Here is a 140,122-nt window from a genome sequence, read left to right on the forward strand (position 1 = left end):
TTCTCCCCTTCCCCTGCACTGTCTGTCTTCATGTCTCACCTTTCCCTGCACTCTCTGTCTTCATCTCTCACCTTCCCCAGCACTGTCTGCCCTCATCTCCCATCTTTCCCAGCAATGTCTGTCCTCATCTCTCCTCTTCCCCAGCACTGACTGTCCTCATCTCTTCTCTTCCCCAGCTTTTCTATCCCCATCTCCCCTCTTCCCCAGCACTGTCTGTCCTCATCTCTCCTCTTCCCCAGCACTGTCTATCCCCAGCTCCCCTCTTCCCCTGCAGTGTCTGTCCTCTTCTCTCCTCTTCCCCAGCACTGTCTATCCCCAGCACCCCTCTTCCCCAGCACTGTCTGTCCTTGTCTCTCCCCTTCCACTGCACTGTCTGTCCTTGTCTCTCCTCTCTCGCAGCACTGTCTGTCCTCGTCTCCCATCTCCCCCAGCACTGTCTGTCCTCATCTCTTCTCTTCCCCAGCTTTTCTATCCCCATCTCCCCTCTTCCCCAGCACTGTCTGTCCTCAACTCTCCTCTTCCCCAGCACTGTCTGTCCTCTTCTCTCCTCTTCCCCAGCACTGTCTATCCCCAGCTCCCCTCTTCCCCGGCACTGTCTGTCCTTGTCTCTCCCCTTGCACTGCACTGTCTGTCCTCGTCTCTCCTCTTCCGCAACACCGTCTGTCCTCGTCTCTCCTCTTCCTCAGCACTGTCTTTCCTGTTCTCCCCTCTTCCCCAGCACCATCTGTCCTTTTCTCTCCCCTTCCACTGCACTGTCTGTCCTCGTCTCTCCTCTTCCGCAGCACCGTCTGTGCTCATCTCCCCTCTTTCCCTGCACTGTCTGTCCTCATGTCCGCTCTTCCACAGCACTGTCTGTCCTCATTCTCCCCTATTCCCCAGCACTATCTGTCCTAATCTGCCCCCTTTTCCAGAACTGTCTGTCTTCATCTCTCCCCTTTCCCAGCACTATCTCCCCTCAACTCCCCTCTTCCACAGCACTGTTTGTCCTAATCTCTCCTCTTCCCCAGCACTGTCTGTCCTCATTTGTCCTCTTCCCCAGAACTGTCTCTCCTCATCTCCCCTCTTCCCCAGCATTGTGTGCCCTCATCTCTCCTCTTCCCCAGCACAGTCTGTCCTCATCTCTCCTCTTACCCAGCACTGTCTTTCCTCATCTCTACTCTTCCGCAGCAGCGTCTGTACTCATCTACTCTCTTCCCCAGAACTGTCTGTCCTAATTCCACTCTTCCCCAGCACAGTCTGTCCTCATCTCTCCCCTTCCCCAGCACTGCCAGCCCTCATCTCCCGTCTCCCCCAGCACTGTCTGTCGTCAACTCTCGTCTTTCCCAGCACTGTCTTTCGTTATCTCCCCTCTCACCTAGCACTGTATGTCCTCACCTGACCCCTTCCTCAGCACTGTTTGTCCTCATTTGTCCCCTTACCCAGCACTGTCTGTCCAACATCTGTCCCCTTCCTCAGCACGGTCTGTCCTCTTCAGTCCCCTTGCTCGGAACAATCTGTCCTCATCTCCCGTCTTCCTCAGCATTGTCTGTCCCCATTTCTCCCCTTCCCCAGCACTGTCTGTCTTCATCTCTTCCCTTCCCCAGCATTGTCTGCCCTCATCTCCCGTCTTTCCCAGCACTGTCTTTCGTTATCTCCCCTCTCACCCATCACTGTCTGTCCTCATCTGTCCTCTTCCCCAGCACTGTCTGTCCTCTTCTCTCCTCTTCCCCAGCACTGTCTGTCCTCTTCTCTCCTCTTCCCAAGCACTGTCTGTCCTCTTCTCTCCTCTTCCCCAGCACTGTCTGTCCTCTTCTCTCCTCTTCCCCAGCACTGTTTGTCCTCTTCTCTCCTCTTCCCCAGCACTGTCTATCCTTGTCTCTTCCCTTCCTCTGCACTGTCTGTCCCCGTCTCTCCTCTTCCCCAGCACTGTCTGTCCTCATCTCTCCTTTCCGCAGCACCGTCTGTCCTCATCTCCCCTCTTCCCCAGCACTGTCATTACTCATCTCCCCTCTTCCCCAGCACTGTCTGCCCTCATCTCTACTCATCCGCAGCACCGTCTGTACTCATCTAAACTCTTCCCCAGCACTGTCTGTCCTCATCTCTCCCCTTCCCCAGCACAGTCTGTCCTTATTTCTTCCCTTCCCCAGGACTGCCAGCCCTCATCTCCCATCTCCCCCAGCACTGTCTGTCGTCATCTCTGCTCTTCTCCAGCAGCGTCTTTCCTCAACTCTCCTCTTCCCAAGTGAGTCTGTCCTCAACTGCCCTCTACCACAGCACTGTCTGTCCTCGTCTCCCATCTCCCCCAGCACTGTCTGTCCTCATCTCTCCCCTTCCCCAGCGCTGTCTGTCCTTATTTCTCCCCTTCCCCAGCACTGCCAGCCCTCATCTCCCGTCTCCCCCAGCACTGACCGTCGTCATCTCTGCTCTTCTCCTGCGCCGTCTGGCCTCAACTCTCCTCTTCACATGTGCTGTCTGTCCTCAACTGCCCTCTACCACAGCATTGTCTATCCTCATCTCCGATCTCCCCCAGCACTGTCTGTCCTCATCTCCCCTCTTCCACAGCACTGTCTGTCCTCAATAACCCTCTTTCCCAGCAGTGTCTGTCCTCATCTCCCATCACTCCCAGCAGTGTCTGTCCTCATCTCCTCTCTTACCCAGCACTGTCTGTCCTCATCTCCCCTCTTTCCCAGGACTGTCTGTATCATCTCTCCTCTTCGCCAGCACTGTCTATCCTCATCTACCCTCTTCCCCAGCACTGTCTATCCTCATCTACACTCTTCCCCAGCACTGTATGTCCTCATCTGACCCCTTCCTCAGCACTGTTTGTCCTCATTTGTCCCCTTCCCCAGCACTATCTGTCCAACATCTGTCCCCTTCCTCAGCACGGTCTGTCCTCTTAAGTCCCCTTCCTCGGAACTTTCTGTCCTCATCTCCCCTATTCCTCAGCATTGTCTGTCCCCATTTCTCCCCTTCCCCAGCACTGTCTGTCTTCATCACTTCCCTTCCCCAGCACTGTCTGCCCTCATCTCCCGTCTTTCCCAGCACTGTCTTTCATTATCTCCCCTCTCACCCAGCACTGTCTGTCCTCATCTGTCCTCTTCCCCAGCACTGTCTGTCCTCTTCTCTCCTCTTCCCCAGCACTGTCTGTCCTCTTCTCTCCTCTTCCCCAGCACTGTCTGTCCTCTTCTCTCCTCTTCCCAAGCACTGTCTGTCTTCTTCTCTCCTCTTCCCCAGCACTGTCTGTCCTCTTCTCTCCTCTTCCCCAGCACTGTTTGTCCTCTTCTCTCCTCTTCCCCAGCACTGTCTATCCTTGTCTCTTCCCTTCCTCTGCACTGTCTGTCCTCGTCTCTCCTCTTCCCCAGCACTGTCTGTCCTCATCTCTCCTTTCTGCAGCACCGTCTGTCCTCATCTCCCCTCTTCCCCAGCACTGTCATTCCTCATCTCCCCTCTTCCCCAGCACTGTCTGCCCTCATTTCTACTCATCCGCAGCACCGTCTGTACTCATCTAAACTCTTCCCCAGCACTGTCTGTCCTCATCTCTGCCTTTCCCCAGCACAGTCTTTCCTTATTTCTTCCCTTCCCCAGGACTGCCAGCCCTCATCTCCCATCTCCCCCAGCACTGTCTGTCGTCATCTCTGCTCTTCTCCAGCAGCGTCTTTCCTCAACTCTCCTCTTCCCAAGTGCTGTTTGTCCTCAAATGCCCTCTACCACAGCACTGTCTGTCCTCATCTCCTCTCTTCCCCAACACTGTCTGGCTTCATCTCCCCTCTTCCCCAGCGCTGTCTGTCCTCATCTCTCCCCTTCCCCAGCACTGCCAGCCCTCATCTTCCGTCTCCCCCAGCACTGTCTTTCGTCATCTCTGCTCTTCTCCTGCGCCGTCTGGCCTCAACTCTCCTCTTCACATGTGCTGTCTGTCCTCAACTGCCCTCTACCACAGCATTGTCTATCCTCATCTCCCATCTCCCCCAGCACTGTCTGTCCTCATCTCCCCTCTTCCCCAGCACTGTCTGTTCTCATCTGCGCTCTTCCACAGCACTGTCTGTCCTCAATACCCCTCTTTCCCAGCAGTGTCTGTCCTCATCTCCCATCACTCCCAGCACTGTCTGTCCTCATCTCCTCTCTTACCCAGCACTGTGTCCTCATCTCCCCTCTTTCCCAGGACAGTCTGTATCATCTCTCCTCTTCCCAGCACTGTCTATCCTCATCTACCCTCTTCCTCAGCACTGTCTTTCCTGTTCTCCCCTCTTCCCCAGCACTGTCTGTCCTTGTCTCTCCCCTTCCACTGCACTGTCTGTCCTCGTCTCTCCTCTTGCGCAGCACCGTCTGTGCTCATCTCCCCTCTTTCCCTGCACTGTCTGTCCTCATGTCCCCTCTTCCACAGCACTGTCTGTCCTCATTCTCCCCTATTCCCCAGCACTGTCTGTCCTAATCTGCCCCCTTTTCCAGAACTGTCTGTCTTCATCTCTCCCCTTTCCCAGCACTATCTCCCCTCAACTCCCCTCTTCCACAGCACTGTTTGTCCTAATCTCTCCTCTTCCCCAGCACTGTCTGTCCTCATTTGTCCTCTTCCCCTGAAATGTCTCTCCTCATCTCCCCTCTTCCCCAGCATTGTCTGCCCTCATCTCTCCTCTTCCCCAGCACCATCTGTCCTCATCTCTCCTCTTCCCCAGCACTGAATTTCCTCATCTCTACTCTTCTGCAGCAGCGTCTGTACTCATCTCCTCTCTTCCCCAGAACTGTCTGTCCTCATTCCACTCTTCCCCAGCACAGTCTGTCCTCATCCCTCCCCTTCCCCAGCACTGCCAGCCCTCATCTCCCGTCTCCCCCAGCACTGTCTGTCCTTGTCTCTCCCCTTCCACTGCACTGTCTGTCCTCGTCTCTCCTCTTGCGCAGCACCGTCTGTGCTCATCTCCCCTCTTTCCCTGCACTGTCTGTCCTCATGTCCCCTCTTCCACAGCACTGTCTGTCCTCATTCTCCCCTATTCCCCAGCACTGTCTGTCCTAATCTGCCCCCTTTTCCAGAACTGTCTGTCTTCATATCTCCCCTTTCCCAGCACTATCTCCCCTCAACTCCCCTCTTCCACAGCACTGTTTGTCCTAATCTCTCCTCTTCCCCAGCACTGTCTGTCCTCATTTGTCCTCTTCCCCAGAACTGTCCCTCCTCATCTCCCCTCTTCCCCAGCATTGTCTGCCCTCATCTCTCCTCTTCCCCAGCACCATCTGTCCTCATCTCTCCTCTTCCCCAGCACTGAATTTCCTCATCTCTACTCTTCTGCAGCAGCGTCTGTACTCATCTCCTCTCTTCCCCAGAACTGTCTGTCCTCATTCCACTCTTCCCCAGCACAGTCTGTCCTCATCCCTCCCCTTCCCCAGCACTGCCAGCCCTCATCTCCCGTCTCCCCCAGCACTGTCTGTCATCATCTCTGCTCTTCTCCTGCGCCGTCTGGCCTCAACTCTCCTCTTCACATGTGCTGTCTGTCCTCAACTGCCCTCTACCACAGCATTGTCTATCCTCATCTCCCATCTCCCCCAGCACTGTCTGTCCTCATCTCCCCTCTTCTCCAGCACTGTCTGTTCTCATCTGCGCTCTTCCACAGCACTGTCTGTCCTCAATACCCCTCTTTCCCAGCAGTGTCTGTCCTCATCTCCCATCACTCCCAGCACTGTCTGTCCTCATCTCCTCTCTTACCCAGCACTGTCTGTTCTCATCTCCCCTCTTTCCCAGGACTGTCTGTATCATCTCTCCTCTTCGCCAGCACTGTCTATCCTCATCTACCCTCTTCACCAGCACTGTATGTCCTCATCTGACCCCTTCCTCAGCACTGTTTGTCCTCATTTGTCCCCTTACCCAGCACTGTCTGTCCAACAGCTGTCCCCTTCCTCAGCACGGTCTGTCCTCTTCAGTCCCCTTCCTCGGAACTTTCTGTCCTCATCTCCCCTATTCCTCAGCATTGTCTGTCCCCATTTCTCCCCTTCCCCAGCACTGTCTGTCTTCATCTCTTCCCTTCCCCAGCACTGTCTGCCCTCATCTCCCGTCTTTCCCAGCACTGTCTTTCGTTATCTCCCCTCTCACCCATCACTGTCTGTCCTCATCTGTCCTCTTCCCCAGCACTGTCTGTCCTCATCTCTCCTCTTCCCCAGCACTGTCTGTCCTCATCTCTCCTTTCCGCAGCACCGTCTGTCCTCATCTCCCCTCTTCCCTAGCACTGTCATTCCTCATCTCCCCTCATCCCCAGCACTGTCTGCCCTCATCTCTACTCATCCGCAGCACCGTCTGTACTCATCTAAACTCTTCCCCAGCACTGTCTGTCCTCATCTCTCCCCTTCCCCAGCACAGTCTGTCCTTATTTCTTCCCTTCCCCAGGACTGCCAGCCCTCATCTCCCATCTCCCCCAGCACTGTCTGTCGTCATCTCTGCTCTTCTCCAGCAGCGTCTTTCCTCAACTACCCTCTTCCCAAGTGCTGTCTGTCCTCAACTGCCCTCTACCACAGCACTGTCTGTCCTCATCTCCCATCTCCCCCTGCACTGTCTGTCCTCATCTCCTCTCTTTCCCAACACTGTCTGTCTTCATCTCCCCTCTTCCCCAGCACTGTCTGTCCTCATCTTCCATCTCCCCCAGCACTGTGTGTCCTCATCTCTCCTCTCCCCCAGCACTGTCTGTCCTCTTCTCTCCTCTTCCCCAGCACTGTCTTTCCTTGTCTCTCCCCTTCCCCTGCACTGTCATTCCTCATCTCCCCTCTTCCCCAGCACTCTCTGTCTTAATCTCTACTCTTCCCCAGCTCTGTCTGTCCTCATCTCCTCTCTTACCCAGCACTGTCTGTCCTCATCTCCCCTCTTTCCCAGGACTGTCTGTATCATTTCTCCTCTTCGCCAGCACTGTCTATCCTCATCTACCCTCTTCCCCAGCACTGTCTATCCTCATCTACCCTCTTCCCCAGCACTGTATGTCCTCATCTGACCCCTTCCTCAGCACTGTTTGTCCTCATTTGTCCCCTTACCCAGCACTGTCTGTCCAACATCTGTCCCCTTCCTCAGCACGGTCTGTCCTCTTCAGTCCCCTTGCTCGGAACTTTCTGTCCTCATCTCCCCTATTCCTCAGCATTGTCTGTCCCCATTTCTCCCCTTCCCCAGCACTGTCTGTCTTCATCTCTTCCCTTCCCCAGCACTGTCTGCCCTCATCTCCCGTCTTTCAAAGAACTGTCTTTCGTTATCTCCCCTCTCACCCAGCACTGTCTGTCATCATCTGTCCTCTTCCCCAGCATGTCTGTCCTCTTCTCTCCTGTTCCCCAGCACTGTCTGTCCTCTTCTCTCCTCTTCCCCAGGACTGTCTGTCCTCTTCTCTCCTCTTCCCAAGCACTGTCTGTCTTCTTCTCTCCTCTTCCCCAGCACTGTCTGTCCTCTTCTCTCCTCTTCCCCAGCACTGTTTGTCCTCTTCTCTCCTCTTCCCCAGCACTGTCTATCCTTGTCTCTTCCCTTCCTCTGCACTGTCTGTCCTCGTCTCTCCTCTTCCCCAGCACTGTCTGTCCTCATCTCTCCTTTCCGCAGCACCGTCTGTCCTCATCTCCCCTCTTCCCCAGCACTGTCATTCCTCATCTCCCCTCTTCCCCAGCACTGTCTGCCCTCATCTCTACTCATCCGCAGCACCATCTGTACTCATCTAAACTCTTCCCCAGCACTGTCTGTCCTCATCTCCCATCTCCCCCAGCACTGTCTGTCGTCATCTCTGCTCTTCTCCAGCAGCGTCTTTCCTCAACTCTCCTCTTCCCAAGTGCTGTCTGTCCTCAACTGCCCTCTACCACAGCACTGTCTGTCCTCATCTCCCATCTCCCCCAGCACTGTCTGTCCTCATCTCCTCTCTTCCCCAACACTGTCTGTCTTCACCTCCCCTCTTCCCCAGCGCTGTCTGTCCTCATCTCTCCCCTTCCCCAGCACTGCCAGACCTCATCTCCCGTCTCCCCCAGCACTGTCTGTCGTCATCTCTGCTCTTCTCCTGCGCCGTCTGGCCTCAACTCTCCTCTTCACATGTGCTGTCTGTCCTCAACTGCCCTCTACCACAGCATTGTCTATCCTCATCTCCCATCTCCCCCAGCACTGTCTGTCCTCATCTCCCCTCTTCCCCAGCACTGTCTGTTCTCATCTGCGCTCTTCCACCGCACTGTCTGTCCTCAATAACCCTCTTTCCCAGCAGTGTCTGTCCTCATCTCCCATCACTCCCAGCACTGTCTGTCCTCATCTCCTCTCTTACCCAGCACTGTCTGTCCTCATCTCCCCTCTTTCCCAGGACTGTCTGTATCATCTCTCCTCTTCGCCAGCACTGTCTGTCCTCATCTACCCTCTTCCCCAGCACTGTCTATCCTCATCTACCCTCTTCCCCAGCACTGTATGTCCTCATCTGACCCTTTCCTCAGCACTGTTTGTCCTCATTTGTCCCCTTACCCAGCACTGTCTGTCCAACATCTGTCCCCTTCCTCAGCACGGTCTGTCCTCTTCAGTCCCCTTGCTCGGAACTTTCTGTCCTCATCTCCCCTCTTCCTCAGCATTGTCTGTCCCCATTTCTCCCCTTCCCCAGCACTGTCTGTCTTCATCTCTTCCCTTCCCCAGCACTGTCTGCCCTCATCTCCCGTCTTTCCCAGCACTGTCTTTCGTTATCTCCCCTCTCACCCAGCACTGTCTGTCCTCATCTGTCCTCTTCCCCAGCACTGTCTGTCCTCTTCTCTCCTCTTCCCCAGCACTGTCTGTCCTCATCTCTCCTTTCCGCAGCACCGTCTGTCCTCATCTCCCCTTTACCCAGCACTGTCATTCCTCATCTCCCCTCATCCCCAGCACTGTCTGCCCTCATCTCTACTCATCCGCAGCACCGTCTGTACTCATCTAAACTCTTCCCCAGCACTGTCTGTCCTCATCTCTCCCCTTCCCCAGCACAGTCTGTCCTTATTTCTTCCCTTCCCCAGGACTGCCAGCCCTCATCTCCCATCTCCCCCAGCACTGTCTGTCGTCATCTCTGCTCTTCTCCAGCAGCGTCTTTCCTCAACTCTCCTCTTCCCAAGTGCTGTCTGTCCTCAACTGCCCTCTACCACAGCACTGTCTGTCCTCATCTCCCATCTCCCCCAGCACTGTCTGTCCTCATCTCCTCTCTTTCCCAACACTGTCTGTCTTCATCTCCCCTCTTCCCCAGCACTGTCTGTCCTCATCTTCCATCTCCCCCAGCACTGTGTGTCCTCATCTCTCCTCTCCCCCAGCACTGTCTGTCCTCTTCTCTCCTCTTCCCCAGCACTGTCTTTCCTTGTCTCTCCCCTTCCCCTGCACTGTCATTCCTCATCTCCCCTCTTCCCCAGCACTCTCTGTCTTCATCTCTACTCTTCCCCAGCACTGTCTGTCCTCCTCTCTCCTCTTCCGCTGCACCATCGGTCCTCATCTCCCCTCTTCCCCAGCACTGTCTGTGCTCATTCTCTCTTCTCCCCAGCACTGTCTCTCCTCATCTCTCCTCTTCCCCAGCATTGTCAGTCCCCAGTTCTACCCTTCCCCTGCACTGTCTGTCTTCATCTCTCACCTTCCCCTGCACTGTCTGTCTTCATCTCTCCCATTCCCCAGCACTGTCTGCCCTCATCTCCCATCTCCCCCAGCACTGTCTGTCCTCATATTCCATCTCCCCCAGCATTATCTCTCACCATCTGTCCACTTCCCCAGCATTGTCTGTCCCCATTTCTCCCCTTCCCCTGCACTGTCTGTCTTCATGTCTCACCTTTCCCTGCACTCTCTGTCTTCATCTCTCACCTTCCCCAGCACTGTCTGCCCTCATCTCCCATCTTTCCCAGCAATGTCTGTCCTCATCTCTCCTCTTCCCCAGCACTGACTGTCCTCATCTCTTCTCTTCCCCAGCTTTTCTATCCCCATCTCCCCTCTTCCCCAGCACTGTCTGTCCTCATCTCTCCTCTTCCCCAGCACTGTCTATCCCCAGCTCCCCTCTTCCCCTGCAGTGTCTGTCCTCTTCTCTCCTCTTCCCCAGCACTGTCTATCCCCAGCACCCCTCTTCCCCAGCACTGTCTGTCCTTGTCTCTCCCCTTCCACTGCACTGTCTGTCCTCGTCTCTCCTCTCTCGCAGCACTGTCTGTCCTCGTCTCCCATCTCCCCCAGCACTGTCTGTCCTCATCTCTTCTCTTCCCCAGCTTTTCTATCCCCATCTCCCCTCTTCCCCAGCACTGTCTGTCCTCAACTCTCCTCTTCCCCAGCACTGTCTGTCCTCTTCTCTCCTCTTCCCCAGCACTGTCTATCCCCAGCTCCCCTCTTCCCCGGCACTGTCTGTCCTTGTCTCTCCCCTTGCACTGCACTGTCTGTCCTCGTCTCTCCTCTTCCGCAACACCGTCTGTCCTCGTCTCTCCTCTTCCTCAGCACTGTCTTTCCTGTTCTCCCCTCTTCCCCAGCACCATCTGTCCTTTTCTCTCCCCTTCCACTGCACTGTCTGTCCTCGTCTCTCCTCTTCCGCAGCACCGTCTGTGCTCATCTCCCCTCTTTCCCTGCACTGTCTGTCCTCATGTCCGCTCTTCCACAGCACTGTCTGTCCTCATTCTCCCCTATTCCCCAGCACTATCTGTCCTAATCTGCCCCCTTTTCCAGAACTGTCTGTCTTCATCTCTCCCCTTTCCCAGCACTATCTCCCCTCAACTCCCCTCTTCCACAGCACTGTTTGTCCTAATCTCTCCTCTTCCCCAGCACTGTCTGTCCTCATTTGTCCTCTTCCCCAGAACTGTCTCTCCTCATCTCCCCTCTTCCCCAGCATTGTGTGCCCTCATCTCTCCTCTTCCCCAGCACAGTCTGTCCTCATCTCTCCTCTTACCCAGCACTGTCTTTCCTCATCTCTACTCTTCCGCAGCAGCGTCTGTACTCATCTACTCTCTTCCCCAGAACTGTCTGTCCTAATTCCACTCTTCCCCAGCACAGTCTGTCCTCATCTCTCCCCTTCCCCAGCACTGCCAGCCCTCATCTCCCGTCTCCCCCAGCACTGTCTGTCGTCAACTCTCGTCTTTCCCAGCACTGTCTTTCGTTATCTCCCCTCTCACCTAGCACTGTATGTCCTCACCTGACCCCTTCCTCAGCACTGTTTGTCCTCATTTGTCCCCTTACCCAGCACTGTCTGTCCAACATCTGTCCCCTTCCTCAGCACGGTCTGTCCTCTTCAGTCCCCTTGCTCGGAACAAACTGTCCTCATCTCCCGTCTTCCTCAGCATTGTCTGTCCCCATTTCTCCCCTTCCCCAGCACTGTCTGTCTTCATCTCTTCCCTTCCCCAGCATTGTCTGCCCTCATCTCCCGTCTTTCCCAGCACTGTCTTTCGTTATCTCCCCTCTCACCCATCACTGTCTGTCCTCATTTGTCCTCTTCCCCAGCACTGTCTGTCCTCTTCTCTCCTCTTCCCCAGCACTGTCTGTCCTCTTCTCTCCTCTTCCCAAGCACTGTCTGTCCTCTTCTCTCCTCTTCCCCAGCACTGTCTGTCCTCTTCTCTCCTCTTCCCCAGCACTGTTTGTCCTCTTCTCTCCTCTTCCCCAGCACTGTCTATCCTTGTCTCTTCCCTTCCTCTGCACTGTCTGTCCCCGTCTCTCCTCTTCCCCAGCACTGTCTGTCCTCATCTCTCCTTTCCGCAGCACCGTCTGTCCTCATCTCCCCTCTTCCCCAGCACTGTCATTACTCATCTCCCCTCTTCCCCAGCACTGTCTGCCCTCATCTCTACTCATCCGCAGCACCGTCTGTACTCATCTAAACTCTTCCCCAGCACTGTCTGTCCTCATCTCTCCCCTTCCCCAGCACAGTCTGTCCTTATTTCTTCCCTTCCCCAGGACTGCCAGCCCTCATCTCCCATCTCCCCCAGCACTGTCTGTCGTCATCTCTGCTCTTCTCCAGCAGCGTCTTTCCTCAACTCTCCTCTTCCCAAGTGAGTCTGTCCTCAACTGCCCTCTACCACAGCACTGTCTGTCCTCGTCTCCCATCTCCCCCAGCACTGTCTGTCCTCATCTCTCCCCTTCCCCAGCGCTGTCTGTCCTTATTTCTCCCCTTCCCCAGCACTGCCAGCCCTCATCTCCCGTCTCCCCCAGCACTGACCGTCGTCATCTCTGCTCTTCTCCTGCGCCGTCTGGCCTCAACTCTCCTCTTCACATGTGCTGTCTGTCCTCAACTGCCCTCTACCACAGCATTGTCTATCCTCATCTCCGATCTCCCCCAGCACTGTCTGTCCTCATCTCCCCTCTTCCACAGCACTGTCTGTCCTCAATAACCCTCTTTCCCAGCAGTGTCTGTCCTCATCTCCCATCACTCCCAGCAGTGTCTGTCCTCATCTCCTCTCTTACCCAGCACTGTCTGTCCTCATCTCCCCTCTTTCCCAGGACTGTCTGTATCATCTCTCCTCTTCGCCAGCACTGTCTATCCTCATCTACCCTCTTCCCCAGCACTGTCTATCCTCATCTACACTCTTCCCCAGCACTGTATGTCCTCATCTGACCCCTTCCTCAGCACTGTTTGTCCTCATTTGTCCCCTTCCCCAGCACTATCTGTCCAACATCTGTCCCCTTCCTCAGCACGGTCTGTCCTCTTAAGTCCCCTTCCTCGGAACTTTCTGTCCTCATCTCCCCTATTCCTCAGCATTGTCTGTCCCCATTTCTCCCCTTCCCCAGCACTGTCTGTCTTCATCACTTCCCTTCCCCAGCACTGTCTGCCCTCATCTCCCGTCTTTCCCAGCACTGTCTTTCATTATCTCCCCTCTCACCCAGCACTGTCTGTCCTCATCTGTCCTCTTCCCCAGCACTGTCTGTCCTCTTCTCTCCTCTTCCCCAGCACTGTCTGTCCTCTTCTCTCCTCTTCCCCAGCACTGTCTGTCCTCTTCTCTCCTCTTCCCAAGCACTGTCTGTCTTCTTCTCTCCTCTTCCCCAGCACTGTCTGTCCTCTTCTCTCCTCTTCCCCAGCACTGTTTGTCCTCTTCTCTCCTCTTCCCCAGCACTGTCTATCCTTGTCTCTTCCCTTCCTCTGCACTGTCTGTCCTCGTCTCTCCTCTTCCCCAGCACTGTCTGTCCTCATCTCTCCTTTCTGCAGCACCGTCTGTCCTCATCTCCCCTCTTCCCCAGCACTGTCATTCCTCATCTCCCCTCTTCCCCAGCACTGTCTGCCCTCATTTCTACTCATCCGCAGCACCGTCTGTACTCATCTAAACACTTCCCCAGCACTGTCTGTCCTCATCTCTGCCTTTCCCCAGCACAGTCTTTCCTTATTTCTTCCCTTCCCCAGGACTGCCAGCCCTCATCTCCCATCTCCCCCAGCACTGTCTGTCGTCATCTCTGCTCTTCTCCAGCAGCGTCTTTCCTCAACTCTCCTCTTCCCAAGTGCTGTTTGTCCTCAAATGCCCTCTACCACAGCACTGTCTGTCCTCATCTCCTCTCTTCCCCAACACTGTCTGGCTTCATCTCCCCTCTTCCCCAGCGCTGTCTGTCCTCATCTCTCCCCTTCCCCAGCACTGCCAGCCCTCATCTTCCGTCTCCCCCAGCACTGTCTTTCGTCATCTCTGCTCTTCTCCTGCGCCGTCTGGCCTCAACTCTCCTCTTCACATGTGCTGTCTGTCCTCAACTGCCCTCTACCACAGCATTGTCTATCCTCATCTCCCATCTCCCCCAGCACTGTCTGTCCTCATCTCCCCTCTTCCCCAGCACTGTCTGTTCTCATCTGCGCTCTTCCACAGCACTGTCTGTCCTCAATACCCCTCTTTCCCAGCAGTGTCTGTCCTCATCTCCCATCACTCCCAGCACTGTCTGTCCTCATCTCCTCTCTTACCCAGCACTGTGTCCTCATCTCCCCTCTTTCCCAGGACAGTCTGTATCATCTCTCCTCTTCCCAGCACTGTCTATCCTCATCTACCCTCTTCCTCAGCACTGTCTTTCCTGTTCTCCCCTCTTCCCCAGCACTGTCTGTCCTTGTCTCTCCCCTTCCACTGCACTGTCTGTCCTCGTCTCTCCTCTTGCGCAGCACCGTCTGTGCTCATCTCCCCTCTTTCCCTGCACTGTCTGTCCTCATGTCCCCTCTTCCACAGCACTGTCTGTCCTCATTCTCCCCTATTCCCCAGCACTGTCTGTCCTAATCTGCCCCCTTTTCCAGAACTGTCTGTCTTCATCTCTCCCCTTTCCCAGCACTATCTCCCCTCAACTCCCCTCTTCCACAGCACTGTTTGTCCTAATCTCTCCTCTTCCCCAGCACTGTCTGTCCTCATTTGTCCTCTTCCCCTGAAATGTCTCTCCTCATCTCCCCTCTTCCCCAGCATTGTCTGCCCTCATCTCTCCTCTTCCCCAGCACCATCTGTCCTCATCTCTCCTCTTCCCCAGCACTGAATTTCCTCATCTCTACTCTTCTGCAGCAGCGTCTGTACTCATCTCCTCTCTTCCCCAGAACTGTCTGTCCTCATTCCACTCTTCCCCAGCACAGTCTGTCCTCATCCCTCCCCTTCCCCAGCACTGCCAGCCCTCATCTCCCGTCTCCCCCAGCACTGTCTGTCATCATGTCTGCTCTTCTCCTGCGCCGTCTGGCCTCAACTCTCCTCTTCACATGTGCTGTCTGTCCTCAACTGCCCTCTACCACAGCATTGTCTATCCTCATCTCCCATCTCCCCCAGCACTGTCTGTCCTCATCTCCCATCTTCCCCAGCACTGTCTGTTCTCATCTGCGCTCTTCCACAGCACTGTCTGTCCTCAATACCCCTCTTTCCCAGCAGTGTCTGTCCTCATCTCCCATCACTCCCAGCACTGTCTGTCCTCATCTCCTCTCTTACCCAGCACTGTCTGTTCTCATCTCCCCTCTTTCCCAGGACTGTCTGTATCATCTCTCCTCTTCGCCAGCACTGTCTATCCTCATATACCCTCTTCCCCAGCACTGTATGTCCTCATCTGACCCCTTCCTCAGCACTGTTTGTCCTCATTTGTCCCCTTACCCAGCACTGTCTGTCCAACAGCTGTCCCCTTCCTCAGCACGGTCTGTCCTCTTCAGTCCCCTTCCTCGGAACTTTCTGTCCTCATCTCCCCTCTTCCTCAGCATTGTCTGTCCCCATTTCTCCCCTTCCCCAGCACTGTCTGTCTTCATCTCTTCCCTTCCCCAGCACTGTCTGCCCTCATCTCCCGTCTTTCCCAGCACTGTCTTTCGTTATCTCCCCTCTCACCCATCACTGTCTGTCCTCATCTGTCCTCTTCCCCAGCACTGTCTGTCCTCGTCTCTCCTCTTCCCCAGCACTGTCTGTCCTCATCTCTCCTTTCCGCAGCACCGTCTGTCCTCATCTCCCCTCTTCCCTAGCACTGTCATTCCTCATCTCCCCTCATCCCCAGCACTGTCTGCCCTCATCTCTACTCATACGCAGCACCGTCTGTACTCATCTAAACTCTTCCCCAGCACTGTCTGTCCTCATCTCTCCCCTTCCCCAGCACAGTCTGTCCTTATTTCTTCCCTTCCCCAGGACTGCCAGCCCTCATCTCCCATCTCCCCCAGCACTGTCTGTCGTCATCTCTGCTCTTCTCCAGCAGCGTCTTTCCTCAACTATCCTCTTCCCAAGTGCTGTCTGTCCTCAACTGCCCTCTACCACAGCACTGTCTGTCCTCATCTCCCATCTCCCCCTGCACTGTCTGTCCTCATCTCCTCTCTTTACCAACACTGTCTGTCTTCATCTCCCCTCTTCCCCAGCACTGTCTGTCCTCATCTTCCATCTCCCCCAGCACTGTGTGTCCTCATCTCTCCTCTCCCCCAGCACTGTCTGTCCTCATCTCCCCTCTTCCCCAGCACTCTCTGTCTTCATCTCTACTCTTCCCCAGCACTGTCTGTCCTCATCTCCTCTCTTACCCAGCACTGTCTGTCCTCATCTCCCCTCTTTCCCAGGACTGTCTGTATCATCTCTCCTCTTCGCCAGCACTGTCTATCCTCATCTACCCTCTTCCCCAGCACTGTCTATCCTCATCTACCCTCTTCCCCAGCACTGTATGTCCTCATCTGACCCCTTCCTCAGCACTGTTTGTCCTCATAAGTCCCCTTACCCAGCACTGTCTGTCCAACATCTGTCCCCTTCCTCAGCACGGTCTGTCCTCTTCAGTCCCCTTGCTCGGAACTTTCTGTCCTCATCTCCCCTATTCCTCAGCATTGTCTGTCCCCATTTCTCCCCTTCCCCAGCACTGTCTGTCTTCATCTCTTCCCTTCCCCAGCACTGTCTGCCCTCATCTCCCGTCTTTCAAAGAACTGTCTTTCGTTATCTCCCCTCTCATCCAGCACTGTCTGTCCTCATCTGTCCTCTTCCCCAGCACTGTCTGTCCTCTTCTCTCCTCTTCCCCAGCACTGTCTGTCCTCTTCTCTCCTCTTCCCCAGCACTGTCTGTCCTCTTCTCTCCTCTTCCCAAGCACTGTCTGTCTTCTTCTCTCCTCTTCCCCAGCACTGTCTGTCCTCTTCTCTCCTCTTCCCCAGCACTGTTTGTCCTCTTCTCTCCTCTTCCCCAGCACTGTCTATCCTTGTCTCTTCCCTTCCTCTGCACTGTCTGTCCTCGTCTCTCCTCTTCCCCAGCACTGTCTGTCCTCATCTCTCCTTTCCGCAGCACCGTCTGTCCTCATCTCCCCTCTTCCCCAGCACTGTCTGTCCTCATCTCTCCCCTTCCCCAGCACAGTCTGTCCTTATTTCTTCCCTTCCCCAGGAATGTCAGCCCTCATCTCCCATCTCCCCCAGCACTGTCTGTCGTCATCTCTGCTCTTCTCCAGCAACGTCTTTCCTCAACTCTCCTCTTCCCAAGTGCTGTCTGTCCTCAACTGCCCTCTACCACAGCACTGTCTGTCCTCATCTCCCATCTCCCCCAGCACTGTCTGTCCTCATCTCCTCTCTTCCCCAACACTGTCTGTCTTCACCTCCCCTCTTCCCCAGCGCTGTCTGTCCTCATCTCTCCCCTTCCCCAGCACTGCCAGACCTCATCTCCCGTCTCCCCCAGCACTGTCTGTCGTCATCTCTGCTCTTCTCCTGCGCCGTCTGGCCTCAACTCTCCTCTTCACATGTGCTGTCTGTCCTCAACTGCCCTCTACCACAGCATTGTCTATCCTCATCTCCCATCTCTCCCAGCACTGTCTGTCCTCATCTCCCCTCTTCCCCAGCACTGTCTGTTCTCATCTGCGCTCTTCCACAGCACTGTCTGTCCTCAATAACCCTCTTTCCCAGCAGTGTCTGTCCTCATCTCCCATCACTCCCAGCACTGTCTGTCCTCATCTCCTCTCTTACCCAGCACTGTCTGTCCTCATCTCCCCTCTTTCCCAGGACTGTCTGTATCATCTCTCCTCTTCGCCAGCACTGTCTGTCCTCATCTACCCTCTTCCCCAGCAATGTCTATCCTCATCTACCCTCTTCCCCAGCACTGTATGTCCTCATCTGACCCCTTCCTCAGCACTGTTTGTCCTCATTTGTCCCCTTACCCAGCACTGTCTGTCCAACATCTGTCCCCTTCCTCAGCACGGTCTGTCCTCTTCAGTCCCCTTGCTCGGAACTTTCTGTCCTCATCTCCCCTCTTCATCAGCATTGTCTGTCCCCATTTCTCCCCTTCCCCAGCACTGTCTGTCTTCATCTCTTCCCTTCCCCAGCACTGTCTGCCCTCATCTCCCGTCTTTCCCAGCACTGTCTTTCGTTATCTCCCCTCTCACCCAGCACTGTCTGTCCTCATCTGTCCTCTTCCCCAGCACTGTCTGTCCTCTTCTCTCCTCTTCCCCAGCACTGTCTGTCCTCATCTCTCCTTTCCGCAGCACCGTCTGTCCTCATCTCCCCTTTACCCAGCACTGTCATTCCTCATCTCCCCTCATCCCCAGCACTGTCTGCCCTCATCTCTACTCATCCGCAGCACCGTCTGTACTCATCTAAACTCTTCCCCAGCACTGTCTGTCCTCATCTCTCCCCTTCCCCAGCACAGTCTGTCCTTATTTCTTCCCTTCCCCAGGACTGCCAGCCCTCATCTCCCATCTCCCCCAGCACTGTCTGTCGTCATCTCTGCTCTTCTCCAGCAGCGTCTTTCCTCAACTCTCCTCTTCCCAAGTGCTGTCTGTCCTCAACTGCCCTCTACCACAGCACTGTCTGTCCTCATCTCCCATCTCCCCCAGCACTGTCTGTCCTCATCTCCTCTCTTTCCCAACACTGTCTGTCTTCATCTCCCCTCTTCCCCAGCACTGTCTGTCCTCATCTTCCATCTCCCCCAGCACTGTGTGTCCTCATCTCTCCTCTCCCCCAGCACTGTCTGTCCTCTTCTCTCCTCTTCCCCAGCACTGTCTTTCCTTGTCTCTCCCCTTCCCCTGCACTGTCATTCCTCATCTCCCCTCTTCCCCAGCACTCTCTGTCTTCATCTCTACTCTTCCCCAGCACTGTCTGTCCTCGTCTCTCCTCTTCCGCTGCACCATCGGTCCTCATCTCCCCTCTTCCCCAGCACTGTCTGTGCTCATTCTCTCTTCTCCCCAGCACTGTCTCTCCTCATCTCTCCTCTTCCCCAGCATTGTCTGTCCCCAGTTCTACCCTTCCCCTGCACTGTCTGTCTTCATCTCTCACCTTCCCCTGCACTGTCTGTCTTCATCTCTCCCATTCCCCAGCACTGTCTGCCCTCATCTCCCATCTCCCCCAGCACTGTCTGTCCTCATATTCCATCACCCCCAGCATTATCTCTCACCATCTGTCCACTTCCCCAGCATTGTCTGTCCCCATTTCTCCCCTTCCCCTGCACTGTCTGTCTTCATGTCTCACCTTTCCCTGCACTCTCTGTCTTCATCTCTCACCTTCCCCAGCACTGTCTGCCCTCATCTCCCATCTTTCCCAGCAATGTCTGTCCTCATCTCTCCTCTTCCCCAGCACTGACTGTCCTCATCTCTTCTCTTCCCCAGCTTTTCTATCCCCATCTCCCCTCTTCCCCAGCACTGTCTGTCCTCATCTCTCCTCTTCCCCAGCACTGTCTATCCCCAGCTCCCCTCTTCCCCTGCAGTGTCTGTCCTCTTCTCTCCTCTTCCCCAGCACTGTCTATCCCCAGCACCCCTCTTCCCCAGCACTGTCTGTCCTTGTCTCTCCCCTTCCACTGCACTGTCTGTCCTCGTCTCTCCTCTCTCGCAGCACTGTCTGTCCTCGTCTCCCATCTCCCCCAGCACTGTCTGTCCTCATCTCTTCTCTTCCCCAGCTTTTCTATTCCCATCTCCCCTCTTTCCCAGCACTGTCTGTCCTCATCTCTTCTCTTCCCCAGCTTTTCTATCCCCATCTCCCCTCTTCCCCAGCACTGTCTGTCCTCAACTCTCCTCTTCCCCAGCACTGTCTGTCCTCTTCTCTCCTCTTCCCCAGCACTGTCTATCCCCAGCTCCCCTCTTCCCCAGCACTGTCTGTCCTTGTCTCTCCCCTTGCACTGCACTGTCTGTCCTCGTCTCTCCTCTTCCGCAACACCGTCTGTCCTCGTCTCTCCTCTTCCTCAGCACTGTCTTTCCTGTTCTCCCCTCTTCCCCAGCACCATCTGTCCTTTTCTCTCCCCTTCCACTGCACTGTCTGTCCTCGTCACTCCTCTTCCGCAGCACCGTCTGTGCTCATCTCCCCTCTTTCCCTGCACTGTCTGTCCTCATGTCCGCTCTTCCACAGCACTGTCTGTCCTCATTCTCCCCTATTCCCCAGCACTGTCTGTCCTAATCTGCCCCCTTTTCCAGAACTGTCTGTCTTCATCTCTCCCCTTTCCCAGCACTATCTCCCCTCAACTCCCCTCTTCCACAGCACTGTTTGTCCTAATCTCTCCTCTTCCCCAGCACTGTCTGTCCTCATTTGTCCTCTTCCCCAGAACTGTCTCTCCTCATCTCCCCTCTTCCCCAGCATTGTCTGCCCTCATCTCTCCTCTTCCCCAGCACCATCTGTCCTCATCTCTCCTCTTCCCCAGCACTGAATTTCCTCATCTCTACTCTTCTGCAGCAGCGTCTGTACTCATCTCCTCTCTTCCCCAGAACTGTCTGTCCTCATTCCACTCTTCCCCAGCACAGTCTGTCCTCATCCCTCCCCTTCCCCAGCACTGCCAGCCCTCATCTCCCGTCTCCCCCAGCACTGTCTGTCATCATGTCTGCTCTTCTCCTGCGCCGTCTGGCCTCAACTCTCCTCTTCACATGTGCTGTCTGTCCTCAACTGCCCTCTACCACAGCATTGTCTATCCTCATCTCCCATCTCCCCCAGCACTGTCTGTCCTCATCTCCCCTCTTCCCCAGCACTGTCTGTTCTCATCTGCGCTCTTCCACAGCACTGTCTGTCCTCAATACCCCTCTTTCCCAGCAGTGTCTGTCCTCATCTCCCATCACTCCCAGCACTGTCTGTCCTCATCTCCTCTCTTACCCAGCACTGTCTGTTCTCATCTCCCCTCTTTCCCAGGACTGTCTGTATCATCTCTCCTCTTCGCCAGCACTGTCTATCCTCATATATCCTCTTCCCCAGCACTGTATGTCCTCATCTGACCCCTTCCTCAGCACTGTTTGTCCTCATTTGTCCCCTTACCCAGCACTGTCTGTCCAACAGCTGTCCCCTTCCTCAGCACGGTCTGTCCTCTTCAGTCCCCTTCCTCGGAACTTTCTGTCCTCATCTCCCCTCTTCCTCAGCATTGTCTGTCCCCATTTCTCCCCTTCCCCAGCACTGTCTGTCTTCATCTCTTCCCTTCCCCAGCACTGTCTGCCCTCATCTCCCGTCTTTCCCAGCACTGTCTTTCGTTATCTCCCCTCTCACCCATCACTGTCTGTCCTCATCTGTCCTCTTCCCCAGCACTGTCTGTCCTCGTCTCTCCTCTTCCCCAGCACTGTCTGTCCTCATCTCTCCTTTCCGCAGCACCGTCTGTCCTCATCTCCCCTCTTCCCTAGCACTGTCATTCCTCATCTCCCCTCATCCCCAGCACTGTCTGCCCTCATCTCTACTCATACGCAGCACCGTCTGTACTCATCTAAACTCTTCCCCAGCACTGTCTGTCCTCATCTCTCCCCTTCCCCAGCACAGTCTGTCCTTATTTCTTCCCTTCCCCAGGACTGCCATCCCTCATCTCCCATCTCCCCCAGCACTGTCTGTCGTCATCTCTGCTCTTCTCCAGCAGCGTCTTTCCTCAACTATCCTCTTCCCAAGTGCTGTCTGTCCTCAACTGCCCTCTACCACAGCACTGTCTGTCCTCATCTCCCATCTCCCCCTGCACTGTCTGTCCTCATCTCCTCTCTTTACCAACACTGTCTGTCTTCATCTCCCCTCTTCCCCAGCACTGTCTGTCCTCATCTTCCATCTCCCCCAGCACTGTGTGTCCTCATCTCTCCTCTCCCCCAGCACTGTCTGTCCTCATCTCCCCTCTTCCCCAGCACTCTCTGTCTTCATCTCTACTCTTCCCCAGCACTGTCTGTCCTCATCTCCTCTCTTACCCAGCACTGTCTGTCCTCATCTCCCCTCTTTCCCAGGACTGTCTGTATCATCTCTCCTCTTCGCCAGCACTGTCTATCCTCATCTACCCTCTTCCCCAGCACTGTCTATCCTCATCTACCCTCTTCCCCAGCACTGTATGTCCTCATCTGACCCCTTCCTCAGCACTGTTTGTCCTCATAAGTCCCCTTACCCAGCACTGTCTGTCCAACATCTGTCCCCTTCCTCAGCACGGTCTGTCCTCTTCAGTCCCCTTGCTCGGAACTTTCTGTCCTCATCTCCCCTATTCCTCAGCATTGTCTGTCCCCATTTCTCCCCTTCCCCAGCACTGTCTGTCTTCATCTCTTCCCTTCCCCAGCACTGTCTGCCCTCATCTCCCGTCTTTCAAAGAACTGTCTTTCGTTATCTCCCCTCTCACCCAGCACTGTCTGTCCTCATCTGTCCTCTTCCCCAGCACTGTCTGTCCTCTTCTCTCCTCTTCCCCAGCACTGTCTGTCCTCTTCTCTCCTCTTCCCCAGCACTGTCTGTCCTCTTCTCTCCTCTTCCCAAGCACTGTCTGTCTTCTTCTCTCCTCTTCCCCAGCACTGTCTGTCCTCTTCTCTCCTCTTCCCCAGCACTGTTTGTCCTCTTCTCTCCTCTTCCCCAGCACTGTCTATCCTTGTCTCTTCCCTTCCTCTGCACTGTCTGTCCTCGTCTCTCCTCTTCCCCAGCACTGTCTGTCCTCATCTCTCCTTTCCGCAGCACCGTCTGTCCTCATCTCCCCTCTTCCCCAGCACTGTCTGTCCTCATCTCTCCCCTTCCCCAGCACAGTCTGTCCTTATTTCTTCCCTTCCCCAGGAATGTCAGCCCTCATCTCCCATCTCCCCCAGCACTGTCTGTCGTCATCTCTGCTCTTCTCCAGCAACGTCTTTCCTCAACTCTCCTCTTCCCAAGTGCTGTCTGTCCTCAACTGCCCTCTACCACAGCACTGTCTGTCCTCATCTCCCATCTCCCCCAGCACTGTCTGTCCTCATCTCCTCTCTTCCCCAACACTGTCTGTCTTCACCTCCCCTCTTCCCCAGCGCTGTCTGTCCTCATCTCTCCCCTTCCCCAGCACTGCCAGACCTCATCTCCCGTCTCCCCCAGCACTGTCTGTCGTCATCTCTGCTCTTCTCCTGCGCCGTCTGGCCTCAACTCTCCTCTTCACATGTGCTGTCTGTCCTCAACTGCCCTCTACCACAGCATTGTCTATCCTCATCTCCCATCTCTCCCAGCACTGTCTGTCCTCATCTCCCCTCTTCCCCAGCACTGTCTGTTCTCATCTGCGCTCTTCCACAGCACTGTCTGTCCTCAATAACCCTCTTTCCCAGCAGTGTCTGTCCTCATCTCCCATCACTCCCAGCACTGTCTGTCCTCATCTCCTCTCTTACCCAGCACTGTCTGTCCTCATCTCCCCTCTTTCCCAGGACTGTCTGTATCATCTCTCCTCTTCGCCAGCACTGTCTGTCCTCATCTACCCTCTTCCCCAGCACTGTCTATCCTCATCTACCCTCTTCCCCAGCACTGTATGTCCTCATCTGACCCCTTCCTCAGCACTGTTTGTCCTCATTTGTCCCCTTACCCAGCACTGTCTGTCCAACATCTGTCCCCTTCCTCAGCACGGTCTGTCCTCTTCAGTCCCCTTGCTCGGAACTTTCTGTCCTCATCTCCCCTCTTCATCAGCATTGTCTGTCCCCATTTCTCCCCTTCCCCAGCACTGTCTGTCTTCATCTCTTCCCTTCCCCAGCACTGTCTGCCCTCATCTCCCGTCTTTCCCAGCACTGTCTTTCGTTATCTCCCCTCTCACCCAGCACTGTCTGTCCTCATCTGTCCTCTTCCCCAGCACTGTCTGTCCTCTTCTCTCCTCTTCCCCAGCACTGTCTGTCCTCATCTCTCCTTTCCGCAGCACCGTCTGTCCTCATCTCCCCTTTACCCAGCACTGTCATTCCTCATCTCCCCTCATCCCCAGCACTGTCTGCCCTCATCTCTACTCATCCGCAGCACCGTCTGTACTCATCTAAACTCTTCCCCAGCACTGTCTGTCCTCATCTCTCCCCTTCCCCAGCACAGTCTGTCCTTATTTCTTCCCTTCCCCAGGACTGCCAGCCCTCATCTCCCATCTCCCCCAGCACTGTCTGTCGTCATCTCTGCTCTTCTCCAGCAGCGTCTTTCCTCAACTCTCCTCTTCCCAAGTGCTGTCTGTCCTCAACTGCCCTCTACCACAGCACTGTCTGTCCTCATCTCCCATCTCCCCCAGCACTGTCTGTCCTCATCTCCTCTCTTTCCCAACACTGTCTGTCTTCATCTCCCCTCTTCCCCAGCACTGTCTGTCCTCATCTTCCATCTCCCCCAGCACTGTGTGTCCTCATCTCTCCTCTCCCCCAGCACTGTCTGTCCTCTTCTCTCCTCTTCCCCAGCACTGTCTTTCCTTGTCTCTCCCCTTCCCCTGCACTGTCATTCCTCATCTCCCCTCTTCCCCAGCACTCTCTGTCTTCATCTCTACTCTTCCCCAGCACTGTCTGTCCTCGTCTCTCCTCTTCCGCTGCACCATCGGTCCTCATCTCCCCTCTTCCCCAGCACTGTCTGTGCTCATTCTCTCTTCTCCCCAGCACTGTCTCTCCTCATCTCTCCTCTTCCCCAGCATTGTCTGTCCCCAGTTCTACCCTTCCCCTGCACTGTCTGTCTTCATCTCTCACCTTCCCCTGCACTGTCTGTCTTCATCTCTCCCATTCCCCAGCACTGTCTGCCCTCATCTCCCATCTCCCCCAGCACTGTCTGTCCTCATATTCCATCACCCCCAGCATTATCTCTCACCATCTGTCCACTTCCCCAGCATTGTCTGTCCCCATTTCTCCCCTTCCCCTGCACTGTCTGTCTTCATGTCTCACCTTTCCCTGCACTCTCTGTCTTCATCTCTCACCTTCCCCAGCACTGTCTGCCCTCATCTCCCATCTTTCCCAGCAATGTCTGTCCTCATCTCTCCTCTTCCCCAGCACTGACTGTCCTCATCTCTTCTCTTCCCCAGCTTTTCTATCCCCATCTCCCCTCTTCCCCAGCACTGTCTGTCCTCATCTCTCCTCTTCCCCAGCACTGTCTATCCCCAGCTCCCCTCTTCCCCTGCAGTGTCTGTCCTCTTCTCTCCTCTTCCCCAGCACTGTCTATCCCCAGCACCCCTCTTCCCCAGCACTGTCTGTCCTTGTCTCTCCCCTTCCACTGCACTGTCTGTCCTCGTCTCTCCTCTCTCGCAGCACTGTCTGTCCTCGTCTCCCATCTCCCCCAGCACTGTCTGTCCTCATCTCTTCTCTTCCCCAGCTTTTCTATTCCCATCTCCCCTCTTTCCCAGCACTGTCTGTCCTCATCTCTTCTCTTCCCCAGCTTTTCTATCCCCATCTCCCCTCTTCCCCAGCACTGTCTGTCCTCAACTCTCCTCTTCCCCAGCACTGTCTGTCCTCTTCTCTCCTCTTCCCCAGCACTGTCTATCCCCAGCTCCCCTCTTCCCCAGCACTGTCTGTCCTTGTCTCTCCCCTTGCACTGCACTGTCTGTCCTCGTCTCTCCTCTTCCGCAACACCGTCTGTCCTCGTCTCTCCTCTTCCTCAGCACTGTCTTTCCTGTTCTCCCCTCTTCCCCAGCACCATCTGTCCTTTTCTCTCCCCTTCCACTGCACTGTCTGTCCTCGTCACTCCTCTTCCGCAGCACCGTCTGTGCTCATCTCCCCTCTTTCCCTGCACTGTCTGTCCTCATGTCCGCTCTTCCACAGCACTGTCTGTCCTCATTCTCCCCTATTCCCCAGCACTGTCTGTCCTAATCTGCCCCCTTTTCCAGAACTGTCTGTCTTCATCTCTCCCCTTTCCCAGCACTATCTCCCCTCAACTCCCCTCTTCCACAGCACTGTTTGTCCTAATCTCTCCTCTTCCCCAGCACTGTCTGTCCTCATTTGTCCTCTTCCCCAGAACTGTCTCTCCTCATCTCCCCTCTTCCCCAGCATTGTGTGCCCTCATCTCTCCTCTTCCCCAGCACCGTCTGTCCTCATCTCTCCTCTTCCCCAGCACTGTCTTTCCTCATCTCTACTCTTCCGCAGTAGCGTCTGTACTCATCTACTCTCTTCCCCAGAACTGTCTGTCCTAATTCCACTCTTACCCAGCACAGTCTGTCCTCATCTCTCCCCTTCCCCAGCACTGCCAGCCCTCATCTCCCGTCTCCCCCAGCACTGTCTGTCGTCATCTCTCGTCTTTCCCAGCACTGTCTTTCGTTATCTCCCCTCTCACCTAGCACTGTATGTCCTCACCTGACCCCTTCCTCAGCACTGTTTGTCCTCATTTGTCCCCTTACCGAGCACTGTCTGTCCAACATCTGTCCCCTTCCTCAGCACGGTCTGTCCTCTTCAGTCCCCTTGCTCGGAACATTCTGTCCTCATCTCCCGTCTTCCTCAGCATTGTCTGTCCCCATTTCTCCCCTTCCCCAGCACTGTCTGTCTTCATCTCTTCCCTTCCCCAGCACTGTCTGCCCTCATCTCCCGTCTTTCCCAGCACTGTCTTTCGTTATCTCCCCTCTCACCCATCACTGTCTGTCCTCATCTGTCCTCTTCCCCAGCACTGTCTGTCCTCTTCTCTCCTCTTACCCAGCACTGTCTGTCCTCTTCTCTCCTCTTCCCAAGCACTGTCTGTCCTCTTCTCTCCTCTTCCCCAGCACTGTCTGTCCTCTTCTCTCCTCTTCCCCAGCACTGTTTGTCCTCTTCTCTCCTCTTCCCCAGCACTGTCTATCCTTGTCTCTTCCCTTCCTCTGCACTGTCTGTCCCCATCTCTCCTCTTCCCCAGCACTGTCTGTCCTCATCTCTCCTTTCCGCAGCACCGTCTGTCCTCATCTCCCCTCTTCCCCAGCACTGTCATTACTCATCTCCCCTCTTCCCCAGCACTGTCTGCCCTCATCTCTACTCATCCGCAGCACCGTCTGTACTCATCTAAACTCTTCCCCAGCACTGTCTGTCCTCATCTCTCCCCTTCCCCAGCACAGTCTGTCCTTATTTCTTCCCTTCCCCAGGACTGCCAGCCCTCATCTCCCATCTCCCCCAGCACTGTCTGTCGTCATCTCTGCTCTTCTCCAGCAGCGTCTTTCCTCAACTCTCCTCTTCCCAAGTGAGTCTGTCCTCAACTGCCCTCTACCACAGCACTGTCTGTCCTCGTCTCCCATTTCCCCCAGCACTGTCTGTCCTCATCTCTCCCCTTCCCCAGCGCTGTCTGTCCTTATTTCTCCCCTTCCCCAGCACTGCCAGCCCTCATCTCCCGTCTCCCCCAGCACTGACTGTCGTCATCTCTGCTCTTCTCCTGCGCCGTCTGGCCTCAACTCTCCTCTTCACATGTGCTGTCTGTCCTCAACTGCCCTCTACCACAGCATTGTCTATCCTCATCTCCCATCTCCCCCAGCACTGTCTGTCCTCATCTCCCCTCTTCCACAGCACTGTCTGTCCTCAATAACCCTCTTTCCCAGCAGTGTCTGTCCTCATCTCCCATCACTCCCAGCAGTGTCTGTCCTCATCTCCTCTCTTACCCAGCACTGTCTGTCCTCATCTCCCCTCTTTCCCAGGACTGTCTGTATCATCTCTCCTCTTCGCCAGCACTGTCTATCCTCATCTACCCTCTTCCCCAGCACTGTCTATCCTCATCTACCCTCTTCCCCAGCACTGTATGTCCTCATCTGACCCCTTCCTCAGCACTGTTTGTCCTCATTTGTCCCCTTCCCCAGCACTATCTGTCCAACATCTGTCCCCTTCCTCAGCACGGTCTGTCCTCTTCAGTCCCCTTCCTCGGAACTTTCTGTCCTCATCTCCCCTATTCCTCAGCATTGTCTGTCCCCATTTCTCCCCTTCCCCAGCACTGTCTGTCTTCATCACTTCCCTTCCCCAGCACTGTCTGCCCTCATCTCCCGTCTTTCCCAGCACTGTCTTTCATTATCTCCCCTCTCACCCAGCACTGTCTGTCCTCATCTGTCCTCTTCCCCAGCACTGTCTGTCCTCTTCTCTCCTCTTCCCCAGCACTGTCTGTGCTCTTCTCTCCTCTTCCCCCGCACTGTCTGTCCTCTTCTCTCCTCTTCCCAAGCACTGTCTGTCTTCTTCTCTCCTCTTCCCCAGCACTGTCTGTCCTCTTCTCTCCTCTTCCCCAGCACTGTTTGTCCTCTTCTCTCCTCTTCCCCAGCACTGTCTATCCTTGTCTCTTCCCTTCCTCTGCACTGTCTGTCCTCGTCTCTCCTCTTCCCCAGCACTGTCTGTCCTCATCTCTCCTTTCCGCAGCACCGTCTGTCCTCATCTCCCCTCTTCCCCAGCACTGTCATTCCTCATCTCCCCTCTTCCCCAGCACTGTCTGCCCTCATTTCTACTCATCCGCAGCACCGTCTGTACTCATCTAAACTCTTCCCCAGCACTGTCTGTCCTCATCTCTGCCTTTCCCCAGCACAGTCTTTCCTTATTTCTTCACTTCCCCAGGACTGCCAGCCCTCATCTCCCATCTCCCCCAGCACTGTCTGTCGTCATCTCTGCTCTTCTCCAGCAGCGTCTTTCCTCAACTCTCCTCTTCCCAAGTGCTGTTTGTCCTCAAATGCCCTCTACCACAGCACTGTCTGTCCTCATCTCCTCTCTTCCCCAACACTGTCTGGCTTCATCTCCCCTCTTCCCCAGCGCTGTCTGTCCTCATCTCTCCCCTTCCCCAGCACTGCCAGCCCTCATCTTCCGTCTCCCCCAGCACTGTCTGTCGTCATCTCTGCTCTTCTCCTGCGCCGTCTGGCCTCAACTCTCCTCTTCACATGTGCTGTCTGTCCTCAACTGCCCTCTACCACAGCATTGTCTATCCTCATCTCCCATCTCCCCCAGCACTGTCTGTCCTCATCTCCCCTCTTCCCCAGCACTGTCTGTTCTCATCTGCGCTCTTCCACAGCACTGTCTGTCCTCAATACCCCTCTTTCCCAGCAGTGTCTGTCCTCATCTCCCATCACTCCCAGCACTGTCTGTCCTCATCTCCTCTCTTACCCAGCACTGTCTGTCCTCATCTCCCCTCTTTCCCAGGACAGTCTGTATCATCTCTCCTCTTCCCAGCACTGTCTATCCTCATCTACCCTCTTCCCCAGCACTCTCTATCCTCATCTACCCTCTTCCCCAGCACTGTATGTCCTCATCTGACCCCTTCCTCAGCACTGTTTGTCATCATTTGTCCCCTTACCCAGCACTGTCTGTCCAACATCTGTCCCCTTCCTCAGCACGGTCTGTCCTCTTCAGTCCCCTTGCTCGGAACATTTTGTCCTCATCTCCCGTCTTCCTCAGCATTGTCTGTCCCCATTTCTCCCCTTCCCCAGCACTGTCTGTCTTCATCTCTTCCCTTCCCCAGCACTGTCTGCCCTCATCTCCCGTCTTTCCCAGCACTGTCTTTCGTTATCTCCCCTCTCACCTAGCACTGTCTGTCCTCATCTGTCCTCTTCCCCAGCACTGTCTGTCCTCTTCTCTCCTCTTCCCAAGCACTGTCTGTCTTCTTCTCTCCTCTTCCCCAGCACTGTCTGTCCTCTTCTCTCCTCTTCCCCAGCACTGTTTGTCCTCTTCTCTCCTCTTCCCCAGCACTGTCTATCCTTGTCTCTTCCCTTCCTCTGCACTGTCTGTCCTCGTCTCTCCTCTTCGCCAGCACTGTCTGTCCTCATCTCTCCTTTCCGCAGCACCGTCTGTCCTCATCTCCCCTCTTCCCCAGCACTGTCATTACTCATCTCCCCTCTTCCCCAGCACTCTCTGCCCTCATCTCTACTCATCCGCAGCACCGTCTGTACTCATCTAAACTCTTCCCCAGCACTGTCTGTCCTCATCTCTCCCCTTCCCCAGCACAGTCTGTCCTTATTTCTTCCCTTCCCCAGGTTGCCAGCCCTCATCTCCCATCTCCCCCAGCACTGTCTGTCGTCATCTCTGCTCTTCTCCAGCAGCGTCTTTCCTCAACTCTCCTCTTCCCAAGTGAGTCTGTCCTCAACTGCCCTCTACCACAGCACTGTCTGTCCTCGTCTCCCAACTCCCCCAGCACTGTCTGTCCTCATCTCTCCCCTTCCCCAGCGCTGTCTGTCCTTATTTCTCCCCTTCCCCAGCACTGCCAGCCCTCATCTCCCATCTCCCCCAGCACTGTCTGTCGTCATCTCTGCTCTTCTCCAGCAGCGTCTTTCCTCAACTCTCCTCTTCCCAAGTGAGTCTGTCCTCAACTGCCCTCTACCACAGCACTGTCTATCCTCGTCTCCCATCTCCCCCAGCACTGTCTGTCCTCATCTCTCCCCTTCCCCAGCGCTGTCTGTCCTTATTTCTCCCCTTCCCCAGCACTGCCAGCCCTCATCTCCCGTCTCCCCCAGCACTGACTGTCGTCATCTCTGCTCTTCTCCTGCGCCGTCTGGCCTCAACTCTCCTCTTCACATGTGCTGTCTGTCCTCAACTGCCCTCTACCACAGCATTGTCTATCCTCATCTCCCATCTCCCCCAGCACTGTCTGTCCTCATCTCCCCTCTTCCACAGCACTGTCTGTCCTCAATAACCCTCTTTCCCAGCAGTGTCTGTCCTCATCTCCCATCACTCCCAGCAGTGTCTGTCCTCATCTCCTCTCTTACCCAGCACTGTCTGTCCTCATCTCCCCTCTTTCCCAGGACTGTCTGTATCATCTCTCCTCTTCGCCAGCACTGTCTATCCTCATCTACCCTCTTCCCCAGCACTGTCTATCCTCATCTACCCTCTTCCCCAGCACTGTATGTCCTCATCTGACCCCTTCCTCAGCACTGTTTGTCCTCATTTGTCCCCTTCCCCAGCACTATCTGTCCAACATCTGTCCCCTTCCTCAGCACGGTCTGTCCTCTTCAGTCCCCTTCCTCGGAACTTTCTGTCCTCATCTCCCCTATTCCTCAGCATTGTCTGTCCCCATTTCTCCCCTTCCCCAGCACTGTCTGTCTTCATCACTTCCCTTCCCCAGCACTGTCTGCCCTCATCTCCCGTCTTTCCCAGCACTGTCTTTCATTATCTCCCCTCTCACCCAGCACTGTCTGTCCTCATCTGTCCTCTTCCCCAGCACTGTCTGTCCTCTTCTCTCCTCTTCCCCAGCACTGTCTGTGCTCTTCTCTCCTCTTCCCCAGCACTGTCTGTCCTCTTCTCTCCTCTTCCCAAGCACTGTCTGTCTTCTTCTCTCCTCTTCCCCAGCACTGTCTGTCCTCTTCTCTCCTCTTCCCCAGCACTGTTTGTCCTCTTCTCTCCTCTTCCCCAGCACTGTCTATCCTTGTCTCTTCCCTTCCTCTGCACTGTCTGTCCTCGTCTCTCCTCTTCCCCAGCACTGTCTGTCCTCATCTCTCCTTTCCGCAGCACCGTCTGTCCTCATCTCCCCTCTTCCCCAGCACTGTCATTCCTCATCTCCCCTCTTCCCCAGCACTGTCTGCCCTCATTTCTACTCATCCGCAGCACCGTCTGTACTCATCTAAACTCTTCCCCAGCACTGTCTGTCCTCATCTCTGCCTTTCCCCAGCACAGTCTTTCCTTATTTCTTCCCTTCCCCAGGACTGCCAGCCCTCATCTCCCATCTCCCCCAGCACTGTCTGTCGTCATCTCTGCTCTTCTCCAGCAGCGTCTTTCCTCAACTCTCCTCTTCCCAAGTGCTGTTTGTCCTCAAATGCCCTCTACCACAGCACTGTCTGTCCTCATCTCCTCTCTTCCCCAACACTGTCTGGCTTCATCTCCCCTCTTCCCCAGCGCTGTCTGTCCTCATCTCTCCCCTTCCCCAGCACTGCCAGCCCTCATCTTCCGTCTCCCCCAGCACTGTCTGTCGTCATCTCTGCTCTTCTCCTGCGCCGTCTGGCCTCAACTCTCCTCTTCACATGTGCTGTCTGTCCTCAACTGCCCTCTACCACAGCATTGTCTATCCTCATCTCCCATCTCCCCCAGCACTGTCTGTCCTCATCTCCCCTCTTCCCCAGCACTGTCTGTTCTCATCTGCGCTCTTCCACAGCACTGTCTGTCCTCAATACCCCTCTTTCCCAGCAGTGTCTGTCCTCATCTCCCATCACTCCCAGCACTGTCTGTCCTCATCTCCTCTCTTACCCAGCACTGTCTGTCCTCATCTCCCCTCTTTCCCAGGACAGTCTGTATCATCTCTCCACTTCCCAGCACTGTCTATCCTCATCTACCCTCTTCCCCAGCACTGTCTATCCTCATCTACCCTCTTCCCCAGCACTGTATGTCCTCATCTGACCCCTTCCTCAGCACTGTTTGTCATCATTTGTCCCCTTACCCAGCACTGTCTGTCCAACATCTGTCCCCTTCCTCAGCACGGTCTGTCCTCTTCAGTCCCCTTGCTCGGAACATTTTGTCCTCATCTCCCGTCTTCCTCAGCATTGTCTGTCCCCATTTCTCCCCTTCCCCAGCACTGTCTGTCTTCATCTCTTCCCTTCCCCAGCACTGTCTGCCCTCATCTCCCGTCTTTCCCAGCACTGTCTTTCGTTATCTCCCCTCTCACCTAGCACTGTCTGTCCTCATCTGTCCTCTTCCCCAGCACTGTCTGTCCTCTTCTCTCCTCTTCCCAAGCACTGTCTGTCTTCTTCTCTCCTCTTCCCCAGCACTGTCTGTCCTCTTCTCTCCTCTTCCCCAGCACTGTTTGTCCTCTTCTCTCCTCTTCCCCAGCACTGTCTATCCTTGTCTCTTCCCTTCCTCTGCACTGTCTGTCCTCGTCTCTCCTCTTCGCCAGCACTGTCTGTCCTCATCTCTCCTTTCCGCAGCACCGTCTGTCCTCATCTCCCCTCTTCCCCAGCACTGTCAGTACTCATCTCCCCACTTCCCCAGCACTCTCTGCCCTCATCTCTACTCATCCGCAGCACCGTCTGTACTCATCTAAACTCTTCCCCAGCACTGTCTGTCCTCATCTCTCCCCTTCCCCAGCACAGTCTGTCCTTATTTCTTCCCTTCCCCAGGTTGCCAGCCCTCATCTCCCATCTCCCCCAGCACTGTCTGTCGTCATCTCTGCTCTTCTCCAGCAGCGTCTTTCCTCAACTCTCCTCTTCCCAAGTGAGTCTGTCCTCAACTGCCCTCTACCACAGCACTGTCTATCCTCGTCTCCCATCTCCCCCAGCACTGTCTGTCCTCATCTCTCCCCTTCCCCAGCGCTGTCTGTCCTTATTTCTCCCCTTCCCCAGCACTGCCAGCCCTCATCTCCCGTCTCCCCCAGCACTGACTGTCGTCATCTCTGCTCTTCTCCTGCGCCGTCTGGCCTCAACTCTCCTCTTCACATGTGCTGTCTGTCCTCAACTGCCCTCTACCACAGCATTGTCTATCCTCATCTCCCATCTCCCCCAGCACTGTCTGTCCTCATCTCCCCTCTTCCACAGCACTGTCTGTCCTCAATAACCCTCTTCCCCAGCAGTGTCTGTCCTCATCTCCCATCACTCCCAGCAGTGTCTGTCCTCATCTCCTCTCTTACCCAGCACTGTCTGTCCTCATCTCCCCTCTTTCCCAGGACTGTCTGTATCATCTCTCCTCTTCGCCAGCACTGTCTATCCTCATCTACCCTCTTCCCCAGCACTGTCTATCCTCATCTACCCTCTTCCCCAGCACTGTATGTCCTCATCTGACCCCTTCCTCAGCACTGTTTGTCCTCATTTGTCCCCTTCCCCAGCACTATCTGTCCAACATCTGTCCCCTTCCTCAGCACGGTCTGTCCTCTTCAGTCCCCTTCCTCGGAACTTTCTGTCCTCATCTCCCCTATTCCTCAGCATTGTCTGTCCCCATTTCTCCCCTTCCCCAGCACTGTCTGTCTTCATCACTTCCCTTCCCCAGCACTGTCTGCCCTCATCTCCCGTCTTTCCCAGCACTGTCTTTCATTATCTCCCCTCTCACCCAGCACTGTCTGTCCTCATCTGTCCTCTTCCCCAGCACTGTTTTTCCTCTTCTCTCCTCTTCCCCAGCACTGTCTGTGCTCTTCTCTCCTCTTCCCCAGCACTGTCTGTCCTCTTCTCTCCTCTTCCCAAGCACTGTCTGTCTTCTTCTCTCCTCTTCCCCAGCACTGTCTGTCCTCTTCTCTCCTCTTCCCCAGCACTGTTTGTCCTCTTCTCTCCTCTTCCCCAGCACTGTCTATCCTTGTCTCTTCCCTTCCTCTGCACTGTCTGTCCTCGTCTCTCCTCTTCCCCAGCACTATCTGTCCTCATCTCTCCTTTCCGCAGCACCGTCTGTCCTCATCTCCCCTCTTCCCCAGCACTGTCATTCCTCATCTCCCCTCTTCCCCAGCACTGTCTGCCCTCATTTCTACTCATCCGCAGCACCGTCTGTACTCATCTAAACTCTTCCCCAGCACTGTCTGTCCTCATCTCTGCCTTTCCCCAGCACAGTCTTTCCTTATTTCTTCCCTTCCCCAGGACTGCCAGCCCTCATCTCCCATCTCCCCCAGCACTGTCTGTCGTCATCTCTGCTCTTCTCCAGCAGCGTCTTTCCTCAACTCTCCTCTTCCCAAGTGCTGTTTGTCCTCAAATGCCCTCTACCACAGCACTGTCTGTCCTCATCTCCTCTCTTCCCCAACACTGTCTGGCTTCATCTCCCCTCTTCCCCAGCGCTGACTGTCCTCATCTCTCCCCTTCCCCAGCACTGCCAGCCCTCATCTTCCGTCTCCCCCAGCACTGTCTGTCGTCATCTCTGCTCTTCTCCTGCGCCGTCTGGCCTCAACTCTCCTCTTCACATGTGCTGTCTGTCCTCAACTGCCCTCTACCACAGCATTGTCTATCCTCATCTCCCATCTCCCCCAGCACTGTCTGTCCTCATCTCCCCTCTTCCCCAGCACTGTCTGTTCTCATCTGCGCTCTTCCACAGCACTGTCTGTCCTCAATACCCCTCTTTCCCAGCAGTGTCTGTCCTCATCTCCCATCACTCCCAGCACTGTCTGTCCTCATCTCCTCTCTTACCCAGCACTGTCTGTCCTCATCTCCCCTCTTTCCCAGGACAGTCTGTATCATCTCTCCTCTTCCCAGCACTGTCTATCCTCATCTACCCTCTTCCCCAGCACTGTCTATCCTCATCTACCCTCTTCCCCAGCACTGTATGTCCTCATCTGACCCCTTCCTCAGCACTGTTTGTCATCATTTGTCCCCTTACCCAGCACTGTCTGTCCAACATCTGTCCCCTTCCTCAGCACGGTCTGTCCTCTTCAGTCCCCTTGCTCGGAACATTTTGTCCTCATCTCCCGTCTTCCTCAGCATTGTCTGTCCCCATTTCTCCCCTTCCCCAGCACTGTCTGTCTTCATCTCTTCCCTTCCCCAGCACTGTCTGCCCTCATCTCCCGTCTTTCCCAGCACTGTCTTTCGTTATCTCCCCTCTCACCTAGCACTGTCTGTCCTCATCTGTCCTCTTCCCCAGCACTGTCTGTCCTCTTCTCTCCTCTTCCCAAGCACTGTCTGTCTTCTTCTCTCCTCTTCCCCAGCACTGTCTGTCCTCTTCTCTCCTCTTCCCCAGCACTGTTTGTCCTCTTCTCTCCTCTTCCCCAGCACTGTCTATCCTTGTCTCTTCCCTTCCTCTGCACTGTCTGTCCTCGTCTCTCCTCTTCGCCAGCACTGTCTGTCCTCATCTCTCCTTTCCGCAGCACCGTCTGTCCTCATCTCCCCTCTTCCCCAGCACTGTCATTACTCATCTCCCCTCTTCCCCAGCACTCTCTGCCCTCATCTCTACTCATCCGCAGCACCGTCTGTACTCATCTAAACTCTTCCCCAGCACTGTCTGTCCTCATCTCTCCCCTTCCCCAGCACAGTCTGTCCTTATTTCTTCCCTTCCCCAGGTTGCCAGCCCTCATCTCCCATCTCCCCCAGCACTGACTGTCGTCATCTCTGCTCTTCTCCTGCGCCGTCTGGCCTCAACTCTCCTCTTCACATGTGCTGTCTGTCCTCAACTGCCCTCTACCACAGCATTGTCTATCCTCATCTCCCATCTCCCCCAGCACTGTCTGTCCTCATCTCCCCTCTTCCCCAGCACTGTCTGTTCTCTTCTGCGCTCTTCCACAGCACTGTCTGTCCTCAATACCCCTCTTTCTCAGCAGTGTCTGTCCTCATCTCCATTCACTCCCTGCACTGTCTGTCCTCATCTCCTCTCTTACTCAGCACTGTCTGTCCTCATCTCCCCTCTTTCCCAGGACTGTCTGTATCATCTCTCCTCTTCGCCAGCACTGTCTATCCTCATCTACCCTCTTCCCCAGCACTGTCTATCCTCATCTACCCTCTTCCCCAGCACTGTATGTCCTCATCTGACCCCTTCCTCAGCACTGTTTGTCCTCATTTGTCCCCTTACCCAGCACTGTCTGTCCAACATCTGTCCCCTTCCTCAGCACGGTCTGTCCTCTTCAGTCCCCTTGCTCGGAACTTTCTGTCCTCATCTCCCCTCTTCCTCAGCATTGTCTGTCCCCATTTCTCCCCTTCCCCAGCACTGTCTGTCTTCATCTCTTCCCTTCCCCAGCACTGTCTGCCCTCATCTCCCGTCTTTCCCAGCACTGTCTTTCGTTATCTCCCCTCTCACCCAGCACTGTCTGCACTGTCTGTCCTCATCTGTCCTCTTCCCCAGCACTGTCTGTACTCTTCTCTCCTCTTCCCCAGCACTGTCTGTGCTCTTCTCTCCTCTTCCCCAGCACTGTCTTTCCTTGTCTCTCCCCTTCCCCTGCACTGTCATTCCTCATCTCTACTCTTCCCCAGCACTGTCTGTCCTCGTCTCTCCTCTTCCGCTGCACCATCGGTCCTCATCTCCCCTCTTCCCCAGCACTGTCTGTCCTCATTCTCTATTCTTCCCCAGCACTGTCTGTCCTCATCTCTCACCTTCCCCTGCACTGTCTGTCTTCATCTCTCCCATTCCCCAGCACTGTCTGCCCTCATCTTTCATCTCCCCCAGCACTGTCTGTCCTCATCTCCCATCTCCCCCAGCATTATCTCTCACCATCTGTCCACTTCCCCAGCATTGTCTGTCCAAATTTCTCCCCTTCCCCTGCACTGTCTTTCTTCATCTCTCACCTTTCCCTTCACTCTCTGTCTTCATTTCTCACCTTCCCCAGCACTGTCTGCCCTCATCTCCCCTCTTTCCCAGCAATGTCTGTCCTCATCTCTCCTCTTCCCCAGCACTGACTGTCCTCATCTCTTCTCTTCCCCAGCTTTTCTATCCCCATCTCCCCTCTTCCCCAGCACTGTCTGTCCTCTTCTCTCCTCTTCCCCAGCACTGTCTATCCCCAGCACCCCTCTTCCCCAGCACTGTCTGTCCTTGTCTCTCCCCTTCCACTGCACTGTCTGTCCTCGTCTCTCCTCTTTCACAGCACTGTCTGTCCTCTTATCCCATCTCCCCCAGCACTGTCAGTCCTCATCTCTTCACTTCCCCAGCTTTTCTATTCCCATCTCCCCTCTTTTCCAGCACTGTCGGTCCTCATCTCTTCTCTTCCCCAGCTTTTCTATCCCCATCTCCCCTCTTCCCCAGCACTGTCTGTCCTCAACTCTCCTCTTCCCCAGCACTGTCTGTCCTCAACTCTCCTCTTCCCCAGCACTGTCTGTCCTCTTCTCTCCTCTTCCACAGCACTGTCTATCCCCAGCTCCCCTCTTCCCCAGCACTGTCTGTCCTTGTCTCTCCCCTTCCACTGCACTGCCTGTCCTTGTCTCTCCTCTTCCGCAGCACCGTCTGTGCTCATCTCCCCTCTTTCCCTGCACTGTCTGTCCTCATGTCCCCTCTTCCACAGCACTGTCTGTCCTCATTCTCCCCTATTCCCCAGCACTGTCTGTCCTAATCTGCCCCCTTTTCCAGAACTGTCTGTCTTCATCTCTCCCCTTTCCCAGCACTATCTCCCCTCAACTCCCCTCTTCCACAGCACTGTTTGTCCTAATCTCTCCTCTTCCCCAGCACTGTCTGTCCTCATTTGTCCTCTTCCCCATAACTGTCTCTCCTCGTCTCCGCTCTTCCCCAGCATTGTCTGCCCTCATCTCTCCTCTTCCCCAGCACCGTCTGTCCTCATCTCTCCTCTTCCCCAGCACTGTCTTTCCTCATCTCTACTCTTCTGCAGTAGCGTCTGTACTCATCTCCTCTCTTCCCCAGAACTGTCTGTCCTCATTCCACTCTTCCCCAGCACAGTCTGTCCTCATCTCTCCCCTTCCCCAGCACTGCCAGCCCTCATCTCCCGTCTCCCCCAGCACTGTCTGTCATCATCTCTGCTCTTCTCCTGCGCCGTCTGGCCTCAACTCTCCTCTTCACATGTGCTGTCTGTCCTCAACTGCCCTCTACCACAGCATTGTCTATCCTCATCTCCCATCTCCCCCAGCACTGTCTGTCTTCTTCTCCCCTCTTCCCCAGCACTGTCTGTTCTCATCTGCGCTCTTCCACAGCACTGTCTGTCCTCAATAACCCTCTTTCCCAGCAGTGTCTGTCCTCATCTCCCATCACTCCCAGCACTGTCTGTCCTCATCTCCCCTCTTTCCCAGGACAGTCTGTATCATCTCTCCTCTTCGCCAGCACTGTCTATCCTCATCTACCCTCTTCCCCAGCACTGTCTATCCTCATCTACCCTCTTCCCCAGCACTGTATGTCCTCATCTGACCCCTTCCTCAGCACTGTTTGTCCTCATTTGTCCCCTTACCCAGCACTGTCTGTACAACATCTGTCCCCTTCCTCAGCACGGTCTGTCCTCTTCAGTCCCCTTGCTCGGAACTTTCTGTCCTCATCTCCCCTCTTCCTCAGCATTGTCTGTCCCCATTTCTCCCCTTCCCCAGCACTGTCTGTCTTCATCTCTTCCCTTCCCCAGCACTGTCTGCCCTCATCTCCCGTCTTTCCCAGCACTGACTGTCGTCATCTCTGCTCTTCTCCTGCGCCGTCTGGCCTCAACTCTCCTCTTCACATGTGCTGTCTGTCCTCAACTGCCCTCTACTACAGCATTGTCTATCCTCATCTCCCATCTCCCCCAGCACTGCCTGTCCTCATCTCCCCTCTTCCCCAGCACTGTCTGTTCTCTTCTGCGCTCTTCCACAGCACTGTCTGTCCTCAATACCCCTCTTTCTCAGCAGTGTCTGTCCTCATCTCCCATCACTCACAGCACTGTCTGTCCTCATCTCCTCTCTTACTCAGCACTGTCTGTCCTCATCTCTCCTCTTTCCCAGGACTGTCTGTATCATCTCTGCTCTTCGCCAGCACTGTCTATCCTCATCTACCCTCTTCCCCAGCACTGTCTATCCTCATCTACCCTCTTCCCCAGCACTGTATGTCCTCATCTGACCCCTTCCTCAGCACTGTTTGTCCTCATTTGTCCCCTTACCCAGCACTCTCTGTCCAACATCTGTCCCCTTCCTCAGCACGGTCTGTCCTCTTCAGTCCACTTGCTCGGAACTTTCTGTCCTCATCTCCCCTCTTCCTCAGCATTGTCTGTCCCCATTTCTCCCCTTCCCCAGCACTGTCTGTCTTCATCTCTTCCCTTCCCCAGCACTGTCTGCCCTCATCTCCCGTCTTTCCCAGCACTGTCTTTCGTTATCTCCCCTCTCACCCAGCACTGTCTGTCCTCATCTGTCCTCTTCCCCAGCACTGTCTGTACTCTTCTCTCCTCTTCCCCAGCACTGTCTGTGCTCTTCTCTCCTCTTCCCCAGCACTGTCTTTCCTTGTCTCTCCCCTTCCCCTGCACTGTCATTCCTCATCTCTACTCTTCCCCAGCACTGTCTGTCCTCGTCTCTCCTCTTCCGCTGCACTATCGGTCCTCATCTCCCCTCTTCCCCAGCACTGTCTGTCCTCATTCTCTATTCTTCCCCAGCACTGTCTGTCCTCATCTCTCACCTTCCCCTGCACTGTCTGTCTTCATCTCTCCCATTCCCCAGCACTGTCTGCCCTCATCTTTCATCACCCCCAGCACTGTCTGTCCTCATCTCCCATCTCCCCCAGCATTATCTCTCACCATCTGTCCACTTCCCCAGCATTGTCTGTCCAAATTTCTCCCCTTCCCCTGCACTGTCTTTCTTCATCTCTCACCTTTCCCTGCACTCTCTGTCTTCATTTCTCACCTTCCCCAGCACTGTCTGCCCTCATCTCCCCTCTTTCCCAGCAATGTCTGTCCTCATCTCTCCTCTTCCCCAGCACTGACTGTCCTCATCTCTTCTCTTCCCCAGCTTTTCTATCCCCATCTCCCCTCTTCCCCAGCACTGTCTGTCCTCATCTCTCCTCTTCCCCAGCACTGTCTATCCCCAGCTCCCCTCTTCCCCAGCAGTGTCTGTCCTCTTCTCTCCTCTTCCCCAGCACTGTCTATCCCCAGCTCCCCTCTTCCCCAGCACTGTCTGTCCTTGTCTCTCCCCTTCCACTGCACTGTCTGTCCTTGTCTCTCCTCTTCCGCAGCACCGTCTGTGCTCATCTCCCCTCTTTCCCTGCACTGTCTGTCCTCATGTCCCCTCTTCCACAGCACTGTCTGTCCTCATTCTCCCCTATTCCCCAGCACTGTCTGTCCTAATCTGCCCCCTTTTCCAGAACTGTCTGTCTTCATCTCTCCCCTTTCCCAGCACTATCTCCCCTCAACTCCCCACTTCCACAGCACTGTTTGCCCTAATATCTCCTCTTCCCAGCACTGTCTGTCCTCATTTGTCCTCTTCCCCATAACTGTCTCTCCTCGTCTCCGCTCTTCCCCAGCATTGTCTGCCCTCATCTCTCCTCTTCCCCAGCACCGTCTGTCCTCATCTCTCCTCTTCCCCAGCACTGTCTTTCCTCATCTCTACTCTTCTGCAGCAGCGTCTGTACACATCTCCTCTCTTCCCCAGAACTGTCTGTCCTCATTCCACTCTTCCCCAGCACAGTCTGTCCTCATCTCTCCCCTTCCCCAGCACTGCCAGCCCTCATCTCCCGTCTCCACCAGCACTGTCTGTCATCATCTCTGCTCTTCTCCTGCGCCGTCTGGCCTCAACTCTCCTCTTCACATGTGCTGTCTGTCCTCAACTGCCCTCTACCACAGCATTGTCTATCCTCATCTCCCATCTCCCCCAGCACTGTCTGTCTTCTTCGCCCCTCTTCCCCAGCAATGTCTGTTCTCATCTGCGCTCTTCCACAGCACTGTCTGTCCTCAATACCCCTCTTTCCCAGCAGTGTCTGTCCTCATCTCCCATCACTCCCAGCACTGTCTGTCCTCATCTCCCCTCTTTCCCAGGACTGTCTGTATCATCTCTCCTCTTCGCCAGCACTGTCTATCCTCATCTACCCTCTTCCCCAGCACTGTCTATCCTCATCTACCCTCTTCCCCAGCACTGTATGTCCTCATCTGACCCCTTCCACAGCACTGTTTGTCCTCATTTGTCCCATTCCCCAGCACTGTCTGTCCAACATCTGTCCCCTTCCTCAGCACGGTCTGTCCTCTTCAGTCCCCTTCCTCGGAACTTTCTGTCCTCATCTCCCCTCTTCCTCAGCATTGTCTGTCCCCATTTCTCCCCTTCCCCAGCACTGTCTGTCTTCATCTCTTCCCTTCCCCAGCACTGTCTGCCCTCATCTCCCGTCTTTCCCAGCACTGTCTTTCATTATCTCCCCTCTCACCCAGCACTGTCTGTCCTCATCTGTCCTCTTCCCCAGCACTGTCTGTCCTCTTCTCTCCTCTTCCCCAGCACTGTCTGTCCTCTTCTCTCCTCTTCCCCAGCACTGTCTGTCCTCGTCTCTCCTCTTCCGCTGCACCATCGGTCCTCATCTCCCCTCTTCCCCAGCACTGTCTGTCCTCATTCTCTACTCTTCCCCAGCACTGTCTGTCCTCATCTCTCACCTTCCCCTGCACTGTCTGTCTTCATCTCTCCCATTCCCCAGCACTGTCTGCCCTCATCTTTCATCTCCCCCAGCACTGTCTGTCCTCATCTCCCATCTCCCCCAGCATTATCTCTCACCATCTGTCCACTTCCCCAGCATTGTCTGTCCAAATTTCTCCCCTTCCCCTGCACTGTCTTTCTTCATCTCTCACCTTTCCCTGCACTCTCTGTCTTCATTTCTCACCTTCCCCAGCACTGTCTGCCCTCATCTCCCCTCTTTCCCAGCAATGTCTGTCCTCATCTCTCCTCTTCCCCAGCACTGACTGTCCTCATCTCTTCTCTTCCCCAGCTTTTCTATCCCCATCTCCCCTCTTCCCCAGCACTGTCTGTCCTCATCTCTCCTCTTCCCCAGCACTGTCTATCCCCAGCTCCCCTCTTCCCCAGCACTGTCTGTCCTTGTCTCTCCCCTTCCACTGCACTGTCTGTCCATGTCTCTCCTCTTCCGCAGCACCGTCTGTGCTCATCTCCCCTCTTTCCCTGCACTGTCTGTCCTCATGTCCCCTTTTCCACAGCACTGTCTGTCCTCATTCTCCCCTATTCCCCAGCACTGTCTGTCCTAATCTGCCCCCTTTTCCAGAACTGTCTGTCTTCATCTCTCCCCTTCCCCAGCACTGCCAGCCCTCATCTCCCGTCTCCACCAGCACTGTCTGTCATCATCTCTGCTCTTCTCCTGCGCCGTCTGGCCTCAACTCTCCTCTTCACATGTGCTGTCTGTCCTCAACTGCCCTCTACCACAGCATTGTCTATCCTCATCTCCCATCTCCCCCAGCACTGTCTGTCTTCTTCGCCCCTCTTCCCCAGCAATGTCTGTTCTCATCTGCGCTCTTCCACAGCACTGTCTGTCCTCAATACCCCTCTTTCCCAGCAGTGTCTGTCCTCATCTCCCATCACTCCCAGCACTGTCTGTCCTCATCTCCCCTCTTTCCCAGGACTGTCTGTATCATCTCTCCTCTTCGCCAGCACTGTCTATCCTCATCTACCCTCTTCCCCAGCACTGTCTATCCTCATCTACCCTCTTCCCCAGCACTGTATGTCCTCATCTGACCCCTTCCACAGCACTGTTTGTCCTCATTTGTCCCATTCCCCAGCACTGTCTGTCCAACATCTGTCCCCTTCCTCAGCACGGTCTGTCCTCTTCAGTCCCCTTCCTCGGAACTTTCTGTCCTCATCTCCCCTCTTCCTCAGCATTGTCTGTCCCCATTTCTCCCCTTCCCCAGCACTGTTTGTCTTCATCTCTTCCCTTCCCCAGCACTGTCTGCCCTCATCTCCCGTCTTTCCCAGCACTGTCTTTCATTATCTCCCCTCTCACCCAGCACTGTCTGTCCTCATCTGTCCTCTTCCCCAGCACTGTCTGTCCTCTTCTCTCCTCTTCCCCAGCACTGTCTGTCCTCTTCTCTCCTCTTCCCCAGCACTGTCTGTCCTCGTCTCTCCTCTTCCGCTGCACCATCGGTCCTCATCTCCCCTCTTCCCCAGCACTGTCTGTCCTCATTCTCTACTCTTCCCCAGCACTGTCTGTCCTCATCTCTCACCTTCCCCTGCACTGTCTGTCTTCATCTCTCCCATTCCCCAGCACTGTCTGCCCTCATCTTTCATCTCCCCCAGCACTGTCTGTCCTCATCTCCCATCTCCCCCAGCATTATCTCTCACCATCTGTCCACTTCCCCAGCATTGTCTGTCCAAATTTCTCCCCTTCCCCTGCACTGTCTTTCTTCATCTCTCACCTTTCCCTGCACTCTCTGTCTTCATTTCTCACCTTCCCCAGCACTGTCTGCCCTCATCTCCCCTCTTTCCCAGCAATGTCTGTCCTCATCTCTCCTCTTCCCCAGCACTGACTGTCCTCATCTCTTCTCTTCCCCAGCTTTTCTATCCCCATCTCCCCTCTTCCCCAGCACTGTCTGTCCTCATCTCTCCTCTTCCCCAGCACTGTCTATTCCCAGCTCCCCTCTTCCCCAGCACTGTCTGTCCTTGTCTCTCCCCTTCCACTGCACTGTCTGTCCATGTCTCTCCTCTTCCGCAGCACCGTCTGTGCTCATCTCCCCTCTTTCCCTGCACTGTCTGTCCTCATGTCCCCTTTTCCACAGCACTGTCTGTCCTCATTCTCCCCTATTCCCCAGCACTGTCTGTCCTAATCTGCCCCCTTTTCCAGAACTGTCTGTCTTCATCTCTCCCCTTTCCCAGCACTATCTCCCCTCAACTCCCCTCTTCCACAACACTGTTTGTCCTAATCTCTCCTCTTCCCCAGCACTGTCTGTCCTCATTTGTCCTCTTCCCCATAACTGTCTCTCCTCGTCTCCGCTCTTCCCCAGCATTGTCTGCCCTCATCTCTCCTCTTCCCCAGCACCGTCTGTCCTCATCTCTCCTCTTCCCCAGCACTGTCTTTCCTCATCTCTACTCTTCTGCAGCAGCGTCTGTACTCATCTCCTCTCTTCCCCAGAACTGTCTGTCCTCATTCCACTCTTCCCCAGCACAGTCTGTCCTCATCTCTCCCCTTCCCCAGCACTGCCAGCCCTCATCTCCCGTCTCCCCCAGCACTGTCTGTCATCATCTCTGCTCTTCTCCTGCGCCGTCTGGCCTCAACTCTCCTCTTCACATGTGCTGTCTGTCCTCAACTGCCCTCTACCACAGCATTGTCTATCCTCATCTCCCATCTCCCCCAGCACTGTCTGTCTTCTTCTCCCCTCTTCCCCAGCACTGTCTGTTCTCATCTGCGCTCTTCCACAGCACTGTCTGTCCTCAATAACCCTCTTTCCCAGCAGTGTCTGTCCTCATCTCCCATCACTCCCAGCACTGTCTGTCCTCATCTCCCCTCTTTCCCAGGACAGTCTGTATCATCTCTCCTCTTCGCCAGCACTGTCTATCCTCATCTACCCTCTTCCCCAGCACTGTCTATCCTCATCTACCCTCTTCCCCAGCACTGTATGTCCTCATCTGACCCCTTCCTCAGCACTGTTTGTCCTCATTTGTCCCCTTACCCAGCACTGTCTGTACAACATCTGTCCCCTTCCTCAGCACGGTCTGTCCTCTTCAGTCCCCTTGCTCGGAACTTTCTGTCCTCATCTCCCCTCTTCCTCAGCATTGTCTGTCCCCATTTCTCCCCTTCCCCAGCACTGTCTGTCTTCATCTCTTCCCTTCCCCAGCACTGTCTGCCCTCATCTCCCGTCTTTCCCAGCACTGACTGTCGTCATCTCTGCTCTTCTCCTGCGCCGTCTGGCCTCAACTCTCCTCTTCACATGTGCTGTCTGTCCTCAACTGCCCTCTACTACAGCATTGTCTATCCTCATCTCCCATCTCCCCCAGCACTGCCTGTCCTCATCTCCCCTCTTCCCCAGCACTGTCTGTTCTCTTCTGCGCTCTACCACAGCACTGTCTGTCCTCAATAACCCTCTTTCTCAGCAGTGTCTGTCCTCATCTCCCATCACTCACAGCACTGTCTGTCCTCATCTCCTCTCTTACTCAGCACTGTCTGTCCTCATCTCTCCTCTTTCCCAGGACTGTCTGTATCATCTCTGCTCTTCGCCAGCACTGTCTATCCTCATCTACCCTCTTCCCCAGCACTGTCTATCCTCATCTACCCTCTTCCCCAGCACTGTATGTCCTCATCTGACCCCTTCCTCAGCACTGTTTGTCCTCATTTGTCCCCTTACCCAGCACTCTCTGTCCAACATCTGTCCCCTTCCTCAGCACGGTCTGTCCTCTTCAGTCCGCTTGCTCGGAACTTTCTGTCCTCATCTCCCCTCTTCCTCAGCATTGTCTGTCCCCATTTCTCCCCTTCCCCAGCACTGTCTGTCTTCATCTCTTCCCTTCCCCAGCACTGTCTGCCCTCATCTCCCGTCTTTCCCAGCACTGTCTTTCATTATCTCCCCTCTCACCTAGCACTGTCTGTCCTCATCTGTCCTCTTCCCCAGCACTGTCTGTACTCTTCTCTCCTCTTCCCCAGCACTGTCTGTGCTCTTCTCTCCTCTTCCCCAGCACTGTCTTTCCTTGTCTCTCCCCTTCCCCTGCACTGTCATTCCTCATCTCTACTCTTCCCCAGCACTGTCTGTCCTCGTCTCTCCTCTTCCGCTGCACTATCGGTCCTCATCTCCCCTCTTCCCCAGCACTGTCTGTCCTCATTCTCTATTCTTCCCCAGCACTGTCTGTCCTCATCTCTCACCTTCCCCTGCACTGTCTGTCTTCATCTCTCCCATTCCCCAGCACTGTCTGCCCTCATCTTTCATCTCCCCCAGCACTGTCTGTCCTCATCTCCCATCTCCCCCAGCATTATCTCTTACCATCTCTCCACTTCCCCAGCATTGTCTGTCCAAATTTCTCCCCTTCCCCTGCACTGTCTTTCTTCATCTCTCACCTTTCCCTGCACTCTCTGTCTTCATTTCTCACCTTCCCCAGCACTGTCTGCCCTCATCTCCCCTCTTTCCCAGCAATGTCTGTCCTCATCTCTCCTCTTCCCCAGCACTGACTGTCCTCATCTCTTCTCTTCCCCAGCTTTTCTATCCCCATCTCCCCTCTTCCCCAGCACTGTCTGTCCTCATCTCTCCTCTTCCCCAGCACTGTCTATCCCCAGCTCCCCTCTTCCCCAGCAGTGTCTGTCCTCTTCTCTCCTCTTCCCCAGCACTGTCTATCCCCAGCACCCCTCTTCCCCAGCACTGTCTGTCCTTGTCTCTCCCCTTCCACTGCACTGTCTGTCCTCGTCTCTCCTCTTTCACAGCACTGTCTGTCCTCTTATCCCATCTCCCCCAGCACTGTCAGTCCTCATCTCTTCACTTCCCCAGCTTTTCTATTCCCATCTCCCCTCTTTTCCAGCACTGTCGGTCCTCATCTCTTCTCTTCCCCAGCTTTTCTATCCCCATCTCCCCTCTTCCCCAGCACTGTCTGTCCTCAACTCTCCTCTTCCCCAGCACTGTCTGTCCTCTTCTCTCCTCTTCCACAGCACTGTCTATCCCCAGCTCCCCTCTTCCCCAGCACTGTCTGTCCTTGTCTCTCCCCTTCCACTGCACTGTCTGTCCTTGTCTCTCCTCTTCCGCAGCACCGTCTGTGCTCATCTCCCCTCTTTCCCTGCACTGTCTGTCCTCATGTCCCCTCTTCCACAGCACTGTCTGTCCTCATTCTCCCCTATTCCCCAGCACTGTCTGTCCTAATCTGCCCCCTTTTCCAGAACTGTCTGTCTTCATCTCTCCCCTTTCCCAGCACTATCTCCCCTCAACTCCCCTCTTCCACAGCACTGTTTGTCCTAATCTCTCCTCTTCCCCAGCACTGTCTGTCCTCATTTGTCCTCTTCCCCATAACTGTCTCTCCTCGTCTCCGCTCTTCCCCAGCATTGTCTGCCCTCATCTCTCCTCTTCCCCAGCACCGTCTGTCCTCATCTCTCCTCTTCCCCAGCACTGTCTTTCCTCATCTCTACTCTTCTGCAGCAGCGTCTGTACACATCTCCTCTCTTCCCCAGAACTGTCTGTCCTCATTCCACTCTTCCCCAGCACAGTCTGTCCTCATGTCTCCCCTTCCCCAGCACTGCCAGCCCTCATCTCCCGTCTCCCCCAGCACTGTCTGTCATCATCTCTGCTCTTCTCCTGCGCCGTCTGGCCTCAACTCTCCTCTTCACATGTGCTGTCTGTCCTCAACTGCCCTCTACCACAGCATTGTCTATCCTCATCTCCCATCTCCCCCAGCACTGTCTGTCTTCTTCTCCCCTCTTCCCCAGCACTGTCTGTTCTCATCTGCGCTCTTCCACAGCACTGTCTGTCCTCAATACCCCTCTTTCCCAGCAGTGTCTGTCCTCATGTCCCATCACTCCCAGCACTGTCTGTCCTCATCTCCCCTCTTTCCCAGGACTGTCTGTATCATCTCTCCTCTTCGCCAGCACTGTCTATCCTCATCTACCCTCTTCCCCAGCACTGTCTATCCTCATCTACCCTCTTCCCCAGCACTGTATGTCCTCATCTGACCCCTTCCACAGCACTGTTTGTCCTCATTTGTCCCATTCCCCAGCACTGTCTGTCCAACATCTGTCCCCTTCCTCAGCACGGTCTGTCCTCTTCAGTCCCCTTCCTCGGAACTTTCTGTCCTCATCTCCCCTCTTCCTCAGCATTGTCTGTCCCATTTCTTCCCTTCCCCAGCACTGTCTGCCCTCATCTCCCGTCTTTCCCAGCACTGTCTTTCATTATCTCCCCTCTCACCCAGCACTGTCTGTCCTCATCTGTCCTCTTCCCCAGCACTGTCTGTCCTCTTCTCTCCTCTTCCCCAGCACTGTCTGTCCTCTTCTCTCCTCTTCCCCAGCACTGTCTGTCCTCGTCTCTCCTCTTCCGCTGCACCATCGGTCCTCATCTCCCCTCTTCCCCAGCACTGTCTGTCCTCATTCTCTATTCTTCCCCAGCACTGTCTGTCCTCATCTCTCACCTTCCCCTGCACTGTCTGTCTTCATCTCTCCCATTCCCCAGCACTGTCTGCCCTCATCTTTCATCTCCCCCAGCACTGTCTGTCCTCATCTCCCATCTCCCCCAGCATTATCTCTCACCATCTGTCCACTTCCCCAGCATTGTCTGTCCAAATTTCTCCCCTTCCCCTGCACTGTCTTTCGTCATCTCTCACCTTTCCCTGCACTCTCTGTCTTCATTTCTCACCTTCCCCAGCACTGTCTGCCCTCATCTCCCCTCTTTCCCAGCAATGTCTGTCCTCATCTCTCCTCTTCCCCAGCACTGACTGTCCTCATCTCTTCTCTTCCCCAGCTTTTCTATCCCCATCTCCCCTCTTCCCCAGCACTGTCTGTCCTCATCTCTCCTCTTCCCCAGCACTGTCTATCCCCAGCTCCCCTCTTCCCCAGCAGTGTCTGTCCTCTTCTCTCCTCTTCCCCAGCACTGTCTATCCCCAGCACCCCTCTTCCCCAGCACTGTCTGTCCTTGTCTCTCCCCTTCCACTGCACTGTCTGTCCTCGTCTCTCCTCTTTCACAGCACTGTCTGTCCTCTTATCCCATCTCCCCCAGCACTGTCAGTCCTCATCTCTTCACTTCCCCAGCTTTTCTATTCCCATCTCCCCTCTTTTCCAGCACTGTCGGTCCTCATCTCTTCTCTTCCCCAGCTTTTCTATCACCATCTGCCCTCTTCCCCAGCACTGTCTGTCCTCAACTCTCCTCTTCCCCAGCACTGTCTGTCCTCTTCTCTCCTGTTCCCCAGCACTGTCTATCCCCAGCTCCCCTCTTCCCCAGCACTGTCTGTCCTTGTCTCTCCCCTTCCACTGCACTGTCTGTCCTTGTCTCTCCTCTTCCGCAGCACCGTCTGTGCTCATCTCCCCTCTTTCCCTGCACTGTCTGTCCTCATGTCCCCTCTTCCACAGCACTGTCTGTCCTCATTCTCCCCTATTCCCCAGCACTGTCTGTCCTAATCTGCCCCCTTTTCCAGAACTGTCTGTCTTCATCTCTCCCCTTTCCCAGCACTATCTCCCCTCAACTCCCCTCTTCCACAGCACTGTTTGTCCTAATCTCTCCTCTTCCCCAGCACTGTCTATCCTCATTTGTCCTCTTCCCCATAACTGTCTCTCCTCGTCTCCGCTCTTCCCCAGCATTGTCTGCCCTCATCTCTCCTCTTCCCCAGCACCGTCTGTCCTCATCTCTCCTCTTCCCCAGCACTGTCTTTCCTCATCTCTACTCTTCTGCAGCAGCGTCTGTACTCATCTCCTCTCTTCCCCAGAACTGTCTGTCCTCATTCCACTCTTCCCCAGCACAGTCTGTCCTCATCTCTCCCCTTCCCCAGCACTGCCAGCCCTCATCTCCCGTCTCCCCCAGCACTGTCTGTCATCATCTCTGCTCTTCTCCTGCGCCGTCTGGCCTCAACTCGCCTCTTCACATGTGCTGTCTGTCCTCAACTGCCCTCTACCACAGCATTGTCTATCCTCATCTCCCATCTCCCCCAGCACTGTCTGTCTTCTTCTCCCCTCTTCCCCAGCACTGTCTGTTCTCATCTGCGCTCTTCCACAGCACTGTCTGTCCTCAATAACCCTCTTTCCCAGCAGTGTCTGTCCTCATCTCCCATCACTCCCAGCACTGTCTGTCCTCATCTCCCCTCTTTCCCAGGACTGTCTGTATCATCTCTCCTCTTCGCCAGCACTGTCTATCCTCATCTACCCTCTTCCCCAGCACAGTCTATCCTCATCTACCCTCTTCCCCAGCACTGTATGCCCTCATCTGACCCCGTCCACAGCACTGTTTGTCCTCATTTGTCCCATTCCCCAGCACTGTCTGTCCAACATCTGTCCCCTTCCTCAGCACGGTCTGTCCTCTTCAGTCCCCTTCCTCGGAACTTTCTGTCCTCATCTCCCCTCTTCCTCAGCATTGTCTGTCCCCATTTCTCCCCTTCCCCAGCACTGTCTGTCTTCATCTCTTCCCTTCCCCAGCACTGTCTGCCCTCATCTCCCGTCTTTCCCAGCACTGTCTTTCGTTATCTCCCCTCTCACCCAGCACTGTCTGTCCTCATCTGTCCTCTTCCCCAGCACTGTCTGTCCTCTTCTCTCCTCTTCCCCAGCACTGTCTGTCCTCATCTCTCCTTTCCGCAGCACCGTCTGTCCTCATCTCCCCTTTTCCCCAGCACTGTCATTCCTCATCTCCCCTCATCCACAGCACTGTCTGCCCTCATCTCTACTCATCCGCAGCACCGTCTGTACTCATCTAAACTCTTCCCCAGCACTGTCTGTCCTCATCTCTCCCCTTCCCCAGCACAGTCTGTCCTTATTTCTTCCCTTCCCCAGGACTGCCAGCCCTCATCTCCCATCTCCCCCAGCACTGTCTGTCGTCATCTCTGCTCTTCTCCAGCAGCGTCTTTCCTCAACTCTCCTCTTCCCAAATGCTGTCTGTCCTCAACTGCCCTCTGCCACAGCACTGTCTGTCCTCATCTCCCATCTCCCGCAGCACTGTCTGTCCTCATCTCCTCTCTTCCCCAACACTGTCTGTCTTCATCTCCCCTCTTCCCCTGTACTGTCTGTCCTCATCTTCCATCTCCCCCAGCACTGTGTGTCCTCATCTCTCCTCTCCCCCAGCACTGTCTGTCCTCTTCTCTCCTCTTCCCCAGCACTGTCTTTCCTTGTCTCTCCCCTTCCCCTGCACTGTCATTCCTCATCTCCCCTCTTCCCCAGCACTCTCTGTCTTCATCTCTACTCTTCCCCAGCACTGTCTGTCCTCGTCTCTCCTCTTCCGCTGCACCATCGGTCCTCATCTCCCCTCTTCCCCAGCACTGTCTGTGCTCATTCTCTCTTCTCCCCAGCACTGTCTCTCCTCATCTCTCCTCTTCCCCAGCATTGTCTGTCCCCAGTTCTACCCTTCCCCTGCACTGTCTGTCTTCATCTCTCACCTTCCCCTGCACTGTCTGTCTTCATCTCTCCCATTCCCCAGCACTGTCTGCCCTCATCTCCCATCTCCCCCAGCACTGTCTGTCCTCATCTCCCATCTCCCCCAGCATTATCTCTCACCATCTGTCCACTTCCCCAGCATTGTCTGTCCCCATTTCTCCCCTTCCCCTGCACTGTCTGTCTTCATGTCTCACCTTTCCCTGCACTCTCTGTCTTCATCTCTCACCTTCCCCAGCACTGTCTGCCCTCATCTCCCATCTTTCCCAGCAATGTCTGTCCTCATCTCTCCTCTTCCCCAGCACTGACTGTCCTCATCTCTTCTCTTCCCCAGCTTTTCTATCCCCATCTCCCCTCTTCCCCAGCACTGTCTGTCCTCATCTCTCCTCTTCCCCAGCACTGTCTATCCCCAGCTCCCATCTTCCCCAGCACTGTCTGTCCTCTTCTCTCCTCTTCCCCAGCACTGTCTATCCCCAGCACCCCTCTTCCCCAGCACTGTCTGTCCTTGTCTCTCCCCTTCCACTGCACTGTCTGTCCTCGTCTCTCCTCTCTCGCAGCACTGTCTGTCCTCGTCTCCCATCTCCCCCAGCACTGTCTGTCCTCATCTCTTCTCTTCCCCAGCTTTTCTATTCCCATCTCCCCTCTTTCCCAGCACTGTCTGTCCTCATCTCTTCTCTTCCCCAGCTTTTCTATCCCCATCTCCCCTCTTCCCCAGCACTGTCTGTCCTCAACTCTCCTCTTCCCCAGCACTGTCTGTCCTGTTCTCTCCTCTTCCCCAGCACTGTCTATCCCCAGCTCCCCTCTTCCCCAGCACTGTCTGTCCTTGTCTCTCCCCTTGCACTGCACTGTCTGTCCTCGTCTCTCCTCTTCCGCAACACCGTCTGTCCTCGTCTCTCCTCTTCCTCAGCACTGTCTTTCCTGTTCTCCCCTCTTCCCCAGCACCATCTGTCCTTTTCTCTCCCCTTCCACTGCACTGTCTGTCCTCGTCTCTCCTCTTCCGCAGCACCGTCTGTGCTCATCTCCCCTCTTTCCCTGCACTGTCTGTCCTCATGTCCGCTCTTCCACAGCACTGTCTGTCCTCATTCTCCCCTATTCCCCAGCACTGTCTGTCCTAATCTGCCCCCTTTTCCAGAACTGTCTGTCTTCATCTCTCCCCTTTCCCAGCACTATCTCCCCTCAACTCCCCTCTTCCACAGCACTGTTTGTCCTAATCTCTCCTCTTCCCCAGCACTGTCTGTCCTCATTTGTCCTCTTCCCCAGAACTGTCTCTCCTCATCTCCCCTCTTCCCCCGCATTGTGTGCCCTCATCTCTCCTCTTCCCCAGCACCGTCTGTCCTCATCTCTCCTCTTCCCCAGCACTGTCTTTCCTCATCTCTACTCTTCCGCAGCAGCGTCTGTACTCATCTACTCTCTTCCCCAGAACTGTCTGTCCTAATTCCACTCTTCCCCAGCACAGTCTGTCCTCATCTCTCCCCTTCCCCAGCACTGCCAGCCCTCATCTCCCGTCTCCCCCAGCACTGTCTGTCGTCATCTCTCGTCTTTCCCAGCACTGTCTTTCGTTATCTCCCCTCTCACCTAGCACTGTATATCCTCACCTGACCCCTTCCTCAGCACTGTTTGTCCTCATTTGTCCCCTTACCCAGCACTGTCTGTCCAACATCTGTCCCCTTCCTCAGCATGGTCTGTCCTCTTCAGTCCCCTTGCTCGGAACATTCTGTCCTCATCTCCCGTCTTCCTCAGCATTGTCTGTCCCCATTTCTCCCCTTCCCCAGCACTGTCTTTCTTCATCTCTTCCCTTCCCCAGCACTGTCTGCCCTCATCTCGCGTCTTTCCCAGCACTGTCTTTCGTTATCTCCCCTCTCACCCATCACTGTCTGTCCTCATCTGTCCTCTTCCCCAGCACTGTCTGTCCTCTTCTCTCCTCTTCCCCAGCACTGTCTGTCCTCTTCTCTCCTCTTCCCAAGCACTGTCTGTCCTCTTCTCTCCTCTTCCCCAGCACTGTCTGTCCTCTTCTCTCCTCTTCCCCAGCACTGTTTGTCCTCTTCTCTCCTCTTCCCCAGCACTGTCTATCCTTGTCTCTTCCCTTCCTCTGCACTGTCTGTCCCCGTCTCTCCTCTTCCCCAGCACTGTCTGTCCTCATCTCTCCTTTCCGCAGCACCGTCTGTCCTCATCTCCCCTCTTCCCCAGCACTGTCATTACTCATCTCCCCTCTTCCCCAGCACTGTCTGCCCTCATCTCTACTCATCCGCAGCACCGTCTGTACTCATCTAAACTCTTCCCCAGCACTGTCTGTCCTCATCTCTCCCCTTCCCCAGCACAGTCTGTCCTTATTTCTTCCCTTCCCCAGGACTGCCAGCCCTCATCTCCCATCTCCCCCAGCACTGTCTGTCGTCATCTCTGCTCTTCTCCTGCGCCGTCTGGCCTCAACTCTCCTCTTCACATGTGCTGTCTGTCCTCAACTGCCCTCTACCACAGCATTGTCTATCCTCATCTCCCATCTCCCCCAGCACTGTCTGTCCTCATCTCCCCTCTTCCACAGCACTGTCTGTCCTCAATAACCCTCTTTCCCAGCAGTGTCTGTCCTCATCTCCCATCACTCCCAGCAGTGTCTGTCCTCATCTCCTCTCTTACCCAGCACTGTCTGTCCTCATCTCCCCTCTTTCCCAGGACTGTCTGTATCATCTCTCCTCTTCGCCAGCACTGTCTATCCTCATCTACCCTCTTCCCCAGCACTGTCTATCCTCATCTACCCTCTTCCCCAGCACTGTATGTCCTCATCTGACCCCTTCCTCAGCACTGTTTGTCCTCATTTGTCCCCTTCCCCAGCACTATCTGTCCAACATCTGTCCCCTTCCTCAGCACGGTCTGTCCTCTTCAGTCCCCTTCCTCGGAACTTTCTGTCCTCATCTCCCCTATTCCTCAGCATTGTCTGTCCCCATTTCTCCCCTTCCCCAGCACTGTCTGTCTTCATCACTTCCCTTCCCCAGCACTGTCTGCCCTCATCTCCCGTCTTTCCCAGCACTGTCTTTCATTATCTCCCCTCTCACCCAGCACTGTCTGTCCTCATCTGTCCTCTTCCCCAGCACTGTCTGTCCTCTTCTCTCCTCTTCCCCAGCACTGTCTGTCCTCTTCTCTCCTCTTCCCCAGCACTGTCTGTCCTCTTCTCTCCTCTTCCCAAGCACTGTCTGTCTTCTTCTCTCCTCTTCCCCAGCACTGTCTGTCCTCTTCTCTCCTCTTCCCCAGCACTGTTTGTCCTCTTCTCTCCTCTTCCCCAGCACTGTCTATCCTTGTCTCTTCCCTTCCTCTGCACTGTCTGTCCTCGTCTCTCCTCTTCCCCAGCACTGTCTGTCCTCATCTCTCCTTTCCACAGCACCGTCTGTCCTCATCTCCCCTCTTCCCCAGCACTGTCATTCCTCATCTCCCCTCTTCCCCAGCACTGTCTGCCCTCATTTCTACTCATCCGCAGCACCGTCTGTACTCATCTAAACTCTTCCCCAGCACTGTCTGTCCTCATCTCTGCCTTTCCCCAGCACAGTTTTTCCTTATTTCTTCCCTTCCCCAGGACTGCCAGCCCTCATCTCCCATCTCCCCCAGCACTGTCTGTCGTCATCTCTGCTCTTCTCCAGCAGCGTCTTTCCTCAACTCTCCTCTTCCCAAGTGCTGTTTGTCCTCAAATGCCCTCTACCACAGCACTGTCTGTCCTCATCTCCCATCTCCCCCAGCACTGTCTGTCCTCATCTCCTCTCTTCCCCAACACTGTCTGGCTTCATCTCCCCTCTTCCCCAGCGCTGTCTGTCCTCATCTCTCCCCTTCCCCAGCACTGCCAGCCCTCATCTTCCATCTCCCCCAGCACTGTCTGTCGTCATCTCTGCTCTTCTCCTGCGCCATCTGGCCTCAACTCTCCTCTTCACATGTGCTGTCTGTCCTCAACTGCCCTCTACCACAGCATTGTCTATCCTCATCTCCCATCTCCCCCAGCACTGTCTGTCCTCATCTCCCCTCTTCCCCAGCACTGTCTGTTCTCATCTGCGCTCTTCCACAGCACTGTCTGTCCTCAATACCCCTCTTTCCCAGCAGTGTCTGTCCTCATCTCCCATCACTCCCAGCACTGTCTGTCGTCATCTCCTCTCTTACCCAGCACTGTCTGTCCTCATCTCCCCTCTTTCCCAGGACAGTCTGTATCATCTCTCCTCTTCCCAGCACTGTCTATCCTCATCTACCCTCTTCCCCAGCACTGTCTATCCTCATCTACCCTCTTCCCCAGCACTGTATGTCCTCATCTGACCCCTTCCTCAGCACTGTTTGTCATCATTTGTCCCCTTACCCAGCACTGTCTGTCCAACATCTGTCCCCTTCCTCAGCACGGTCTGTCCTCTTCAGTCCCCTTGCTCGGAACATTTTGTCCTCATCTCCCGTCTTCCTCAGCATTGTCTGTCCCCATTTCTCCCCTTCCCCAGCACTGTCTGTCTTCATCTCTTCCCTTCCCCAGCACTGTCTGCCCTCATCTCCCGTCTTTCCCAGCACTGTCTTTCGTTATCTCCCCTCTCACCTAGCACTGTCTGTCCTCATCTGTCCTCTTCCCCAGCACTGTCTGTCCTCTTCTCTCCTCTTCCCCAGTACTGTTTGTCCTCTTCTCTCCTCTTCCCCAGCACTGTCTATCCTTGTCTCTTCCCTTCCTCTGCACTGTCTGTCCTCGTCTCTCCTCTTCCCCAGCACTGTCTGTCCTCATCTCTCCTTTCCGCAGCACCGTCTGTCCTCATCTCCCCTCTTCCCCAGCACTGTCATTACTCATCTCCCCTCTTCCCCAGCACTCTCTGCCCTCATCTCTACTCATCCGCAGCACCGTCTGTACTCATCTAAACTCTTCCCCAGCACTGTCTGTCCTCATCTCTCCCCTTCCCCAGCACAGTCTGTCCTTATTTCTTCCCTTCCCCAGGTTGCCAGCCCTCATCTCCCATCTCCCCCAGCACTGTCTGTCGTCATCTCTGCTCTTCTCCAGCAGCGTCTTTCCTCAACTCTCCTCTTCCCAAGTGAGTCTGTCCTCAACTGCCCTCTACCACAGCACTGTCTGTCCTCGTCTCCCATCTCCCCCAGCACTGTCTGTCCTCATCTCTCCCCTTCCCCAGCGCTGTCTGTCCTTATTTCTTCCCTTCCCCAGCACTGCCAGCCCTCATCTCCCGTCTCCCCCAGCACTGACTGTCGTCGTCTCTGCTCTTCTCCTGCGCCGTCTGGCCTCAACTCTCCTCTTCACATGTGCTGTCTGTCCTCAACTGCCCTCTACCACAGCATTGTCTATCCTCATCTCCCATCTCCCCCAGCACTGTCTGTCCTCATCTCCCATCACTCCCAGCACTGTCTGTCCTCATCTCCTCTCTTACTCAGCACTGTCTGTCCTCATCTCCCCTCTTTCCCAGGACTGTCTGTATCATCTCTCCTCTTCGCCAGCACTGTCTATCCTCATCTACCCTCTTCCCCAGCACTGTCCATCCTCATCTACCCTCTTCACCAGCACTGTATGTCCTCATCTGACCCCTTCCTCAGCACTGTTTGTCCTCATTTGTCCCCTTACCCAGCACTGTCTGTCCAACATCTGTCCCCTTCCTCAGCACGGTCTGTCCTCTTCAGTCCCCTTGCTCGGAACTTTCTGTCCTCATCTCCCCTCTTCCTCAGCATTGTCTGTCCCCATTTCTCCCCTTCCCCAGCACTGTCTTTCTTCATCTCTTCCCTTCCCCAGCACTGTCTGCCCTCATCTCGCGTCTTTCCCAGCACTGTCTTTCGTTATCTCCCCTCTCACCCAGCACTGTCTGTCCTCATCTGTCCTCTTCCCCAGCACTGTCTGTACTCTTCTCTCCTCTTCCCCAGCACTGTCTGTGCTCTTCTCTCCTCTTCCCCAGCACTGTCTTTCCTTGTCTCTCCCCTTCCCCTGCACTGTCATTCCTCATCTCTACTCTTCCCCAGCACTGTCTGTCCTCGTCTCTCCTCTTCCGCTGCACCATCGGTCCTCATCTCCCCTCTTCCCCAGCACTGTCTGTCCTCATTCTCTATTCTTCCCCAGCACTGTCTGTCCTCATCTCTCACCTTCCCCTGCACTGTCTGTCTTCATCTCTCCCATTCCCCAGCACTGTCTGCCCTCATCTTTCATCTCCCCCAGCACTGTCTGTCCTCATCTCCCATCTCCCCCAGCATTATCTCTCACCATCTGTCCACTTCCCCAGCATTGTCTGTCCAAATTTCTCTCCTTCCCCTGCACTGTCTTTCTTCATCTCTCACCTTTCCCTGCACTCTCTGTCTTCATTTCTCACCTTCCCCAGCACTGTCTGCCCTCATCTCCCCTCTTTCCCAGCAATGTCTGTCCTCATCTCTCCTCTTCCCCAGCACTGACTGTCCTCATCTCTTCTCTTCCCCAGCTTTTCTATCCCCATCTCCCCTCTTCCCCAGCACTGTCTGTCCTCATCTCTCCTCTTCCCCAGCACTGTCTATCCCCAGCTCCCCTCTTCCCCAGCAGTGTCTGTCCTCTTCTCTCCTCTTCCCCAGCACTGACTGTCCTCATCTCTTCTCTTCCCCAGCTTTTCTATCCCCATCTCCCCTCTTCCCCAGCACTGTCTGTCCTCATCTCTCCTCTTCCCCAGCACTGTCTATCCCCAGCACCCCTCTTCCCCAGCACTGTCTGTCCTTGTCTCTACCCTTCCACTGCACTGTCTGTCCTCGTCTCTCCTCTTTCACAGCACTGTCTGTCCTCTTATCCCATCTCCCCCAGCACTGTCGGTCCTCATCTCTTCTCTTCCCCAGCTTTTCTATCCCCATCTCCCCTCTTCCCCAGCACTGTCTGTCCTCAACTCTCCTCTTCCCCAGCACTGTCTGTCCTCTTCTCTCCTCTTCCCCAGCACTGTCTATCCCCATCTCCCCTCTTCCCCAGCACTGTCTGTCCTTGTCTCTCCCCTTCCACTGCACTGTCTGTCCTTGTCTCTCCTCTTCTGCAGCACCGTCTGTGCTCATCTCCCCTCTTTCCCTGCACTGTCTGTCCTCATGTCCCCTCTTCCACAGCACTGTCTGTCCTCATTCTCCCCTATTCCCCAGCACTGTCTGTCCTAATCTGCCCCCTTTTCCAGAACTGTCTGTCTTCATCTCTCCCCTTTCCCAGCACTATCTCCCCTCAACTCCCCTCTTCCACAGCACTGTTTGTCCTAATCTCTCCTCTTCCCCAGCACTGTCTATCCTCATTTGTCCTCTTCCCCATAACTGTCTCTCCTCGTCTCGGCTCTTCCCCAGCATTGTCTGCCCTCATCTCTCCTCTTCCCCAGCACCGTCTGTCCTCATCTCTCCTCTTCCCCAGCACTGTCTTTCCTCATCTCTACTCTTCTGCAGCAGCGTCTGTACTCATCTCCTCTCTTCCCCAGAACTGTCTGTCCTCATTCCACTCTTCCCCAGCACAGTCTGTCCTCATCTCTCCCCTTCCCCAGCACTGCCAGCCCTCATCTCCCGTCTCCCCCAGCACTGTCTGTCATCATCTCTGCTCTTCTCCTGCGCCGTCTGGCCTCAACTCTCCTCTTCACATGTGCTGTTTGTCCTCAACTGCCCTCTACCACAGCATTGTCTATCCTCATCTCCCATCTCCCCCAGCACTGTCTGTCTTCTTCTCCCCTCTTCCCCAGCACTGTCTGTTCTCATCTGCGCTCTTCCACAGCACTGTCTGTCCTCAATAACCCTCTTTCCCAGCAGTGTCTGTCCTCATCTCCCATCACTCCCAGCACTGTCTGTCCTCATCTCCCCTCTTTCCCAGGACTGTCTGTATCATCTCTCCTCTTCGCCAGCACTGTCTATCCTCATCTACCCTCTTCCCCAGCACTGTCTATCCTCATCTACCCTCTTCCCCAGCACTGTATGTCCTCATCTGACCCCTTCCACAGCACTGTTTGTCCTCATTTGTCCCATTCCCCAGCACTGTCTGTCCAACATCTGTCCCCTTCCTCAGCACGGTCTGTCCTCTTCAGTCCCCTTCCTCGGAACTTTCTGTCCTCATCTCCCCTCTTCCTCAGCATTGTCTGTCCCCATTTCTCCCCTTCCCCAGCACTGTCTGTCTTCATCTCTTCCCTTCCCCAGCACTGTCTGCCCTCATCTCCCGTCTTTCCCAGCACTGTCTTTCATTATCTCCCCTCTCACCCAGCACTGTCTGTCCTCTTCTCTCCTCTTCCCCAGCACTGTCTGTCCTCTTCTCTCCTCTTCCCCAGCACTGTCTGTCCTCGTCTCTCCTCTTCCGCTGCACCAGTCGTTCCTCATCTCCCCTCTTCCCCAGCACTGTCTGTCCTCATTCTCTATTCTTCCCCAGCACTGTCTGTCCTCATCTCTCACCTTCCCCTGCACTGTCTGTCTTCATCTCTCCCATTCCCCAGCACTGTCTGCCCTCATCTTTCATCTCCCCCAGCACTGTCTGTCCTCATCTCCCATCTCCCCCAGCATTATCTCTCACCATCTGTCCACTTCCCCAGCATTGTCTGTCCAAATTTCTCCCCTTCCCCTGCACTGTCTTTCTTCATCTCTCACCTTTCCCTGCACTCTCTGTCTTCATTTCTCACCTTCCCCAGCACTGTCTGCCCTCATCTCCCCTCTTTCCCAGCAATGTCTGTCCTCATCTCTCCTCTTCCCCAGCACTGACTGTCCTCATCTCTTCTCTTCCCCAGCTTTTCTATCCCCATCTCCCCTCTTCCCCAGCACTGTCTGTCCTCATCTCTCCTCTTCCCCAGCACTGTCTATCCCCAGCTCCCCTCTTCCCCAGCAGTGTCTGTCCTCTTCTCTCCTCTTCCCCAGCACTGTCTATCCCCAGCACCTCTCTTCCCCAGCACTGTCTGTCCTTGTCTCTCCCCTTCCACTGCACTGTCTGTCCTCGTCTCTCCTCTTTCACAGCACTGTCTGTCCTCTTATCCCATCTCGCCCAGCACTGTCAGTCCTCATCTCTTCACTTCCCCAGCTTTTCTATTCCCATCTCCCCTCTTTTCCAGCACTGTCGGTCCTCATCTCTTCTCTTCCCCAGCTTTTCTATCCCCATCTCCCCTCTTCCCCAGCACTGTCTGTCCTCAACTCTCCTCTTCCCCAGCACTGTCTGTCCTCTTCTCTCCTCTTCCCCAGCACTGTCTATCCCCAGCTCCCATCTTCCCCAGCACTGTCTGTCCTTGTCTCTCCCCTTCCACTGCACTGTCTGTCCTTGTCTCTCCTCTTCCGCAGCACCGTCTGTGCTCATCTCCCCTCTTTCCCTGCACTGTCTGTCCTCATGTCCCCTCTTCCACAGCACTGTCTGTCCTCATTCTCCCCTATTCCCCAGCACTGTCTGTCCTAATCTGCCCCCTTTTCCAGAACTGTCTGTCTTCATCTCTCCCCTTTCCCAGCACTATCTCCCCTCAACTCCCCTCTTCCACAGCACTGTTTGTCCTAATCTCACCTCTTCCCCAGCATTTCTGTCCTCATTTGTCCTCTTCCCCATAACTGTCTCTCCTCGTCTCCGCTCTTCCCCAGCATTGTCTGCCCTCATCTCTCCTCTTCCCCAGCACCGTCTGTCCTCATCTCTCCTCTTCCCCAGCACTGTCTTTCCTCATCTCTACTCTTCTGCAGCAGCGTCTGTACTCATCTCCTCTCTTCCCCAGAACTGTCTGTCCTCATTCCACTCTTCCCCAGCACAGTCTGTCCTCATCTCTCCCCTTCCCCAGCACTGCCAGCCCTCATCTCCCGTCTCCCCCAGCACTGTCTGTCATCATCTCTGCTCTTCTCCTGCGCCGTCTGGCCTCAACTCTCCTCTTCACATGTGCTGTCTGTCCTCAACTGCCCTCTACCACAGCATTGTCTATCCTCATCTCCCATCTCCCCCAGCACTGTCTGTCTTCTTCTCCCCTCTTCCCCAGCACTGTCTGTTCTCATCTGCGCTCTTCCACAGCACTGTCTGTCCTCAATAACCCTCTTTCCCAGCAGTGTCTGTCCTCATCTCCCATCACTCCCAGCACTGTCTGTCCTCATCTCCCCTCTTTCCCAGGACTGTCTGTATCATCTCTCCTCTTCGCCAGCACTGTCTATCCTCATCTACCCTCTTCCCCAGCACTGTCTATCCTCATCTACCCTCTTCCCCAGCACTGTATGTCCTCATCTGACCCCTTCCACAGCACTGTTTGTCCTCATTTGTCCCATTCCCCAGCACTGTCTGTCCAACATCTGTCCCCTTCCTCAGCACGGTCTGTCCTCTTCAGTCCCCTTCCTCGGAACTTTCTGTCCTCATCTCCCCTCTTCCTCAGCATTGTCTGTCCCCATTTCTCCCCTTCCCCAGCACTGTCTGTCTTCATCTCTTCCCTTCCCCAGCACTGTCTGCCCTCATCTCCCGTCTTTCCCAGCACTGTCTTTCGTTATCTCCCCTCTCACCCAGCACTGTCTGTCCTCATCTCCCCTCTTCCACAGCACTGTCTGTCCTCAATAACCCTCTTTCGCAGCAGTGTCTGTCCTCATCTCCCATCACTCCCAGCAGTGTCTGTCCTCATCTCCTCTCTTACACAGCACTGTCTGTCCTCATCTCCCCTCTTTCCCAGGACTGTCTGTATCATCTCTCCTCTTCGCCAGCACTGTCTATCCTCATCTACCCTCTTCCCCAGCACTGTCTATCCTCATCTACCCTCTTCCCCAGCACTGTATGTCCTCATCTGACCCCTTCCTCAGCACTGTTTGTCCTCATTTGTCCCCTTCCCCAGCACTATCTGTCCAACATCTGTCCCCTTCCTCAGCACGGTCTGTCCTCTTCAGTCCCCTTCCTCGGAACTTTCTGTCCTCATCTCCCCTATTCCTCAGCATTGTCTGTCCCCATTTCTCCCCTTCCCCAGCACTGTCTGTCTTCATCACTTCCCTTCCCCAGCACTGTCTGCCCTCATCTCCCGTCTTTCCCAGCACTGTCTTTCATTATCTCCCCTCTCACCCAGCACTGTCTGTCCTCATCTGTCCTCTTCCCCAGCACTGTCTGTCCTCTTCTCTCCTCTTCCCCAGCACAGTCTGTCCTCTTCTCTCCTCTTCCCCAGCACTGTCTGTCCTCTTCTCTCCTCTTCCCAAGCACTGTCTGTCTTCTTCTCTCCTCTTCCCCAGCACTGTCTGTCCTCTTCTCTCCTCTTCCCCAGCACTGTTTGTCCTCTTCTCTCCTCTTCCCCAGCACTGTCTATCCTTGTCTCTTCCCTTCCTCTGCACTGTCTGTCCTCGTCTCTCCTCTTCCCCAGCACTGTCTGTCCTCATCTCTCCTTTCCACAGCACCGTCTGTCCTCATCTCCCCTCTTCCCCAGCACTGTCATTCCTCATCTCCCCTCTTCCCCAGCACTGTCTGCCCTCATTTCTACTCATCCGCAGCACCGTCTGTACTCATCTAAACTCTTCCCCAGCACTGTCTGTCCTCATCTCTGCCTTTCCCCAGCACAGTTTTTCCTTATTTCTTCCCTTCCCCAGGACTGCCAGCCCTCATCTCCCATCTCCCCCAGCACTGTCTGTCGTCATCTCTGCTCTTCTCCAGCAGCGTCTTTCCTCAACTCTCCTCTTCCCAAGTGCTGTTTGTCCTCAAATGCCCTCTACCACAGCACTGTCTGTCCTCATCTCCCATCTCCCCCAGCACTGTCTGTCCTCATCTCCTCTCTTCCCCAACACTGTCTGGCTTCATCTCCCCTCTTCCCCAGCGCTGTCTGTCCTCATCTCTCCCCTTCCCCAGCACTGCCAGCCCTCATCTTCCATCTCCCCCAGCACTGTCTGTCGTCATCTCTGCTCTTCTCCTGCGCCATCTGGCCTCAACTCTCCTCTTCACATGTGCTGTCTGTCCTCAACTGCCCTCTACCACAGCATTGTCTATCCTCATCTCCCATCTCCCCCAGCACTGTCTGTCCTCATCTCCCCTCTTCCCCAGCACTGTCTGTTCTCATCTGCGCTCTTCCACAGCACTGTCTGTCCTAATCTCCCCTCTTTCCCAGGACAGTCTGTATCATCTCTCCTCTTCCCAGCACTGTCTATCCTCATCTACCCTCTTCCCCAGCACTGTCTATCCTCATCTACCCTCTTCCCCAGCACTGTATGTCCTCATCTGACCCCTTCCTCAGCACTGTTTGTCATCATTTGTCCCCTTACCCAGCACTGTCTGTCCAACATCTGTCCCCTTCCTCAGCACGGTCTGTCCTCTTCAGTCCCCTTGCTCGGAACATTTTGTCCTCATCTCCCGTCTTCCTCAGCATTGTCTGTCCCCATTTCTCCCCTTCCCCAGCACTGTCTGTCTTCATCTCTTCCCTTCCCCAGCACTGTCTGCCCTCATCTCCCGTCTTTCCCAGCACTGTCTTTCGTTATCTCCCCTCTCACCTAGCACTGTCTGTCCTCATCTGTCCTCTTCCCCAGCACTGTCTGTCCTCTTCTCTCCTCTTCCCCAGCACTGTTTGTCCTCTTCTCTCCTCTTCCCCAGCACTGTCTATCCTTGTCTCTTCCCTTCCTCTGCACTGTCTGTCCTCGTCTCTCCTTTTCCCCAGCACTGTCTGTCCTCATCTCCCCTCTTCCCCAGCACTGTCATTACTCATCTCCCCTCTTCCCCAGCACTCTCTGCCCTCATCTCTACTCATCCGCAGCACCGTCTGTACTCATCTAAACTCTTCCCCAGCACTGTCTGTCCTCATCTCTCCCCTTCCCCAGCACAGTCTGTCCTTACTTCTTCCCTTCCCAAGGTTGCCAGCCCTCATCTCCCATCTCCCCCAGCACTGTCTGTCGTCATCTCTGCTCTTCTCCAGCAGCGTCTTTCCTCAACTCTCCTCTTCCCAAGTGAGTCTGTCCTCAACTGCCCTCTACCACAGCACTGTCTGTCCTCGTCTCCCAACTCCCCCAGCACTGTCTGTCCTCATCTCTCCCCTTCCCCAGCGCTGTCTGTCCTTATTTCTTCCCTTCCCCAGCACTGCCAGCCCTCATCTCCCGTCTCCCCCAGCACTGACTGTCGTCATCTCTGCTCTTCTCCTGCGCCGTCTGGCCTCAACTCTCCTCTTCACTTGTGCTGTCTGTCCTCAACTGCCCTCTACCACAGCATTGTCTATCCTCATCTCCCATCTCCCCCAGCACTGTCTGTCCTCATCTACCATCACTCCCAGCACTGTCTGTCCTCATCTCCTCTCTTACTCAGCACTGTCTGTCCTCATCTCCCCTCTTTCCCAGGACTGTCTGTATCATCTCTCCTCTTCGCCAGCACTGTCTATCCTCATCTACCCTCTTCCCCAGCACTGTCTATCCTCATCTACCCTCTTCACCAGCACTGTATGTCCTCATCTGACCCCTTCCTCAGCACTGTTTGTCCTCATTTGTCCCCTTACCCAGCACTGTCTGTCCAACATCTGTCCCCTTCCTCAGCACGGTCTGTCCTCTTCAGTCCCCTTGCTCGGAACTTTCTGTCCTCATCTCCCCTCTTCCTCAGCATTGTCTGTCCCCATTTCTCCCCTTCCCCAGCACTGTCTGTCTTCATCTCTTCCCTTCCCCAGCACTGTCTGCCCTCATCTCCCGTCTTTCCCAGCACTGTCTTTCGTTATCTCCCCTCTCACCCAGCACTGTCTGTCCTCATCTGTCCTCTTCCCCAGCACTGTCTGTACTCTTCTCTCCTCTTCCCCAGCACTGTCTGTGCTCTTCTCTCCTCTTCCCCAGCACTGTCTTTCCTTGTCTCTCCCCTTCCCCTGCACTGTCATTCCTCATCTCTACTCTTCCCCAGCACTGTCTGTCCTCGTCTCTCCTCTTCCGCTGCACCATCGGTCCTCATCTCCCCTCTTCCCCAGCACTGTCTGTCCTCATTCTCTATTCTTCCCCAGCACTGTCTGTCCTCATCTCTCACCTTCCCCTGCACTGTCTGTCTTCATCTCTCCCATTCCCCAGCACTGTCTGCCCTCATCTTTCATCTCCCCCAGCACTGTCTGTCCTCATCTCCCATCTCCCCCAGCATTATCTCTCACCATCTGTCCACTTCCCCAGCATTGTCTGTCCAAATTTCTCCCCTTCCCCTGCACTGTCTTTCTTCATCTCTCACCTTTCCCTGCACTCTCTGTCTTCATTTCTCACCTTCCCCAGCACTGTCTGCCCTCATCTCCCCTCTTTCCCAGCAATGTCTGTCCTCATCTCTCCTCTTCCCCAGCACTGACTGTCCTCATCTCTTCTCTTCCCCAGCTGTTCTATCCCCATCTCCCCTCTTCCCCAGCACTGTCTGTCCTCATCTCTCCTCTTCCCCAGCACTGTCTATCCCCAGCTCCCCTCTTCCCCAGCAGTGTCTGTCCTCTTCTCTCCTCTTCCCCAGCACTGTCTATCCCCAGCACCCCTCTTCCCCAGCACTGTCTGTCCTTGTCTCTCCCCTTCCACTGCACTGTCTGTCCTCGTCTCTCCTCTTTCACAGCACTGTCTGTCCTCTTATCCCATCTCCCCCAGCACTGTCAGTCCTCATCTCTTCACTTCCCCAGCTATTCTATTCCCATCTCCCCTCTTTTCCAGCACTGTCGGTCCTCATCTCTTCTCTTCCCCAGCTTTTCTATCCCCATCTCCCCTCTTCCCCAGCACTGTCTGTCCTCAACTCTCCTCTTCCCCAGCACTGTCTGTCCTCTTCTCTCCTCTTCCCCAGCACTGTCTATCCCCAGCTCCCCTCTTCCCCAGCACTGTCTGTCCTTGTCTCTCCCCTTCCACTGCACTGTCTGTCCTTGTCTCTCCTCTTCTGCAGCACCGTCTGTGCTCATCTCCCCTCTTTCCCTGCACTGTCTGTCCTCATGTCCCCTCTTCCACAGCACTGTCTGTCCTCATTCTCCCCTATTCCCCAGCACTGTCTGTCCTAATCTGCCCCCTTTTCCAGAACTGTCTGTCTTCATCTCTCCCCTTTCCCAGCACTATCTCCCCTCAACTCCCCTCTTCCACAGCACTGTTTGTCCTAATCTCTCCTCTTCCCCAGCACTGTCTGTCCTCATTTGTCCTCTTCCCCATAACTGTCTCTCCTCGTCTCGGCTCTTCCCCAGCATTGTCTGCCCTCATCTCTCCTCTTCCCCAGCACCGTCTGTCCTCATCTCTCCTCTTCCCCAGCACTGTCTTTCCTCATCTCTACTCTTCTGCAGCAGCGTCTGTACTCATCTCCTCTCTTCCCCAGAACTGTCTGTCCTCATTCCACTCTTCCCCAGCACAGTCTGTCCTCATCTCTCCCCTTCCCCAGCACTGCCAGCCCTCATCTCCCGTCTCCCCCAGCACTGTCTGTCATCATCTCTGCTCTTCTCCTGCGCCGTCTGGCCTCAACTCTCCTCTTCACATGTGCTGATTGTCCTCAACTGCCCTCTACCACAGCATTGTCTATCCTCATCTCCCATCTCCCCCAGCACTGTCTGTCTTCTTCTCCCCTCTTCCCCAGCACTGTCTGTTCTCATCTGCGCTCTTCCACAGCACTGTCTGTCCTCAATAACCCTCTTTCCCAGCAGTGTCTGTCCTCATCTCCCATCACTCCCAGCACTGTCTGTCCTCATCTCCCCTCTTTCCCAGGACTGTCTGTATCATCTCTCCTCTTCGCCAGCACTGTCTATCCTCATCTACCCTCTTCCCCAGCACTGTCTATCCTCATCTACCCTCTTCCCCAGCACTGTATGTCCTCATCTGACCCCTTCCACAGCACTGTTTGTCCTCATTTGTCCCATTCCCCAGCACTGTCTGTCCAACATCTGTCCCCTTCCTCAGCACGGTCTGTCCTCTTCAGTCCCCTTCCTCGGAACTTTCTGTCCTCATCTCCCCTCTTCCTCAGCATTGTCTGTCCCCATTTCTCCACTTCCCCAGCACTGTCTGTCTTCATCTCTTCCCTTCCCCAGCACTGTCTGCCCTCATCTCCCGTCTTTCCCAGCACTGTCTTTCATTATCTCCCCTCTCACCCAGCACTGTCTGTCCTCATCTGTCCTCTTCCCCAGCACTGTCTGTCCTCTTCTCTTCTCTTCCCCAGTACTGTCTGTCCTCTTCTCTCCTCTTCCCCAGCACTGTCTGTCCTCGTCTCTCCTCTTCCGCTGCACCATCGGTCCTCATCTCCCCTCTTCCCCAGCACTGTCTGTCCTCATTCTCTATTCTTCCCCAGCACTGTCTGTCCTCATCTCTCACCTTCCCCTGCACTGTCTGTCTTCATCTCTCCCATTCCCCAGCACTGTCTGCCCTCATCTTTCATCTCCCCCAGCACTGTCTGTCCTCATCTCCCATCTCCCCCAGCATTATCTCTCACCATCTGTCCACTTCCCCAGCATTGTCTGTCCAAATTTCTCCCCTTCCCCTGCACTGTCTTTCTTCATCTCTCACCTTTCCCTGCACTCTCTGTCTTCATTTCTCACCTTCCCCAGCACTGTCTGCCCTCATCTCCCCTCTTTCCCAGCAATGTCTGTCCTCATCTCTCCTCTTCCCCAGCACTGACTGTCCTCATCTCTTCTCTTCCCCAGCTTTTCTATGCCCATCTCCCCTCTTCCCCAGCACTGTCTGTCCTCATCTCTCCTCTTCCCCAGCACTGTCTATCCCCAGCTCCCCTCTTCCCCAGCAGTGTCTGTCCTCTTCTCTCCTCTTCCCCAGCACTGTCTATCCCCAGCACCCCTCTTCCCCAGCACTGTCTGTCCTTGTCTCTCCCCTTCCACTGCACTGTCTGTCCTCGTCTCTCCTCTTTCACAGCACTGTCTGTCCTCTTATCCCATCTCGCCCAGCACTGTCAGTCCTCATCTCTTCACTTCCCCAGCTTTTCTATTCCCATCTCCCCTCTTTTCCAGCACTGTCGGTCCTCATCTCTTCTCTTCCCCAGCTTTTCTATCCCCATCTCCCCTCTTCCCCAGCACTGTCTGTCCTCAACTCTACTCTTCCCCAGCACTGTCTGTCCTCTTCTCTCCTCTTCCCCAGCACTGTCTATCCCCAGCTCCCCTCTTCCCCAGCACTGTCTGTCCTTGTCTCTCCCCTTCCACTGCACTGTCTGTCCTTGTCTCTCCTCTTCCGCAGCACCGTCTGTGCTCATCTCCCCTCTTTCCCTGCACTGTCTGTCCTCATGTCCCCTCTTCCACAGCACTGTTTGTCCTCATTCTCCCCTATTCCCCAGCACTGTCTGTCCTAATCTGCCCCCTTTTCCAGAACTGTCTGTCTTCATCTCTCCCCTTTCCCAGCACTATCTCCCCTCAACTCCCCTCTTCCAAAGCACTGTTTGTCCTAATCTCTCCTCTTCCCCAGCACTGTCTGTCCTCATTTGTCCTCTTCCCCAGAACTGTCTCTCCTCATCTCCCCTCTTCCCCAGCATTGTGTGCCCTCATCTCTCCTCTTCCCCAGCACCGTCTGTCCTCATCTCTCCTCTTCCCCAGCACTGTCTTTCCTCATCTCTACTCTTCCGCAGCAGCGTCTGTACTCATCTACTCTCTTCCCCAGAACTGTCTTTCCTAATTCCACTCTTCCCCAGCACAGTCTGTCCTCATCTCTCCCCTTCCCCAGCACTGCCAGCCCTCATCTCCCGTCTCCCCCAGCACTGTCTGTCGTCATCTCTCGTCTTTCCCAGCACTGTCTTTCGTTATCTCCCCTCTCACCTAGGACTGTATGTCCTCATCTGACCCCTTCCTCAGCACTGTTTGTCCTCATTTGTCCCCTTACCCAGCACTGTCTGTCCAACATCTGTCCCCTTCCTCAGCACGGTCTGTCCTCTTCAGTCCCCTTGCTCGGAACATTCTGTCCTCATTTCCCGTCTTCCTCAGCATTGTCTGTCCCCATTTCTCCCCTTCCCCAGCACTGTCTGTCTTCATCTCTTCCCTTCCCCAGCACTGTCTGCCCTCATCTCCCGTCTTTCCCAGCACTGTCTTTCGTTATCTCCCCTCTCACCCATCACTGTCTGTCCTCATCTGTCCTCTTCCCCAGCACTGTCTGTCCTCTTCTCTCCTCTTCCCAAGCACTGTCTGTCCTCTTCTCTCCTCTTCCCCAGCACTGTCTGTCCTCTTCTCTCCTCTTCCCCAGCACTGTTTGTCCTCTTCTCTCCTCTTCCCCAGCACTGTCTATCCTTGTCTCTTCCCTTCCTCTGCACTGTCTGTCCCCGTCTCTCCTCTTCCCCAGCACTGTCTGTCCTCATCTCTCCTTTCCGCAGCACCGTCTGTCCTCATCTCCCCTCTTCCCCAGCATTGTCATTACTCATCTCCCCTCTTCCCCAGCACTGTCTGCCCTCATCTCTACTCATCCGCAGCACCGTCTGTACTCATCTAAACTCTTCCCCAGCACTGTCTGTCCTCATCTCTCCCCTTCCCCAGCACAGTCTGTCCTTATTTCTTCCCTTCCCCAGGACTGCCAGCCCTCATCTCCCATCTCCCCCAGCACTGTCTGTCGTCATCTCTGCTCTTCTCCAGCAGCGTCTTTCCTCAACTCTCCTCTTCCCAAGTGAGTCTGTCCTCAACTGCCCTCTACCACAGCACTGTCTGTCCTCGTCTCCCATCTCCCCCAGCACTGTCTGTCCTCATCTCTCCCCTTCCCCAGCGCTGTCTGTCCTTATTTCTCCCCTTCCCCAGCACTGCCAGCCCTCATCTCCCGTCTCCCCCAGCACTGACTGTCGTCATCTCTGCTCTTCTCCTGCGCCGTCTGGCCTCAACTCTCCTCTTCACATGTGCTGTCTGTCCTCAACTGCCCTCTACCACAGCATTGTCTATCCTCATCTCCCATCTCCCCCAGCACTGTCTGTCCTCATCTCCCCTCTTCCACAGCACTGTCTGTCCTCAATAACCCTCTTTCCCAGCAGTGTCTGTCCTCATCTCCCATCACTCCCAGCAGTGTCTGTCCTCATCTCCTCTCTTACCCAGCACTGTCTGTCCTCATCTCCCCTCTTTCCCAGGACTGTCTGTATCATCTCTCCTCTTCGCCAGCACTGTCTATCCTCATCTACCCTCTTCCCCAGCACTGTCTATCCTCATCTACCCTCTTACCCAGCACTGTATGTCCTCATCTGACCCCTTCCTCAGCACTGTTTGTCCTCATTTGTCCCCTTCCCCAGCACTATCTGTCCAACATCTGTCCCCTTCCTCAGCACGGTCTGTCCTCTTCAGTCCCCTTCCTCGGAACTTTCTGTCCTCATCTCCCCTATTCCTCAGCATTGTCTGTCCCCATTTCTCCCCTTCCCCAGCACTGTCTTTCTTCATCTCTTCCCTTCCCCAGCACTGTCTGCCCTCATCTCCCGTCTTTCCCAGCACTGTCTTTCATTATCTCCCCTCTCACCCAGCACTGTCTGTCCTCATCTGTCCTCTTCCCCAGCACTGTCTGTCCTCTTCTCTCCTCTTCCCCAGCACTGTCTGTCCTCTTCTCTCCTCTTCCCCAGCACTGTCTGTCCTCTTCTCTCCTCTTCCCAAGCACTGTCTGTCTTCTTCTCTCCTCTTCCCCAGCACTGTCTGTCCTCTTCTCTCCTCTTCCCCAGCACTGTTTGTCCTCTTCTCTCCTCTTCCCCAGCACTGTCTATCCTTGTCTCTTCCCTTCCTCTGCACTGTCTGTCCTCGTCTCTCCTCTTCCCCAGCACTGTCTGTCCTCATCTCTCCTTTCCACAGCACCGTCTGTCCTCATCTCCCCTCTTCCCCAGCACTGTCATTCCTCATCTCCCCTCTTCCCCAGCACATACTGCTCTCATTTCTACTCATCCGCAGCACCGTCTGTACTCATCTAAACTCTTCCCCAGCACTGTCTGTCCTCATCTCTGCCTTTCCCCAGCACAGTCTTTCCTTATTTCTTCCCTTCCCCAGGACTGCCAGCCCTCATCTCCCATCTCCCCCAGCACTGTCTGTCATCATCTCTGCTCTTCTCCAGCAGCGTCTTTCCTCAACTCTCCTCTTCCCAAGTGCTGTTTGTCCTCAAATGCCCTCTACCACAGCACTGTCTGTCCTCATCTCCCATCTCCCCCAGCACTGTCTGTCCTCATCTCCTCTCTTCCCCAACACTGTCTGGCTTCATCTCCCCTCTTCCCCAGCGCTGTCTGTCCTCATCTCTCCCCTTCCCCAGCACTGCCAGCCCTCATCTTCCATCTCCCCCAGCACTGTCTGTCGTCATCTCTGCTCTTCTCCTGCGCCGTCTGGCCTCAACTCTCCTCTTCACATGTGCTGTCTGTCCTCAACTGCCCTCTACCACAGCATTGTCTATCCTCATCTCCCATCTCCCCCAGCACTGTCTGTCCTCATCTCCCCTCTTCCCCAGCACTGTCTGTTCTCATCTGCGCTCTTCCACAGCACTGTCTGTCCTCAATACCCCTCTTTCCCAGCAGTGTCTGTCCTCATCTCCCATCACTCCCAGCACTGTCTGTCGTCATCTCCTCTCTTACCCAGCACTGTCTGTCCTCATCTCCCCTCTTTCCCAGGACAGTCTGTATCATCTCTCCTCTTCCCAGCACTGTCTATCCTCATCTACCCTCTTCCCCAGCACTGTCTATCCTCATCTACCCTCTTCCCCAGCACTGTATGTCCTCATCTGACCCCTTCCTCTGCACTGTTTGTCATCATTTGTCCCCTTACCCAGCACTGTCTGTCCAACATCTGTCCCCTTCCTCAGCACGGTCTGTCCTCTTCAGTCCCCTTGCTCGGAACATTTTGTCCTCATCTCCCGTCTTCCTCAGCATTGTCTGTCCCCATTTCTCCCCTTCCCCAGCACTGTCTGTCTTCATCTCTTCCCTTCCCCAGCACTGTCTGCCCTCATCTCCCGTCTTTCCCAGCACTGTCTTTCGTTATCTCCCCTCTCACATAGCACTGTCTGTCCTCATCTGTCCTCTTCCCCAGCACTGTCTGTCCTCTTCTCTCCTCTTCCCAAGCACTGTCTGTCTTCTTCTCTCCTCTTCCCCAGCACTGTCTGTCCTCTTCTCTCCTCTTCCCCAGCACTGTTTGTCCTCTTCTCTCCTCTTCCCCAGCACTGTCTATCCTTGTCTCTTCCCTTCCTCTGCACTGTCTGTCCTCGTCTCTCCTCTTCCCCAGCACTGTCTGTCCTCATCTCTCCTTTCCGCAGCACCGTCTGTCCTCATCTCCCCTCTTCCCCAGCACTGTCATTACTCATCTCCCCTCTTCCCCAGCACTCTCTGCCCTCATCTCTACTCATCCGCAGCACCGTCTGTACTCATCTAAACTCTTCCCCAGCACTGTCTGTCCTCATCTCTCCCCTTCCCCAGCACAGTCTGTCCTTATTTCTTCCCTTCCCCAGGTTGCCAGCCCTCATCTCCCATCTCCCCCAGCACTGTCTGTCGTCATCTCTGCTCTTCTCCAGCAGCGTCTTTCCTCAACTCTCCTCTTCCCAAGTGAGTCTGTCCTCAACTGCCCTCTACCACAGCACTGTCTGTCCTCGTCTCCCAACTCCCCCAGCACTGTCTGTCCTCATCTCTCCCCTTCCCCAGCGCTGTCTGTCCTTATTTCTCCCCTTCCCCAGCACTGCCAGCCCTCATCTCCCGTCTCCCCCAGCACTGACTGTCATCATCTCTGCTCTTCTCCTGCGCCGTCTGGCCTCAACTCTCCTCTTCACATGTGCTGTCTGTCCTCAACTGCCCTCTACCACAGCATTGTCTATCCTCATCTCCCATCTCCCCCAGCACTGTCTGTCCTCATCTCCCATCACTCCCAGCACTGTCTGTCCTCATCTCCTCTCTTACTCAGCACTGTCTGTCCTCATCTCCCCTCTTTCCCAGGACTGTCTGTATCATCTCTCCTCTTCGCCAGCACTGTCTATCCTCATCTACCCTCTTCCCCAGCACTGTCTATCCTCATCTACCCTCTTCCCCAGCACTGTATGTCCTCATCTGACCCCTTCCTCAGCACTGTTTGTCCTCATTTGTCCCCTTACCCAGCACTGTCTGTCCAACATCTGTCCCCTTCCTCAGCACGGTCTGTCCTCTTCAGTCCCCTTGCTCGGAACTTTCTGTCCTCATCTCCCCTCTTCCTCAGCATTGTCTGTCCCCATTTCTCCCCTTCCCCAGCACTGTCTGTCTTCATCTCTTCCCTTCCCCAGCACTGTCTGCCCTCATCTCCCGTCTTTCCCAGCACTGTCTTTCGTTATCTCCCCTCTCACCCAGCACTGTCTGTCCTCATCTGTCCTCTTCCCCAGCACTGGCTGTACTCTTCTCTCCTCTTCCCCAGCACTGTCTGTGCTCTTCTCTCCTCTTCCCCAGCACTGTCTTTCCTTGTCTCTCCCCTTCCCCTGCACTGTCATTCCTCATCTCTACTCTTCCCCAGCACTGTCTGTCCTCGTCTCTCCTCTTCCGCTGCACCATCGGTCCTCATCTCCCCTCTTCCCCAGCACTGTCTGTCCTCATTCTCTATTCTTCCCCAGCACTGTCTGTCCTCATCTCTCACCTTCCCCTGCACTGTCTGTCTTCATCTCTCCCATTCCCCAGCACTGTCTGCCCTCATCTTTCATCTCCCCCAGCACTGTCTGTCCTCATCTCCCATCTCCCCCAGCATTATCTCTCACCATCTGTCCACTTCCCCAGCATTGTCTGTCCAAATTTCTCCCCTTCCCCTGCACTGTCTTTCTTCATCTCTCACCTTTCCCTGCACTCTCTGTCTTCATTTCTCACCTTCCCCAGCACTGTCTGCCCTCATCTCCCCTCTTTCCCAGCAATGTCTGTCCTCATCTCTCCTCTTCCCCAGCACTGACTGTCCTCATCTCTTCTCTTCCCCAGCTTTTCTATCCCCATCTCCCCTCTTCCCCAGCACTGTCTGTCCTCATCTCTCCTCTTCCCCAGCACTGTCTATCCCCAGCTCCCATCTTCCCCAGCAGTGTCTGTCCTCTTCTCTCCTCTTCCCCAGCACTGTCTATCCCCAGCACCCCTCTTCCCCAGCACTGTCTGTCCTTGTCTCTCCCCTTCCACTGCACTGTCTGTCCTCGTCTCTCCCATTCCCCAGCACTGTCTGCCCTCATCTTTCATATCCCCCAGCACTGTCTGTCCTCTTCTCTCCTCTTCCCCAGCACTGTCTGTCCTCTTCTCTCCTCTTCCCCAGCACTGTCTGTCCTCTTCTCTCCTCTTCCCCAGCACTGTCTGTCCTCGTCTCTCCTCTTCCGCTGCACCATCGGTCCTCATCTCCCCTCTTCCCCAGCACTGTCTGTCCTCATCTCTCAGCTTCCCCTGCACTGTCTGTCTTCATCTCTCCCATTCCCCAGCACTGTCTGCCCTCATCTTTCATCTCCCCCAGCACTGTCTGTCCTCATCTCCCATCTCCCCCAGCATTATCTCTCACCATCTGTCCACTTCCCCAGCATTGTCTGTCCAAATTTCTCCCCTTCCCCTGCACTGTCTTTCTTCATCTCTCACCTTTCCCTGCACTCTCTGTCTTCATTTCTCACCTTCCCCAGCACTGTCTGCCCTCATCTCCCCTCTTTCCCAGCAATGTCTGTCCTCATCTCTCCTCTTCCCCAGCACTGACTGTCCTCATCTCTTCTCTTCCCCAGCTTTTCTATCCCCATCTCCCCTCTTCCCCAGCACTGTCTGTCCTCATCTCTCCTCTTCCCCAGCACTGTCTATCCCCAGCTCCCCTCTTCCCCAGCAGTGTCTGTCCTCTTCTCTCCTCTTCCCCAGCACTGTCTATCCCCAGCACCCCTCTACCCCAGCACTGTCTGTCCTTGTCTCTCCCCTTCCACTGCACTGTCTGTCCTCGTCTCTCCTCTTTCACAGCACTGTCTGTCCTCTTATCTCATCTCGCCCAGCACTGTCAGTCCTCATCTCTTCACTTCCCCAGCTTTTATATTCCCATCTCCCCTCTTTTCCAGCACTGTCGGTCCTCATCTCTTCTCTTCCCCAGCTTTTCTATCCCCATCTCCCCTCTTCCCCAGCACTGTCTGTCCTCAACTCTCCTCTTCCCCAGCACTGTCTGTCCTCTTCTCTCCTCTTCCCCAGCACTGTCTATCCCCAGCTCCCCTCTTCCCCAGCACTGTCTGTCCTTGTCCCTCCCCTTCCACTGCACTGTCTGTCCTCGTCTCTCCTCTTCCCCAGCACTGTCTGTCCTCATCTCTCCTTTCCGCAGCACCGTCTGTCCTCATCTACCCTCTTCCCCAGCACTGTCATTCCTCATCTCCCTTCTTCCCCAGCACTGTCTGCCCTCATCTCTACTCATCCGCAGCACCGTCTGTACTCATCTAAACTCTTCCCCAGCACTGTCTGTCCTCATCTCTCCCCTTCCCCAGCACAGTCTGTCCTTATTTCTTCCCTTCCCCAGGTCTGCCAGCCCTCATCTCCCATCTCCCCCAGCACTGTCTGTTGTCATCTCTGCTCTTCTCCAGCAGCGTCTTTCCTCAACTCTCCTCTTCCCAAGTGCTGTCTCTCCTCAACTGCCCTCTACCACAGCACTGTCTGTCCTCATCTCCCATCTCCCCCAGCACTGTCTGTCCTCATCTCCTCTCTTCCACAACACTGTCTGTCTTCATCTCCCCTCTTCCCCAGGACTCTCTGTCCTCATCTTCCATCACCCCCAGCAATGTCTGTCCTCATCTCTCCTCTCCCCCAGCACTGTCTGTCCTCTTCTCTCCTCTTCCCCAGCACTGTCTTTCCTTGTCTCTCCCCTTCCCCTGCACTGTCATTCCTCATCTCCCCTCTTCCCCAGCACTGTCTGTCCTCATCTCCCCTCTCCCCCAGCGCTGTCTTTCCTCATCTGTCATCTTCCTCAGCACTGACTGTCCTCATCTGTCCTCTTCCTCAACACTTTCAGTCCTCTTCTCTCCTCTTCCTCAGCACTGTTTGTCCTCATCTCTCTTCTTCCTCAGCACTGTCTATCTCCATTTCCCCACTTCCGCAGCACTGTTTGTCCTGACCTGTCCTCTTCCCCAGCATTTTTCTGTCCTCTTCTCTCCTCTCCCCAGCACTGTCTGTCCTCATCTCTTCTCTTCCCCAGCACTGTCTGTCCTCATCTCTCTTCTCCGCAGCACTGTCTGTCCTCATCTCTACTCTTCCCCAGCACTGTCTGTCCTCATCTCTCCTCTTCCCCAGCACTGTCATTCCTCATCTCTCCTCTTCCCCTGCACTTTCTGTCCTCGTCTCTCCTCTTCCCCAGAACTGTCTATCCCCACCTCCCCTCTTCCCCAGCACTGTCTGTCCTTGTCTCTCCCCTTCCGCAGCACCGTCTGTCCTTATCTCCCAAATTTTCCAGCACTGTCTGTCCTCATCTCTACTCTTCCGCAGCACAGACTGTCCTCATTTGTCCTCTATCTCAGCACTGACTGTCCTCTTTCCCAGCACTGTCTGTCCTCTTCTCTCCTCTTCCCCAGCACTGTCTGTCCTCATCTCTCCTCTTCCGCAGCACTGTCTGTCCTCATCTCTCCTCTCCCCCAGCACTGTCTGTCCTCTTCTCTCCTCTTCCCCAGCGCTGTCTTTCCTTGTCTCTCCCCTTCCCCTGCACTGTCATTCCTCATCTCCCCTCTTCCCCAGCACTGTCTGTCTTCATCTCTTCTCTTCCCCAGCACTGTCTGTCCTCGTCTCTCCTCTTCCGCTGCACCATCGGTCCTCATCTCCCCTCTTCCCCAGCACTGTCTGTCCTCATCTCCCCTCTCCCCCTGCACTGTCTTTCCTCATCTGTCATCTTCCTCAGCACTGACTGTCCTCATCTGTCCTCTTCCCCAACACTTTCTGTCCTCTTCTCTCCTCTTCCTTAGCACTGTTTGTCCTCATCGCTCTTCTTCCTCAGCACTGTCTGTCCTCATCTCTCCCCTTCCCCAGCACTGCCTGCCCTCATCTACCATCTCCCCCAGCACTGTCTGTCGTCATCTCTGCTCTTCTCCAGCACCGTCTGTCCTCAACTCTCCTCTTCCCAAGTGCTGTCTGTCCTCAACTGCCCTCTACCACAGCACTGTCTGTCCTCATCTCCCATCACCCCCAGCACTGTCTGTCCTCATCTCCCATCTCCGCCAGCACTGAATGTCCTCATCTACTCTCTTCCCCAGCACTGTCTGTCCTCAGCTACCCTCTTCCCCAACACTGTCTGTCCTCATCTCTCCTCTCGCGCAGCACTGTCTGTTTCTTCTCTCCTCTTCGCCAGCACTGTCTTTATCATCTGACCCCTTCCTCAGCACTGTTCGTCCTCAACTGTCCCCTTCCCCAGCACTGTCTGTCCAACCTCTGTCCCCTTGCCTAGCACTCTCTGCCCTCACCTCCCCTGTTCCCCAGCACTGTCTGCCCTCATCTCCCCTCTTTTCCAGCACTGTCATTCGTTATCTCCCCACTCCCCCAGCACTGTCTGTCCTCATCTCTCTTCTTCCTCAGAACTGGTTATCTTCATTTCCCCTCTTCAGCAGCACTGTCTTTCCTTGTCTCTCCCCTTTCCCTGCACTGTCTGTACTCGTCTCTCCTCTTCCGCAGCACCGTCTGTACTCATCTCCCAGCTTCCCCAAAACTGTCTCTCCTCATCTCCACTCTTCCCCAGGACTCTCTGTCCTCATCTGTACTCTTCCGCAGCACAGTCTGTCCTCATCTCTCCCCTTCCCCAGCACTGTCTGTCCTCATCTCTCCTCTTCCTCAGCACTGTCTGTCCTCATCACTCCCCTTACCCAGCATTGCCTGCCCTCATCTCCCATCTCCCCCAGCACTGTCTGTCGTCATCTCCGCTCTTCTGCAGCACCGTCTGTCCTAAACGCTCCTCTTCCCAAGTGCTGTCTGTCCTCAACTGCCCTCTTCTCCAGCACTGTCTGTCCTCATCTCCCATCTCCCCCAGCACTGTCTGTCCTCATCTCTGCTCTTCCCCAGCACCATCTGTCCTCAACTCTCCTCTTCCCAAGGGCTGTCTGTCCTCAACTCCCCTCTTCCCCAGCACTGTCTGTCCTCATCTGCGCTCTTCCCCAGCACTGTCTGTCCTCAACTCTACTCTTCCCCAGCAATGTCTGTCCTCATTCTCTCCTCTTCCGCAGCACTGTCTGTCCTCATCTGCGCCCTTTCCCAGAACTGTCTGTCTTCATCTCTCCCCTTGCCCAGCACTGTCTGTCCTCGTCACTCCTCTTCCACAGCACTGTCTGTCCTCATCTCTCCTCTTCCACAGCACTGTCTGTCCTCATCTCTCCTCTTCCCCAGCATTGTCTGCCCTCATCTCTCCTCTTCTGCAGCACCGTCTGTCCTCATCTCTCCTCTTCCCCAGCACTGTCTTTCCTCATCTCTACTCCTCCGCAGCAGCGTCTGTACTCATCTCCCCTCTTCCCCAGAACTGTCTGTCCTCATTCCAATCTTCCCCAGCACAGTCTGTCCTCATCTCTCCCCTTCCCCAGCACTGCCAGCCCTCATCTCCCGTCTCCCCCAGCACTGTCTGTCGTCATCTCTGCTCTTCTCCTGCGCCATCTGGCCTCAACTCTCCTCTTCACATGTGCTGTCTGTCCTCAACTGCCCTCTACCACAGCATTGTCTATCCTCATCTCCCATCTCCCGCAGCACTGTCTGTATTATCTCTCCTCTTCCCCAGCACTGTCTATCCTCATCTACCCTCTTCCCCAGCACTGTATGTCCTCATCTGACCCCTTCCTCAGCACTGTTTGTCCTCATTTGTCCCCTTTCCCAGCACTGTCTGTCCAACATCTGTCCCCTTCCTCAGCACTGTCTGTCCTCATCTTTCCCCTTCCTCAGCACGGTCTGTCCTCCTCGGTCCCCTTCCTCAGAACTTTCCGTCCTCATCTCCCCTCTTCCTCAGCACTGTCTGTCTTCATCTCTCCCCTTGCCCAGCACTCTCTGCCCTCACCTCCCCTCCTCCCTAGCATTGTCTCTCACCATCTCTCCCCTTCCTTAGCATTGTCTGTCCCCATTTCTCCCCTTCACCTGCATTGTCTGTCTTCAACTCTACCCTTCCCCAGCACTGTCTGCCCTCATCTCCCATCTTTCCCAGCACTGTCTTTCGTTATCTCCCCTCTCCCCCAGCACTGTCTGTCCTCATCTCTTCTCTTCCCCAGCTTTTCTATCCCCTTCTCCCATCTTCCCCAGCACTGTCTGTCCTCTTCTCTCCTCTTCCCCAGCACTGTCTATCCCCAGCTCCCCTCTTCCCCAGCACCTTCTGTCCTCATCTCTTCTCTTCACCAGCTTTTCTATCCCCATCTCTCCTCTTCCCCAGCACTGTCTGTCCTCTTCTCTCCTCTTCCCCAGCACTGTCTGTCCTCATCTCTCTTCTTCCTCAGAACTGGTTATCTCCATTTCCCCTCTTCCGCAGCACTGTTTGTCCTGATCTGTCCACTCCCCCATCACAGTCTGTCCTCAAATCACTTCTTCCCAAGCACTGTCTGTCTTCTTCTCTCCTCTTCCCCAGCACTGTCTGTCCTCTTCTCTCCTCTTCCCCAGCACTGTCTATCCCCAGCTCCCCTCTTCCCCAGCACTGTCTTTCCTTGTCTTTTCCCTTCCTCTGCACTGTCTGTCCTCATCTCTCCTCTTCCCCAGCACTGTCTGTCCTCATCTCTCCTCTTCAGCAGCACCGTCTGTCCTCTTCTCCCCTCTTCCCCAGCACTGTCATTCCTCATCTCCCTTCTTCCCCAGCACTGTCTGCCCTCATCTCTACTCATCCGAAGCACCGTCTGTACTCATCTATCCTCTTCCCCAGCACTGTCTGTCCTCATCACTCCCCTTCCCCAGCACAGTCTTTCCTTATTTCTTCCCTTCCCCAGGACTGCCAGCCCTCATCTCCCATCTCCCCCAGCACTGTCTGTTGTCATCTCTGCTCTTATCCAGCACCGTCTTTCCTCAACTCTCCTCTTCGCAAGTGCTGTCTGTCCTCACCTGCCCTCTACCACAGCACTGTCTGTCCTCATCTCCCATCTCCCCCAGCACTGTCTGTCCTCATCTCCTCTCTTCCCCAACACTGTCTGTCCTCATCTCCTCTCTTCCCCAGCACTGTCTGTCCTCATCTGTCCCCTTCCCCAGCACTGTCTGTCCAAGATCAGTCCCCTTCCTCAGCACCGTCTGTCCTAATCTGTCCCCTTCTTCAGCATTGTCTGTCCTCATCTTGCCCCTTCATTGGAACTTTCTGTCCTCATCTCCCCTCTTCCTCAGCACTGTCTGTCCTCATCTTGCCCCTTCATTGGAACTTTCTGTCCTCATCTCCCCTCTTCCTCAGCACTGTCTGTCTTCATCTCTCCCCCTGCCCAGCACTCTCTGCCCTCACCTCCCCTCTTCCCCAGCATTGTCTCTGAATATCTCTCCCCTTCCCCTGCACTGTCTGTCTTCATCTCTCACCTTCCCCAACACTGTCTGTCTTCATCTGTTCCCTTCCCCAGATCTGCCTGCCCTCATCTCCCCTCTTTCCCAGCACTGTCTTTCGTTATCTCCCCTCTCCCCCAGCACTGTCTGTTCTCATCTGTCCTCATCCCCAGCACTGTCTGTCCACATTTCTCCTCTTCCGCAGCACTGTCTGTCCTCATCTCTCCTCTTCCCCAGCACTGTCTGTCCACATTTCTCCTCTTCCCCAGCACTGTCTGTCCTCATCTCTCCTCTTCCCCAGCACTGTCTGTCCACATTTCTCCTCTTCCCCAGCACTGTCTATCCTCATCTCTCCTCTTCCCCAGAACTGTCTGTCCTCATCTCTCCTCTTCCCCAGCACTGTATGTCCTCATCTGCCCTCTTCCCCAACACTGTCTGTCCTCATCTCTCCTCTCCCGCAGCACTGTCTGTATCATCTCTCCTCTTCGCCAGCACTGTCTATTCTCATCTACGATCTTCCCCAGGTCTGGTTGTCCTCATCTGACCCCTTCCTCAGCACTGTTTGTCCTCATTTTTCCCCTTCCTCAGCATGGTCTGTCCTCCACGGTCCCCTTCCTCGGAACTTTCTGTCCTCATCTCCCCTCTTCCTCAGCACTGTCTGTCTTCATCTCTCCCCTTGCCCAGCACTCTCTGCCCTCACCTCCCCTCCTCCCCAGCATTGTCTCTCACCATCTCTCCCCTTCCTCAGCATTGTCTGTCCCCATTTCTCCCCTTCACCTGCAAAGTCTGTCTTCATCTCTTCCCTTCCCCAGCACTGTCTGCCCTCATCTCCACTCTCCCCCAGCACTGTCTGTCCTCATCTCTCCTCTTCCCCAGCTTTTCTATCCCCATCTCCCCTCTTCCCCAGCACTGTCTGTCCTCTTCTCTCCTCTTCCCCAGCACTGTCTGTCCTCTTCTCTCCTCTTCCCCAGCACTGTCTGTCCTCTTCTCTCCTCTTCCCCAGCACTGTCTCTCCTCTTCTCTCCTCTTCCCCAGCACTGTCTGTCCTCTTCTCTCCCCTTCCCCAGCACTGTCTGTCCTCATTCTCTCCCCTTCCCCAGCACTGCCTGCCCTCATCTCCCATCTCCCTCAGCACTGTCTGTCATCATCTCCACTCTTCTGCAGCACCGTCTGTCCTCAACTCTCCTCTTCCCAAGTGCTGTCTGTCCTCAACTCCCCTCTTCCCCAGCACTGTCTGTCCTCATCTCCCATCTCCCCTAGCACTGTCTGTCCTCATCTCCGCTCTTCCCCAGCACCGTCTGTCCTCAACTCTCCTCTTCCCAACTGCTGTCTGTCCTCAACTCCCCTCTTCCCCAGCACTGTCTGTCTTCATCTGCGCTCTTCCCCAGCACTGTCTGTCTTCATCTCTCCCCTTGCCCAGCACTGTCTGTCCTCGTCACTCCTCTTCCACAGCATTGTCTGCCCTCGTCTCTCCTCTTCCCTATCAATGTCTGTCCTCATTCTCTCCTCTTCCGCATCACTGTCAGTCCTCATCTGCCCCCTTTCTCAGAACTGTCTGTCTTCATCTCTCACCTTGCCCAGCACTGTCTGTCCTCATCTCTCCTCTTCCGCAGCACTTTCTGTCCTCATCTCTCCTCTTCCCCAGCATTGTCTGCCCTCGTCTCTCCCCTTCCCCAGCACTGCCAGCCCTCATCTCCCGTCTCCCCCAGCACTGTCTGTTGTCATCTCTGCTCTTCTCCTGCGCCATTTGGCCTCAACTCTCCTCTTCACATGTGCTGTCTGTCCTCAACTGCCCTCTACCACTGCATTGTCTATCCTCATCTCCCATCTCCCCCAGCACTGTCTGTCCTCATCTCTCCCCTTCCCCAGCACTGCCTGCCCTCATCTCCCATCTCCCCCAGCACTGTCTGTCGTCATCTCCGCTCTTCTGCAGCACCGTCTGTCCTCAACTCTCCTCTTCCCAAGTGCAGTCTGTCCTCAACTGCCCTCCTCCCCAGCACTGTCTGTCCTCATCTCCCATCTCCCCCAGCACTGTCTGTCCTCAACTCTCCTCTTCCCAAGTGCTGTCTGTCCTCAAATCCCCTCTTCCCCAGCACAGTCTGTCCTCAGCTGCGCTCTTCCCCAGCACTGTCTGTCCTCAACTCTACTCTTCCCCAGCAATGTCTGTCCTCATTGTCCCCTCTTCCCCAGCACTGTCTGTCCTCATCTCTCCTCTTCCCCAGCTTTTCTATCCCCATCTCCCCTCTTCCCCAGCACTGTCTGTCCTCTTCTCTCCTCTTCCCCAGCACTGTCTGTCCTCTTCTCTCCTCTTCCCCAGCACTGTCTGTCCTCTTCTCTCCTCTTCCGCAGCACTGTCTGTCCTCTTCTCTCCTCTTCCCCAGCACTGTCTCTCCTCTTCTCTCCTCTTCCCCAGCACTGTCTGTCCTCATCTCCCATCTCCCCCAGCACTGTCTGTCCTCAACTCTCCTCTTCCCAAGTGCTGTCTGTCCTCAAATCCCCTCTTCCCCAGCACAGTCTGTCCTCAGCTGCGCTCTTCCCCAGCACTGTCTGTCCTCAACTCTACTCTTCCCCAGCAATGTCTGTCCTCATTGTCCCCTCTTCCCCAGCACTGTCTGTCCTCATCTCTCCTCTTCCCCAGCTTTTCTATCCCCATCTCCCCTCTTCCCCAGCACTGTCTGTCCTCTTCTCTCCTCTTCCCCAGCACTGTCTGTCCTCTTCTCTCCTCTTCCCCAGCACTGTCTGTCCTCTTCTCTCCTCTTCCGCAGCACTGTCTGTCCTCTTCTCTCCTCTTCCCCAGCACTGTCTCTCCTCTTCTCTCCTCTTCCCCAGCACTGCCAGCCCTCATCTCCCGTCTCCCCCAGCACTGTCTGTCGTCATCTCTGCTCTTCTCCTGTGCCGTCTGGCCTCAACTCTCCTCTTCACATGTGCTGTCTGTCCTCAACTGTCCTCTACCACAGCATTGTCTATCCTCATCTCCCATCTCCCCCAGCACTCTCTGTCCTCATCTCCCCTCTTCCCCAGCACTGTCTGTCCTCATCTGCGCTCTTCCACAGCACTGTCTGTCTTCAATACCCCTCTTTCCCAGCAGTGTCTGTCCTCATCTCCCATCACTCCCAGCACTGTCTGTCCTCATCTCCTCTCTTCCCCAGCACTGTCTGTCCTCATCTCCCCTCTTCCCCAACACTGTCTGTCCTCATCTCTCCTCACCCGTAGCACTGTCTGTACTCATCTCTCCTCTTCCCCAGCACTGTCTGTCCAACATCTGTCCCCTTCCTCAGCACTGTCTGTCCTCCTCAGTCCCCTTCCTCGGAACTTTCTGTCCTCATCTCCCCTCTTCCCCAGCATTGTCTCTCACCATCTCTCCCCTTCCTCAGCACTGACTGTCCTCTTTCCCAGCACTGTCTGTCCTCATCTCTCCTCTTCCACAGCACTGTCTGTATCATCTCTCCTCTTCCCCAGCACTGTCTGTCTTCATCTCTCCTCTTCCCCAGCACTGTCTGTCCTCATCTCCCCTCTTCCCCAGCACTGTCTGTCCTCATCTCTCCTCTTCCGCATCACCATCTGTCCTCATCTGCCCTCTTCCCCAGCACTGTCATTCCTCATCTACCCTCTTCCCCAGCACTGTCTCTCCTCATCTCTCCTCTTCCCCAGCACAGTCTGTCCTTATTTCTTCCCTTCCCCAGCATTGCCAGCCCTCATCTCCCATCTCCCCCAGCACTGTCTGTCGTCATCTCTGCTCTTCTCCAGCAGCGTCTTTCCTCAACTCTCCTCTTCCCAAGTGCTGTCTGTCCTCAACTGCCCTCTACCACAGCACTGTCTGTCCTCATCTCCCATCTCCCCCAGCACTGTCTGTCCTCATCTCCTCTCTTCCCCAACACTGTCTGTCCTCATCTCTCCTCTCCCGCAGCACTGTCTATATCATCTCTCCTCTTCGCCAGCTTTTCTATCCCCATCTCCCCTCTTCCCCATCACAGTCTGTCCTCATCTCTCCTCTTCCCCAGCTTTTCTATCCCCATCTCCCCTCTTCCCCATCAGAATCTGTCCTCATCTCTCCTCTGCCACAGCTTTTCTATCCCCATCTCCCCTCTTCCCCAGCACTGTCTAACCCCAGCTCTCCTCTTCCCCAGCACTGTCTTTCCTCATCTATCCTCTCCCGCAGCACTGTCTGTATCATCTCTCCTCTTCGCCAGCACTGTCTGTATCATCTGACCCCTTCCTCAGCACTCTTTGTCCTCATCTGTCCCCTTCCCCAGCACTCTCTGTCCAACATCAGTCCCATTCCTCAGCACTGTCTCTCCTCATCTTGCCCCTTCATTGGAACTTTCTGTCCTCATCACCCCTCTTCCTCAGCACTGTCTGTCTTCATCTCTCCCCCTGCCCAGCACTATCTGCCCTCACCTCCCCTCTTCCCCAGCATTGTCTCTGACTATCTCTCCCCTTCCCCTGCACTGTCTGTCTTCATCTCTCACCTTCCCCAACACTGTCTGTCTTCATCTGTTCCCTTCCCCAGCTCTGCCTGCCCTCATCTCCCCTCTTTCCCAGTACTGTCTTTCGTTATCTCCCCTCTCCCCCAGCACTGTCTGACCCCATCTACCCTCTATCCGAGCACTGTCTTTCGTTATCTCCCCTCTCCCCCAGCACTGTCTGCCCTCAACTGTCCTCTTCCGCAGCACCGTATGTCCTCATTTCCCCTGTTCCACAGCACTGTATGACCTCATCTCTCCCCTTCCCCCGCACTGCCTGCCCTCATCTCCCATCTCCCCCAGCACTGTCTGTCATCCACTCCACACTTATCGAGCACCATCTGTCCTCAACTATCCTCTTCCCCAGCACTGTCTGTCCTCATCTCTTCTCTTCCGCAGCACTGTCTGTCCTCATCTCTCCTCTTCCCCAGCAATGTCTGTCCTCATCTCTTCTCTTCCCCAGCACTGTCTCTCCTCATCTCTCCTCTTCCCCAGCACTGTCTGTCCTCATCTCTCCTCTTCCCCAGCACTGTCTGTCCTCATCTCCCCTCTTCCCCAGCACTGTCTGTCCTCATCTCTCCTCTTCCGCATCACCATCTGTCCTCATCTGCCCTCTTCCCCAGCACTGTCATTCCTCATCTACCCTCTTCCCCAGCACTGTCTCTCCTCATCTCTCCTCTTCCCCAGCACAGTCTGTCCTTATTTCTTCCCTTCCCCAGCATTGCCAGCCCTCATCTCCCATCTCCCCCAGCACTGTCTGTCGTCATCTCTGCTCTTCTCCAGCAGCGTCTTTCCTCAACTCTCCTCTTCCCAAGTGCTGTCTGTCCTCAACTGCCCTCTACCACAGCACTGTCTGTCCTCATCTCCCATCTCCCCCAGCACTGTCTGTCCTCATCTCCTCTCTTCCCCAACACTGTCTGTCCTCATCTCTCCTCTCCCGCAGCACTGTCTATATCATCTCTCCTCTTCGCCAGCTTTTCTATCCCCATCTCCCCTCTTCCCCATCAGAATCTGTCCTCATCTCTCCTCTGCCCCAGCTTTTCTATCCCCATCTCCCCTCTTCCCCAGCACTGTCTATCCCCAGCTCTCCTCTTCCCCAGCACTGTCTTTCCTCATCTATCCTCTCCCGCAGCACTGTCTGTATCATCTCTCCTCTTCCCCAGCACTGTCTGTCCTCTTCTCTCCTCTTCCCCAGCACTGTCTGTCCTCATCTCTCTTCTTCCTCAGAACTGGTTATCTCCATTTCCCCACTTCCGCAGCACTGTTTGTCCTGATCTGTCCACTCCCCCATCACAGTCTGTCCTCAAATCACTTCTTCCCAAGCACTGTCTGTCTTCTTCTCTCCTCTTCCCCAGCACTGTCTGTCCTCTTCTTTCCTCTTCCCCAGCACTGTTTGTCCTCTTCTCTCCTCTTCCCCAGCACTGTCTATCCCCAGCTCCCCTCTTCCCCAGCACTGTCTTTCCTTGTCTTTTCCCTTCCTCTGCACTGTCTGTCCTCGTCTCTCCTCTTCCCCAGCACTGTCTGTCCTCATCTCTCCTCTTCAGCAGCACCGTCTGTCCTCATCTCCCCTCTTCCCCAGCACTGTCATTCCTCATCTCCCTTCTTCCCCAGCACTGTCTGCCCTCATCTCTACTCATCCGAAGCACCGTCTGTACTCATCTATCCTCTTCCCCAGCACTGTCTGTCCTCATCTCTCCCCTTCCCCAGCACAGTCTTTCCTTATTTCTTCCCTTCCCCAGGACTGCCAGCCCTCATCTCCCATCTCCCCCAGCACTGTCTGTCGTCATCTCTGCTCTTATCCAGCACCGTCTTTCCTCAACTCTCCTCTTCGCAAGTGCTGTCTGTCCTCACCTGCCCTCTACCACAGCACTGTCTGTCCTCATCTCCCATCTCCCCCAGCACTGTCTGTCCTCATCTCCTCTCTTCCCCAACACTGTCTGTCCTCATCTCCGCTCTTCCCCAGCACTGTCTGTCCTCATCTGTCCCCTTCCCCAGCACTGTCTGTCCAAGATCAGTCCCCTTCCTCAGCACCGTCTGTCCTAATCTGTCCCCTTCTTCAGCATTGTCTGTCCTCATCTTGCCCCTTCATTGGAACTTTCTGTCCTCATCTCCCCTCTTCCTCAGCACTGTCTGTCTTCATCTCTCCCCCTGCCCAGCACTCTCTGCCCTCACCTCCCCTCTTCCCCAGCATTGTCTCTGAATATCTCTCCCCTTCCCCTGCACTGTCTGTCTTCATCTCTCACCTTCCCCAACACTGTCTGTCTTCATCTGTTCCCTTCCCCAGCTCTGCCTGCCCTCATCTCCCCTCTTTCCCAGCACTGTCTTTCGTTATCTCCCCTCTCCCCCAGCACTGTCTGTCCTCATCTGTCCTCATCCCCAGCACTGTCTGTCCACATTTCTCCTCTTCCGCAGCACTGTCTGTCCTCATCTCTCCACTTCCCCAGCACTGTCTGTCCACATTTCTCCTCTTCCCCAGCACTGTCTGTCCTCATCTCTCCTCTTCCCCAGCACTGTCTGTCCACATTTCTCCTCTTCCCCAGCACTGTCTATCCTCATCTCTCCTCTTCCCCAGAACTGTCTGTCCTCATCTCTCCTCTTCCCCAGCACTGTATGTCCTCATCTGCCCTCTTCCCCAACACTGTCTGTCCTCATCTCTCCTCTCCCGCAGCACTGTCTGTATCATCTCTCCTCTTCGCCAGCACTGTCTATTCTCATCTACGCTCTTCCTCAGGTCTGTATGTCTTCATCTGACCCCTTCCTCAGCACTGTTTGTCCTCATTTTTCCCCTTCCTCAGCATGGTCTGTCCTGCACGGTCCCCTTCCTCGGAACTTTCTGTCCTCATCTCCCCTCTTCCTCAGCACTGTCTGTCTTCATCTCTCCCCTTGCCCAGCACTCTCTGCCCTCACCTCCCCTCCTCCCCAGCATTGTCTCTCACCATCTCTCCCCTTCCTCAGCATTGTCTGTCCCCATTTCTCCCCTTCACATGCACTGTCTGTCTTCATCTCTTCCCTTCCCCAGCACTGTCTGCCCTCATCTCCACTCTCCCCCAGCACTGTCTGTCCTCATCTCTCCTCTTCCCCAGCTTTTCTATCCCCATCTCCCCTCTTCCCCAGCACTGTCTGTCTTCTCTCCTCTTCCCCAGCACTGTCTGTCCTCTTCTCTCCTCTTCCCCAGCACTGTCTGTCCTCTTCTCTCCTCTTCCCCAGCACTGTCTCTTCTCTTCTCTCCTCTTCCCCAGCACTGTCTGTCCTCTTCTCTCCCCTTCCCCAGCACTGTCTGTCCTCATTCTCTCCCCTTCCCCAGCACTGCCTGCCCTCATCTCCCATCTCCCTCAGCACTGTCTGTCGTCATCTCCACTCTTCTGCAGCACCGTCTGTCCTCAACTCTCCTCTTCCCAAGTGCTGTCTGTCCTCAACGCCCCTCTTCCCCAGCACTGTCTGTCCTCATCTCCCATCTCCCCTAGCACTGTCTGTCCTCATCTCCGCTCTTCCCCAGCACCGTCTGTCCTCAACTCTCCTCTTCCCAAGTGCTGTCTGTCCTCAACTCCCCTCTTCCCCAGCACTGTCTGTCTTCATCTGCGCTCTTCCCCAGCACTGTCTGTCTTCATCTCTCCCCTTGCCCAGCACTGTCTGTCCTCGTCACTCCTCTTCCACAGCATTGTCTGCCCTCGTCGCTCCTCTTCCATATCAATGTCTGTCCTCATTCTCTCCTCTTCCGCAGCACTGTCAGTCCTCATCTGCCCCCTTTCCCAGAACTGTCTGTCTTCATCTCTCCCCTTGCCCAGCACTGTCTGTCCTCATCTCTCCTCTTCCCCAGCATTGTCTGCCCTCGTCTCTCCCCTTCCCCAGCACTGCCAGCCCTCATCTCCCGTCTCCCCCAGCACTGTCTGTTGTCATCTCTGCTCTTCTCCTGCGCCGTCTGGCCTCAACTCTCCTCTTCACATGTGCTGTCTGTCCTCAACTGCCCTCTACCACTGCATTGTCTATCCTCATCTCCCATCTCCCCCAGCACTGTCTGTCCTCATCTCTCCCCTTCCCCAGCACTGCCTGCCCTCATCTCCCATCTCCCCCAGCACTGTCTGTCGTCATCTCTGCTCTTCTGCAGCACCGTCTGTCCTCAACTCTCCTCTTCCCAAGTGCAGTCTGTCCTCAACTGCCCTCCTCCCCAGCACTGTCTGTCCTCATCTCCCATCTCCCCCAGCACTGTCTGTCCTCAACTCTCCTCTTCCCAAGTGCTGTCTGTCCTCAACTGCCCTCCTCCCCAGCACTGTCTGTCCTCATCTCCCATCTCCCCCAGCACTGTCTGTCCTCAACTCTCCTCTTCCCAAGTGCTGTCTGTCCTCAACTCCCCTCTTCCCCAGCACAGTCTGTCCTCAGCTGCGCTCTTCCCCAGCACTGTCTTTCCTCAACTCTACTCTTCCCCAGCTTTTCTATCCCCATCTCCCCTCTTCCCCAGCACTGTCTGTCCTCTTCTCTCCTCTTCCCCAGCACTGTCTGTCTTCTTCTCTCCTCTTCCGCAGCACTGTCTGTCCTCTTCTCTCCTCTTCCCCAGCACTGTCTCTCCTCTTCTCTCCTCTTCCCCAGCACTGCCAGCCCTCATCTCCCGTCTCCCCCAGCACTGTCTGTCGTCATCTCTGCTCTTCTCCTGTGCCGTCTGGCCTCAACTCTCCTCTTCACATGTGCTGTCTGTCCTCAACTGCCCTCTACCACAGCATTGTCTATCCTCATCTCCCGTCTCCCCCAGCACTCTCTGTCCTCATCTCCCCTCTTCCCCAGCACTGTCTGTCCTCATCTGCGCTCTTCCACAGCACTGTCTGTCCTCAATACCCCTCTTTCCCAGCAGTGTCTGTCCTCACCTGCCATCACTCCCAGCACTGTCTGTCCTCATCTCCTCTCTTCCCCAGCACTGTCTGTCCTCATCTCCCCTCTTCCCCAACACTGTCTGTCCTCATCTCTCCTCACCCGTAGCACTGTCTGTACTCATCTCTCCTCTTCCCCAGCACTGTCTGTCCAACATCTGTCCCCTTCCTCAGCACTGTCTGTCCTCCTCAGTCCCCTTCCTCGGATCTTTCTGTCCTCATCTCCCCTCTTCCCCAGCATTGTCTCTCACCATCTCTCCCCTTCCTCAGCACTGACTGTCCTCTTTCCCAGCACTGTCTGTCCTCATCTCTCCTCTTCCACAGCACTGTCTGTATCATCTCTCCTCTTCCCCAGCACTGTCTGTCTTCATCTCTCCTCTTCCCCAGCACTGTCTGTCGTCATCTCCGCTCTTCTGCAGCACCGTCTGTCCTCAACTCTCCTCTTCCCAAGTGCAGTCTGTCCTCAACTGCCCTCCTCCCCAGCACTGTCTGTCCTCATCTCCCATCTCCCCCAGCACTGTCTGTCCTCAACTCTCCTCTTCCCAAGTGCTGTCTGTCCTCAACTCCCCTCTTCCCCAGCACAGTCTGTCCTCAGCTGCGCTCTTCCCCAGCACTGTCTGTCCTCAACTCTACTCTTCCCCAGCAATGTCTGTCCTCATTCTCCCCTCTTCCCCAGCACTGTCTGTCCTCATCTCTCCTCTTCCCCAGCTTTTCTATCCCCATCTCCCCTCTTCCTCAGCACTGTCTGTCCTCTTCTCTCCTCTTCCCCAGCACTGTCTGTCCTCTTCTCTCCTCTTCCCCAGCACTGTCTGTCCTCTTCTCTCCTCTTCCCCAGCACTGTCTCTCCTCTTCTCTCCTCTTCCCCAGCACTGCCAGCCCTCATCTCCCGTCTCCCCCAGCACTGTCTGTCGTCATCTCTGCTCTTCTCCTGTGCCGTCTGGCCTCAACTCTCCTCTTCACATGTGCTGTCTGTCCTCAACTGCCCTCTACCACAGCATTGTCTATCCTCATCTCCCCTCTTCCCCAGCACTGTCTGTCCTCATCTGCGCTCTTCCACAAAACTGTCTGTCCTCAATACCCCTCTTTCCCAGCAGTGTCTGTCCTCATCTCCCATCACTCCCAGCACTGTCTGTCCTCATCTCCTCTCTTCCCCAGCACTGTCTGTCCTCATCTCCCCTCTTCCCCAACACTGTCTGTCCTCATCTCTCCTCACCCGTAGCACTGTCTGTACTCATCTCTCCTCTTCCCCAGCACTGTCTGTCCTCATCTCTCCTCTTCCACAGCACTGTCTGTATCATCTCTCCTCTTCCCCAGCACTGTCTGTCTTCATCTCTCCTCTTCCCCAGCACTGTCTGTCCTCATCTCCCCTCTTCCCCAGCACTGTCTGTCCTCATCTCTCCTCTTCCGCATCACCATCTGTCCTCATCTGCCCTCTTCCCCAGCACTGTCATTCCTCATCTACCCTCTTCCCCAGCACTGTCTCTCCTCATCTCTCCTCTTCCCCAGCACAGTCTGTCCTTATTTCTTCCCTTCCCCAGCATTGCCAGCCCTCATCTCCCATCTCCCCCAGCACTGTCTGTCGTCATCTCTGCTCTTCTCCAGCAGCGTCTTTCCTCAACTCTCCTCTTCCCAAGTGCTGTCTGTCCTCAACTGCCCTCTACCACAGCACTGTCTGTCCTCATCTCCCATCTCCCCCAGCACTGTCTGTCCTCATCTCCTCTCTTCCCCAACACTGTCTGTCCTCATCTCTCCTCTCCCGCAGCACTGTCTATATCATCTCTCCTCTTCGCCAGCTTTTCTATCCCCATCTCCCCTCTTCCCCATCACAGTCTGTCCTCATCCCTCCTCTTCCCCTGCTTTTCTATCCCCATCTCCCCTCTTCCCCATCAGAATCTGTCCTCATCTCTCCTCTGCCCCAGCTTTTCTATCCCCATCTCCCCTCTTCCCCAGCACTGTCTATCCCCAGCTCTCCTCTTCCCCAGCACTGTCTTTCCTCATCTATCCTCTCCCGCAGCACTGTCTGTATCATCTCTCCTCTTCGCCAGCACTGTCTGTATCATCTGACCCCTTCCTCAGCACTCTTTGTCCTCATCTGTCCCCTTCCCCAGCACTCTCTGTCCAACATCAGTCCCATTCCTCAGCACTGTCTGTCCTCATCTTGCCCCTTCATTGGAACTTTCTGTCCTCATCACCCCTCTTCCTCAGCACTGTCTGTCTTCATCTCTCCCCCTGCCCAGCACTATCTGCCCTCACCTCCCCTCTTCCCCAGCATTGTCTCTGACTATCTCTCCCCTTCCCCTGCACTGTCTGTCTTCATCTCTCACCTTCCCCAACACTGTCTGTCTTCATCTGTTCCCTTCCCCAGCTCTGCCTGCCCTCATCTCCCCTCTTTCCCAGCACTGTCTTTCGTTATCTCCCCTCTCCCCCAGCACTGTCTGACCCCATCTACCCTCTATCCGAGCACTGTCTTTCGTTATCTCCCCTCTCCCCCAGCACTGTCTGCCCTCAACTGTCCTCTTCCGCAGCACCTTATGTCCTCATTTCCCCTGTTCCACAGCACTGTCTGACCTCATCTCTCCCCTTCCCCCGCACTGCCTGCCCTCATCTCCCATCTCCCCCAGCACTGTCTGTCATCCACTCCACACTTATCCAGCACCATCTGTCCTCAACTCTCCTCTTCCCCAGCACTGTCTGTCCTCATCTATTCTCTTCCGCAGCACTGTCTGTCCTCATCTCTCCTCTTCCCCAGCAATGTCTGTCCTCATCTCTTCTCTTCCCCAGCACTGTCTCTCCTCATCTCTCCTCTTCCCCAGCACTGTCTGTCCTCATCTCTCCTCTTCTCCAGCACTGTCTGTCCTCATTTGTCCTCTTCCCCAGCACTGTCTGTCCTCATCTCTCCTCTTCCGCATCACCGTCTGTCCTCATCTGCCCTCTTCCCCAGCACTGTCATTCCTCATCTACCCTCTTCCCCAGCACTGTCTCTCCTCATCTCTCCTCTTCCCCAGCACAGTCTGTCCTTATTTCTTCCCTTCCCCAGCATTGCCAGCCCTCATCTCCCATCTCCCCCAGCACTGTCTGTCGTCATCTCTGCTCTTCTCCAGCAGCGTCTTTCCTCAACTCTCCTCTTCCCAAGTGCTGTCTGTCCTCAACTGCCCTCTACCACAGCACTGTCTGTCCTCATCTCCCATCTCCCCCAGCACTGTCTGTCCTCATCTCCTCTCTTCCCCAACACTGTCTGTCCTCATCTCTCCTCTCCCGCAGCACTGTCTATATCATCTCTCCTCTTCGCCAGCTTTTCTATCCCCATCTCCCCTCTTCCCCATCACAGTCTGTCCTCATCTCTCCTCTTCCCCAGCTTTTCTATCCCCATCTCCCCTCTTCCCCATCAGAATCTGTCCTCATTTCTCCTCTGCCCCACCTTTTCTATCCCCATCTCCCCTCTTCCTCAGCACTGTTTGTCCTCTTCTCTCATCTTCCCCAGCACTGTCTATCCCCAGCTCTCCTCTTCCCCAGCACTGTCTTTCCTCATCTATCCTCTCCCGCAGCACTGTCTGTATCATCTCTCCTCTTCGCCAGCACTGTCTGTATCATCTGACCCCTTCCTCAGCACTCTTTGTCCTCATCTGTCCCTTTCCCCAGCACTGTCTGTCCAACATAAGTCCCATTCCTCAGCACTGTCTGTCCTCATCTTGCCCCTTCATTGGAACATTCTGTCCTCATCACCCCTCTTCCTCAGCACTGTCTGTCTTCATCTCTCCCCCTGCCCAGCACTATCTGCCCTCACCTCCCCTCTTCCCCAGCATTGTCTCTGACTATCTCTCCCCTTCCCCTGCACTGTCTGTCTTCATCTCTCACCTTCCCCAACACTGTCTGTCTTCATCTGTTCCCTTCCCCAGCTCTGCCTGCCCTCATCTCCCCTCTTTCCCAGCACTGTCTTTCGTTATCTCCCCTCTCCCCCAGCACTGTCTGACCCCATCTACCCTCTATCCGAGCACTGTCTTTCGTTATGTCCCCTCTTCCCCAGCACTGTCTGCCCTCATCTGTCCTCTTCCGCAGCACCGTATGTCCTCATTTCCCCTGTTCCACAGCACTGTCTGACCTCATCTCTCCCCTTCCCCCGCACTGCCTGCCCTCATCTCCCATCTCCCCCAGCACTGTCTGTCATCCACTCCACACTTATCCAGCACCATCTGTCCTCAACTCTCCTCTTCCCCAGCACTGTCTGTCCTCATCTCTTCTCTTCCGCAGCACTGTCTGTCCTCATCTCTCCTCTTCCCCAGCAATGTCTGTCCTCATCTCTTCTCTTCCCCAGCACTGTCTCTCCTCATCTCTCCTCTTCCCCAGCACTGTCTGTCCTCATCTCTCCTCTTCTCCAGCACTGTCTGTCCTCATTTGTCCTCTTCCCCAGCACTGTCTGTCCTCATCTCTCCTTTTCTCCAGCACTGTCTGTCCTCATTTGTCCTCTTCCCCAGCTCTGTCTTTCCTTATCTCCCCTCTTCCCCAGCACTGTCTTTCCTGATCTGTCATCTTCCTCAGCACTGATTATCCTCATCTGTCCTCTTCCCCAGCACTGTCTGTCCTCATCTCTCCTCTTCTCCATTACTGTCTGTCCTCATTTGTCCTCTTCCCCAGCACTGTCTGTCCTCTATCAGTCCCCTTCCTCAGCACTGTCTGTCCTCATTCTCCTCTCCTCCTGCAATGTCTGTCCTCATCTCCCCTCTTCCCAACCACTGTCTGTCCTCATCTCTCCTCTCCACATGGAATGTCTGTCCTCATCTCACCTCTTCCCAACCAATGTCTGTCCTCATCTCCCCTGTTCCTCAGCACTGTCTGTCCTCATATCTCCACTGCCCCAGCACTGTCTGTCCTTATCTCCCCTCTCCCTCAGCACTGTATTTCATCATCTGTCATCTTCCTCAGCACTGACTGTCCTCATCTGTCCTCTTCCCCAACACTTTCTGTCTTCTCTCTTCTTCCTCAACACTGTCTATTGCCATTTCCCCTCTTCCGCCGCACTGTTTGTCCTCATCTCTCCTCTTCCCCAGCACTGTCAGCCCTCATCTCTCCTCTTCCGCAGCACCGTATGTCCTCATCTCCCCTCTTCCCAAGCACTGTCTGCCCTCATCTCTCCTCTTCCGCAGCACCGTATGTCCTCATCTCCCCTCTTCCCCAGCACTGTTTGTCCTCATCTCCCCTCTTCCCCAGCAATGTCTGCCCTCATCTCTCCTCTTCCGCAGCACCGTATGTCCTCATCTCGCCTCTTCCCCAGCGCTGTCTGTCCTCATCTCCCCTCTTCCCCAGCACTGTCTGCCCTCATCTCTCCTCTTCTGCAGCACCGTATGTCCTCATCTCCCCTCTTCCCCAGCACTGTCTGTCCTCATCTCTCCTCTTCCTCAGCACTGTCTGTCCTCATCTCTCCCCTTCCCCAGCACTGTCTGCCCTCATCTCCCATCTCCCCCAGCACTGTCTGTCATCATCTCCGCACTCTTCCAGCACCATCGGTCCTCAACTCTCCTCTTCCCCAGCACTGTCTGTCCTCATCTCTTCTCTTCTCCTGCACTGTCTGTCCTCATCTCTTCTCTTCCCCAGCACTGTCTCTCCTCATCTGTCCCCTTCCCCAGCACTGTCTGTCCAACATAAGTCCCATTCCTCAGCACTGTCTGTCCTCATCTTTCCCCTTCATTGGAACATTCTGTCCTCATCACCCCTCTTCCTCAGCACTGTCTGTCTTCATCTCTCCCCCTGCCCAGCACTATCTGCCCTCACCTCCCCTCTTCCCCAGCATTGTCTCTGACTATCTCTCCCCTTCCCCTGCACTGTCTGTCTTCATCTCTCACCTTCCCCAACACTGTCTGTCTTCATCTGTTCCCTTCCCCAGCTCTGCCTGCCCTCATCTCCCCTCTTTCCCAGCACTGTCTTTCGTTATCTCCCCTCTCCCCCAGCACTGTCTGACCCCATCTACCCTCTATCCGAGCACTGTCTTTCGTTATGTCCCCTCTTCCCCAGCACTGTCTGCCCTCATCTGTCCTCTTCCGCAGCACCGTATGTCCTCATTTCCCCTGTTCCACAGCACTGTCTGACCTCATCTCTCCCCTTCCCCCGCACTGCCTGCCCTCATCTCCCATCTCCCCCAGCACTGTCTGTCATCCACTCCACACTTATCCAGCACCATCTGTCCTCAACTCTCCTCTTCCCCAGCACTGTCTGTCCTCATCTCTTCTCTTCCGCAGCACTGTCTGTCCTCATCTCTCCTCTTCCCCAGCAATGTCTGTCCTCATCTCTTCTCTTCCCCAGCACTGTCTCTCCTCATCTCTCCTCTTCCCCAGCACTGTCTGTCCTCATCTCTCCTCTTCTCCAGCACTGTCTGTCCTCATTTGTCCTCTTCCCCAGCACTGTCTGTCCTCATCTCTCCTTTTCTCCAGCACTGTCTGTCCTCATTTGTCCTCTTCCCCAGCTCTGTCTTTCCTTATCTCCCCTCTTCCCCAGCACTGTCTTTCCTGATCTGTCATCTTCCTCAGCACTGATTATCCTCATCTGTCCTCTTCCCCAGCACTGTCTGTCCTCATCTCTCCTCTTCTCCATTACTGTCTGTCCTCATTTGTCCTCTTCCCCAGCACTTTCTGTCCTCTATCAGTCCCCTTCCTCAGCACTGTCTGTCCTCATTCTCCTCTCCTCCTGCAATGTCTGTCCTCATCTCCCCTCTTCCCAACCACTGTCTGTCCTCATCTCTCCTCTCCACATGGAATGTCTGTCCTCATCTCACCTCTTCCCAACCAATGTCTGTCCTCATCTCCCCTGTTCCTCAGCACTGTCTGTCCTCATATCTCCACTGCCCCAGCACTGTCTGTCCTTATCTCCCCTCTCCCTCAGCACTGTATTTCATCATCTGTCATCTTCCTCAGCACTGACTGTCCTCATCTGTCCTCTTCCCCAACACTTTCTGTCCTCTTCTCTCTTCTTCCTCAGCACTGTTTGTCCTCATCTCTCTTCTTCCTCAACACTGTCTATTGCCATTTCCCCTCTTCCGCCGCACTGTTTGTCCTCATCTCTCCTCTTCCCCAGCACTGTCAGCCCTCATCTCTCCTCTTCCGCAGCACCGTATGTCCTCATCTCCCCTCTTCCCAAGCACTGTCTGCCCTCATCTCTCCTCTTCCGCAGCACCGTATGTCCTCATCTCCCCTCTTCCCCAGCACTGTTTGTCCTCATCTCCCCTCTTCCCCAGCAATGTCTGCCCTCATCTCTCCTCTTCCGCAGCACCGTATGTCCTCATCTCGCCTCTTCCCCAGCGCTGTCTGTCCTCATCTCCCCTCTTCCCCAGCACTGTCTGCCCTCATCTCTCCTCTTCCGCAGCACCGTATGTCCTCATCTCCCCGCTTCCCCAGCACTGTCTGTCCTCATCTCTCCTCTTCCTCAGCACTGTCTGTCCTCATCTCTCCCCTTCCCCAGCACTGTCTGCCCTCATCTCCCATCTCCCCCAGCACTGTCTGTCATCATCTCCGCACTCTTCCAGCACCATCGGTCCTCAACTCTCCTCTTCCCCAGCACTGTCTGTCCTCATCTCTTCTCTTCTCCTGCACTGTCTGTCCTCATCTCTTCTCTTCCCCAGCACTGTCTCTCCTCATCTGTCCCCTTCCCCAGCACTGTCTGTCCAACATAAGTCCCATTCCTCAGCCTTGTCTGTCCTCATCTTTCCCCTTCATTGGAACATTCTGTCCTCATCACCCCTCTTCCTCAGCACTGTCTGTCTTCATCTCTCCCCCTGCCCAGCACTATCTGCCCTCACCTCCCCTCTTCCCCAGCATTGTCTCTGACTATCTCTCCCCTTCCCCTGCACTGTCTGTCTTCATCTCTCACCTTCCCCAACACTGTCTGTCTTCATCTGTTCCCTTCCCCAGCTCTGCCTGCCCTCATCTCCCCTCTTTCCCAGCACTGTCTTTCGTTATCTCCCCTCTCCCCCAGCACTGTCTGACCCCATCTACCCTCTATCCGAGCACTGTCTTTCGTTATGTCCCCTCTTCCCCAGCACTGTCTGCCCTCATCTGTCCTCTTCCGCAGCACCGTATGTCCTCATTTCCCCTGTTCCACAGCACTGTCTGACCTCATCTCTCCCCTTCCCCCACACTGCCTGCCCTCATCTCCCATCTCCCCCAGCACTGTCTGTCATCCACTCCACACTTATCCAGCACCATCTGTCCTCAACTCTCCTCTTCCCCAGCACTGTCAGCCCTCATCTCTCCTCTTCCACAGCACCGTATGTCCTCATCTCCCCTCTTCCCCAGAACTGTCTGCCCTCATCTCTCCTCTTCCGCAGCACCGTATGTCCTCATCTCCCCTCTTCCCCAGCACTGTCTGTCCTCATCTCCCCTCTTCCCCAGCAATGTCTGCCCTCATCTCGCCTCTTCCCCAGCGCTGTCTGTCCTCATCTCCCCTCTTCCCCAGCACTGTCTGCCCTCATCTCTCCTCTTCCGCAGCACCGTATGTCCTCATCTCCCCTCTTCCCCAGCACTGTCTGTCCTCATCTCTCCTCTTCCTCAGCACTGTCTGTCCTCATCTCTCCCCTTCCCCCGCACTGTCTGCCCTCATCTCCCATCTCCCCCAGCGCTGTCTGTCATCATCTCCGCACTCTTCCAGCACCATCGGTCCTCAACTCTCCTCTTCCGCAGCACTGTCTGTCCTCATCTCTTCTCTTCTCCTGCACTGTCTGTCCTCATCTCTTCTCTTCCCCAGCACTGTCTCTCCTCATCTCTCCTCTTCCCCAGCACTGTCTGTCCTCATCTCTTCTCTTCCCCAGCACTGTTTCTCCTCATCTCCTCTTTCCCCAGCACTGTCTGTCCTCATTTGTCCTCTTCCCCAGCACTGTCTGTCCTTATCTCTCCTCTTCTCCAGTACTGTCTGTCCTCATTTGTCCTCTTCCCCAGCTCTGTCTTTCCTTATCTCCCCTCTTCCCCAGCACTGTCTTTCCTGTTCTGTCATCTTCCTCAGCACTGATTATCCTCATCTGTCCTCTTCCCCAGCACTGTCTGTCCTCATCTCTCCTCTTCTCCAGCACTGTCTGTCCTCATTTGTCCTCTTCCCCAGCACTGTCTGTCCTCTATCAGTCCCCTTCCTCAGCACTGTCTGTCCTCATTCTCCTCTCCTCCTGCAATGTCTGTCCTCATCTCCCCTCTTCCCAACCACTGTCTGTCCTCATCTCTCCTCTCCACATGGAATGTCTGTCCTCATCTCACCTCTTCCCAACCAATGTCTGTCCTCATCTCCCCTGTTCCTCAGCACTGTCTGTCCTCATATCTCCGCTGCCCCAGCACTGTCTGTCCTTATCTCCCCTCTCCCCCAGCACTGTCTTTCATCATCTGTCATCTTCCTCAGCACTGACTGTCCTCATCTGTCCTCTTCCCCAACACTTTCTGTCCTCTTCTCTCTTCTTCCTCAGCACTGTTTGTCCTCATCTCTCTTCTTCCTCAACACTGTCTATTGCCATTTCCCCTCTTCCGCCGCACTGTTTGTCCTCATCTCTCCTCTTCCCCAGCACTGTCTTGTCCTCATCTCCACTCTTCCGTAGCACCATCTGTACTCATCTGTCCTCAGTTGTCCTCTTCCCCAGCAGTGTCTATCCTTATTTCCCCTCTTCCCCAGCACTGTCTTTCCTTATCTCCCCTCTTCCCCAGCACTGTCTTTCATCATATTTCATCTTCCTCAGCACTGACTTTCCTCTTCTGTCCTCTTCCCCAGCACATTCTGTCCTCATCTCTCCACTTCCACATAACTGTCTATCCCCAGCTCCCCTCTTCTCCAGCACTGTCTGTCCTCTTCTCTCCTCTTCCCCAGCACTGTCTGTCCTCTTCTCTCCTCTTCCCCAGCACTGTCTAACCCCAGCTCGCCTCTTCCCCAGCACCGTCTGTCCTCATCTCCCCTCTTCCCCAGCACTGTCTTGTCCTCATCTCCACTCTTCCGTAGCACCATCTGTACTCATCTCCCCTCTTCACCAGGACTGTCTGTTCTCATCTCTCCTCTTCCTCAGCACTCTCTGTCCTCATCTCTTCCCTTCCCCAGCACTGCCTGCCCTCATCTCCCATCTCCCCCAACACTGTCTGTCGTCATCTCCGCACTTCTCCAGCACCATCTGTCCTCAACTCTCCTCTTCCCAAGTGCTGTCTGTCCTCAACACCCCTCTTCCCCAGCACCATCTGTCCTCATCTCCCATCTCCCCCAGCAATGTCTGTCGTCATCTCCGCTTTTACCCAGCACTGTCTGTCCTCAACTCTCATCTTCCCCAGCACTGTCTGTTCTCATCTGCCCTCTTCCCCAGCACTGTCTTTCCTCAACTCCCCACTTCCCAAGCACTGTCTGTCCTCATCACCCATCTCCCCCAGCACTCTGTCCTCATCTCCTGATCTCCTCTCTTCTCCAGCCCTGTCTGTCCTCATCTCCCCTCTTCACCAACACTGTCTGTCCTTTTCTCTCTTCTCCCACAGCACTGTCTGTATCATCTCTCCTCTTCGCCAGCACTGTCTATACTCATCTACCCTATTCCCCAGCACTGTATGTCCTCATCTGACCCCTTCCTCAGCACTGTCTGTCCAACATCTGTCCCCTTCCTCAGCACTGTCAGTCCTCATCTGTCCCCTTCCTCGGCACTGTCTGTCCAACATCTGTCTCCTTCCTCAGCACTTCAGTCCTCATCTGTCCCCTTCCTCGGCACTGTCTGTCCTCATCTCTCTTCTTCCCCAGCACTGTCTGTCCTCATCTCTCCCCTTCCCCAGCACTGTCTGTCCTCATCTCTCCCCTTCCCCAGCACTATCTGACCTCAGTTGTCCTCTTCCCCAGCAGTATCTATCCTTATTTCCCCTCTTCCCCAGCACTGTCTTTCCTTATCTCCACTCTCCCCCAGCACTGTTTTTCATCATCTGTCATCTTCCTCAGCACTGACTTTCCTCTTCTGTCCTCTTCCCCAGCACATTCTGTCCTCAACACCCCTCTTCCCTAGTACCATCTGTCCTCATCTCCCATCTGCCCCAGCACTGTCTGTCGTCATCTCCGCTTTTCCCCAACACTGTCTGTCCTCAACTCTCCTCTTCCCATGTGCTGTCTGTCCTCAACTCCCCTCTTCACCAGCACTGTCTGTCCTCATCTGCCCTCTTCCCCAGCACTGTCTTTCCTCAACTCCCCACTTCCCCAGCACTGTCTGTCCTCATCACACATCTCCCCCAGCACTCTGTCCTCATCACCTCATCTCCCATCTCCCCCAGCACTGTCTGTCGTCATCTCCGCACTTCTCCAGCACTGTCTGTCCTCAACACCCCTCTTCCCCAGTACCATCTGTCCTCATCTCCCATCTGCCCCAGCACTGTCTGTCGTCATCTCCGCTTTTCCCCAGCACTGTCTGTCCTCAACTCTCCTCTTCCCATGTGCTGTCTGTCCTCAACTCCCCTCTTCACCAGCACTGTCTGTCCTCATCTGCCCTCTTCCCCAGCACTGTCTTTCCTCAACTCCCCACTTCCCCAGCACTGTCTGTCCTCATCACACATCTCCCCCAGCACTCTGTCCTCATCACCTCATCTCCTCTCTTCCCCAGCACTGTCTATCCTCATCTACCCTCTTCCTCAGCACTGTCTGTCCAACATCTGTCCACTTCCTCAGCACTGTCTGTCCTCATCTGTCCCCTTCCCAAGCACTGTCTGTCCTCATCTCCCCTCTTCCTCAGCACTGTCTGTCTTCATCTCACACCTTGCCCGGCACTCTCTGCCCTCACCTCGCCTCTTCCCCAGCATTGTCTCTCACCATCTCTCCTCTTCCCCAGCACTGTCATTCCTCATCTCAACTCTTCCCCAGCACTGTCTGTCCTCATCTCTACTCCTCCGCAACACCGTCTGCACTCATCTCCCATCTTCCCCAGCACTGTCTGTCCTCATCTCTCCTCTTCCCAACCACTGTCTGTCCTCATCTCCCCTGTTCCTCAGCACTGTCTGTCCTCATATCTACCCTTCCCCAGGACTCTGTCCTCATCTCCACTCTTCCCCAGCACTGTATGTCTTCATCTTTCACATTCCCCAGCCCTGCCTGTCTTCATCTCTCCCCTTCGCCAGCACTGTCTGCCCTCATCTCCCCTCTCCACAGCACTCTGTCCTCATCTGTCCTCTACCCCAGCGCTGTATGTCCTCATCTGTCCTCTTCCCCAGCACTGTCTGTCCTCATCTCCCCTCTCCCCCAGCAATGTCTGTCCTCATCTCCCCTCCTCCCCAGCACAGTCTGTCTTCATCTCCTCTCTTCCGCAGCACTGTCTGTCCTCATCTCTCTTCTTCCCCAGCACTGTCTTCCCTCATCTCCCCTCTTCCGCAGCACTGTCTGTCCTCTTCCCCAGCACTGTCTGTCCTCATGTCCCCTCTTCCCTAGCACTGTCTTTCCTCATCTCACCTCTTCCCCAGCACTGTCTTTAGACATCTCCCATCTTCCCCAGCACCGTCTTTCCTCATCTGTCCTCTTCCCCAGCACTGTCTGTCCTCATCTCTACTCTTCCTCAGCACTGTTTGTCCTCATCCCTCTTCTTCCTCAGCACTGTCTATCTCCACTTACCCTCTTCCGCAGCACTGTTTGTCCTGACCTGTCCTCTCCCCCAGCACTGTCTGTCCTTATCTCCCCTCTTCCCCAGCACTGTCTGTCCTCATATCTCTTCTTCCCCAGCTTGTCTATCCCCATCTCCCCACTTCCCCAGCACAGTCTGTCCTCATCTCCCCTCTTCCCCAGCACTGTCTGTCCTCATATCTCCTCTTCCCCAGCATTGTCTGTCCTCTTCCCCAGCACTGTCTGTCCTCATATCTCCTCTTCCCCCGCTTGTCTATCCCCATCTCCCCACTTCCCCAGCACTGTCTGTCCTCTTCTCCCCTCTTCCCCAGCACTGTCTGTCCTCATATCTCCTCTTCACCAGCTTGTCTATCCCCATCTCCCCACTTCCCCAGCACTGTCTGTCATCATCTCTCCTCTTCCCCAGCATTGTCTGTCCTTTTCCCCAGCACCATCTTTCCTCATCTGTCCTCTTCCCCAGCACTGTCTGTCCTCTTCTCTACTCTTCCTCAGCACTGTTTGTCCTCATCTCTCTTCTTCCTCAGCACTGTCTATCTCCACTTTCCCTCTTCCGCAGCACTTTTTGTCCTGACCTGTCCTCTCCCCCAGCACTGTCTTTCCTTATCTCCCCTCTTCCCCAGCACTGTCTGTACTCATATCTCCTCTTCCCCAGGTTGTCTATCCCCATCTCCCCACTTCCCCAGCACTGTCTGTCCTCATCTCCCCTCTTCCCCAGCACTGTCTGTCATCATCTCTCCTCTTCCCCAGCATTGTCTGTCCTCTTCCCCAATACTGTCTGTCCTCATGTCCCCTCTTCCCCAGCACTTTCTGTCCTCATCTCTCCACTTCCCCAGCACTGTCTATCCCCAGCTCCACTCTTCCCCAGCACTGTCTGTCCTTGTCTCTCCCCTTCCCCTGCACTGTCTGTCTTCGTCTCTCCTCTTCCCCAGCTTGTCTATCCTCATTTCCCCTCTTCCCCAGCACTGTCTGTCCTCATCTCCCCTCTTCCCCAGCACTGTCTGTCATCATCTCTCCTCTTCCCCAGCATTGTCTGTCCTCTTCCAAAGCACTGTCTTTCCTCATCTCCCCTCTTCCCCAGCACTGTCTTTCCACATCTCCCATCTTCCCCAGCACCGTCTTTCCTCATCTGTCCTCTTCCCCAGCACTGTCTGTCCTCATCTCTACTCTTCCTCAGCACTGTTTGTCCTCATCCCTCTTCTTCCTCAGCACTGTCTATCTCAACTTACCCTCTTCCGCAGCACTGTTTGTCCTGACCTGTCCTCTCCCCCAGCACTGTCTGTCCTTATCTCCCCTCTTCCCCAGCACTGTCTGTCCTCATATCTCCTCTTCCCCAGCTTGTCTATCCCCATCTCCCCACTTCCCCAGCACTGTCTGTCCTCATCTCCCCTCTTCCCCAGCACTGTCTGTCCTCATATCTCCTCTTCCCCAGCATTGTCTGTCCTCTTCCCCAGCACTGTCTGTCCTCATATCTCCTCTTCCCCCGCTTGTCTATCCCCATCTCCCCACTTCCCCAGCACTGTATGTCCTCATCTGACCCCTTCCTCAGCACTGTCAGTCCTCATCTGTCCCCTTCCTCGGCACTGTCTGTCCAACATCTGTCTCCTTCCTCAGCACTGTCAGTCCTCATCTGTCCCCTTCCTCGGCACTGTCTGTCCTCATCTCTCTTCTTCCCCAGCACTGTTTGTCCTCATCTCTCTTCTTCCTCAGCACTGTCTATCTCCACTTTCCCTCTTCCGCAGCACTGTTTGTCCTGACCTGTCCTCTCCCCCAGCACTGTCTGTCCTTATCTCCCCTCTTCCCCAGCACTGTCTGTCCTCATATCTCCTCTTCCCCAGCTTGTCTATCCCCATCTCCCCACTTCCCCAGCACTGTCTGTCCTCATCTCCCCTCTTCCCCAGCACTGTCTCTCCTCATATCTCCTCTTCCCCAGCATTGTCTGTCCTCTTCCCCAGCACTGTCTGTCCTCATATCTCCTCTTCCCCCGCTTGTCTATCCCCATCTCCCCACTTCCCGAGCACTGTATGTCCTCATCTGACCCCTTCCTCAGCACTGTCAGTCCTCATCTGTCCCCTTCCTCGGCACTGTCTGTCCAACATCTGTCTCCTTCCTCAGCACTGTCAGTCCTTATCTGTCCCCTTCCTCGGCACTGTCTGTCCTCATCTCTCTTCTTCCCCAGCACTGTTTGTCCTCATCTCTCTTCTTCCTCAGCACTGTCTATCTCCACTTTCCCTCTTCCGCAGCACTTTTTGTCCTGACCTGTCCTCTCCCCCAGCACTGTCTTTCCTTATCTGCCCTCTTCCCCAGCACTGTCTGTACTCATATCTCCTCTTCCCCAGGTTGTCTTTCCCCATCTCCCCACTTCCCCAGCACTGTCTGTCCTCATCTCCCCTCTTCCCCAGCACTGTCTGTCATCATCTCTCCTCTTCCCCAGCATTGTCTGTCCTCTTCCCCAATACTGTCTGTCCTCATGTCCCCTCTTCCCCAGCACTTTCTGTCCTCATCTCTCCTCTTCCCCAGCACTGTCTATCCCCAGCTCCACTCTTCCCCAGCACTGTCTGTCCTTGTCTCTCCCCTTCCCCTGCACTGTCTGTCTTCGTCTCTCCTCTTCCCCAGCTTGTCTATCCTCATTTCCCCTCTTCCCCAGCACTGTCTGTCCTCATCTCCCCTCTTCCCCAGCACTGTCTGTCATCATCTCTCCTCTTCCCTAGCATTGTCTGTCCTCTTCCAAAGCACTGTCTTTCCTCATCTCCCCTCTTCCCCAGCACTGTCTTTCCACATCTCCCATCTTCCCCAGCACCGTCTTTCCTCATCTGTCCTCTTCCCCAGCACTGTCTGTCCTCATCTCTACTCTTCCTCAGCACTGTTTGTCCTCATCCCTCTTCTTCCTCAGCACTGTCTATCTCAACTTACCCTCTTCCGCAGCACTGTTTGTCCTGACCTGTCCTCTCCCCCAGCACTGTCTGTCCTTATCTCCCCTCTTCCCCAGCACTGTCTGTCCTCATATCTCCTCTTCCCCAGCTTGTCTATCCCCATCTCCCCACTTCCCCAGCACTGTCTGTCCTCATCTCCCCTCTTCCCCAGCACTGTCTTTCCTCATCTCCCCTCTTCCCCAGCACTGTCTTTCCACATCTCCCATCTTCCCCAGCACCGTCTTTCCTCATCTGTCCTCTTCCCCAGCACTGTCTGTCCTCATCTCTACTCTTCCTCAGCACTGTTTGTCCTCATCCCTCTTCTTCCTCAGCACTGTCTATCTCAACTTACCCTCTTCCGCAGCACTGTTTGTCCTGACCTGTCCTCTCCCCCAGCACTGTCTGTCCTTATCTCCCCTCTTCCCCAGCACTGTCTGTCCTCATATCTCCTCTTCCCCAGCTTGTCTATCCCCATCTCCCCACTTCCCCAGCACTGTCTGTCCTCATCTCCCCTCTTCCCCAGCACTGTCTGTCCTCATATCTCCTCTTCCCCAGCATTGTCTGTCCTCTTCCCCAGCACTGTCTGTCCTCATATCTCCTCTTCCCCCGCTTGTCTATCCCCATCTCCCCACTTCCCCAGCACTGTATGTCCTCATCTGACCCCTTCCTCAGCACTGTCAGTCCTCATCTGTCCCCTTCCTCGGCACTGTCTGTCCAACATCTGTCTCCTTCCTCAGCACTGTCAGTCCTCATCTGTCCCCTTCCTCGGCACTGTCTGTCCTCATCTCTCTTCTTCCCCAGCACTGTCTGTCCTCATCTCTCCCCTTCCCCAGCACTGTCTGTCCTCATCTCTCCCCTTCCCCAGCACTATCTGACCTCAGTTGTCCTCTTCCCCAGCAGTATCTATCCTTATTTCCCCTCTTCCCCAGCACTGTCTTTCCTTATCTCCACTCTCCCCCAGCACTGTTTTTCATCATCTGTCATCTTCCTCAGCACTGACTTTCCTCTTCTGTCCTCTTCCCCAGCACATTCTGTCCTCAACACCCCTCTTCCCTAGTACCATCTGTCCTCATCTCCCATCTGCCCCAGCACTGTCTGTCGTCATCTCCGCTTTTCCCCAACACTGTCTGTCCTCAACTCTCCTCTTCCCATGTGCTGTCTGTCCTCAACTCCCCTCTTCACCAGCACCGTCTGTCCTCATCTGCCCTCTTCCCCAGCACTGTCTTTCCTCAACTCCCCACATCCCCAGCACTGTCTGTCCTCATCACACATCTCCCCCAGCACTCTGTCCTCATCACCTCATCTCCCATCTCCCCCAGCACTGTCTGTCGTCATCTCCGCACTTCTCCAGCACTGTCTGTCCTCAACACCCCTCTTCCCCAGTACCATCTGTCCTCATCTCCCATCTGCCCCAGCACTGTCTGTCGTCATCTCCGCTTTTCCCCAGCACTGTCTGTCCTCAACTCTCCTCTTCCCATGTGCTGTCTGTCCTCAACTCCCCTCTTCACCAGCACTGTCTGTCCTCATCTGCCCTCTTCCCCAGCACTGTCTTTCCTCAACTCCCCACTTCCCCAGCACTGTCTGTCCTCATCACACATCTCCCCCAGCACTCTGTCCTCATCACCTCATCTCCTCTCTTCCCCAGCACTGTCTGTCCTCATCTCCCCTCTTCCCCAACACTGTCTGTCCTATTCTCTTTTCTCCCGCAGCACTGTCTGTATCATCTCTCCTCTTCGCCAGCACTGTCTATCCTCATCTACCCTCTTCCTCAGCACTGTCTGTCCAACATCTGTCCACTTCCTCAGCACTGTCTGTCCTCATCTGTCCCCTTCCCAAGCACTGTCTGTCCTCATCTCCCCTCTTCCTCAGCACTGTCTGTCTTCATCTCACACCTTGCCCGGCACTCTCTGCCCTCACCTCGCCTCTTCCCCAGCATTGTCTCTCACCATCTCTCCTCTTCCCCAGCACTGTCATTCCTCATCTCAACTCTTCCCCAGCACTGTCTGTCCTCATCTCTACTCCTCCGCAACACCGTCTGCACTCATCTCCCATCTTCCCCAGCACTGTCTGTCCTCATCTCTCCTCTTCCCAACCACTGTCTGTCCTCATCTCCCCTGTTCCTCAGCACTGTCTGTCCTCATATCTACCCTTCCCCAGGACTCTGTCCTCATCTCCACTCTTCCCCAGCACTGTATGTCTTCATCTTTCACATTCCCCAGCCCTGCCTGTCTTCATCTCTCCCCTTCGCCAGCACTGTCTGCCCTCATCTCCCCTCTCCACAGCACTCTGTCCTCATCTGTCCTCTACCCCAGCGCTGTATGTCCTCATCTGTCCTCTTCCCCAGCACTCTCTGTCCTCATCTCCCCTCTCCCCCAGCAATGTCTGTCCTCATCTCCCCTCCTCCCCAGCACAGTCTGTCTTCATCTCCTCTCTTCCGCAGCACTGTCTGTCCTCATCTCTCTTCTTCCCCAGCACTGTCTTCCCTCATCTCCCCTCTTCCGCAGCACTGTCTGTCCTCTTCCCCAGCACTGTCTGTCCTCATGTCCCCTCTTCCCTAGCACTGTCTTTCCTCATCTCACCTCTTCCCCAGCACTGTCTTTAGACATCTCCCATCTTCCCCAGCACCGTCTTTCCTCATCTGTCCTCTTCCCCAGCACTGTCTGTCCTCATCTCTACTCTTCCTCAGCACTGTTTGTCCTCATCCCTCTTCTTCCTCAGCACTGTCTATCTCCACTTACCCTCTTCCGCAGCACTGTTTGTCCTGACCTGTCCTCTCCCCCAGCACTGTCTGTCCTTATCTCCCCTCTTCCCCAGCACTGTCTGTCCTCATATCTCTTCTTCCCCAGCTTGTCTATCCCCATCTCCCCACTTCCCCAGCACAGTCTGTCCTCATCTCCCCTCTTCCCCAGCACTGTCTGTCCTCATATCTCCTCTTCCCCAGCATTGTCTGTCCTCTTCCCCAGCACTGTCTGTCCTCATATCTCCTCTTCCCCCGCTTGTCTATCCCCATCTCCCCACTTCCCCAGCACTGTCTGTCCTCTTCTCCCCTCTTCCCCAGCACTGTCTGTCCTCATATCTCCTCTTCACCAGCTTGTCTATCCCCATCTCCCCACTTCCCCAGCACTGTCTGTCATCATCTCTCCTCTTCCCCAGCATTGTCTGTCCTTTTCCCCAGCACCATCTTTCCTCATCTGTCCTCTTCCCCAGCACTGTCTGTCCTCTTCTCTACTCTTCCTCAGCACTGTTTGTCCTCATCTCTCTTCTTCCTCAGCACTGTCTATCTCCACTTTCCCTCTTCCGCAGCACTTTTTGTCCTGACCTGTCCTCTCCCCCAGCACTGTCTTTCCTTATCTCCCCTCTTCCCCAGCACTGTCTGTACTCATATCTCCTCTTCCCCAGGTTGTCTATCCCCATCTCCCCACTTCCCCAGCACTGTCTGTCCTCATCTCCCCTCTTCCCCAGCACTGTCTGTCATCATCTCTCCTCTTCCCCAGCATTGTCTGTCCTCTTCCCCAATACTGTCTGTCCTCATGTCCCCTCTTCCCCAGCACTTTCTGTCCTCATCTCTCCTCTTCCCCAGCACTGTCTATCCCCAGCTCCACTCTTCCCCAGCACTGTCTGTCCTTGTCTCTCCCCTTCCCCTGCACTGTCTGTCTTCGTCTCTCCTCTTCCCCAGCTTGTCTATCCTCATTTCCCCTCTTCCCCAGCACTGTCTGTCCTCATCTCCCCTCTTCCCCAGCACTGTCTGTCATCATCTCTCCTCTTCCCCAGCATTGTCTGTCCTCTTCCAAAGCACTGTCTTTCCTCATCTCCCCTCTTCCCCAGCACTGTCTTTCCACATCTCCCATCTTCCCCAGCACCGTCTTTCCTCATCTGTCCTCTTCCCCAGCACTGTCTGTCCTCATCTCTACTCTTCCTCAGCACTGTTTGTCCTCATCCCTCTTCTTCCTCAGCACTGTCTATCTCAACTTACCCTCTTCCGCAGCACTGTTTGTCCTGACCTGTCCTCTCCCCCAGCACTGTCTGTCCTTATCTCCCCTCTTCCCCAGCACTGTCTGTCCTCATATCTCCTCTTCCCCAGCTTGTCTATCCCCATCTCCCCACTTCCCCAGCACTGTCTGTCCTCATCTCCCCTCTTCCCCAGCACTGTCTGTCCTCATATCTCCTCTTCCCCAGCATTGTCTGTCCTCTTCCCCAGCACTGTCTGTCCTCATATCTCCTCTTCCCCCGCTTGTCTATCCCCATCTCCCCACTTCCCCAGCACTGTATGTCCTCATCTGACCCCTTCCTCAGCACTGTCAGTCCTCATCTGTCCCCTTCCTCGGCACTGTCTGTCCAACATCTGTCTCCTTCCTCAGCACTGTCAGTCCTCATCTGTCCCTTCCTCGGCACTGTCTGTCCTCATCTCTCTTCTTCCCCAGCACTGTTTGTCCTCATCTCTCTTCTTCCTCAGCACTGTCTATCTCCACTTTCCCTCTTCCGCAGCACTGTTTGTCCTGACCTGTCCTCTCCCCCAGCACTGTCTGTCCTTATCTCCCCTCTTCCCCAGCACTGTCTGTCCTCATATCTCCTCTTCCCCAGCTTGTCTATCCCCATCTCCCCACTTCCCCAGCACTGTCTGTCCTCATCTCCCCTCTTCCCCAGCACTGTCTGTCATCATCTCTCCTCTTCCCCAGCATTGTCTGTCCTCTTCCCCAATACTGTCTGTCCTCATGTCCCCTCTTCCCCAGCACTTTCTGTCCTCATCTCTCCTCTACCCCAGCACTGTCTATCCCCAGCTCCACTCTTCCCCAGCACTGTCTGTCCTTGTCTCTCCCCTTCCCCTGCACTCTCTGTCTTCGTCTCTCCTCTTCCCCAGCTTGTCTATCCTCATTTCCCCTCTTCCCCAGCACTGTCTGTCCTCATCTCCCCTCTTCCCCAGCACTGTCTGTCATCATCTCTCCTCTTCCCCAGCATTGTCTGTCCTCTTCCAAAGCACTGTCTTTCCTCATCTCCCCTCTTCCCCAGCACTGTCTTTCCACATCTCCCATCTTCCCCAGCACCGTCTTTCCTCATCTGTCCTCTTCCCCAGCACTGTCTGTCCTCATATCTACTCTTCCTCAGCACTGTTTGTCCTCATCCCTCTTCTTCCTCAGCACTGTCTATCTCAACTTACCCTCTTCCGCAGCACTGTTTGTCCTGACCTGTCCTCTCCACCAGCACTGTCTGTCCTTATCTCCCCTCTTCCCCAGCACTGTCTGTCCTCATATCTCCTCTTCCCCAGCTTGTCTATCCCCATCTCCCCACTTCCCCAGCACTGTCTGTCCTCATCTCCCCTCTTCCCCAGCACTGTCTGTCCTCATATCTCCTCTTCCCCAGCATTGTCTGTCCTCTTCCCCAGCACTGTCTGTCCTCATATCTCCTCTTCCCCCGCTTGTCTATCCCCATCTCCCCACTTCCCCAGCACTGTATGTCCTCATCTGACCCCTTCCTCAGCACTGTCAGTCCTCATCTGTCCCCTTCCTCGGCACTGTCTGTCCAACATCTGTCTCCTTCCTCAGCACTGTCAGTCCTCATCTGTCCCCTTCCTCGGCACTGTCTGTCCTCATCTCTCTTCTTCCCCAGCACTGTCTGTCCTCATCTCTCCCCTTCCCCAGCACTGTCTGTCCTCATCTCTCCCCTTCCCCAGCACTATCTGACCTCAGTTGTCCTCTTCCCCAGCAGTATCTATCCTTATTTCCCCTCTTCCCCAGCACTGTCTTTCCTTATCTCCACTCTCCCCCAGCACTGTTTTTCATCATCTGTCATCTTCCTCAGCACTGACTTTCCTCTTCTGTCCTCTTCCCCAGCACATTCTGTCCTCAACACCCCTCTTCCCTAGTACCATCTGTCCTCATCTCCCATCTGCCCCAGCACTGTCTGTCGTCATCTCCGCTTTTCCCCAACACTGTCTGTCCTCAACTCTCCTCTTCCCATGTGCTGTCTGTCCTCAACTCCCCTCTTCACCAGCACCGTCTGTCCTCATCTGCCCTCTTCCCCAGCACTGTCTTTCCTCAACTCCCCACATCCCCAGCACTGTCTGTCCTCATCACACATCTCCCCCAGCACTCTGTCCTCATCACCTCATCTCCCATCTCCCCCAGCACTGTCTGTCGTCATCTCCGCACTTCTCCAGCACTGTCTGTCCTCAACACCCCTCTTCCCCAGTACCATCTGTCCTCATCTCCCATCTGCCCCAGCACTGTCTGTCGTCATCTCCGCTTTTCCCCAGCACTGTCTGTCCTCAACTCTCCTCTTCCCATGTGCTGTCTGTCCTCAACTCCCCTCTTCACCAGCACTGTCTGTCCTCATCTGCCCTCTTCCCCAGCACTGTCTTTCCTCAACTCCCCACTTCCCCAGCACTGTCTGTCCTCATCACACATCTCCCCCAGCACTCTGTCCTCATCACCTCATCTCCTCTCTTCCCCAGCACTGTCTGTCCTCATCTCCCCTCTTCCCCAACACTGTCTGTCCTATTCTCTTTTCTCCCGCAGCACTGTCTGTATCATCTCTCCTCTTCGCCAGCACTGTCTATCCTCATCTACCCTCTTCCTCAGCACTGTCTGTCCAACATCTGTCCACTTCCTCAGCACTGTCTGTCCTCATCTGTCCCCTTCCCAAGCACTGTCTGTCCTCATCTCCCCTCTTCCTCAGCACTGTCTGTCTTCATCTCACACCTTGCCCGGCACTCTCTGCCCTCACCTCGCCTCTTCCCCAGCATTGTCTCTCACCATCTCTCCTCTTCCCCAGCACTGTCATTCCTCATCTCAACTCTTCCCCAGCACTGTCTGTCCTCATCTCTACTCCTCCGCAACACCGTCTGCACTCATCTCCCATCTTCCCCAGCACTGTCTGTCCTCATCTCTCCTCTTCCCAACCACTGTCTGTCCTCATCTCCCCTGTTCCTCAGCACTGTCTGTCCTCATATCTACCCTTCCCCAGGACTCTGTCCTCATCTCCACTCTTCCCCAGCACTGTATGTCTTCATCTTTCACATTCCCCAGCCCTGCCTGTCTTCATCTCTCCCCTTCGCCAGCACTGTCTGCCCTCATCTCCCCTCTCCACAGCACTCTGTCCTCATCTGTCCTCTACCCCAGCGCTGTATGTCCTCATCTGTCCTCTTCCCCAGCACTCTCTGTCCTCATCTCCCCTCTCCCCCAGCAATGTCTGTCCTCATCTCCCCTCCTCCCCAGCACAGTCTGTCTTCATCTCCTCTCTTCCGCAGCACTGTCTGTCCTCATCTCTCTTCTTCCCCAGCACTGTCTTCCCTCATCTCCCCTCTTCCGCAGCACTGTCTGTCCTCTTCCCCAGCACTGTCTGTCCTCATGTCCCCTCTTCCCTAGCACTGTCTTTCCTCATCTCACCTCTTCCCCAGCACTGTCTTTAGACATCTCCCATCTTCCCCAGCACCGTCTTTCCTCATCTGTCCTCTTCCCCAGCACTGTCTGTCCTCATCTCTACTCTTCCTCAGCACTGTTTGTCCTCATCCCTCTTCTTCCTCAGCACTGTCTATCTCCACTTACCCTCTTCCGCAGCACTGTTTGTCCTGACCTGTCCTCTCCCCCAGCACTGTCTGTCCTTATCTCCCCTCTTCCCCAGCACTGTCTGTCCTCATATCTCTTCTTCCCCAGCTTGTCTATCCCCATCTCCCCACTTCCCCAGCACAGTCTGTCCTCATCTCCCCTCTTCCCCAGCACTGTCTGTCCTCATATCTCCTCTTCCCCAGCATTGTCTGTCCTCTTCCCCAGCACTGTCTGTCCTCATATCTCCTCTTCCCCCGCTTGTCTATCCCCATCTCCCCACTTCCCCAGCACTGTCTGTCCTCTTCTCCCCTCTTCCCCAGCACTGTCTGTCCTCATATCTCCTCTTCACCAGCTTGTCTATCCCCATCTCCCCACTTCCCCAGCACTGTCTGTCATCATCTCTCCTCTTCCCCAGCATTGTCTGTCCTTTTCCCCAGCACCATCTTTCCTCATCTGTCCTCTTCCCCAGCACTGTCTGTCCTCTTCTCTACTCTTCCTCAGCACTGTTTGTCCTCATCTCTCTTCTTCCTCAGCACTGTCTATCTCCACTTTCCCTCTTCCGCAGCACTTTTTGTCCTGACCTGTCCTCTCCCCCAGCACTGTCTTTCCTTATCTCCCCTCTTCCCCAGCACTGTCTGTACTCATATCTCCTCTTCCCCAGGTTGTCTATCCCCATCTCCCCACTTCCCCAGCACTGTCTGTCCTCATCTCCCCTCTTCCCCAGCACTGTCTGTCATCATCTCTCCTCTTCCCCAGCATTGTCTGTCCTCTTCCCCAATACTGTCTGTCCTCATGTCCCCTCTTCCCCAGCACTTTCTGTCCTCATCTCTCCTCTTCCCCAGCACTGTCTATCCCCAGCTCCACTCTTCCCCAGCACTGTCTGTCCTTGTCTCTCCCCTTCCCCTGCACTGTCTGTCTTCGTCTCTCCTCTTCCCCAGCTTGTCTATCCTCATTTCCCCTCTTCCCCAGCACTGTCTGTCCTCATCTCCCCTCTTCCCCAGCACTGTCTGTCATCATCTCTCCTCTTCCCCAGCATTGTCTGTCCTCTTCCAAAGCACTGTCTTTCCTCATCTCCCCTCTTCCCCAGCACTGTCTTTCCACATCTCCCATCTTCCCCAGCACCGTCTTTCCTCATCTGTCCTCTTCCCCAGCACTGTCTGTCCTCATCTCTACTCTTCCTCAGCACTGTTTGTCCTCATCCCTCTTCTTCCTCAGCACTGTCTATCTCAACTTACCCTCTTCCGCAGCACTGTTTGTCCTGACCTGTCCTCTCCCCCAGCACTGTCTGTCCTTATCTCCCCTCTTCCCCAGCACTGTCTGTCCTCATATCTCCTCTTCCCCAGCTTGTCTATCCCCATCTCCCCACTTCCCCAGCACTGTCTGTCCTCATCTCCCCTCTTCCCCAGCACTGTCTGTCCTCATATCTCCTCTTCCCCAGCATTGTCTGTCCTCTTCCCCAGCACTGTCTGTCCTCATATCTCCTCTTCCCCCGCTTGTCTATCCCCATCTCCCCACTTCCCCAGCACTGTATGTCCTCATCTGACCCCTTCCTCAGCACTGTCAGTCCTCATCTGTCCCCTTCCTCGGCACTGTCTGTCCAACATCTGTCTCCTTCCTCAGCACTGTCAGTCCTCATCTGTCCCTTCCTCGGCACTGTCTGTCCTCATCTCTCTTCTTCCCCAGCACTGTTTGTCCTCATCTCTCTTCTTCCTCAGCACTGTCTATCTCCACTTTCCCTCTTCCGCAGCACTGTTTGTCCTGACCTGTCCTCTCCCCCAGCACTGTCTGTCCTTATCTCCCCTCTTCCCCAGCACTGTCTGTCCTCATATCTCCTCTTCCCCAGCTTGTCTATCCCCATCTCCCCACTTCCCCAGCACTGTCTGTCCTCATCTCCCCTCTTCCCCAGCACTGTCTGTCATCATCTCTCCTCTTCCCCAGCATTGTCTGTCCTCTTCCCCAATACTGTCTGTCCTCATGTCCCCTCTTCCCCAGCACTTTCTGTCCTCATCTCTCCTCTACCCCAGCACTGTCTATCCCCAGCTCCACTCTTCCCCAGCACTGTCTGTCCTTGTCTCTCCCCTTCCCCTGCACTCTCTGTCTTCGTCTCTCCTCTTCCCCAGCTTGTCTATCCTCATTTCCCCTCTTCCCCAGCACTGTCTGTCCTCATCTCCCCTCTTCCCCAGCACTGTCTGTCATCATCTCTCCTCTTCCCCAGCATTGTCTGTCCTCTTCCAAAGCACTGTCTTTCCTCATCTCCCCTCTTCCCCAGCACTGTCTTTCCACATCTCCCATCTTCCCCAGCACCGTCTTTCCTCATCTGTCCTCTTCCCCAGCACTGTCTGTCCTCATATCTACTCTTCCTCAGCACTGTTTGTCCTCATCCCTCTTCTTCCTCAGCACTGTCTATCTCAACTTACCCTCTTCCGCAGCACTGTTTGTCCTGACCTGTCCTCTCCACCAGCACTGTCTGTCCTTATCTCCCCTCTTCCCCAGCACTGTCTGTCCTCATATCTCCTCTTCCCCAGCTTGTCTATCCCCATCTCCCCACTTCCCCAGCACTGTCTGTCCTCATCTCCCCTCTTCCCCAGCACTGTCTGTCCTCATATCTCCTCTTCCCCAGCATTGTCTGTCCTCTTCCCCAGCACTGTCTGTCCTCATATCTCCTCTTCCCCCGCTTGTCTATCCCCATCTCCCCACTTCCCCAGCACTGTATGTCCTCATCTGACCCCTTCCTCAGCACTGTCAGTCCTCATCTGTCCCCTTCCTCGGCACTGTCTGTCCAACATCTGTCTCCTTCCTCAGCACTGTCAGTCCTCATCTGTCCCCTTCCTCGGCACTGTCTGTCCTCATCTCTCTTCTTCCCCAGCACTGTCTGTCCTCATCTCTCCCCTTCCCCAGCACTGTCTGTCCTCATCTCTCCCCTTCCCCAGCACTATCTGACCTCAGTTGTCCTCTTCCCCAGCAGTATCTATCCTTATTTCCCCTCTTCCCCAGCACTGTCTTTCCTTATCTCCACTCTCCCCCAGCACTGTTTTTCATCATCTGTCATCTTCCTCAGCACTGACTTTCCTCTTCTGTCCTCTTCCCCAGCACATTCTGTCCTCAACACCCCTCTTCCCTAGTACCATCTGTCTTCATCTCCCATCTGCCCCAGCACTGTCTGTCGTCATCTCCGCTTTTCCCCAACACTGTCTGTCCTCAACTCTCCTCTTCCCATGTGCTGTCTGTCCTCAACTCCCCTCTTCACCAGCACTGTCTGTCCTCATCTGCCCTCTTCCCCAGCACTGTCTTTCCTCAACTCCCCACTTCCCCAGCACTGTCTGTCCTCATCACACATCTCCCCCAGCACTCTGTCCTCATCACCTCATCTCCCATCTCCCCCAGCACTGTCTGTCGTCATCTCCGCACTTCTCCAGCACTGTCTGTCCTCAACACCCCTCTTCCCCAGTACCATCTGTCCTCATCTCCCATCTGCCCCAGCACTGTCTGTCGTCATCTCCGCTTTTCCCCAGCACTGTCTGTCCTCAACTCTCCTCTTCCCATGTGCTGTCTGTCCTCAACTCCCCTCTTCACCAGCACTGTCTGTCCTCATCTGCCCTCTTCCCCAGCACTGTCTTTCCTCAACTCCCCACTTCCCCAGCACTGTCTGTCCTCATCACACATCTCCCCCAGCACTCTGTCCTCATCACCTCATCTCCTCTCTTCCCCAGCACTGTCTGTCCTCATCTCCCCTCTTCCCCAACACTGTTCTGTCCTATTCTCTTTTCTCCCGCAGCACTGTCTGTATCATCTCTCCTCTTCGCCAGCACTGTCTATCCTCATCTACCCTCTTCCTCAGCACTGTCTGTCCAACATCTGTCCACTTCCTCAGCACTGTCTGTCCTCATCTGTCCCCTTCCCAAGCACTGTCTGTCCTCATCTCCCCTCTTCCTCAGCACTGTCTGTCTTCATCTCACACCTTGCCCAGCACTCTCTGCTCTCACCTCGCCTCTTCCCCAGCATTGTCTCTCACCATCTCTCCTCTTCCCCAGCACTGTCATTCCTCATCTCACCTCTTCCCCAGCACTGTCTGTCCTCATCTCTACTCCTCCGCAACACCGTCTGCACTCATCTCCCATCTTCCCCAGCACTGTCTGTCCTCATCTCTCCTCTTCCCAACCACTGTCTGTCCTCATCTCCCCTGTTCCTCAGCACTGTCTGTCCTCATATCTACTCTTCCCCAGGACTCTGTCCTCATCTCCACTCTTCCCCAGCACTGTATGTCTTCATCTTTCACATTCCCCAGCCCTGCCTGTCTTCATCTCTCCCCTTCGCCAGCACTGTCTGCCCTCATCTCCCCTCTCCACAGCACTCTGTCCTCATCTGTCCTCTACCCCAGCGCTGTATGTCCTCATCTGTCCTCTTCCCCAGCACTCTCTGTCCTCATCTCCCCTCTCCCCCAGCAATGTCTGTCCTCATCTCCCCTCCTCCCCAGCACAGTCTGTCTTCATCTCCTCTCTTCCGCAGCACTGTCTGTCCTCGTCTCTCTTCTTCCCCAGCACTGTCTTCCCTCATCTCCCCTCTTCCGCAGCACTGTCTGTCCTCATCTCCCCTCTTCCCCTGCACTGTCTGTCCTCATCTCCTCTCTACCGCAGCACTGTCTATCCCCAGCTCCACTCTTCCACAACACTGTCTGTCCTTGTCTCTCCCCTTCCCCTGCACTGTCTGTCCTCATCTCTCCTCTTCCCCAGCACTGTCTATCCCCAGCTCCACTCTTCCGCAGCACAGTCTGTCCTTGTCTCTCCCCTTCCCCTGCACTGTCTGTCTTCGTCTCTCCTCTTCCCCAGCTTGTCTATCCTCATTTTCCCTCTTCCCCAGCACTGTCTGTCCTCATCTCTCTTCTTCCACAGCACTGTCTGCCCACATCTCCCCTCTTCCGCATCACTGTCTGTCCTCATCTCCCCTCTTCCCCAGCATTGTCTATCCTCTTCCCCAGCACTGTCTGTCCTCATGTTCCCTCTTCCCTAGCACTGTCTTTCCTCATCTCACCTCTTCCCCAGAACTGTCTTTAGACATCTCCCATCTTCCCCAGCACCGTCTTTCCTCATCTGTCCGCTTCCCCAGCACTGTCTGTCCTCATCTCTACTCTTCCTCAGCACTGTTTGTCCTCATCCCTCTTCTTCCTCAGCACTGTCTATCTCCACTTACCCTCTTCCGCAGCACTGTTTGTCCTGACCTGTCCTCTCCCCCAGCACTGTCTGTCCTTATCTCCCCTCTTCCCCAGCACTGTCTGTCCTCATATCTCCTCTTCCCCAGCTTGTCTATCCCCATCTCCCCACTTCCCCAGCACTGTCTGTCCTCATCTCCCCTCTTCCCCAGCACTGTCTGTCCTCATATCTCCTCTTCCCCAGCATTGTCTGTCCTCTTCCCCAGCACTGTCTGTCCTCATATCTCCTCTTCCCCCGCTTGCCTATCCCCATCTCCCCACTTCCCCAGCACTGTCTGTCCTCTTCTCCCCTCTTCCCCAGCACTGTCTGTCCTCATATCTCCTCTTCACCAGCTTGTCTATCCCCATCTCCCCACTTCCCCAGCACTGTCTGTCATCATCTCTCCTCTTCCCCAGCATTGTCTGTCCTCTTCCCCAGCACCATCTTTCCTCATCTGTCCTCTTCCCCAGCACTGTCTGTCCTCTTCTCTCCTCTTCCTCAGCACTGTTTGTCCTCATCTCTCTTCTTCCTCAGCACTGTCTATCTCCACTTTCCCTCTTCCGCAGCACTTTTTGTCCTGACCTGTACTCTCCCCCAGCACTGTCTTTCCTTATCTCCCCTCTTCCCCAGCACTGTCTGTACTCATATCTGCTCTTCCCCAGCTTGTCTATCCCCATCTCCCCACTTCCCCAGCACTGTCTGTCCTCATCTCCCCTCTTCCCCAGCACTGTCTGTCATCATCTCTCCTCTTCCCCAGCATTGTCTGTCCTCTTCCCCAACCCTGTCTGTCCTCATGTCCCCTCTTCCCCAGCACTTTCTGTCCTCATCTCTCCTCTTCCCCAGCACTGTCTATCCCCACCTCCACTCTTCCCCAGCACTGTCTGTCCTTGTCTCTCCCCTTCCCCTGCACTGTCTGTCTTCGTCTCTCCTCTTCCCCAGCTTGTCTATCGCCATTTCCCCTCTTCCCCAGCACTGTCTGTCCTCATCTCCCCTCTTCCCCAGCACTGTCTGTCATCATCTCTCCTCTTCCCCAGCATTGTCTGTCCTCTTCCCCAGCACTGTCTGTCCTCATGTCCCCTCTTCCCCTGCACTGTCTTTCCTCATCTCTCCTCTTCCAAAGCACTGTCTTTCCTCATCTCCCCTCTTCCCCAGCACTGTCTTTCCACATCTCCCATCTTCCCCAGCACCGTCTTTCCTCATCTGTCCTCTTCCCCAGCACTGTCTGTCCTCATCTCTACTCTTCCTCAGCACTGTTTGTCCTCATCCCTCTTCTTCCTCAGCACTGTCTATCTCAACTTACCCTCTTCCGCAGCACTGTTTGTCCTGACCTGTCCTCTCCCCCAGCACTGTCTGTCCTCTTCTCCCCTCTTCCCCAGCACTGTCTGTCCTCATATCTCCTCTTCACCAGCTTGTCTATCCCCATCTCCCCACTTCCCCAGCACTGTCTGTCATCATCTCTCCTCTTCCCCAGCATTGTCTGTCCTCTTCCCCAGCACCATCTTTCCTCATCTGTCCTCTTCCCCAGCACTGTCTGTCCTCTTCTCTCCTCTTCCTCAGCACTGTTTGTCCTCATCTCTCTTCTTCCTCAGCACTGTCTATCTCCACTTTCCCTCTTCCGCAGCACTTTTTGTCCTGACCTGTACTCTCCCCCAGCACTGTCTTTCCTTATCTCCCCTCTTCCCCAGCACTGTCTGTACTCATATCTGCTCTTCCCCAGCTTGTCTATCCCCATCTCCCCACTTCCCCAGCACTGTCTGTCCTCATCTCCCCTCTTCCCCAGCACTGTCTGTCATCATCTCTCCTCTTCCCCAGCATTGTCTGTCCTCTTCCCCAACCCTGTCTGTCCTCATGTCCCCTCTCCCCAGCACTTTCTGTCCTCATCTCTCCTCTTCCCCAGCACTGTCTATCCCCAGCTCCACTCTTCCCCAGCACTGTCTGTCCTTGTCTCTCCCCTTCCCCTGCACTGTCTGTCTTCGTCTCTCCTCTTCCCCAGCTTGTCTATCCTCATTTCCCCTCTTCCCCAGCACTGTCTGTCCTCATCTCCCCTCTTCCCCAGCACTGTCTGTCATCATCTCTCCTCTTCCCCGGCATTGTCTGTCCTCTTCCCCAGCACTGTCTGTCCTCATGTCCCCTCTTCCCCTGCACTGTCTTTCCTCATCTCTCCTCTTCCAAAGCACTGTCTTTCCTCATCTCCCCTCTTCCCCAGCACTGTCTTTCCACATCTCCCATCTTCCCCAGCACCGTCTTTCCTCATCTGTCCTCTTCCCCAGCACTGTCTGTCCTCATCTCTACTCTTCCTCAGCACTGTTTGTCCTCATCCCTCTTCTTCCTCAGCACTGTCTATCTCAACTTACCCTCTTCCGCAGCACTGCTTGTCCTGACCTGTCCTCTCCCCCAGGACTGTCTGTCCTCATCTCCTCTCTTCCCCAGCACTGTCTGTCCTCATATCTCCTCTTCCCCAGCTTGTCTATCCCCATCTCCCCACTTCCCCAGCACTGTCTGTCCTCATCTCCCCTCTTCCCCAGCACTGTCTGTCCTCATATCTCCTCTTCCCCAGCATTGTCTGTCCTCTTCCACAGCACTGTCTGTCCTCATATCTCCTCTTCCCCCGCTTGTCTATCCCCATCTCCCCACTTCCCCAGCACAGTCTGTCCTCTTCTCCCCTCTTCCCCAGCACTGTCTGTCCTCATATCTCCTCTTCCCCAGCTTGTCTATCCCCATTTCCCCTCTTCCCCAGTACTGTCTGTCCTCATCTCTCCTCTTACCCAGCACTGTCTATCCCCAGCTCCATTCTTCCCCAGCACTGTCTGTCCTTGTCTCTCCTCTTTCCCAGCACTGTCTGTCCCCAGCTCCACTCTTCCCCTGCACTGTCTGTCCTCATCTCTCCTCTTCCCCAGCACTGTCTGTCCCCAGCTCCACTCTTCCCCAGCACTGTCTGTCCTCATCTCCCCTCTTCCCCAGCACTGTCTGTCCTCATATCTCCTCTTCCCCAGCTTGTCTATCCCCATCTCCCCACTTCCCCAGCACTGTCTGTCATCATCTCTCCTCTAACCCAGCATTGTCTGTCCTCTTCCCCAGCACCATCTTTCCTCATCTGTCCTCTTCCCCAGCACTGTCTGTCCTCTTCTCTCCTCTTTCTCAGCACTGTTTGTCCTCATCTCTCTTCTTCCTCAGCACTGTCTATCTCCAATTACCCTCTTCCGCAGCACTTTTTGTCCTGACCTGTCCTCTCCCCCAGCACTGTCTGTCCTTATCTCCCCTCTTCCCCAGCACTGTCTGTACTCATATCTCCTCTTCCCCAGCTTGTCTATCCCCATCTCGCCACTTCCTCAGCACTGTCTGTCCTCATCTCCCCTCTTCCCCAGCACTGTCTGTCATCATCTCTCCTCTTCCCCGGCATTGTCTGTGCTCTTCCCCAGCACTGTCTGTCCTCATGTCCCCTCTTCCCCTGCAATGTCTTTCCTCATCTCACCTCTTCCAATGCACCGTCTTTCCTCATCTGTCCTCTTCCCCAGCACTGTCTGTCTTCTTCTCTCCTCTTCCTCAGCACTGTTTGTCCTCATCTCTCTTCTTCCTCAGCACTTTCTATCTCCACTTACCCTCTTCCGCAGCACTGTTTGTCCTGACCTGTCCTCTCGCCAAGCACTGTCTGTCCTTATCTACCCTCTTTCCCAGCACTGTCTGTCCTCATATCTCCTCTTCCCCAGCTTGTCTATCACCATCTCCCCACTTCCCCAGCGCTGTCTCTCCTCATCTCCCCTCTTCCCCAGCACTGTCTGTCATCATCTCTCCTCTTCCCCAGCATTGTCTGTCCTCTTCCCCAGCACTGTCTGTCCTCATGTCCCCTCTTCCCCAGCACTGTCTGTCCTCATCTCTCCTCTTCCCCAGCACTGTCTATCCCCAGCTCCACTCTTCCACAGCACTGTCTGTTCTTGTCTCTCCCCTTCCCCTGCACTGACTGTCTTCGTCTCTCCTCTTCCCCAGCTTGTCTATCCTCATTTCCCCTCTTCCCCTGCACTGTCTGTCCTCATCTCCTCTCTTCCGCAGCACTGTCTATCCCCAGCTCCACTCTTCCACAACACTGTCTGTCCTTGTCTCTCCCCTTCCCCTGCACTGTCTGTCCTCATCTCTCCTCTTCCCCAGCACTGTCTATCCTCAGCTCCACTCTTCCGCAGCACAGTCTGTCCTTGTCTCTCCCCTTCCCCGCACTGTCTGTCTTCATCTCTCCTCTTCCCCAGCTTGTCTATCCTCATTTCCGCTCTTCCCCAGCACTGTCTGTCCTCATCTCTCTTCTTCCACAGCACTGTCTGCCCACATCTCCCCTCTTCCGCATCACTGTCTGTCCTCATCTCCCCTCTTCCCCAGCATTGTCTATCCTCTTCCCCAGCACTGTCTGTCCTCATGTTCCCTCTTCCCTAGCACTGTCTTTCCTCATCTCACCTCTTCCCCAGAACTGTCTTTAGACATCTCCCATCTTCCCCAGCACCGTCTTTCCTCATCTGTCCGCTTCCCCAGCACTGTCTGTCCTCATCTCTACTCTTCCTCAGCACTGTTTGTCCTCATCCCTCTTCTTCCTCAGCACTGTCTATCTCCACTTACCCTCTTCCGCAGCACTGTTTGTCCTGACCTGTCCTCTCCCCCAGCACTGACTGTCCTTATCTCCCCTCTTCCCCAGCACTGTCTGTCCTCATATCTCCTCTTCCCCAGCTTGTCTATCCCCATCTCCCCACTTCCCCAGCACTGTCTGTCCTCATCTCCCCTCTTCCCCAGCACTGTCTGTCCTCATATCTCCTCTTCCCCAGCATTGTCTGTCCTCTTCCCCAGCACTGTCTGTCCTCATATCTCCTCTTCCCCCGCTTGTCTATCCCCATCTCCCCACTTCCCCAGCACTGTCTGTCCTCTTCTCCCCTCTTCCCCAGCACTGTCTGTCCTCATATCTCCTCTTCACCAGCTTGTCTATCCCCATCTCCCCACTTCCCCAGCACTGTCTGTCATCATCTCTCCTCTTCCCCAGCATTGTCTGTCCTCTTCCCCAGCACCATCTTTCCTCATCTGTCCTCTTCCCCAGCACTGTCTGTCCTCTTCTCTCCTCTTCCTCAGCACTGTTTGTCCTCATCTCTCTTCTTCCTCAGCACTGTCTATCTCCACTTTCCCTCTTCCGCAACACTTTTTGTCCTGACCTGTACTCTCCCCCAGCACTGTCTTTCCTTATCTCCCCTCTTCCCCAGCACTGTCTTTCCACATCTCCCATCTTCCCCAGCACCGTCTTTCCTCATCTGTCCTCTTCCCCAGCACTGTCTGTCCTCATCTCTACTCTTCCTCAGCACTGTTTGTCCTCATCCCTCTTCTTCCTCAGCACTGTCTATCTCAACTTACCCTCTTCCGCAGCACTGCTTGTCCTGACCTGTCCTCTCCCCCAGGACTGTCTGTCCTTATCTCCTCTCTTCCCCAGCACTGTCTGTCCTCATATCTCCTCTTCCCCAGCTTGTCTATCCCCATCTCCCCACTTCCCCAGCACTGTCTGTCCTCATCTCCCCTCTTCCCCAGCACTGTCTGTCCTCATATCTCCTCTTCCCCAGCATTGTCTGTCCTCTTCCACAGCACTGTCTGTCCTCATATCTCCTCTTCCCCCGCTTGTCTATCCCCATCTCCCCACTTCCCCAGCACTGTCTGTCCTCTTCTCCCCTCTTCCCCAGCACTGTCTGTCCTCATATCTCCTCTTCCCCAGCTTGTCTATCCCCATTTCCCCTCTTCCCCAGTACTGTCTGTCCTCATCTCTCCTCTTCCCCAGCACTGTCTATCCCCAGCTCCATTCTTCCCCAGCACTGTCTGTCCTTGTCTCTCCTCTTTCCCAGCACTGTCTGTCCCCAGCTCCACTCTTCCCCTGCACTGTCTGTCCTCATCTCTCCTCTTCCCCAGCACTGTCTGTCCCCAGCTCCACTCTTCCCCAGCACTGTCTGTCCTCATCTCCCCTCTTCCCCAGCACTGTCTGTCCTCATATCTCCTCTTCCCCAGCTTGTCTATCCCCATCTCCCCACTTCCCCAGCACCATCTTTCCTCATCTGTCCTGTTCCCCAGCACTGTCTGTCCTCTTCTCTCCTCTTTCTCAGCACTGTTTGTCCTCATCTCTCTTCTTCCTCAGCACTGTCTATCTCCAATTACCCTCTTCCGCAGCACTTTTTGTCCTGACCTGTCCTCTCCCCCAGCACTGTCTGTCCTTATCTCCCCTCTTCCCCAGCACTGTCTGTACTCATATCTCCTCTTCCCCAGCTTGTCTATCCCCATCTCGCCACTTCCCCAGCACTGTCCGTCCTCATCTCCCCTCTTCCCCAGCACTGTCTGTCATCATCTCTCCTCTTCCCCAGCATTGTCTGTGCTCTTCCCCAGCACTGTCTGTCCTCATGTCCCCTCTTCCCCTGCACTATCTTTCCTCATCTCACCTCTTCCAATGCACTGTCTTTCCTCATCTGTCCTCTTCCCCAGCACTGTCTGTCTTCTTCTCTCCTCTTCCTCAGCACTGTTTGTCCTCATCTCTCTTCTTCCTCAGCACTTTCTATCTCCACTTACCCTCTTCCGCAGCACTGTTTGTCCTGACCTGTCCTCTCGCCAAGCACTGTCTGTCCTTATCTACCCTCTTTCCCAGCACTGTCTGTCCTCATATCTCCTCTTCCCCAGCTTGTCTATCACCATCTCCCCACTTCCCCAGCGCTGTCTGTCCTCATCTCCCCTCTTCCCCAGCACTGTCTGTCATCATCTCTCCTCTTCCCCAGCATTGTCTGTCCTCTTCCCCAGCACTGTCTGTCCTCATGTCCCCTCTTCCCCAGCACTGTCTGTCCTCATCTCTCCTCTTCCCCAGCACTGTCTATCCCCAGCTCCACTCTTCCACAGCACTGTCTGTCCTTGTCTCTCCCCTTCCCCTGCACTGACTGTCTTCGTCTCTCCTCTTCCCCAGCTTGTCTATCCTCATTTCCCCTCTTCCCCTGCACTGTCTGTCCTCTTCTCCCCTCTTCCCCTGCATTGTCTTTCCTCATCTCTCCTCTTCCCCAGCACCGTCTTTCCTCATCTGTCCTCTTCCCCAGCACTGTCTGTCCTCTTCTCTCCTCTTCCTCAGCACTGTTTGTCCTCATCTCTCTTCTTCCTCAGCACTGTCTATCTCCACTTACCCTCTTCCCCAGCACTGTCTGTACTCATATCTCCTGTTCCCCAGGTTGTCTATCCCCATCTCCCCACTTCCCCAGCACTGTCTTTCCTCATCTCCCCTCTTCCCCAGCACTGTCTTTCCTCATCTCCCATCTTCCCCCGCAACGTCTTTCCTCATCTGTCCTCTTCCCCAGCACTGTCTGTCCTCATCTCTCCTCTTCCTCAGCACTGTTTTTCCTCATCTCTCTTCTTCCTCAGCACTGTCTATCTCCACTTACCCTCTTCCGCAGCAGTGTTTTTCCTGACCTGTCCTCTCCCCCAGCACTGTCTGTCCTTATCTCCCCTCTTCCCCAGCACTGTCTGTCCTCATATCTCTTCTTCCCCAGCTTGTCTATCCCCATCTCCCCACTTCCCCAGCACTGTCTGTCCTCATCTCCCCTCTTCCCCAGCACTGTCTGTCATCATCTCTCCTCTTCCCCAGCATTGTCTGTCCTCTTCCCCAGCACTGTCTGTCCTCATGTCCCCTCTTCCCCAGCACTGTCTGTCCTCATCTCTCCTCTTCCCCAGCACTGTCTATCCCCAGCTCCACTCTTCCCCAGCACTGTCTGTCCTTGTCTCTCCCCTTCCCCTGCACTGTCTGTCTTCGTCTCTCCTCTTCCCCAGCTTGTCTATCCTCATTTCCCCTCTTCCCCAGCACTGTCTGTCCTCTTCTCTCCTCTTCCCCAGCACTTTCTGTCCTTGTCTGTCCCCTTCCCCTGCACTGTCTGTCGTCGTCTCTCCTCTTCCACAGCAAAGTCATTCCTCATCTCTCCTCTTCCCCAGCACTGTCATTCCTCATCTCCCCTCTTCCCCAGCACTGTCTGTCCTCATCTCTACTCTTCCGCAACACCGTCAGTCCTCATCTCCCCTCTTCCCCAGCACTGTCTGTCCTCATATCTCCTCTTCCCCAGCTTGTCTATCCCCATCTCCCCACTTCCCCAGCACTGTCTGTCCTCATCTCCCCTCTTCCCCAGCACTGTCTGTCCTCATATCTCCTCTTCCCCAGCATTGTCTGTCCTCTTCCCGAGCACTGTCTGTCCTCATATCTCCTCTTCCCCCGCTTGTCTATCCCCATCTCCCCACTTCCCCAGGACTGTCTGTCCTCTTCTCCCCTCTTCCCCAGCACTGTCTGTCCTCATATCTCCTCTTCACCAGCTTGTCTATCCCCATCTCCCCACTTCCCCAGCACTGTCTGTCATCATCTCTCCTCTTCCCCAGCATTGTCTGTCCTCTTCCCCAGCACCATCTTTCCTCATCTGTCCTCTTCCCCAGCACTGTCTGTCCTCTTCTCTCCTCTTCCTCAGCACTGTTTGTCCTAATCTCTCTTCTTCCTCAGCACTGTCTATCTCCACTTTCCCTCTTCCCAGCACTTTTTGTCCTGACCTGTCCTCTCCCCCAGCACTGTCTTTCCTTATCTACCCTCTTTCCCAGCACTGTCTGTCCTCATATCTCCTCTTCCCCAGCTTGTCTATCACCATCTCCCCACTTCCCCAGCGCTGTCTGTCCTCATCTCCCCTCTTTAACAGCACTGTCTGTCATCATCTCTCCTCTTCCCCAGCATTGTCTGTCCTCTTCCCCAGCACTGTCTGTCCTCATGTCCCCTCTTCGCCAGCACTGTCTGTCCTCATCTCTCCTGTTCCCCAGCACTGTCTATCCCCAGCTCCACTCTTCCCCAGCACTGTCTGTCCTTGTCTCTCCCCTTCCCCTGCACTGTCTGTCTTCGACTCTCCTCTTCCCCAGCTTGTCTATCCTCATTTCCCCTCTTACCCAGCACTGTCTGTCGTCTAATCCCCTCTTCCCCTGCATTGTCTTTCCTCATCTCTCCTCTTCCCCAGCACCGTCTTTCCTCATCTGTCCTCTTCCCCAGCACTGTCTGTCCTCTTCTCTCCTCTTCCTCAGCACTGTTTGTCCTCATCTCTCTTCTTCCTCAGCACTGTCTATCTCCACTTACCCTCTTCCCCAGCACTGTCTGTACTCATATCTCCTCTTCCCTAGGTTGTCTATCCCCATCTCCCCACTTCCCCAGCACTGTCGGTCCTCATCTCCGCTCTTCCCCAGCACTGTCTGCCATCATCTCTCCTCGTCCCCAGCATTGTCTGTCCCCTTCCCCAGCACTGTCTGTCCTCATGTCCCCTCTTCCCCAGCACTGTCTTTCCTCATCTCCCATCTTCCCCCGCACCGTCTTTCCTCATCTCTCCTCTTCCTCAGCACTGTTTTTCCTCATCTCTCTTCTTCCTCAGCACTGTCTATCTCCACTTACCCTCTTCCGCAGCAGTGTTTGTCCTGACCTGTCCTCTCCCCCAGCACTGTCTATCCCCATCTCCCCACTTCCCCAGCACTGTCTGTCCTCATCTCCCCTCTTCCCCAGCACTGTCTGTCATCATTTCTCCTCTTCCCCAGCATTGTCTGTCCTCTTCCCCAGCACTGTCTGTCCTCATCTCTCCTCTTCCCCAGCACTGTCTATCCCCAGCTCCACTCTTCCCCAGCACTGTCTGTCCTTGTCTCTCCCCTTCCCCTGCACTGTCTGTCTTCGTCTCTCCTCTTCCCCAGCTTGTCTATCCTCATTTCCCCTCTTCCCCAGCACTGTCTGTCCTCTTCTCTCCTCTTCCCCAGCACTTTCTGTCCTTGTCTGTCCCCTTCACCTGCACTGTCTGTCGTCGTCTCTCCTCTTCCACAGCAGTCATTCCTCATCTCTCCTCTTCCCCAGCACTCTCATTCCTCATCTCCCCTCTTCCCCAGCACTGTCTGTCCTCATCTCTACTCTTCCGCAACACCGTCTGTCCTCATCTCCCCTCTTCCCCAGCACTGTCTGTCCTCATCTCTACTCTTCCGCAACACCATCTGTCCTCATCTCCCATCTTCCCCAGCACTGTCTGTCCTCATCTCTCCTCTTCCGCAGCAGCGTCTGTCCTCATTCTCTCCTCTTCCCCAGCACTGTCTGTCCTCAACTCCCCTCTTCCCCAGCACTGTCTGTCCTCATATCTCCTCTTCCCCAGCTTGTCTATCCCCATCTCCCCACTTCCCCAGCACTGTCTGTCACCATCTCTCCTCTTCCTCAGCATTGTCTGTCCTCTTTCCCAGCACCGTCTTTCCTCATCTGTCCTCTTCCCCAGCACTGTCTGTCCTCATCTCTCCTCTTCCCCAGCACTGTCTATCCCCAGCTCCACTCTTCCCCAGCACTGTATGTCCTTGTCTCTCCCCTTCCCCTGCACTGTCTGTCTTCGTCTCTCCTCTTCCCCAGCTTGTCTATCCTCATTTCCCCTCTTACCCAGCACTGTCTGTACTCTTCTCCCCTCTTCCCCTGCATTGTCTTTCCTCATCTCTCCTCTTCCCCAGCACCGTCTTTCCTCATCTGTCCTCTTCCCCAGCACTGTCTGTCCTCTTCTCTCCTCTTCCTCAGCACTGTTTGTCCTCATCTCTCTTCTTCCTCAGCACTGTCTATCTCCACTTACCCTCTTCCCCAGCACTGTCTGTACTCATATCTCCTCTTCCCCAGGTTGTCTATCCCCATCTCCCCACTTCCCCAGCACTGTCTGTCCTCATCTCCCCTCTTCCCCAGCACTGTCTGTCATCATCTCTCCTCGTCCCCAGCATTGTCTGTCCTCTTCCCCAGCAATGTCTGTCCTCATGTCCCCTCTTCCCCAGCACTGTCTTTCCTCATCTCCCCTCTTCCCCAGCACTGTCTTTCCTCATCTCCCATCTTCCCCAGCACCGTCTTTCCTCATCTGTCCTCTTCCCCAGCACTGTCTGTCCTCATCTCTACTCTTCCTCAGCACTGTTTTTCCTCATCTCTCTTCTTCCTCAGCACTGTCTATCTCCACTTACCCTCCTCCGCAGCACTGTTTGTCCTGACCTGTCGTCTCCCCCAGCACTGTCTGTCCTTATCTACCCGCTTCCCCAGCACTGTCTGTCCTCATATCTCTTCTTCCCCAGCTTGTCTATCCCCATCTCCCCACTTCCCCAGCACTGTCTGTCCTCATCTCCCCTCTTCCCCAGCACTGTCTGTCATCATCTCTCCTCTTCCCCAGCATTGTCTGTCCTCTTCCCCAGCACTGTCTGTCCTCATGTCCCCTCTTCGCCAGCACTGTCTGTCCTCATCTCTCCTCTTCCCCAGCACTGTCTATCCCCAGCTCCACTCTTCCCCAGCACTGTCTGTCCTTGTCTCTCCCCTTCCCCTGCACTGTCTGTCTTCGTCTCTCCTCTTACCCAGCTTGTCCATCCTCATTTCCCCTCTTCCCCAGCATTGTCTGTCCTCTTCTCTCCTCTTCCCCAGCACTTTCTGTCCTTGTCTGTCCCCTTCCCCTGCACTGTCTGTCGTCGTCTCTCCTCTTCCACAGCAAAGTCATTCCTCATCTCTCCTCTTCCCCAGCACTGTCATTCCTCATCTCCCCTCTTCCCCAGCACTGTCTGTCCTCATCTCTACTCTTCCGCAACACCGTCTGTCCTCATCTCCCCTCTTCCCCAGCACTTCTGTCCTCATCTCTACTCTTCCGCAACACCATCTGTCCTCATCTCCCCTCCTGCCCAGCACTGTCTGTCTTCATCTCCTCTCTTCCCCACCACTGTCTTTCATCATCTCTCCTCTTCCCCAGCATTGTCTGTCCTCTTCCCCAGCACTGTCTGTCCTCATGTCCCCTCTTCTCCAGCACTGTCTTTCCTCATCTCCCCTCTTCCCCAGCACTGTCTTTCCTCATCTCCCATCTTCCCCAGCACCGTCTTTCCTCATCTGTCCTCTTCCCCAGCACTTTCTGTCCTCATCTCTACTCTTCCACAGCACTGTCTGTCCTCATCTCTCTTCTTCCTCAGCACTGTCTATCTCCACTTACCCACTTCCGCAGCAGTGTTTGTCCTGACCTGTCCTCTCCCCCAGCACTGTCTGTCCTTATCTCCCCTCTTCCCCAGCACTGTCTGTCCTGATCTCCCCTCTTCCACAGCACTGTCTGTCCTCATCTCCCCTCTTCCCCAGCACTGTCTGTCCTCATATCTCCTCTTCCCCAGCTCATCTATCCCCATCTCCCCACTTCCCCAGCACTGTTTGTCACCATCTCTCCTCTTCCCCAGCATTTTCTGTCCTCTTTCCCAGCACCGTCTTTCCTCATCTGTCCTCTTCCCCAGCACTGTCTGTCCTCATCTCTCCTCTTCGCCAGCACTGTCTATCCCCAGCTCCACTCATCCCCAGCACTGTCTGTCCTTGTCTCTCCCCTTCCCCTGCACTGTCTGTCTTCGTCTCTCCTCTTCCCCAGCTTGTCTATCCTCATTTCCCCTCTTACCCAGCACTGTCTGTCCTCTTCTCCCCTCTTCCCCTGCAGTGTCTTTCCTCATCTCTCCTCTTCCCCAGCACCGTCTTTCCTCATCTGTCCTCTTCCCCAGCACTGTCTGACTTCTTCTCTCCTCTTCCTCACCACTGTTTGTCCTCATCTCTCTTCTTCCTCAGCACTGTCTATCTCCACTTACCCTCTTCCCCAGCACTGTCTGTAATCATATCTCCTCTTCCCCAGGTTGTCTATCCCCATCTCCCCACTTCCCCAGCACTGTCTGTCCTCATCTCCCCTCTTCCCCAGCACTGTCTGTCATCATCTCTCCTCGTCCCCAGCATTGTCTGTCCTCTTCCCCAGCACTGTCTGTCCTCATGTCCCCTCTTCCCCAGCACTGTCTTTCCTCATCTCCCCTCTTCCCCAGCACTGTCTTTCCTCATCTCCCATCTTCCCCAGCACCGTCTTTCCTCATCTGTCCTCTTCCCCAGCACTGTCTGTCCTCATCTCTACTCTTCCTCAGTACTGTTTTTCCTCATCTCTCTTCTTCCTCAGCACTGTCTATCTCCACTTACCCTCTTCCGCAGCACTGTTTGTCCTGACCTGTCCTCTCCCCCAGCACTGTCTGTCCTTATCTCCCCTCTTCCCCAGCACTGTCTGTCCTCATATCTCTTCTTCCCCAGCTTGTCTATCCCCATCTCCCCACTTCCCCAGCACTGTCTGTCCTCATCTCCCCTCTTCCCCAGCACTGTCTGTCATCATCTCTCCTCTTCCCCAGCATTGTCTGTCCTCTTCCCCAGCACTGTCTGTCCTCATGTCCCCTCTTCCGCAGCACTGTCTGTCCTCATCTCTCGTCTTCCCCAGCACTGTCTATCCCCAGCTCCACTCTTCCCCAGCACTGTCTGTCCTTGTCTCTCCCCTTCCCCAGCACTGTCTGTCTTCGTCTCTCCTCTTCCCCAGCTTGTCTATCCTCAATTCCCCTCTTCCCCAGCACTGTCTGTCCTCTTCTCTCCTCTTCCCCATCACTTTCTGTCCTTGTCTGTCCCCTTCCCCTGCACTGTCTGTCGTCGTCTCTCCTCTTCCACAGCAAAGTCATTCCTCATCTCTCCTCTTCCCCAGCACTGTCATTCCTCATCTCCCCTCTTCCCCAGCACTGTCTGTCCTCATCTCAACTCTTCCGCAACACCGTCTGTCCTCATCTCCCCTCTTCCCCAGCACTTCTGTCCTCATCTCTACTCTTCCGCAACACCATCTGTCCTCATCTCCCCTCCTGCCCAGCACTGTCTGTCTTCATCTCCTCTCTTCCCCACCACTGTCTTTCATCATCTCTCCTCTTCCCCAGCATTGTCTGTCCTCTTCCCCAGCACTGTCTGTCCTCATGTCCCCTCTTCTCCAGCACTGTCTTTCCTCATCTCCCCTCTTCCCCAGCACTGTCTTTCCTCATCTCCCATCTTCCCCAGCACCGTCTTTCCTCATCTGTCCTCTTCCCCAGCACTTTCTGTCCTCATCTCTACTCTTCCACAGCACTGTCTGTCCTCATCTCTCTTCTTCCTCAGCACTGTCTATCTCCACTTACCCACTTCCGCAGCAGTGTTTGTCCTGACCTGTCCTCTCCCCCAGCACTGTCTGTCCTTATCTCCCCTCTTCCCCAGCACTGTCTGTCCTGATCTCCCCTCTTCCACAGCACTGTCTGTCCTCATCTCCCCTCTTCCCCAGCACTGTCTGTCCTCATATCTCCTCTTCCCCAGCTCGTCTATCCCCATCTCCCCACTTCCCCAGCACTGTTTGTCACCATCTCTCCTCTTCCCCAGCATTTTCTGTCCTCTTTCCCAGCACCGTCTTTCCTCATCTGTCCTCTTCCCCAGCACTGTCTGTCCTCATCTCTCCTCTTCGCCAGCACTGTCTATCCCCAGCTCCACTCTTCCCCAGCACTGTCTGTCCTTGTCTCTCCCCTTCCCCTGCACTGTCTGTCTTCGTCTCTCCTCTTCCCCAGCTTGTCTATCCTCATTTCCCCTCTTACCCAGCACTGTCTGTCCTCTTCTCCCCTCTTCCCCTGCAGTGTCTTTCCTCATCTCTCCTCTTCCCCAGCACCGTCTTTCCTCATCTGTCCTCTTCCCCAGCACTGTCTGACTTCTTCTCTCCTCTTCCTCACCACTGTTTGTCCTCATCTCTCTTCTTCCTCAGCACTGTCTATCTCCACTTACCCTCTTCCCCAGCACTGTCTGTAATCATATCTCCTCTTCCCCAGGTTGTCTATCCCCATCTCCCCACTTCCCCAGCACTGTCTGTCCTCATCTCCCCTCTTCCCCAGCACTGTCTGTCATCATCTCTCCTCGTCCCCAGCATTGTCTGTCCTCTTCCCCAGCACTGTCTGTCCTCATGTCCCCTCTTCCCCAGCACTGTCTTTCCTCATCTCCCCTCTTCCCCAGCACTGTCTTTCCTCATCTCCCATCTTCCCCAGCACCGTCTTTCCTCATCTGTCCTCTTCTCCAGCACTGTCTGTCCTCATCTCTACTCTTCCTCAGTACTGTTTTTCCTCATCTCTCTTCTTCCTCAGCACTGTCTATCTCCACTTACCCTCTTCCGCAGCACTGTTTGTCCTGACCTGTCCTCTCCCCCAGCACTGTCTGTCCTTATCTCCCCTCTTCCCCAGCACTGTCTGTCCTCATATCTCTTCTTCCCCAGCTTGTCTATCCCCATCTCCCCACTTCCCCAGCACTGTCTGTCCTCATCTCCCCTCTTCCCCAGCACTGTCTGTCATCATCTCTCCTCTTCCCCAGCATTGTCTGTCCTCTTCCCCAGCACTGTCTGTCCTCATGTCCCCTCTTCCGCAGCACTGTCTGTCCTCATCTCTCGTCTTCCCCAGCACTGTCTATCCCCAGCTCCACTCTTCCCCAGCACTGTCTGTCCTTGTCTCTCCCCTTCCCCAGCACTGTCTGTCTTCGTCTCACCTCTTCCCCAGCTTGTCTATCCTCAATTCCCCTCTTCCCCAGCACTGTCTGTCCTCTTCTCTCCTCTTCCCCATCACTTTCTGTCCTTGTCTGTCCCCTTCCCCTGCACTGTCTGTCGTCGTCTCTCCTCTTCCACAGCAAAGTCATTCCTCATCTCTCCTCTTCCCCAGCACTGTCATTCCTCATCTCCCCTCTTCCCCAGCACTGTCTGTCCTCATCTCTACTCTTCCGCAACACCGTCAGTCCTCATCTCCCCTCTTCCCCAGCACTGTCTGTCCTCATCTCTACTCTTCCGCAACACCATCTGTCCTCATCTCCCATCTTCCCCAGCACTGTCTGTCCTCATCTCTCCTCTTCCGCAGCAGCGTCTGTCCTCATTCTCTCCTCTTCCCCAGCACTGTCTGTCCTCAACTCCCCTCTTCCCCAGCACTGTCTGTCCTCATATCTCCTCTTCCCCAGCTTGTCTATCCCTATCTCCCCACTTCACCAGCACTGTCTGTCACCATCTCTCCTCTTCCTCAGCATTGTCTGTCCTCTTTCCCAGCACCGTCTTTCCTCATCTGTCCTCTTCCCCAGCACTGTCTGTCCTCATCTCTCCTCTTCCCCAGCACTGTCTATCCCCAGCTCCACTCTTCCCCAGCACTGTCTGTCCTTGTCTCTCCCCTTCCCCTGCACTGTCTGTCTTCGTCTCTCCTCTTCCCCAGCTTGTCTATCCTCATTTCCCCTCTTACCCAGCACTGTCTGTCCTCTTCTCCCCTCTTCCCCTGCATTGTCTTTCCTCATCTCTCCTCTTCCCCAGCACCGTCTTTCCTCATCTGTCCTCTTCCCCAGCACTGTCTGTCCTCTTCTCTCCTCTTCCTCAGCACTGTTTGTCCTCATCTCTCTTCTTCCTCAGCACTGTCTATCTCCACTTACCCTCTTCCCCAGCACTGTCTGTACTCATATCTCCTCTTCCCCAGGTTGTCTATCCCCATCTCCCCACTTCCCCAGCACTGTCTGTCCTCATCTCCCCTCTTCCCCAGCACTGTCTGTCATCATCTCTCCTCGTCCCCAGCATTGTCTGTCCTCTTCCCCAGCACTGTCTGTCCTCATCTCCCCTCTTCCCCAGCACTGTCTTTCCTCATCTCCCATCTTCCCCAGCACCGTCTTTCCTCATCTGTCCTCTTCCCCAGCACTGTCTGTCCTCATCTCTACTCTTCCTCAGCACTGTTTTTCCTCATCTCTCTTCTTCCTCAGCACTGTCTATCTCCACTTACCCTCCTCCGCAGCACTGTTTGTCCTGACCTGTCCTCTCCCCCAGCACTGTCTGTCCTTATCTCCCCTCTTCCCCAGCACTGTCTGTCCTCATATCTCTTCTTCCCCAGCTTGTCTATCCCCATCTCCCCACTTCCCCAGCACTGACTGTCCTCATCTCCCCTCTTCCCCAGCACTGTCTGTCATCATCTCTCCTCTTCCCCAGCATTGTCTGTCCTCTTCCCCAGCACTGTCTGTCCTCATGTCCCCTCTTCGCCAGCACTGTCTGTCCTCATCTCTCCTCTTCCCCAGCACTGTCTATCCCCAGCTCCACACTTCCCCAGCACTGTCTGTCCTTGTCTCTCCCCTTCCCCTGCACTGTCTGTCTTCGTCTCTCCTTTTACCCAGCTTGTCTATACTCATTTCCCCTCTTCCCCAGCATTGTCTGTCCTCTTCTCTCCTCTTCCCCAGCACTTTCTGTCCTTGTCTGTCCCCTTCCCCTGCACTGTCTGTCGTCGTCTCTCCTCTTCCACAGCAAAGTCATTCCTCATCTCTCCTCTTCCCCAGCACTGTCATTCCTCATCTCCCCTCTTCCCCAGCACTGTCTGTCCTCATCTCTACTCTTCCGCAACACCGTCTGTCCTCATCTCCCCTCTTCCCCAGCACTGTCTGTCCTCATCTCTACTCTTCCGCAACACCATCTGTCCTCATCTCCCCTCCTGCCCAGCACTGTCTGTCTTCATCTCCTCTCTTCCCCACCACTGTCTGTCATCATCTCTCCTCTTCCCCAGCATTGTCTGTCCTCTTCCCCAGCACTGTCTGTCCTCATGTCCCCTCTTCTCCAGCACCGTCTTTCCTCATCTCCCCTCTTCCCCAGCACTGTCTTTCCTCATCTCCCATCTTCCCCAGCACTGTCTTTCCTCATCTGTCCTCTTCCCCATCACTTTCTGTCCTCATCTCTACACTTCCACAGCACTGTCTGTCCTCATCTCTCTTCTTCCTCAGCACTGTCTATCTCCACTTACCCACTTCCGCAGCAGTGTTTGTCCTGACCTGTCCTCTCCCCCAGCACTGTCTGTCCTTATCTCCCCTCTTCCCCAGCACTGTCTGTCCTGATCTCCCCTCTTCCACAGCACTGTCTGTCCTCATCTCCCCTCTTCCCCAGCACTGTCTGTCCTCATATCTCCTCTTCCCCAGCTTGTCTATCCCCATCTCCCCACTTCCCCAGCACTGTTTGTCACCATCTCTCCTCTTCCCCAGCATTTTCTGTCCTCTTTCCCAGCACCGTCTTTCCTCATCTGTCCTCTTCCCCAGCACTGTCTGTCCTCATCTCTCCTCTTCGCCAGCACTGTCTATCCCCAGCTCCACTCTTCCCCAGCACTGTCTGTCCTTGTCTCTCCCCTTCCCCTGCACTGTCTGTCTTCGTCTCTCCTCTTCCCCAGCTTGTCTATCCTCATTTCCCCTCTTACCCAGCTCTGTCTGTCCTCTTCTCCCCTCTTCCCCTGCAGTGTCTTTCCTCATCTCTCCTCTTCCCCAGCACCGTCTTTCCTCATCTGTCCTCTTCCCCAGCACTGTCTGACTTCTTCTCTCCAATTCCTCACCACTGTTTGTCCTCATCTCTCTTCTTCCTCAGCACTGTCTATCTCCACTTACCCTCTTCCCCAGCACTGTCTGTAATCATATCTCCTCTTCCCCAGGTTGTCTATCCCCATCTCCCCACTTCCCCAGCACTGTCTGTCCTCATCTCCCCTCTTCCCCAGCACTGTCTGTCATCATCTCTCCTCGTCCCCAGCATTGTCTGTCCTCTTCCCCAGCACTGTCTGTCCTCATGTCCCCTCTTCCCCAGCACTGTCTTTCCTCATCTCCCCTCTTCCCCAGCACTGTCTTTCCTCATCTCCCATCTTCCCCAGCACCGTCTTTCCTCATCTGTCCTCTTCCCCAGCACTGTCTGTCCTCATCTCTACTCTTCCTCAGTACTGTTTTTCCTCATCTCTCTTCTTCCTCAGCACTGTCTATCTCCACTTACCCTCTTCCGCAGCACTGTTTGTCCTGACCTGTCCTCTCCCCCAGCACTGTCTGTCCTTATCTCCCCTCTTCCCCAGCACTGTCTGTCCTCATATCTCTTCTTCCCCAGCTTGTCTATCCCCATCTCCCCACTTCCCCAGCACTGTCTGTCCTCATCTCCCCTCTTCCCCAGCACTGTCTGTCATCATCTCTCCTCTTCCCCAGCATTGTCTGTCCTCTTCCCCAGCACTGTCTGTCCTCATGTCCCCTCTTCCGCAGCACTGTCTGTCCTCATCTCTCGTCTTCCCCAGCACTGTCTATCCCCAGCTCCACTCTTCCCCAGCACTGTCTGTCCTTGTCTCTCCCCTTCCCCAGCACTGTCTGTCTTCGTCTCTCCTCTTCCCCAGCTTGTCTATCCTCATTTCCCCTCTTCCCCAGCACTGTCTGTCCTCTTCTCTCCTCTTCCCCATCACTTTCTGTCCTTGTCTGTCCCCTTCCCCTGCACTGTCTGTCGTCGTCTCTCCTCTTCCACAGCAAAGTCATTCCTCATCTCTCCTCTTCCCCAGCACTGTCATTCCTCATCTCCCCTCTTCCCCAGCACTGTCTGTCCTCATCTCTACTCTTCCGCAACACCGTCTGTCCTCATCTCCCCTCTTCCCCAGCACTGTCTGTCCTCATCTCTACTCTTCCGCAACACCATCTGTCCTCATCTCCCATCTTCCCCAGCACTGTCTGTCCTCATCTCTCCTCTTCCGCAGCAGCGTCTGTCCTCATTCTCTCCTCTTCCCCAGCACTGTCTGTCCTCATCTCCCCTCTCCCCCAACACTGTCCCTCCTCATCTCCCCTCTTCCCCAGCACTGTTGTCCTCATCTCCTCTCTTCCGCAGCACTGTCTGTCCTTATCTCTCTTCTTCCCCAGCACTGTCTGTCCTCATCTCCCCTCTCCCCCAACAATGTCCCTCCTCATCTCTCCTCTTCCGGAGCACCGTCTGTCCTCATCTCCCCTCTTCCCCAGCACTGTCTGTCCTCATCTCTACTCTTCCGCAGCACCGTCTGTACTCATCTCCCCTATTCCCCTGCACTGTCTGTACTCATCTCCCCTTTCACCAGCACTGTCTGTCCTCATTTCTCCTCTACTCCAGCAATGTCTGTCCTCATCTCCCCTCTTCCTCAGCACTGTCTTTCCTTATCTCCCCTCTCCCCCAGCACTGTCTTTCCTCATCTGTCATCTTCCTCAGCACTGAATGTCCTCTTCCCCAGCACTCTCTGTCTTCATCTCCTCTCTTCCGCAGCACTGTCTGTCCTCATCTCCCCTCTTCCTCAGCACTGTCTTTCCTTATCTCCCCTCTCCCCCAGCACTGTCTTTCCTCATCTGTCATCTTCCTCAGCACTGAATGTCCTCTTCCCCAGCACTCTCTGTCTTCATCTCCTCTCTTCCGCAGCACTGTCTGTCCTCATCTCCACTCTTCTCCAGCACTGTCTTCCCTCATCTCCCCTCCTCCCCAGCACTGTCTGTCTTCATCTCCTCTCTTCCGCAACACTGTCTGTCCTCATCTCTCCTCTTCCCCAGCACTGTCTGTCCTCATCTCCCCTCCTCCCCAGCACTCTCTGTCTTCATCTCCTCTCTTCCGCAGCACTGTCTGTCCTCATCTCCCCTCTTCCTCAGCACTGTCTTTCCTTATCTCCCCTCTCCCCCAGCACTGTCTTTCCTCATCTGTCATCTTCCTCAGCACTGAATGTCCTCTTCCCCAGCACTCTCTGTCTTCATCTCCTCTCTTCCGCAGCACTGTCTGTCCTCATCTCCACTCTTCTCCAGCACTGTCTTCCCTCATCTCCCCTCCTCCCCAGCACTGTCTGTCTTCATCTCCTCTCTTCCGCAACACTGTCTGTCCTCATCTCTCCTCTTCCCCAGCACTGTCTGTCCTCATCTCCCCTCCTCCCCAGCACTCTCTGTCTTCATCTCCTCTCTTCCGCAGCACTGTCTGTCCTCATCTCCACTCTTCTCCAGCACTGTCTGTCCTCATCTCCCCTCCTCCCCAGCACTGTCTGTCTTCATCTCCTCTCTTCCCCACCACTGTCTGTCATCATCTCTCCTCTTCCCCAGCACTGTCTTTCCTCATCTCCCCTCTTCCCCAGCACTGTCTTTCCTCATCTCCCATCTTCCCCAGCACCGTCTTTCCTCATCTGTCCTCTTCCCCAGCACTGTCTGTCCTCATCTCTACTCTTCCACAGCACTGTCTGTCCTCATCTCTCTTCTTCCTCAGCACTGTCTATCTCCACTTACCCTCTTCCGCAGCAGTGTTTGTCCTGACCTGTCCTCTCCCCCAGCACTGTCTGTCCTTATCTCCCCTCGTCCCCAGCACTGTCTGTCCTGATCTCCCCTCTTCCGCAGCACTGTCTGTCCTCATCTCCCCTCTTCCCCAGCACTGTCTGTCCTCATATCTCCTCTTCCCCAGCTTGTCTATCCCCATCTCCCCACTTCCCCAGCACTGTCTGTCCTCATCTCCCCTCTTCCCCAGCACTGTCTGTCCTCATATCTCCTCTTCCCCAGCTTGTCTATCCCCATCTCCCCACTTCCCCAGCACTGTCTGTCACCATCTCTCCTCTTCCCCAGCATTGTCTGTCCTCTTTCCCAGCACCGTCTTTCCTCATCTGTCCTCTTCCCCAGCACTGTCTGTCCTCATCTCTCCTCTTCCTCAGCACTGTTTTTCCTTATCTGCCTTCTCCCCCAGCACTGTCTTTCCTCATCTGTCATCTTCCTCAGCACTGAATGTCCTCTTCCCCAGCACTGTCTGTCCTCATCTCTCCTCTTCCGCAGCACCGTCTGTCCTCATCTCCCCTCTTCCCCAGCACTGTCTGTCCTCATCTCTACTCTTCCGCAGCACCGTCTGTACTCATCTCCCCTCTTCCCCTGCACTCTCTGTACTCATCTCCCCTTTCACCAGCACTGTCTGTCCTCATTTCTCCTCTACTCCAGCACTGTCTGTCCTCATCTCCCCTCTTCCTCAGCACTGTCTTTCCTTATCTCCCCTCTCCCACAGCACTGTCTTTGCTCATCTGTCATCTTCCTCAGCACTGAATGTCCTCTTCCCCAGCACTCTCTGTCTTCATCTCCTCTCTTCCGAAGCACTGTCTGTCCCCATCTCCACTCTTCTCCAGCACTGTCTTCCCTCATCTCCCCTCCTCCCCAGCACTGTCTGTCTTCATCTCCTCTCTTCCGCAACACTGTCTGTCCTCATCTCTCCTCTTCCCCAGCACTGTCTGTCCTCATCTCCCCTCCTCCCCAGCACTCTCTGTCTTCATCTCCTCTCTTCCGCAGCACTGTCTGTCCTCATCTCCACTCTTCTCCAGCACTGTCTGTCCTCATCTCCCCTCCTCCCCAGCACTGTCTGTCTTCATCTCCTCTCTTCCCCACCACTGTCTATCCTCATCTCCCCTCTTCCTCAGCCCTGTCTGTCCTCATATCTCCTCTTCCCCAGCTTGTCTATCCCCATCTCCCCACTTCCCCAGCACTGTCTGTCTTCATCTCTCCTCTAACCCAGCATTGTCTGTCCTCTTCCCCAGCACCATCTTTCCTCATCTGTCCTCTTCCCCAGCACTGTCTGTCCTCTTCTCTCCTCTTCCTCAGCACTGTTTGTCCTCATCTCTCTTCTTCCTCAGCACTGTCTATCTCCAATTACCCTCTTCCGCAGCACTTTTTGTCCTGACCTGTCCTCTCCCCCAGCACTGTCTGTCCTTATCTCCGCTCTTCCCCAGCACTGTCTGTACTCATATCTCCTCTTCCCCAGCTTGTCTATCCCCATCTCGCCACTTCCCCAGCACTGTCTGTCCTCATCTCCCCTCTTCCCCAGCACTGTCTGTCATCATCTCTCCTCTTCCCCAGCATTGTCTGTCCTCTTCCCCAACACTGTCTGTGCTCATGTCCCCTCTTCCCCAGCACTGTCTGTCCTCATCTCTCCTCTTCCCCAGCACTGTCTATCCCCAGCTCCACTCTTCCCCAGCACTGTCTGTCCTTGTCTCTCCCCTTCCCCTGCACTGTCTGTCTACGTCTCTCCTCTTCCCCAGCTTGTCTATCCTCATTTCCCCTCTTCCCCAGCACTGTCTGTCCTCATCGCCCCTCTTCCCCAGCACTCTGTCATCATCTCTCCTCTTCCCCAGCATTGTCTGTCCTCTTCCCCAGCACTGTCTGTCCTCATGTCCACTCTTCCCCTGCACTGTCTTTCCTCATCTCACCTCTTCCAAAGCACCGTCTTTCCTCATCTGTCCTCTTCCCCAGCACTGTCTGTCTTCTTCTCTCCTCTTCCTCAGCACTGTTTGTCCTCATCTCTCTTCTTCCTCAGCACTT

This window comes from Carcharodon carcharias, chromosome 28, assembly GCF_017639515.1.
Source record: "Carcharodon carcharias isolate sCarCar2 chromosome 28, sCarCar2.pri, whole genome shotgun sequence".
In the NCBI taxonomy this organism is placed as follows: domain Eukaryota; kingdom Metazoa; phylum Chordata; class Chondrichthyes; order Lamniformes; family Lamnidae; genus Carcharodon; species Carcharodon carcharias.